The 119,755-nt window shown below is 39.4% G+C and overlaps 4 protein-coding genes and 1 long non-coding RNA gene across 6 annotated transcripts; all 5 read left to right on the forward strand.

Moving 5' to 3' along the window:
* The first annotated feature begins 13,024 nt into the window (after positions 1–13,024).
* On the forward strand, positions 13,025–40,208 carry LOC124267256. The gene is made up of 3 exons (XR_006895989.1): positions 13,025–13,044; positions 31,445–31,565; positions 40,197–40,208. It is a non-coding gene; the product is annotated as an uncharacterized LOC124267256 (long non-coding RNA).
* An 11,369-nt stretch (positions 40,209–51,577) lies between these two features.
* On the forward strand, positions 51,578–60,578 carry LOC124267232. Its single transcript, XM_046702148.1, has 13 exons — positions 51,578–51,708; positions 52,145–52,291; positions 52,956–53,088; positions 54,238–54,408; positions 54,690–54,829; positions 54,938–55,114; positions 56,155–56,195; positions 56,686–56,720; positions 57,292–57,392; positions 58,382–58,552; positions 58,888–58,934; positions 59,914–60,018; positions 60,460–60,578. The coding sequence occupies exons 1-13, from the start codon at positions 51,578–51,580 to the stop codon at positions 60,522–60,524; spliced, it is 1,464 nt and encodes a 487-aa protein (XP_046558104.1). The 3' UTR covers positions 60,525–60,578.
* On the forward strand, positions 60,524–62,912 carry LOC124267234 (fibropellin-3-like). The gene is made up of 5 exons (XM_046702149.1): positions 60,524–60,581; positions 61,063–61,176; positions 61,954–62,067; positions 62,529–62,581; positions 62,739–62,912. Exons 1-5 carry the CDS (start codon positions 60,524–60,526, stop codon positions 62,910–62,912), a joined length of 513 nt encoding a protein of 170 aa, XP_046558105.1.
* An 857-nt stretch (positions 62,913–63,769) lies between these two features.
* On the forward strand, positions 63,770–103,407 carry LOC124267208. 2 transcript variants are annotated; one of them, XM_046702125.1, is made up of 40 exons: positions 63,770–63,928; positions 64,301–64,353; positions 65,364–65,380; positions 65,544–65,638; positions 65,824–65,943; positions 66,435–66,481; positions 66,922–67,038; positions 83,902–84,000; positions 84,283–84,308; positions 84,692–84,792; positions 85,046–85,222; positions 85,408–85,474; positions 85,809–85,912; positions 86,248–86,373; positions 86,659–86,708; positions 87,100–87,207; positions 87,736–87,752; positions 88,043–88,140; positions 88,758–88,886; positions 89,350–89,399; positions 90,012–90,071; positions 90,343–90,377; positions 91,640–91,740; positions 92,153–92,311; positions 93,044–93,096; positions 93,394–93,425; positions 93,830–93,924; positions 94,301–94,426; positions 94,948–94,997; positions 95,352–95,393; positions 95,647–95,678; positions 96,241–96,332; positions 96,973–97,122; positions 97,678–97,748; positions 98,148–98,235; positions 98,389–98,526; positions 99,005–99,057; positions 101,039–101,065; positions 101,374–101,387; positions 102,827–103,407. In XM_046702125.1, exons 1-40 carry the CDS (start codon positions 63,819–63,821, stop codon positions 103,079–103,081), a joined length of 3,384 nt encoding a protein of 1,127 aa, XP_046558081.1. In that variant the 5' UTR covers positions 63,770–63,818; the 3' UTR covers positions 103,082–103,407. The 2 variants fall into 2 exon arrangements, with proteins under 2 accessions (XP_046558081.1, XP_046558080.1); XM_046702124.1 differs by having other exon boundaries at positions 102,821–103,406.
* Positions 103,408–106,098: 2,691 nt separating this feature from the next.
* Positions 106,099–110,082, forward strand: LOC124267209 (toll-like receptor 2). The gene is given in 3 exon segments (XM_046702126.1): positions 106,099–106,219; positions 107,402–108,255; positions 108,257–110,082. Coding segments are annotated over 2 exon segments (2,100 nt in total). The 5' UTR covers positions 106,099–106,219; positions 107,402–107,466; the 3' UTR covers positions 109,568–110,082.
* The last annotated feature ends 9,673 nt before the right edge of the window (positions 110,083–119,755 follow it).

Consider the following 119,755-nt stretch of genomic DNA (forward strand, 5'->3'; position numbering starts at 1 on the left):
TTTAGATAAACACTGGCTGAAAATCTGACCATCGCTATTCCTGTGTTGCCGAGATACAATGCTTAATTGTCTGGACGTTGGGGAATGGACAATTGCAAGTCAGCGAACGACTGAGGACTGACGTTGCAGACAGCAACCAAGTGAAAGGTAGGGGATCCTTCTTCTTGGTTTTACATATTATCTTGGCGTGGTCACCAATAATTAGATACACAGAATTCATGTTTAAGACAAATGTTAATACAAACTACAGTGTATTATACTTCTTATTTCAGACAATTGGGGCGGTTCATCAATATCCAGCCTTTAAGCATTGTTCAGGGAAGATCCATGATGAAGTTGTCCTGGGTCTGGGTGCTGCTTCTGACCACCGAACTGGGGGTTTGGGCTCAGAATAAGAACTTCATGGGAGGGTCGCTGACTTTCAAGGTTGTAAATACATCGAATCCAAATGCGTATCAGGTACATTTTATTTTATAATGTCATATTTTGCCTTAATTACTAGTGTTGCATGTCGACTGGTGGTGTATGCATCTTTGCAGGTTTATGAACCACTGCTTTGTGTATCCAAGACATGCTAATACTTTCTGTAGACGCAGAGACATGTATCCAGTCCGTGATATATTGAAGCAACCACTGAGTCAACTCACATGTACACGCGAGTACAAACAGACCAGTTTGAAGTTGATATGTTTGTTTATCCTTGACTAAATTCTAAATGGAGCAATGACTTAAATATCACAATTATAATATAGAGTTGTCATTTGAAAGCTGAGATATCAATGTGGTACAGTAATATAACGAAATTGTTAATGTATATTTGTCTTCAAAGACAGGTTAACACTTAATCTCTCAGAGAAGAAATTGTATTGAAATTGTTATCCTAACAAAATTTTGTCGAGGTTGTTAACATGGTATTTTGCGGACTGTAGACATCTCCAAAAATCCCCAGCACGGCAAATACATACTATAGGACTGCCATTTGCTCCAAAGATTATTGACAAACAAATTGACTTTGGTTCATGGTACCAAGACGCAGATTGTCAAAAACATATAACTACCTTTAGATTTGTTGATGTTCCCATGACCTAACTAAGACAAACTGTGTACTGCGGGCAAACAGAGAATTAAGTGTCACGATTTGTGAAATTAATCAGGCAGATAGATGCGTTTAAATGGTGTTCCCTGAAACCAAAATCACATCTACCAAATGGAACTGACTATTAACTACTAGTATTGCACATTTGAATAAGACTTTCTTCTTTATTTTCAGGTTGAGATAACTGCAGTTACCGGATGGGTTTTGGGCGAAGGGCCTTGTGGAATGACCTGTTCTATCAAAGACCTCGGAAGGAGCACAATCGTAACCCGGAAGCATATGCTGGACATGTATGGAGATGCATATTTTGGAAACTGGACTTCGGAGACTTACTACTCACACCCTAATATAAGTTTCAGGCAAATATCTGACAAAGTTTCAAAGGGAATGGTAACTGAAGAAATACAAGCGGTGAATGTGCCTCTCCAATGGGAACAGGAAGTCGCTCAAATCATTTTGGAGGTCAGCCCTGCAGCTCAATACACAGATATTGTGTAAGTATGTTACACTGGCGTCATCGTTGCAAAAACCCAACAGGAACTACTTTTAAGAAGCGTCGATGCAAAATACCATTGCCCATTACACTATTACCAAGCACTCCTGTTAGGTTTCTTTGATAGGCCTTACTGTACACAAAAAAATGATTTAGCACTTAATTTGGGCTGTTCCCCATGACATTGTATTGCGATACGGGTTCTGAGGTTAATTTAGTCTTTAACATCAATTGTTTCAAGATAGTTTAAGATAAATAGACCTCATGTCCTTTTGCTCAGTGTAACTTTTCAACATAAACGAAGCATTAAAATCATTATTTCGTTTTATTTTGAAAAAGAACGTTTAGATTTTCGTTGATGTGATGGATGACAATTATCGCATAATGCAATTAGAAGAATATCAACCTTTAAGTTTGCTTATGTTACAGCAGTACGAGAAACAAAATGTTCTTTCTCACATTGCATCTGTCGATTTGATTTATAATCAGCTATCACAGTTGTGCAAATTCCTCACAGTTTTCGTTGACAAATATCTTGAGTTTAATCATATTTGATATCGAAGAAATGTCGTTTAATGTCGGACCTAAAGGTATTTTCTGACATAGACAATGTTTGATCCATTACCCGTAGCAGCTGTAAACGGAGTGGGTAAAATCACTTACCGCTTCCTTGGACAATAGTCCATCTTCAATACTACGGGATAGTTTCAGGTGTGCCGGAATTTCAAAGTATTGGTAAATGTTTACCATTGTGGTGAAACTCACGAGAAGAGATGCCTACAAACACAAATATTACCTTGGCGACCGGACTCGAACCCAGTTGTCGAACTACAGTTGTCTCGCATTCCCAAAGAATACAACGCTGTACACGGAATAGTTGCGGCATCTTATACCACGAGATCATCCGTATCTCTCACAGACTGAGAAATGGATAATAGGAGTATGTGTATACACTGTCAGTAGAAGACCATTAACTGAGTGTAGGTGTCAGTTATGTTAACCTATGGTAACCGTGGGATTGCATTCAATAAATCATGTTCATGTTTATTGAAGGTTGAGGGGTGACTCATGGAAAGCCTTTGACTATAACTACAGAGGTGACACACCGTTTCATCTTCAAGCAAAGATAAATCCAAACGAAAGAAATGACACCATGCAGGCGAACAACAGCCCGCTTGTGATGTTTAAGCCCTTATACAAGTAGGTCAATGAGCATATCTCGCGGAGTAGAATTTTATGTATGTATGTATGTGTGCGTGCGTGCGTGTATGTATGCATGCGTGTATGTATGTATGTGTGCGTGCGTATGTATGTATGTACGAGTATGTATGTATTTTATGTATGTATGTATGTATGTATGTATGTATGTATGTATGTATGTTAGTATTGTGAGATGTAAACATGTGTACCGGTGCATCACACGTGACACGGTGATTGGTCTCTGTCCCCCTGAATCAAAATCTGACTTTGAAACTTTCAAGAAGTATTTGATAAAAGAAATTGAAGAACTGTTGAATGTAAACAAAATGCAGCTAGTGATTCCCATACTTTGTCACTGAAGGTTTCTGAAACCATTGATGAATTTGCGCACCGTTTGGCTTTAAAAGTAGACGAGCCTTATCCTTCATTTACAACATCAACCAAGGAAGAACTATGTTCTCAGCGTTTCTATGATGGTCTGTATTCCAAATCTGTTAAGGATTATTTACAAGTCATTGTTTGTCAGCAAGATAAAGTTCCAAATTTGACAGTCTTGTAGACGTGACTCGTCGCCTGCAAAATACTGAGTCCCAGAACAGTTCTGATAATTCTGCAGTTTTACGTTTTGCAAACAACTTTGTCATAAGGGGAAAGGGTGTCGTAGTAGATTACGCTTAGCATCTATTCAGGTGAGTACACATTCTCGTGTTATGTCAGTCCTTTGGATCACGTGGTGTAGCGAGTTCCAGGAGAGGTACGCATGATGAGAGAAAGTGTTACCAGTGTGGTATACGAGGTCACATTGCACGATTCTGTCGTAAGAGAGTGAATGTTGTACATCCTTCTGCTTCACCATCCAAAATTGTTGAAATTGGTAGGTTCGGTATGCAAGCAGTCATCCTTTCAGGTGTGTGTGTGTCATGCATTAGTGTTAGCTCGTTGGAGAAGGCTTTTCCTAGCGGTGTGTCCATACAGGAGACAAAGTCGAAGTCGCTTATCGGGCGAGTCATTAGATGCTATCGGTACAGTTAATACGTATGTCCGTATTGATGGTAGTATCTACGATTGTACTTTCCATTTGTTGGAAAACAGTACTGAGAATGTTCTGCTTGCCTAGGATTTCTTATCAAAATTCTTATCAAAGTTACCCAGGGTACATAATGACGTCAAATTGGGTAACTTAATCGAATCTGTACATTTGACTGAATCTGTCGTTATACCACAGAGCTGTCAGAAAGTGTTGCCGGTGTCTGTTAGTCGGAACCTGGGTGATGGTGAACAGATGGTGATTGAACGTAATGAGAATTTTGAAACCAAGACAACATTGTTTCCAGCCAGGTCTGTTGTTAGTTCAGGCAATATGTGTGCGTTGGTAATGAATCCAGAACCTGTGAGTAAGAAGTTGTACTGATGTCAGACTCTTGGCGAGGCCCGGGAGTGTGAGGAGTCTGTGTGTTCAAATACACCTTCAACTTCAAAACAGAGGGAGTTAAGCGATCCCGAGTTTAACAAAGGACCTGTGGATGATTTACTCTGGGAAAAGTTGAGGGCATTGCTCAGAGAATACAAAGACACACTGTTTACAGGTTTAGGTAAGATGAATGGCCATTTATTCAAGCTTACACTTACAACGAATGCAGATTTGAATTTTTTTTTCAGTGTTCTTGATATGAACTCTACTTATAATCAGATTGTTTGGGATGAACCTTCTATGCCCTTAACCGCTTTTGAGGTCTCGTCTGGTGTCTGGCAATTCTTGCGTATGTGTTTTGGCTCTAAAACTGCCCCTTTAGCATTCCAACGTACTATGCATCTGGTCCTATGTGGGTTCTCGAAAGATCACGTTTTGGTGTATCTGGACGATGTGTGTGTGTCCATTCGTCCGCGGCCGATGAACATTTGTCACTGTTGCGTGAGGTGTTTGAGCGAATGATGTCTGTTGGTTTGACATTAAAACCTTCCAAGTGTCATTTCTTTATGGCTACTATAGAATATCTTGGTTTCTTAATTTCTGCTGATGGAGTTAGGAAAGGTATTGAGGCAGTTCGGAATTATCCTGTTCTTTGTATATGGAAGCAAGTAAGGTCATTTTTTTTCCGGCTACATACTTTGACAGATGTATACCCACTTTTCCGATCTGGTGTTGCCACTCAATCGCATGGTAGAATCTCGTACGTATGTTTGGCAGAGTTAAGACTGTACTCACTAAGGCGTCAGTGTTAGCACATCCTGATTTTAGACTCCATTTTATGTAATCTCCAATTTTGTATCAAATATTATTTTTTCCTGCAAACTTGTAGCATCTGTACGTAATCTTTGAACTAAACTGAACTACGGCCCTGCATTGGGGTGTTGTGCTCTGTTATACCCCGATAGCTAGTCCTCAAACAAATCCAGTGGAAAGGGCACATAGAACTTTGAAATCATCTATGGTGTGAGATGCAACCAGTGAAAAGAATTGGGACACACAAAGTGTTACCGTGTTGGCTCATAACTCGTGTCCAAACAGAACAGGAGTATCACCTTATTTCGCCATGATTGGCAGATCAAGTGACGTGTGTCGTCTCTACAGCAGTGTTCCTTCTGGAGGGGAGGAAGTAGCAGACATGAGTTGACTGTGGCAACTGTGTTCAAAGAAACATGCCAAACATGAACGTCAAGAAGAAAGACCCGTGAAGATCCGAGGTAGAATAGGTCTTCAGCAACCCATGCTTGCCACAAAAGGCGACTATGCTTGTCGTAAGAGGCGACTAACGGGATCGGGTGGTCAGGCTCGCTGACTTAGTTAACACATGTCATCGGTTCTCAGTTGCGCAGATCGATGCTCATGCTGTTGATCACTGGATTGTCTGGTCCAGACTCGATTATTTACAGACCGCCGCCATATAGCTGGAATATTGTTAAGTGCGGCGTTAAACTAAACCCACTCACTCAAGAAGAAACATGTGACAGACAATCGAGAAACTTTAGAATAGGTGATAACGTTGCCGTTAAAATTCTAATTAGTCCTAAATCTCGCAAGAAACATTTTAAGACGAGTTTGGTTGTGAGTAAAATCTTCGGTGATTTTACATGTGTAAATTCTAAAACAGCTGATACGCGACGTAAAAACATTTTGGTTAGTAAAGGTCTTGTACTCTTAAATACCACTGGAGGGGTGGAATGTGAGATGTAAACATGGAACAGATGGTCCCTTTAAGTATTAAGCCGTGCATCACACGTGACACTGTGAGCCAATCGGGTCTGAGTATTGTTAACAGGTCGTCCGTGCTGCATGTGTGCATCGGTCTCGTCTTGTCTTCTGCACATATGGATGGACGGATGGATGGATGGGTGGACGGATAAAATGGATGGATGGACTGGTGGGTGGGTGGATGGATGGAAGTTTGAACACAAGCATTTCTTTTTTGTGTTTTCGATTAATAATATTATTAACTCTTTTCTATGATTGTTTAAAATATTTTGTTTCAAAATAAGAACTTATGTGATATATACTTCATAATTTATGAACATGAAGTATATAATTACTTCTCCCACGGATTTGAAAAAGGTTCCAAGTCCACCTCACTTATATATCTTCCAGAGTTCTCCTAAATACTGTAACAACCATCAGACTCGCAGCGTGGGACAGCGATGGGGACTTTGTGGAGTGTGGGGTGGCACTATTTGTAAATGCCGGCGGTATACATCCACTTAACAACGTTACTATAAATAAGGTAGATTTCCTGTAGCTCAGGTTTAATAGGTAAAGCGGTATGAATTTAAAGGTTGGTTGGTTGGTTGTTTAACGCCGCACTCAGCAATATTCCAGCTACATGGCGGCGATCTGTGAATAATTGAGTCTGGACCAGACAATACAGTGATGAACAGCATGAGCATCGATCTACACAACTGGGATACGATGACATGTGTCAACCAAGTCAGCGAGCCTGATCACCCGATCCCGTTAGTCGCCTCCTACGACAAGCATGGATTACTGACGATCAATTCTAATCCGGACCATCACGGGTTTTTAAAGGATGAATATAATCAAATATACTTTGAGTTAAACGAATCTTATACAAGACATCTATGTGTATCCAAAGGATTGAGAGTGATCATGTTTTTCATTGATCCTAGGATTGCAGCATTGAAATCAAAGCCTTTGAAGCGGATCACTTCTTTGATGGGGGATTTGGAGCTATCGCCCTTATGGTCAGTGACTATAACAAGAAGCCTATGATACGGAAGGGTGACCCGTATCCGTTTTTCATGAGTAGATATCATGAGGAGATCAGCGCTGTAACAGTTCAGGTAAAGTGTTACCCACACAACACAAGATGTGACACATGCATAGGGCCCGTAAGTAGGTCACGGCATTTCGCGAGACCTTAGTACTTCCGGTGACAAACAACGTTTCATACCTTTTCGAATGGACTCCTGGTTGTCAGTTGACAGTAAGGAACCGATAATCCCTGCAGGAATAACCAATTTCCGATGTAAATGTTAGCCAACTATTACGACTGTCAACAGCTGTGACAGCCAAACATGGTTGTACACCTGGCCCGATCTAGTAAAGTCACATACCGGAAGTAAACTGGGCCCCCGTCTCGCATATCGCAAGTTGGCCTGCGCAACGTGAGCCGGGAATCAGCTTAATCCCGGTAGTAGGTTATACTACACTAAATGAGAATCGCTTGCTCACTGAGCGAGAACCGTATGTAAACAAATGAAGAGATAGAGACATGTGACAGCTGTGATTGGATGAAATAGTGTAAGATGTTTATGTTTTTAAAAGCATATCCAACCAGTAATTAAAACTGACCACAATTTTAAGTATTCAGTGCTGTCATTTTCATCACCATGACTTATGCTTATTGTGTGTACAGATATTTTCCAGTAGGTGACATTTGGTGCGGAACTGGGGTTGATGTGTTCCGCTTCCTGTCCTCGCAAAACGAGCCGGACAAGTTGGCCTGATATTGTGTTTTATTGTAGTTTAAAGGCCAGAGTGTACCCATGTGTACATGGAATGGCTGTTGATAGCTTGTCTATTTTTAAAAAAATTATAAGGTTACTATAGAAGTCTATGGGAAAACATTTGGTGGTGTGTAACCTGTATCGCCTTGCGAGGCTTACAGGCCCTGTTCATCTTATGATGACAAATTTATGGATGTCATATCGGAGTATATTCTTACTCCTTCTAAATGCCGTTCAAAGACTCAATCTTATGATGAAGTCTATTATTTTTCATTAACTATTTTATTAATACTTTCAGTTCATGATACAGACTCTTAAAGTCATTGAGGCGCCGGAATTTGTTGCCCCCACGAAGAGTAGTCAACACGTATTCTACGTTTATGCTGGCTCAACTCTGGAAATCCCTCTCTATGCCAAGCCATACAAATCAGCTTCAAGGTACGCACTGTGTTTAATAGGGCATCATTTCATCAGCACATAAAGACACACAGTTCCATCATTATTTATTTGGATAAATGTTTATTTCAGTAAAGTGGACTTCTTCCATGTGAGGTCTATTCCAAGTCGAACATTTGTCCTCCCACCACTGAAATCCGACATGAATCGTACGAATGATGACATCAAGTACACTATTGTACAATGGCGCACGGAGAAGTCTGATGTGGGAACCTATGTCATCGGTGCACTAGCTACAGACGACAAGGGGTAAACCGAGTGCGTGAGTGAGTACGGTTTTACGCCGCTTTTAGCAATGTTGCAGCAATATCACGGCGGGGACACCAGAAATGGGCTTCACACATTGTGCTCATATGGGAAATCGAATCCGGGTCTTCGGCGTGACGAGCGAACGCTTTAACCACCAGGCTACCCCTCCGCCCCAGGGGTAAACTAAACACGAGTTATTACCAATTGTTTCATTAATATGTGGGTTTGTGTTAAGAGCAATTATGACTTAACAATATGGCGGAATTGAACTTGACCACTGAAGGCAAAAATGTAACAGCATTCTAACAGAAACATAATTAACGACTGAATTTATATCCTTTGTAACTTACTATGAATGCACTTTGCTTTCACATGAAAGTCGTGCCAGTTTCCACCTCTCAGGGGAGTAAACAAAGTACGTGATGTAGGCTATCCATTTTTACCAAGACTTCCATCTTGGGGAAGTGGCTGAGTAGGTTAGACCGTTGACGATTAGTTGGGACCGAGAGAGCGTGGGTTCGAATCTCGGATTGGATTCAGCCCCAACAAGTACTAGAATCTGTACTTTACTGAGTAGGGGTAATCGCTCATTTCATGTTGATGACTTACCATGAAATGAGCCGATTTCGTTGGGGAAGCCAGTTGATATATCGGAATTTTGTATTGACTTAATAGTTCTCATAGTTACATAGTGACTTACAATGTTTATTGGTGGTTTCATTTTCTACAATTAACAACCTCAGCTATGTAATGAATACCTGATTTTTACGCTTTGATTCTTTTTATGTTTCTTGTGCCACCGTCCTTTTCACCTTCCTGTTTCAGGAACGACGGACCGGATCGAAATTACAACGTAATAGTGAAAGGTAGTGTTGTTTTATATTCTGTCGTTGCTATGTGTAATATAGTATTTAAAAAAAGAAACGCATAACCGAGATATCTGTTGCGAAAATGTTGTATTTTCAAACATGTATAACTCGTCCACAAATAGACTTTAGTACATTAATGTTCACATCAGTTTAGAGGAAGGAAATGTCTATACAACCAAGTGGATAACTTTAGATAATGGAGACGCTGAGCGCGATGGTGACGGCGTAGCACGGGATCCCGACGTCGGGTCCCCTGTCTCAAAGTCCAATCTCTCTCAACCTGTTCCGTACAGTTTGACCGGATATCTCCCGAAGTCCAGGCACCCTGGCTGCTGTGCTCTCACCCGTGGCAGCACGATTACGCAAATGTAGTGCCCGGATGTACCGATCTTGGGCTGCAGTGGTGACTCGAGGTCTGCCTGTACGGGGACGGTCATTTGCTATGCCTGTTTGGTTGTAACGAGCTGCAAGCCGTGATATCGTGTTCAGACTAATATTCAGACCCCTGGCAACAGAAGATTAGTAATCTCCAGCGTGCATTCTTTCAATGGCGATGTTCCGTGTCGCAGCGTCAAGACCTGGCGTAGTGATTTGACTATGAAACTCCTTCAAAACGAATGCCGATTTCAGAAAGTAGTCTGGAATTATATAGCCAGACAGTGCATGCTCTTTGCTACACAATTTCAACTGGAAGGTGATTTCTGTTGCGTTGTGGCGATGCCTTTTTAATCCTTGTAAGAAATGCCATTGATTTTTTACTTGTGCAATTGTGTGAAATCATGTTATCAACACTTTTGTTACATATTTTCACGATTGTTTGAACACAATTGGCAATTAATAGATTTGAAAAATACAAAACGCCTATGCGTTTCTTTTTGGGATAGTATATATACACGACGTGTTTGTGACGTTTCCCAACAAATGCACATTCACCTTTAAATTCTTTTTTCCAGATATAAACTTTACTACACCTGATGTTGTGCCTGGGGTAAGTACATATATAAGTATGTTGGATATGTACCCAAATGAACTGCCATGTGCAGTTTTTTACTTCAACAATAACTATACATTATTGCATGAAATACCTGATCGGGGAGGACACAGGCAACTGTAATGTGGATGCTCGCTTTAGTTTCTGGTACTAATACACGTGTTGAAGACTCAGATTAAAACACAATTTCATAATGTGTATTTCATAATCATCTCTGATTTTTAGCGATCCATTCATAGAATTTTCACAGCTATTTTTCAATTTACGCCAAACGGGATTCGTTTCTGAAGATACTGTAGTAAAGACTGGGTATTCTTTTGTACTGACATTCTATGTTTACTTTTATTTATTATTTTATATACGTGAATTGAAGACTGCATAGTGATTACTTTCCTCAGAATCAGCCCTACTTCACGTTATTCCCTGATGGGGAAGGTATACAATGCCTACAGAATTCAACCTGTTCCTTTCCTATCTATTCTGCAACCAAGCGAAGTGGGTAAGAAAATTCACAGAAGTGACTACATGCACCCGTAGACAGGTTAAAAAATCTATGATATAAAATATCCGTTAATAACGTTCAAAAGCGAAATATATTTTGCAAAATAGTTAACAAAACACATGTTAATATATATGTACGTTTACACCATAAGGTGATGGAGAGCTACATCAATAAATAGTGATAATATACAAATTTTTACATATTGTTTAAAAAGCGGAAGGATCACATCTTTGAAGTATACAGCATCAAATTTGGAAGAAATCTCTGTCGCAACGCCAGTGCGTATAGCCAGACATGGACAGAATGTGTTTGTGAGTGATGTCTCCATAACATCTACCCAGATGGGACGGTTGGATTTATGTTTCCAGGCGCTTGATGACAGTGGGTAAGAAATAAAATAATAATTATATTCACCACAACTGGAATATGCTTAATTAAATAATTCAAAATTTTGTATCCATCTTTTAAATGTATATTTTGTAACGTGTTTGTATAAGTTACGGAAGAGATATTATTATTATTTTTTAATTTAATTAATTTTATTTCCCATTTTCATGTATTACAAAAGATGTACAGTGACATGTATAAAAATACATAACAGGATTGTGGAGCATGGTTGCATGGCATATTACAAGTGAGGTTATTGTTATTATCATGATATAGAAATAGCACTTGGTACATACAACATGTAGCACAGAACTATGTGTCATGATATAATAATGTGCAACAGATGGCACACAAAAGTGTTGTACAAACTACAATATGTTATCAATATTATTATTAAATTGTAATGATGTACAGAAATTAGCGATAATTGTGTAAAGTATTTGCCAAGAAAAGATTTTTATTTATTTTACCCATGGGGAAGATTTCTTCTTTTTATAAAAGTTTTACGGAAGAATTATAACGGACAAACATTTAATGAAATGTCGTGTACATTTAGACACTTTCTGCTTGCAGTGCACACTCCGCAGAAAGATGTCTTGGAATTACAATGGAAATTACTGGTTAGTACTGTTCTTTTCTGCATAACTGCCCCTTTAACTGTTGTATTTTGCTTTCATTGTCCAAATCCATGCTAAAACCATATATTTCAAAATATCAGATCTAAGAGGATCTTTACGGTGGCTGTACCTATGAATAATATTCAGTGACAGTTCAGTGCCTTTCAGACTGAAATTGACTTAACCGAAACAGAACTACATAACATATACCTTTGATGTTAAAGGTACGTATTGAATAGCCGGGGTCACCTTCGATAATCTTTCACTTCTGCATGAGCGGCAAGTACTGAGGAGTGGGGTTCGGTCATTGAAAAAACACATTTTTAAAATCTAGAGTATAAGCTTTTACCTTCGGGCCGCCGCTGCACAGTGCCAATCACCAGGGGCGGATACAGCTTTTTGAGAAAGGGTGGGTGGGGTGGGGTGGGGGGTGCACACTATTGAGAAAAGGGAGGGTGCACACTTCATTTTCACCAGAGTATCAATGGTCATTTAATAAACTTTCAGGACAAAAGGGGGGGTGCGCACCCCTGCACCCCCCCTCTGGATCCGCCTATGCAATCACCAAGACTAAACGAGCTTTTGTACCTCAAAAGTATTGAAATTATAAACAAATGTTGAATGTCCAGATATCATCTTGTTCATTTAATTATATTTAAGCACATATTTATCCCTTTTTATGTTTCTAGTAATTTCATATTTTATGTTGTTATTCATTTGTAATTTTGTCAAGCTCTGTGATCCAAAACGAATTCCGTTTAAGGTAATAAAGTATTGTCTGTCTGAATCATTTGTCCCTTTGCAAGTCGCCATATTGCTAACAGACAGCGAAGCTGTACACAACGTCGAAACTGGGTTTATCCTTTCTGATCACCTGTCAAAATGAACATCCAGCCCAAGTCAACCTATGGTGTGGGATGGCATCACAATGACCGAACCCCACTCCACAGTGTGTAAGGTGGTGACACTGAACCTTCAGCAGCATAACATAGAGGGCCAGGTCCAGCAATGAGTCCATATCTTTTCCCGTTAAACACGTCATAATAGGGTGACAGGTGCGTCAGGGTGCTAGGCTGCAGACCTGAACATGGTCAGGTGCTGCAAGAGGAGTGGGGGAGACTAATTAAATAACCACTAGGAGACATACTCATCCATAGCAGTATGCATTTTGACGTACCGCGGCGGCATTACGCACTATTGATCCAGAAACGTTGTAATTTCCAATGTTTCGCCTATCTTGCTTCAAGATCTATCGCCGTCATAGGGGCGGAGGGGTAGCCTTGTGGTTAAAGTATTCGCTCGTCACGCAGAAGGCCCGGGTTCAATTCCCCACATGGGCACAATGTGTGAAGCTCATTTCTCCTGGAATATTGCTACAAGCGGCGTAAAACTCACTCACTCATTCACTAACGGAGTCATAACAACTGCCGTCATACTGCGTTAGTGGTTGTAAAGTGTTCACATTGTTTTTCCTCAAAATACACCCAATACTAGAAACTAAAAGTTTTAGTGTCCGCTGCTTTCAACTCCACAAAACACATGCTTGAGAAAGACTCTTCAAGACCCTGATACTCGGTTCACAAACATATTCTTCTCAATATATATTTACCTTCAGTTTACATGTTTATGTTTAGATCCATGCACTGCATCGCCATGTCATAGTGGTGTGTGTGAAAACAATGGCACAACCTTCAAATGCAAGTGTTTCCCGGGATTTACTGGTCGCCTCTGTGATCAAGGTATTGTAAATAAATGAATGAACATGTGTAATACTAATAAACTGAACACTTTACATATTGTCCACGGATCGTACAACAAGGCTCTTCATCTTCGCTACTTCAATGTCAATGGGCGGTGGGGTAGCCTTGTGGTTAAAGTGTCCTCTAGTCACGCCAAACACCCGTGTTCGATTCCGGACATGGGTACAGTGTGCGAAGCCCATTTCTGGTGTCCCCCGCCGTAATATTGCTGGAATATTGCTAAAAGCGTCGTAAAACTATACTCACTCGCTCGCTCACTCACTATCCAGCGGTTGGCACAGCACAGCTTGCTTCAGCAGAGATTGGCATCTTTACACTCATCACGAGGCCATTAAGGAATTTGTTGCCCATACATATTAATCACTTACAGTTTAACAGCCATACTTCCATCATGTATTGTTTTGACATTTATCTTATATCTCTAATGTATAGGTTGGTTTATCTATGTATTGAAGATGTTTTAGGAACGTTTTTGTCTTGTATTATCGGGATTATCTGGTAGTATGTAGACATTTCTGATGTGAGTGAGTGAGCATGGTATTACGCCGTTTTTAGCAAGATTCAAGCAATATCATGGCTTGGTTCACCAGAAATGAGCTTCAGACATTGTAACCATGTGGCGAATCGAACCCGAGAGAATAATTTAACCTTTAACCTGCCCCTCACATAGTTCTGATGTATATTTATTTTGGGTCATTCTTGTCATCTTACGAATTGTACGTATCGGGATGTAAATGTTTATTGGTACCGTTGTTGAGTATTGTATGTTCAGTCCTATATTTGTCTGTCTACACCTACCTTGATGGTTTTGCTATTTGTGTCCATCTTAGTTTAGAAAACACAATTGGCACAAATTACTCTCTCTGATATCCGTGCGCAAGGTATAAGAACCTTGGTACTTTCCAGTAGGGCTGAGTATTGGCAAATAAATTGTATTGCAATATATTGCGATTGACGTACCCGTATTGCGATATATTGGGAACTTAAGTGTTTGACAGTAAGTGACACTAATGGTAGATGTCGATCCTATTTTCTACATTATAAGTCCCAAAACAGTATATGTTTTGGTCCTGATAACAGTAATCTCAAAATTAGGTTGCATAGTCAGGGATACTAGTTTATTTTTTATACAATTTATAGCATTACAGTATGTCGTTTTGTCATTGAATAAAGAAATGAAAACATCTGCTGTGAATGAAAGTCTGGGCAGATTTTAACTTAAACCATAAAGATAATCACGAAAATATCAGATGTTCTTTACCCAATATAACGGTTCTCAGAAAAAAATATTACAATACGTATCGTTTGAAAAACGTACTGCGGTATACCGGTAATACCGTGCAGTCCTACTTTCCAGTGTAATAGTCGCCAGGTATTGCCGGACCATTGCGGGTCGTACTGTTCCTGGGCGGTCAGGTAAAACTTACGCTAGTAAGGTAAAACATTCGCTAGTAAGGAATTACGGGGTGATTTTGATCTGCAACTGACTTACTTCTGGTGTTACTGAGCTATACGTACGGGCTAGGGAATCATATTTTATACCCCTTGTATATAGTATTCTGTGGTAAAGTAAGTGCGATCACCGTCATCTCAGGAGGTCAGCTCCGTGACACGTCTTGAGCTGATCATGAGCAAACCAGAATAACGTTATTACCAAATCTGGGAATATGCACCAGACCTTTGTTCACGCTTTGCTCTACAGATTGGTTGAAAATATTTACAAGCATTTTTTAAAGTTATTGTTACAATAATGTTAATTCAGTTCTGAATTTCAGCTGTTTTGTGACATAACATGAACGTCATAGTGTGGAAAGTAGAGAATAAGTCTGATCGAAAACACTTTTCCCCGTCAGATATCGACGAATGCCTGAGCATACCATGTCAGCACAATGCATCCTGTCTTACAAGTCCTAACTTTGCTGATAAGTACTTCTGTATGTGCGTTGCGGGCTTTACTGGCAAGAACTGTGAAACACGTATGTATTACGTCTATGAAAGGTATTTTAGAAGTTGGGAAGTATAACAGAGACAGCTGTTATGGATCACAACATCTTTTATTTCGTGAGTGCCACGTTTCGGTACAGATACTTGTACAGTTGTCAAGCACACAATGGTAGGATTTTGCTTGACAACGGTACAATAATCTCTACCGAAATATCGCACTCGCGGAATAAAAGAAGTTGTTGTCCATAAAGGTTGTCTATAACGTATGTAGTAATTACATTATGTACGTCCGTGGGGTGTTACAGCAAGACATCTTTGTCTTATTTGTGTCATCTCGTCATTTTTGACACTGTAAATCATCCATATTTAACGGTCCATGAGTGCAGTGGTATCCTCGAACATAAACTCTGTCAAAAAAAGAAACGCAACCCCTGTATTTTAGAGATTTTGATCTGAAGTTCTAAGACGACACAGCATTTTTATTATTTAAGACAGAAGTCTGAAATTTGGCAGAATAATAACCAAGATGGGCATGTTTAAAATTGTCATTTCAAAAGTCATCTCACAGACACCAGTTTGTCACCAGGGGGGGCGTCTTTCTCAGTATCTCGTATGAGCACCACGAGCTGCAATCACTGCACGGCATCTCCTTGGACAAGAACGGATAAGACGCCGGATTCTTTCCTGGGGAATGGCTCTCCACTCCTCCTGCAGTGCAACGCCGAGCTGTTGCAGCGTCTGTGGCGGCGGCTGACGTTGACGTACGCGTCGACCCAGAGTATCCCACAGGTGTTCAATAGGGTTGAGGTCTGGTGATTTAGAGGGCTATGGCAAGACATTGACGTTGGAATTCTGCAGAAAGTTCATTGTTGCACGTGCAGTATGAGGCCGGGCGTTGTCTGGTTGAAAAATCTGTGTCTGTTGGTCAATAATCGGGAGAAGGTGAGGCTGTAATACGTGGTTGATGTAACGTTGGGCTGTCAGGTTCCCTTCAACGATCACCAAGTCTGATTTCTGGTTGTATGAGATGGATCCCCAAACCATAACGCTTCTCCGCCAAATCTGTCCCCCCTGTCGGACGCAGATGGGCGCAAAACGTTTATGACGTCTCCTATACACACGTTTTCTTCCGTCGTGATGTTGCAAAAGAAAACGGGATTCATCAGAAAACCAGATGCGCCTCCAGTTTTGTTAAGTCCATATCCTTACGTTGTTGCACCACCTGAGTCGTCGGCGGAGATGTAGGGGGCGTAGTACAGGTCCAACAACTGGTCTACAGGCACGTAAACCCGCTTCTTTCAGACGGTTCCTAATCGTTTGAGCTGACACTCTCCTCAAACCTGGTATTTGTGTTGCAGTCACGGTTGGTAGGGCATGCCGATTACGCAGGTGATGGACCCGGATGTACCGATCTTGAAGGGGGGTCGTGATTCTTGGCCTTCCACTTCTCGGGCGATCGTTGGTCAAATTGAAGTTGTTGTAGCGGCTCCAAAGTCGGGATATCGTTGTTTTGTGAACATTTAGGTGCCGTGCAACAGTTCCAAAACTTTCTCCGGCTTGAACACGACCAATGGCGATATTTCGGTCGGCAGCACTCAATCGTGGCATTTTTTAACACAGCTTTTCGGCGACAAATGAATGAATATAATACGAAAGCACATGGGCTTTTATACACCCCTACATTAACTGCCATTTTCATGATTTGCATGTGGTTTTTTTGTGCGAAGTCACCATGGGGGTCATTTCATGCGTTGTGACGGAATAAGCAATAAAATACACTTATGCGTACAAATGCAGTTGTTTGGATGGTAATCTTCATTAATTACGTGTATAATTTCAATACATTCGAATAAAATTTAGTTTGGAAGCAATAACTTCATTCAAACGAATTTTTCATATCTGAGGACAGGGGTTGCGTTTCTTTTTTGACAGAGTTTATATATGTGTATATTGAACAGGAACTCTATAATATTATAGGTACGCTTATCAAAATGATATTGAAATGAAATGGAGATTGGTACATAATGCACAATTATAAATTTGTTTGTTTGGTTTTTTGTTTACCGCCGCGCTCAGCAATATTCCAGCTATATGACGGCGGTCTGTAAATAATCGAGTCTGGACCAGACTATCCAGTGACCAACAGCATGAACATCGGCCAACACAAATGGGATACGATGCCATGAGTCAATCAAGTCAGTGAGCCTGACCACCCGATCCCATTGCTGAAGATCAGAACCGCCTCCGTGGTGTAGTGGTTAGAGCGTCCGCCCGGAGAGCGGAAGGTTGCGGGTTCGATCCCCGACCGCGTCATACCAAAAGACGTTAAAATATGGTACTTGTTGGTCCCAGCCTGGCGCTCGGCATTAATGGGTACTACAAGGACTGGTCGGCTCGGAGTCGGTATACTGTGTCTGAGTGGGGTATTCATGCTTCACTGCGGCATGGTATCTCAGTGGGCTAGCACTATAAAACCAGCTTAAGTCTGGGCTAGCACATACACACATACACACGCATGCACGTCGTCATATGAGCGAAATATTCTCAAGCACGACGTTAAACCCAAATTCACCTCACCTCACCTGCTGAAGATCAATTCTAACCCGGATATTCACGGGTGCTATGATGAAAAGAACGTTAACCATCATAGAACATACACTCGAAAGAACACTATCATCTTAAAATAAATAACTAAAACAAATACGTGAACTACAAAACGTGCCATCTAAATGACATCGGTCTGTGTTCTTTCACGGTTAAATGTAATATTTTTCAGCTATCGACGGATGTCTGAGCAAGCCATGCCAACACAATGCAACCTGTTTCAGTACCGGCAGTAATATGACCTATTTCTGTATGTGCAGCACGGGCTTCACAGGGACGAACTGTGAACAAAGTATGTTTCTGAAAAAATGTTAAAGCCTTTATGATTATTTTCTAGCGAACAGGTTCAACAGGTCCACTTTGTTACGTATATACTTAGTGTATATATTTTGATGTATAAATCTATGTTATATTTCTATGTGTAATCAATAATATTTTTATGTATAGTAAATATTATGTTTCAGTGTTCATTAGTTCATCTTTACATTGTTCATATTCATAATCATTATTTCATAAATTGTCATTTTGCTGCATGTTTTCCGTTAAATTGCAATTACTGATGTACATTGGAGTGATCTTTCTGAATGTAACTAAGGTGTGTAACAGTTACATCACAGATGTTGTATACTTATGTATATCTTTTCTGTTTTTTCAGATGATGATCACATGGTGCATTTCTTTGACTTAGACTGGCATGATTAAACTCTATGAACTTTAATATTCACGATAAAACGTAGTGGAAATATAACCCAATTATAGAGTTGGCCATCTCTAAAATCCTTCGATCGATCAGAGAGAGAGAGAGAGAGAGAGAGAGAGAGAGAGAGAGAGAGAGAGAGAGAGAGAGAGAGAGAGAGAGAGAGAGAGAGAGATAGAATGTACCTAATGTAAACCTACCCAAACATGTACAGGTGGGTACATCTCACACAGCATATTTTCGGCATGCCACTGTCATGTATGGTAAAAGCTATTTCTCTGGAATCGTACTTGGTGTTACAGCAATCTTTGTTTTCGACTGTTACAGATTTGTACCATATCTTTTTCAGGCGGAGACTGGACTTGTCTTGGCATCTCGACGGATGCCACTTTTCGGAGCAGGGTCAATTCGCCTTATTCGATCACCCAGTATCTTTGTCTCATTAAATACCATAAAAGCTCCGATTATTCATGCAAATATCTAAATATGGACATAAATATGGGTATACCAGTTTCTTTATTTCCTAGTTCAGGTTTGAAATCAGCAGACGGGACTTTGGTATTTATATCCGTTATTGAATGATATCAGGTCATCGATAGTCTTGAATCTTGAGGTAAATGTCTTGGCCCGATTTCCATGTTTGATTTTACAAATCCGAGTCTAAAGGCTTACAGAAAATGTTCATAAACTACACTGTACGGATATTTCTAACTTCAGAATTCTCTAGGCCTTGAGTCTATGTCCTGCTTCTGACCACCGAGCTTCGCCTCAGTATAAGCACTGAGTACGAGAGGATCGCTGACAATCAGGTTTGTGAATACATCCAACCCAAGCAGGTATCAGATATCTGTTATTTTTCTAATCTCGTTATTATTATACGTTGTACACGAAAAGGCATTTATGCAATCAATAATAATTGTAGCACCCATAACATCAAGGTTGCCATGAATATGAGAATTCAATATACACATAGACAAAAGTATCGCAACACATCATATTTCTCATTAGTAAATTATCTATATGTTAATTTTAGCTATAGCAAATAAATTCTTCTTTCACAGTTACATCATTCATTCTATTAGGACTTTTTACACTAAACGCCAAAAGAAACGCTACTCTCCTTCCTTAATGACGGAGGTACCTATCTTCAGCTGGCGTTGTGATGCGCGGACGTCCACTTCTTGGTCTGTCTACGGTGATCCTAGTCTGTCTGTAGCGCTGAATAAGTCTTATAACCGTCATACGGTGGCATCCGAGGGCGTTGGCAACAGCATTGTCTGTCGACCCCATCTGCACCATCCCAATGGCTCTTTCTATCTCTTCAGCTGTTAATCGTGGCATATTTCTCGTACTTGTGTATCATACCATGGATTGTAGTCTCTCTTTATACCCTATAGAATCATACTACACGTGAAATGGATGCAAATACTGCTTGAATATTGCTACGTTTTGGCTATTGATATTGCAGTGTGTAAAGAGAAAATGGAAAAATGTTACTTTGGAAGCAAAAATGTTAAGAAAGATAATTTTGGATGTTCCTAAACACTTTTTCACAACATCAAAGACACGTTTTACTTGTTTTTACTAATGCAAATCAGCAGAAAATGTTTTAAAAGACTGAAATCATAAGAATGATTCTTTTACAATTTTACACGCTCTACAACAGTTGTTTCTTGTTTTGAGAGTTGAAAATGGTGACTTTAAATGGTTTATCTTTAATGGTTGTCTCAAAGCAGAATTGTATTTCAACCTTTCTTTTGGAAATCTGAATCACTGTTAATGGTTTATTTCGGCATGGTCAAAAATAGGACAATTTAATTCTTCTGAAAAAGATGCATTTCACCTAAACATGAATGCATTTCAGAATTGTTTTTCGTGATTTGCATAAAGCTGTGTTGTTAAGCTTTCTTCTAAACTAATACCTTCTAACTATCTTTGATAGTTTTTAAGTAATTCATAAAGGCAGGAGGGTAACGTTTCTTTTGGCGTTTAGTGTATGTAAACTGACTGAACGCAACCATATGAGATTTGAACCACGGTTACGCCATTACGACACATACCCATGAGTGTTATACCAGGTACACACTACATGAGAGAGCACCTGTCGTCGTTGAAGTAACATGACTGACTTCCTATAAATGATATATTTTTTTCAGAACCTCTTTTAAGCTAATTCCCTAGGTATTTGATACCACAGATACTTCCCCGGACTTTGCCTCTAGTTTCGTACCACTCTGTTAACTCAAATTGGGAGTGGACCTGTGTTTTCCGACAGTTACACGACCCTTCTGATACTCTTTGTAAAGCACACGGCTGCACTGCCTGGGTGTCTTCACCTTCTCTGAAAAGTCCTCAGGGGGTTCGACAAGGCAACGCTAGCTGGGAACAGCCCCATTCGCATTTATGGCTGTGTGTACAGCGTGGAACGGCCCTGGGCCGATGATGAGCCTAACCATTCTGACTGTGCCAGGATCATTTATATTTTTTAAAAATCTGTAAATAATAATAATGCCCATGTTGATAGCGTTTCTTTTACACAGTGCATTGTTATAACCCTATTGACCGGAACAATGTACATTAAGATTCGGGTCAAGCTGAATCATACGCGTTCGTGATGTGTGAACGGAACACTTCTTTTCATACTCATTTGGATCTAAATTGATTTCGAGGTGAATCTGTAGTCGCAGATGTACTTGTTGACAATAATTTGTTGCTAATGTGAGTCCGATGTACGTGAGAGTATCAACATTCCGTCGACATATGTATATAAAATACAAGCACGTGACAGCCCTGTATCATTATATCTTCACTCGAAGCACGTGCAAAACTCAATAACTCAAAAATAACATTTGCATTTTATTCAGCTGGCAACCAAACAAATCCCAAGTTAATGAGCATAAAATAGAGTATGACTGAGCCGAGGGGCATCACTGACGTAGATCTCCTTCAGCAATCGGATCTGTTGTTATACCCTAGATAGCTCCCGATATGACACACGTCGGATGTTGCGGAAAGGCTTCGGTCTTCGTCAAGGTATCAGCTTTCTTGTTTCTCTTTGCCTTTGGCCTTCTCCTTCTGGGTTTCGGGACGCCGCAATGGAGTGCAAGAGGAGGCCAGAGCGAAGGACTCTGGGAGAGATGCACCGGGAGCGTATGTGTCTCCACTCTCGATGATCCGCTCGGAGGTATGTCTAAAACCTGGAATATTCCTGAAGATCAGATAACCGAAAAGGCGAATCTCTCAGATCCGGTTTACATATGTCTATAGCAAAAGGTTCATGCCACGTGACACCCGTGAAGGTCCGGGTTAGAATATTGATCTTCAGTAACCCATGCTTGTCGTAGGAGGAAGCTAACGGGATTGGGTGGTGAGGCTCACTGACTTGGTTGACACATGTCATCGGTTGCGCAGATCGATGCTCGTGCTGTTGATAACTGGATTGTCTGGTCCAAACTCGATTATTTACAGACCGCCGCCATATAACTGTAATATTGTTGAGTGCGGCGTAAAACTAAACTCACTCACTCACCCATGCCACGTGTACTTTACATTATTCCCTGTACCTCAGATGTGATGTACATATATTTACTGGAGAAGGCCCACACAGTGTGACTGTATATTATTCCCTGTATCTCGCAGATGTGGTTACAAATATTTACTGGGGAAAGCCCACAAAGCGTGAGTGTACATTATTCCATATATCTCGCAGACCCTGTTTAAAGATGTTTCCAAGGGAAGAAGACCCACACTGCGAGTGCCCATGTATTTATTGTGGTATACAGTCTATCGGGAAGTACACACAACGTTATTGTATCATTTTCCCTCTGTCTTTCAGACCAAGGCTGGTTTCAAACCGTGCAAGGGCTTATTACGGTTGGCTTGATCCTTGCTACGATCGGCGTCATACTAACTTTCATCATAATGTGTGATACAGAATGTATACACAAAAGGGCAATCCGGATTGCAGCCATCGTACACGCCTTTGTACCAGGTAGGACAAGATAGGGACAGTTCAAAGATTCAGTAAAGGATAAGAACTTCACTCCAAGACAAGAGAGAGAAGGTCAATATAGTCAATAGTTACGAAATCAAAACTAAGAACAAATACAAATCTACCGACGGCCTTCTAACCATAGTGTATGTAAATCTTTTTCAGCTGGCTTGATCTTGAGCGGTTTGTTTGTCTACTGGGTCAGAGGAGAGATCTATTTCGCTGTCTTCTATCTGGGGTTTTCCTGGGGAATCACTCTCACTGCCGTCTTTGTCTTAGTCATCGTTGGCATCCTCCTCTCCGTCGACACTGACGCCAAACATCCCGTGGACTGTAAAGCAGATGCATGTACATGAGGCACAGGCTTTGATTTTACAATGTCAAGGTCACGGCGTTGACATAACGCCAATGGAAGGGGGCATATTTTTGGTCCATGCTATCTGTTATAAACTAATGATTCATTTGCCTTGTGTTCTGTGATCTGTTGATATGACATAACCAGTAACGTGCGTACGTCTGTGTATGTGTGTCCCATGGCTCTATGTGTGCACTAAAATAAATTCCATGTAATACATAAAGCACAGTGTTCGTTCCTACATTGTATTGCCAGATATCTTATATCAACCGGACAATCATTAAACGGGAAACTAAAGGTAAAACTAATAAAAACCTTTGTCAGTATGAAAGTTTAATGCTGCAACTTTTGTAGCATAAAATATTTTTTCAGCGACAATTATCGTTGCTTAGAGATTTTCTCGTTATTTCACTAATTTTCTCATTATTTTGCGCATTTTCTCGTTACTTTGAGTATTTTCTCGTTACTTCAAGTTTCTTACAAAACTTGAAATTTCGAGTATTTACTCGTTGCTACGAGTATTTCTCGTTACTTCAATTATGTTTTCGTTGCTGCGATTAATTTCTCTTTACTTCGAGTATTTTCTCGTTGTTTTAAGTTGCTTTCAAAATTTGAAATTTCAAGTATTTACTTACTGCATCGAGTATTTTCTCGAAATATTACTTCAAGGTTTTGAAAGAAAGTTGAAGGAACGTGAAAATACTCGTAGCAACGGAAAATAGTTGAAGCAACGAGAAAATATTCGAAGCAGCGAGAAAATAATCGAAGCAACGATAAAATAATCGAAGCAACGAAAAAATATTCGAAGCAACGAAAAATATTTTAGGTGGCAGCATTAGGCTTTCGTATGTCAGGTATTCACATATGGGCTATAATATCGTGAGTAGCCTCCAACATATTTTCATTTCAATTTTAAAATCATTACGGGCCAAAAAAAAGAGGAACTTCTACAATGTCTTTCATAGAGTCTTAAATCATCAGTGCGCGATGTTGTTATTTTCATAATGCGCAAACTGAAATAGAGGAAACAGAATTGGAATAAACCAATTCTGTCCCAGCCAGCTGGAATCCAAAGCCTGGCAGCCTTGAAAAGTTACTAGTTAGTCCCACTGACAAAGCCTCAGATAACATAACCATTGTATGTATACCACTACTTCATTGTTTGATCCAAATGGGATAAGTGGCATATCAAATAATGCCACATTTAAAACCAGTATGTTAAAGCCATTTCATCAAACTATCAACGTTAGTTTGACTCTAAAACCTGATGACATGGCCATTCCTCTATTGACTGGATTCCGAAGCTCTATAAAATTCCGCAAGGAATGACTTTCACTGCATTCACAGAAAGTATTTCGAAGGTTTTTACAATCTCATGAATGAAAACATTTGATGTTTCAACGTTGTACACTACTATTCCACATGGCCAATTTAAGGAAACACTTTATTACTTGATCCATGGGGCAGTAATAAAACTTTGTTTATCACAAAGTCAAAACCATACAGTCGTTTCTGGAAATGCAAAGGGCTCTGTTGCAACTGCAAATGACAAATAGTTACTTCCCATAAACTACTGTTACGTTATGAACTCTACAATACAGCAAACACGAAAAGCAAAGACATAAAATACTGTAAATCGCAACATATTTGTTAAAGAAAGTAAGATATCTTAAGGATGACAACTTCATTATTGCATGGTGTCATCCATTAACTATCTTACTTTCTTATTACTCACGAAACATCTAAAATGTCAATCAAACAGATCGTTCGATGTGTTTGCACTATAGTCGAGAAGCTGTTACCCAGCTCACAAATCACTCACACTGACCACCAGGAAGATTTTTGGGATCAGTATCGCTGCATACGTCAGAACCCAGCTGACAAAGCTTCCTCTGCCATCGAGGTAAACGCTTTGAGGTGATGGTAAGCCTCGTAAACCTGGAAGAATGACACAGTTGTTCCCCTTGGAATGGGAAGTTTCAACCCTTTCCAATTCCAAGACAAATGTTGCATGCTTAAAGGTCACATGCAACCAAAAACCCAAACATAATTAAAACACAATTATCACTTATTCATGACATATAATATACATTGCTGATTATGAAAAATCAAATAAACAAAATTATAAGTGTACAATCGCAAATCAAAAGTGCAATATTTTGTACTTTGGTTTGCTTCCCTCGAAACGAAGCACCCGGGATACCGAACCCAGTCAGAGCGGGTGGGCCTGCACTTAAGTGTAACGAAGCCTAAAGTTTCATTGGATGGTTCATTTGCCGATACACTCAGGGTTCTTTGTGTGTGTATAGAGATGTTGGGTTTTGTACATACATGCTCATTTTTTGTGTATAACATTTTGCAATCAACAGACATCATAACATGTCATGTGTACAAGAATCACACCTGCCTGTCTGTGTAATTACATAATGTGACAAAACGCTCGCGCCTGTGAAATTTTTTTCATCGCGTTATTTTTCAACTTTATAAGTTGAATTTGCATTTTTGATAATTTGTTACTGTAAGTCCATACCGAAAGGTTTCAGAAACTGCAAAGTTGTGTTTTACGTTGCATGTGACCTTTAAAGAAGATGTATTACTCTTGGCAAGATTCCCAGCGAATGTAAGAGTTCTGATGATGGCGGGATCTCGAGTAAATGCATTTTCAAACGTGCATTAACTACATGTATATCAGAAAATAGAAAGCATTATCTGGTCTTCTTCGACCACATGTGTAAATTCATCTAGGACGGATGTCCACTTTGACATGCGTTATCACAATCAGAAGGGTGAACGAATTTGTGAAAAAGGAATCAAATTGAGCTTGCGCGCGTTCAATACAATACTGTTCATGTTCAAGATACAAGTAGTAATTTTACTAAATATGTAATTAATGTGTAGAGATGACAAAACGTTATGGATGATCAACTTCTGTATTTTAACAATGGCGACGTTTCGGTATAGGTTCTTATACCGTTTTCAAGCATATGCATAGATTCTTATACCGTTTTCAAGCATATGCAAATTTATGCATATAAGAATCTATACCGAAACGTCGCCATTGTTAAAATAAAGAAGTTGATAATCCATAAAGTTTTGTCATCTCTCTACCACCCACTTCTAGAATGCCACACACAAATCATGTCATGTGTATATTCCAACTTCATCGTATCACATGGTGTCAATCATTGGATTGTCTGATCGAGACTCGATTGTTTTCAAACGGTATCGTACAGCTGTCATACTACTGAAACAAATACATATTACTCATGATATAGTCAGAACTGTACAATCACCTCTGTTTGAGCAGAGATTTCTTATGTGTGTTGAAAGGGGTTTGTCGCTTCTATTTACATACATCTTTCCTCGTGGTAATTGGGACTTGAATTCGAAATACATCTTTACTTTCTTGAATATTATTCACATATGCGTTGAGCCAAACATCCACACGTGTTGTTGCATAATATGCGGGGCGGCGGGGTAGCCTAGTGGTTAAGGCGTTGGCTCGTCACGCCGAAGACCCGGGTTCGAATCCCCACATGGGTACAATGTGTGAAGCCCATTTCTGGTGTCCCCCGCCGTGATGTTGCTGGAATATTGCTAAAAGCGTCGTAAAACCAAAACTCAGTCAGTCAGTCAGTATAATATGCGTTCCGTCAAATATTATATTGTGTTTTATCAATTATGCTTTTCGGATCTCTTTCAATATAAGATACAACCTATTTAAGTAAAAATCATGAAGCTGAAAATCACTTAGTTTCACAATGTAAATAAAGAGACATTTCCATTACAGAGACAGAGTTTGTTGTACATTCATAGCCATATCAGAGCGTGGTACAAGTCAAAATAGTTAATTGCACCGGACATCATGTTTTTCACTGATGCCTTAAATTTTGAAATGTCCTTCACATGTCTACCATAAAACCTTTTGAAAGCTTTGAAGGCCTTGAATAATGTAACCTTGATGACAAAACTTCTGTGCAAGAGTCGTATGACGAACTTTGAAATCTTGCATGCTCGATTGTACATCAAAAGTTGTGAAACATAAACACCAAAGGCTAGAGCGTTTGGGAGTATTGCTCAACATGAAGGGAAAATCAACGACATAAAGTTGAAATCTTCCCTTTCGTAGTAAGCCTTTAGGAGAGTTTTTCTTTGTCATACTGATTCTTTATGAATAGATCTAAACATGAAACACATGAGGCAGACTCATTTGTCTCCTCTATTTCAACTGACGATATCAAATCGTCGGTCTGCCTGATCTTGCCACACTAGTGTACACGTATTCATATAATGTACATTTGGTGTTGCGGTAAATATATGGTCGACAAGCACCTACAATATTCCGTTCCTTATGTGACTACGTTAGACGTGACGGTATTATATTCACGGATATAAGGTATTGTATACAATACAAGCATGAGACAAACTTGTCATAACATTATTACCCGAAGCACGTGCAAAACTGAATAACACAAAAAGCTCATCATCTAACCATTAAATGTGCATTTTAGAAAGTAGACAAACAGTCAAAGCCGCTGTTGATGAGTATTACCGAGGGGCATAACTGACGTAAACTTCCTTCAGCAATCGGATCTGTTGTTATGCCCTAGATAGCTCCCGATCCGCGATATGACACTGGTAGGATGTTGCGGGAAGGCGACGATCTACGTCAAGGCATCAGCTTTCTTGCTTCTTTTTGCCTTTATCCTTATTCTTCTGGGGTTCGAGACGCCAATGTGGAGTACAAGAGATGACCAGATCGAAGGGCTCTGGGAGAGATGTACCGGGAGCGAATGCGTCTCAATTTCATCTGATCCACTGGGAGGTATGTCGAATGGAAACTCACAGATCTGGTTCACATGTGTCTTCTGTCCACACGTTGTTACTGTATATTGTTCTTTGGGTTTTGAAGATTGTGAAGGTACATTAGTATTCCCTCTTTCAGGCCAAGGCTGGTTTGTATTCGTGCAAGTGGGTGTGACGATTGGATTGATGCTTGCTATACTCGGCGTCATACTAACTTTCATCATAATGTATGACGCAGTATGTTCAGGCCAAAAGGCAATCCGGATTGCAGCCGTCATACTCGCTTTTGTACCAGGTAGGGTGAGTTAGGTTCAGTGTTGAATTCCTTGAATATTCAAAATCTGCAGTGATGAAGATTTACTAAGTTAAAGGTCACATGCAACCAAAAAATCAAAAACATAATTAAAACACAATTATCACGTATGCATATTTTGTACTAGGGTTTACTTACCTCGAAACGAAGCACCCGGGATACCGAACCCAGTCAGAGCGGGTGGGTGTGCACTCAAGTGTAACGAAGCCTTTCATTGGATGGTTCATTTGCCGATGCCCTCACGGGTCATTGTGTGTGTATATATAGATGTTGGGTTTTGTAAATACATGCTCATTTTTTGTGTATAATATTTTGCAATCAACAGACATCATAACATGTCATGTGTACTAGTATCACACGTGCCTGTCTGTGTAATTACATAATGTGACAGAGACAGAACTCGGGTGCACGAGCCATAAATCAATGCGTTTTGTTTATGGTGTATAGCCTGATAGGTGTTAAGTTCAAATTGCATGTGGTCAGTGATCAAAGTTGTGTATTGCATATTGTCATTAGCAGACAGGCAGGCAGATACATATGTGTCAATAAAACAGACATTGAGTTTTGTCTGTGACAAAGACATATCTATATCACAGTTAGAAATTCTGTCAATGCTAAATAATGACATTGCTTTTAAGTATCGAACTGAGAAAGTGACCAAGTAAGAAGAACGTGTTGTGAAATAGACAAATGAAATTAATATACACAGTTTAATCGGTAATCTACTGTCATAACATATAAAAAGCTCGCGCCTGTGAAATATCAACAAAACATTAGAAAAATAGCTCACATTAAAGCCTTCACCGAGTACTCACCGCCAGCGAAGGAATTCCGTTTCCGTCACTGGTTGACACATAGCTGAGTAGATCTAGATCCTAACAAGGTTCTTTTATGTAACGAGTAGATTATTTACTATTTGTTTTGATTAGACTACTCCTGCTCACCACATTATAATCCGGACATCCCGCTTCCAAGCTCCGCAGCCCAGCGCAGCACAGCTGTTGAAACCACTTTTCACCCCAAGCTGGGGTGAGTTTAGCGAATCGTTTGAACTCCGATTTCGCGGGGTTTTTTTCATCGCGTTATTTTTCAACTTTATAAGTTGAATTTGCATTTTTGATGATATGTATCTGTAAGTCCATACCGAAAGGTATCAAAATCTGCAAAGTTGTGTTTTACATTGCATGTGACCTTTAACATATTTTAGTAGTACTTCAAATGCAACATGAACAATATTCTGGAATGTTCAGACAATAACTGACAAATGCAGGAGGAAAATGATGTATTTAATGAAAACACCTAACAGTACATGTCTGGCGTTGTTTCCATTACCAGACCAGTTAGGAGCGTGTGTCCGAATTAATCTGTTGCTCTCAAATCGTCCTGGCATCGATAATAGCGATGTGGGTAAAAACATAGAAGCGGTAAAACATGACGGGAATGTTTGCTGTGGACAGACTTCTAAAGACGAATTCGAAACTAAGAACAAAATAGCAATATTGCTTGTTCTAATTCTTTTGTAAATGTTTTACAGCTGGCTTTCTCTTGGTCGGTTGTCTTGTCTACTATATCAGAGGCAGGCTATATTTCGCCGTCTTCTACCTGGGGTTTTCCTGGGGAATCACGCTCACTGCCGTCTTTGTCTTGATCGTCGCTGGCATCCTCCTCGCCGTCGACATTGACCGCAACAGTCCCGTGTATGCTGAAACAGCTGCGTATACATGAGGTACAGGTCTTGACTTTACAATGTCAAGGTCACGAAGTTGTCACGACGTCAATGGAACGAAGGTATAATAATATAATTTGATTATGTACACTATCTATTAAACATTTTTTGCATCTGCTTTATGTTCTGTCATCCGTTGATACGAGATAACTACAATATTTGGGGAGGTGAAGATCTTTCATTGGCTACTGTTTTGTATTTAAGAAAATGTAAAGGTATGTGTAAGAAATAATAACGATGTTTTACAAGCCAGTTAGGAGTAAGTCAGGGCTGTATTTTAAATCCTATTCTGTTTAGTTTCTTCATAAATGAAGTAGCAACTCAAATTCATGAAAATTGCAATCATGGCACAGCTAGTCTCATGATATTACGCAGATGTTTTTGCCTTTATTTGCAGTTGTTATCGTAATATACTGTTAGTGGTCTACAGAGACAAATTGATGAATTAGAGAATTATTGTGATAATTGGAAACTAAGTGTAAACAAAGATAAAACGAAAGTTGTAGTTTATTATATAGGTGGGAAAATATCGGGTATAAAAAATGTTTTCAAAAGAGAACTTTTAGAAATCGTTCTATAAATATTCAGGTGTTTACTTCACGAAAACCCGGTCATGGAACAGACTCACTAAACAGGCAGTCATACCAGCTCAGAAGGTTTTATGTGTATCCATAAGCAGTTAAAGGTTTGGGGAAATGTTTCATTTAAGCCGCTTATTAAAATATTTGATGTTAAAATAAGCCCAATACTACTATATGGATCTGAAATCTAGGGCTTACAACATTTCAATGTGATAGATAAAGTTCAATTATATGTCTGTAAAAGATTTCTTGGCGTTAAGATAAATACACCTAGTGTTACGGCCTATGGGGAATATGGTAGATTCCCAATGTATATATTTTCTCAAGTTAAGGCTATCACATACTAGTTAAGATTGTTGAACATGCCTGCACATAGATTTCCCAAAATGTGTTACAATATGATGATAGTTTATGACAATAATGGAAACAAATAATTGGGCAACGAATATAAAAGCATTGCTGTTTAAAACTGGTTTTGATAACGCATGGTACGACCAAAACGTTAGTTGCTACCCTAATTTTATCATGTGACTGACTCAAAGACTTAAGGATATTTATGTGCAGACATGGTTTGAATCACTGACTTTATAAAACAAATGTTTCTAGTACAAATGTGTTAAAGCGCAAATAAGTTTGGAGTGGTACCTCTCTAAGATAACAGTGCAGAAGTTCCAAGCTGCACTATCACGTTTTCCATGTTCATCTTCTGAAATACTGTACAATCAATCCGCCGTACGGACCCATTGTCCCAAAATGTTCACCTGTGTCCACACATGTTTTGTTTGTATAGTAAATGCCTTTCCCATTGACCACATTAAAACAAACAGAAAGCCGTGATCATTATACAGTACATTTACTCATGGAAACGAATAAGGGAACACATGAAAGTACAAGTGTTCCATTATTCTTTTCCAGGTTTCTTCACAAGGTATGTATTGCGCTGTGAGTGAAATTCTTGAAATATAAAACGTGTACATTCACGTGTTCCCTTGTTCGTTTCTACGAGTATATTTGTCTTTATATAAATTTTCAATAGTAAGTCTTTCTATTGGATAGAAAGTTCTTCCCGTTTGTTCTTTGATCAATATCTAAATATGCCCGGATCATATTCATATTCGCTAAAAGTGGTGTAAAACGAAACTCAATCACTCACTAGATCGATGCTCATGTTGTTGATCACTGGATTGTCTGGTGCATACTCGATTATTTACAGACCGCTGCCATATGGCCGGAATATTGCTGAGTGCGGCGTTAAACAACAAACCAACCAACCAACTTTGGCGTATAAGTGAAACTCACTGCTGACACATGACAGTTCGGAACAATATAACAAGTATTGGTATTTCCTGAAGCAGATTAACAAGTGTTGCCTAGTCCCAGATACGGTGTAATCAAATTATGATATCACAACATTTTTGTACGTTAAAGAATTAGCGTTTATGTATTGTAATGGCCTGGAGTTCTCAGTCCGTTAACTTGTCACAGTTATGACATACATGACATTATGTTGTACGAAACAAAAGAAGCCATGCACAAATAGGATCGCAACCAACTTTGTTTAAATGTTCCTTTTCCACAAATGTCAGTGTTTTGCAGTACATGTATTCATGTTCTTTGTGAGAAAGATAAGGAGGTCCCTGGTAATGACTGGACTCGGTTTATCTCCAGTATCTATATTTATTAAAAAACGGGCGTACAATGGTAGCGTGTTTGAATAAATATAATGCCAAAATGTATTGGACGGTTGATGTTAGGAAACCATTTAAATGATTCATTATGTATTTAGTATTATTTATGCCGTATACGTGTGAACATACGGGCTAGAATTCGTCTTCAGTAACCCATGATTGTCATAAGAGGCGACTAACGGGATCGGGTGGTCTGGCTCACGGACATGTCATCGTATCCCAATTGCGTAGATCGATGCCCATGCTGTTGATCACTGTATTGTCTGGTGCAGTATTGAGAATTAAGGTTAATATTTGCTGGTCCCGGCGGTATATCTTTCTTTGATATTTATGGAGCTTCTGAATCAAGTAAAAGTTATAAAGGTTATAGTACCGCTGCATGTTTTCGATACATTTTTCCTCAATAAAATTACTGGCCTTATATCCGGTTTCAATTGATGCAACATTCATTCAAAGCACTTTGATGAAAAAGTAATAATTAAAGCTTTTTACCAAACAGAGTTTATTAAATTACCACTGAAACTCTCGTGAAAACGGGTTAAAATGAACACACACACACGCACGCTTGCACGCACGCACGCACGCACACACACACACACGTCCTTTTTTCCAAAAGCTGTATCCGCCCCTGCATTCTACACTGAAAAACAGATTCTCCTTATCGAGTCGATTTCCAATGTCAATGCTACGCCTGTCGGGCGCGACAAATGCAAGATTTATCTTCATAAACGTAGAAAGATAAAATGTTGAGGTTCAGTCAGTCCACTTAGTCGAGGCGCTATTGGCCAAGGTCAGACCATAGGTACTTGGGGTTGGAGGTTAGAGACAGATTCCATAAAGCCCATATATAGTGTTTTGGTATCTGATGCAGAGCCTACGGAGCATGACTTGTCCAGAACCACACATCCTCTCTCTGTTGCATTTCATGTTAATCAGTACAAAATACAAATATTCATAATACTACCAATGATGATAAATTCAGTTTAATAGCGCCTCTTTTCCACAGTGCCCTCTTATAACTCCAGTAAATGGAACAGAGCACATTAAGTTTCAGATCCTGCTGAATATTGTGCTGTATGAACGGAAAACTGGACACATTATTCTACGCAGATATTCATACAATGTACATTTTGGTGTAAAGATAAAATATAGTCGCCAAACACCTACAATAATTCGTTCCTAATGTGACAACGATAAACGTGACAGTATTATATTCAGGCGATAGAAAAACCTCATTCCGTCGAGGTATACATATATTTATGCACACTCAATACAAGCACGTGAAAATACTATATCATAACACTATTACCCAAAGCACGTGCAAAACTGAATAATGCAAAAATACTCACCATGTGACCATTAAATTGGCATTTTAACAAAATGCCAACCAATCAAAATCGCAGTTGATGTGTATTTAAAAGGGTATAACTGAATTTCCTTTGGAATCGGATCTGGAATTGTTTCCCAGACAGCGCCCGATATGACACACGTAGGATGTTGCGGGAAGGCTACGGTCTACGTCAAGGCATCAGCTTTCTTGCTTCTTTTTGCCTTTATCCTTATTCTTCTGGGGTTCGGGACGCCGCTATGGAGTAAAAGAGATAGCCAGAACGAAGGGCTCTGGCAGAGATGCACCGGAAGCGAATGCATCTCAATTTCATCTGATCCGCTGTCAGGTATGTCTGAAATGTCTTAACCGAAAAGGTGAAGTATCTCACAGATCTGGTTAACTTGGGTCTTCTGGGAAAGGCCTGCACAGTGTGACTGTACATATGCAATGTTCACTGTATCTCAAAAATCCGGTTAACATGGGTCTACTGGGGAAGGCGACACAGTGTGACTGTACATTGTTCACTGTATCTTACAAATCTGGTTAACTTGGGTCTTCTGGGAAAGGTCCGCACAGTGTGACTGTACATATGCAATGTTCACTGTATCTCACAGATCCGGTTAAAATGGGTCTACTGAGGAAGGCGACACAGTGTGACTGTACATTGTTCACTGTATCTCACAGATCTGGTTAACATGGGTCTACTGGAGGTGGCCCACACAGGGTGACTGTACATTGCTCACTGTATCTCACAGATCTGGTTAACATGGGTCTACTGGAGGAGACCCACACAGTGTGACTGTACATTGTTCACTGTATCTCACAGATCTGGTTAACATGGGTCTACTGGGGGTGGCCCACACAGTGTGACTGTACATTGTTCACTGTATCTCACAGATCTGGTTAACTTGGGTCTTCTGGGAAAGGCCCACACAGTGTGACTGTACATTGTTCACTGTATCTCACAGATCCGGTTAACATGGGTCTACTGGGGGTGGCCCACACAGTGTGATTGTACATTGTTCACTGTATCTCACAGATCTGGTTAACTTGGGTATTCTGGGAAAGGCCCACACAGTGTGGTGACTGTACATTGTTCACTGTATCTCACAGATATGGTTAACTTGGGTATTCTGGGAAAGGCCCACAAAGTGAGACTGTACATTGTTCACTGTATCTCACAGATGTGGTTAACTTGTGTCGTCTGGGAAAGGCCCACACAGTGTGACTGTACATTGTTCACTGTATCTCACAGATCTGGTTAACTTGGGTCTTCTGGGAAAGGCCCACACAGTGTGACTGTACATTGTTCACTGTATCTCACAGATCTGGTTAACTTGGGTCTTCTGGGAAAGGCCCACACAGTGTGACTGTACATTGTTCACTGTATCTCACAGATGTGGTTAACTTGGGTAATCTGGGAAAGGCCCACACAGTGTGACTGTACATTGTTCACTGTATCTCACAGATGTGGTTAACTTGGGTCTACTGGAGGTGACCCACACAGTGTGACTGTACATTGTTCACTGTATCTCACAGATCTGGTTAACTTGGGTCTTCTGGGAAAGGCCCACACTGTGTGACTGTACATTGTTCACTGTATCTCACAGATCTGGTTAACTTGGGTCTTCTGGGAAAGGCCCACACAGTGTGACTGTACATTGTTCACTGTATCTCACAGATGTGGTTAACTTGGGTATTCTGGGAAAGGCCCACAAAGTGAGACTGTACATTGTTCACTGTATCTCACAGATGTGGTTAACTTGTGTCGTCTGGGAAAGGCCCACACAGTGTGACTGTACATTGTTCACTGTATCTCACAGATCTGGTTAACTTGGGTCTTCTGGGAAAGGCCCACACAGTGTGACTGTACATTGTTCACTGTATCTCACAGATCTGGTTAACTTGGGTCTTCTGGGAAAGGCCCACACAGTGTGACTGTACATTGTTCACTGTATCTCACAGATCTGGTTAACTTGGGTCTTCTGGGAAAGGCCCACACAGTGTGACTGTACATTGTTCACTGTATCTCACAGATGTGGTTAACTTGGGTAATCTGGGAAAGGCCCACACAGTGTGACTGTACATTGTTCACTGTATCTCACAGATGTGGTTAACTTGGGTCTACTGGAGGTGACCCACACAGTGTGACTGTACATTGTTCACTGTATCTCACAGATCTGGTTAACTTGGGTCTTCTGGGAAAGGCCCACACTGTGTGACTGTACATTGTTCACTGTATCTCACAGATCTGGTTAACTTGGGTCTTCTGGGAAAGGCCCACACAGTGTGACTGTACATTGTTCACTGTATCTCACAGATGTGGTTAACTTGGGTAATCTGGGAAAGGCCCACACAGTGTGACTGTACATTGTTCACTGTATCTCACAGATGTGGTTAACTTGGGTCTTCTGGGAAAGGCCCACACAGTGTGACTGTACATTGTTCACTGTTGATGAAAATGAATACATGTATAAGCCATTTATTTCTTATGAAAACACCATATTCCAGCCTTTGACATATACTCAAGCAACAGTTTTACATTATGATCAATTTCTAGGAAGACAACTAGTGTTCAATGCCTGTACAGAGAAACACCATGTACCTGTCGATTATTTAGTGCATCTCTCAAATCTGGTATGCATACATCTACTGCGGGTGGCCCACGCAGTGTGACTGTACATTGTTCACTGTATCTCACAGATCTGGTTAACATGGGTCTACTGAAGGTGACCCACACAGTGTGACTGTACATTGTTCACTGTATCTCACAGATCTGGTTAACATGGGTCTACTGGGGAAGGCCCACACAGTGTGACTGTACATATACAATGTTCACTGTATCTCACAGATCCGGTTAACATGGGTATACTCTGGAAGGCCCACACAGTGTGACTGTACATTGTTTGCTTCATCTCACAGATCTGGTTAACATGGGTCTACTGGTGGTGGTCCACACACTGTGACTGTACATTGTTAAATGTATCTCACAGATCTTGTTAACATGGGTCATTTGGGGATGGTTCACACAGTGTGACTGTACATTGTTCACTGTATCTCACAGATCTGGTTAACAAGGGTCTACTGGTGGTGGTCCACACAGTGTGACTGTACATTGTTCACTGTATCTCACAGATCTGGTTAACATGGGTCATTTGGGGATGGTTCACACAGTGTGACTGTACATTGTTCACTGTATGTCACAGATCTGGTTAACATGGGTCTACTGGGGATGGTCCACACTCTGTGACTGTACATTGTTCACTGTATGTCACAGATCTGGTTAACATGGGTCTACAGGGGATGGTCCACACAGTGTGACTGTACATTGTTCACTGTATGTCACAGATCTGGTTAACATGGGTCATCTGGGGATGGTCCACACACTGTGACTGTACATTGTTCACTGTATCTCACAGATCTGGTTAACATGGGTCTACTGGTGGTGGTCCACACAGTGTGACTGTACATTGTTCGCTTCATCTCACAGATCTGGTTAACATGGGTCTACTGGTGGTGGTCCACACACTGTGACTGTACATTGTTAAATGTATCTCACAGATCTGGTTAACATGGGTCATTTGGGGATGGTCCACACACTGTGACTGTACATTGTTAAATGTATCTCACAGATATGGTTAACATGGGTCATTTGGGGATGGTCCACACACTGTGACTGTACATTGTTCACTGTATCTCACAGATGTGGTTAACATGGGTCTACTGGTGGTGGTCCACACAGTGTGACTGTACATTGTTCGCTTCATCTCACAGATCTGGTTAACATGGGTCTACTGGTGGTGGTCCACACACTGTGACTGTACATTGTTAAATGTATCTCACAGATCTGGTTAACATGGGTCATTTGGGGATGGTTCACACAGTGTGACTGTACATTGTTCACTGTATCTCACAGATCTGGTTAACAAGGGTCTACTGGTGGTGGTCCACACAGTGTGACTGTACATTGTTCACTGTATCTCACAGATCTGGTTAACATGGGTCATTTGGGGATGGTCCACACAGTGTGACTGTACATTGTTCACTGTATGTCACAGATCTGGTTAACATGGGTCATCTGGGGATGGTCCACACACTGTGACTGTACGCTGTTCACTGTATGTCACAGATCTGGTTAACATGGGTCCACTGGGGATGGTCCACACAGTGTGACTGTACATTGTTCACTGTATGTCACAGATCTGTTTAACATGGGTTTACTGGTGGTGGTCCACACATTGTGACTGTACATTGTTCATTGTATCTCACAGATCTGTTTGAAATGGGTCTACTGGTGAAGCCTCACACATCTTTTAGATTGTGACCATACAGTCTATTAGGAGGTACACACCATACTATTATAATTTTGTTCCCTGTATCTTTCAGACCAAGCCTGGTTTATAATCGTGCAAGTGGATGCAACGATTGGATTGATCACCACTTTGATCGATGTCATACTAACTTTCATCATAATGTTTGATGCAGAATGTTCAGGCAAAAAGGCAATGCGGGTTGCATCCATCGTATTTGCCTTTATACCAGGTAGGGCACGTTAGGGGCCAGTTCAAAGGTTCAGTGAAAGAGTATTTTAATCCCAAATTATAATGGTATTATCCAAAACATCCTCGCCGCACCTCACTCCCCTCTCAACTTAATTCTGTAACTGTACAATTCCTTGTAATACTCAAAAACTGCCAGGTAGGACAAGTTAGGGGCAATGAAAGATTAAAAGTATAAACTAAAACATAATCGCCTCCCCCTATACACCCCCGCCTCCTACCCATTCCAAATTGAATTCTAAAAATGTTTAATTCCTTGTAATATTCAAAGCCTATGGTGATGAAGAATTACAAACACATTTTAGCAGTATTCCACACGTTTTAATGCAACACAATCAATATTCTGGAATTTGTCGACAATTGCAGGGACTCGTGGAAATATTTGACAATTGATAACGCACATCATATGCCTGGCGTTGCTGGTCCCGTTAAGGTTTCCATTACAGCCTTGTTAGGAGTTTGTGGTCGAATTAATTTGTTGCTCTCAAATCGTTATGGCAGGGATAATAACGTGGTAAAAGTAGAATCGTGAATCGGGATGGGAGTGTTTGCTTATTTCATTAATTTGAATATTTCAGCAAGTATGTAAAACTTTGAGAACTATGGTGAGTTTATTTGGTCGGATGGATAACTTGCAGGGCTATTTACCTGCCCCATCTCAAAACTTTGGCTCTTCTTCCTACGTCGAACATTTGAACTGGTACCTTAGAATTCTACTTTGCTATTCTTACTTTTGTACATGTTTAAAATGTTATTGTTTCCAAACATATTCTACCCAACCATTCGCAGATGGTATCATAAGTCTCCAGCAAAACATGTGCTCACGATTTCGGTCACTGGATGGCAGAATTTCGCCCTATACCTGGAATATGTCGTGTTAAACAACTGTCGATCAATATCACCATTTTAAATGAAGAAATTTCAAACAGAAATATGTAGAAAGCGTCGGATCATTAGCTGGACTTGTAATTACTCAAAACAACACTCAATGAATAACACCATTTTAAATGAAGAAATTATAACCACAAATACGGAGAAATCATCGGATTTTGACCAATTAGTCACCATTAGTTGACCAAACTCAAGACAAATACCAATAAACCGAGTGTACTCTAACTATAGCATGTTCTGATTTTTTGAAAATCTTTTTGAAGCTGGATTTCTCTTGGTCGGTTGTCTTGTCTACTGGATCCGAGGCGATTTATATTTCACCGTCTTCTATCTGGGGTTCTCCTGGGGAATCACTCTCGCTGCCGTCTTTGTCTTAGTCGTCGCTGGCGTCCTCCTCGCCGTCGACACTGACCGCAACCTTCCTGTGGATCGTAAAGCAGATGCATGTGAATGAGGTCACGACATTGTCACGACGTTAATGGAAAGAAGGCATTTAGTATACTCTCCGTCTTTTAAACATTTTCTGTATCTGCTTCGTGTTTTGTCATCTGTTGATACGAACTAACTACGAGATTTGGGAGGTGGAGATCTTTCCATAATTCCAACAGTCAGCCTCAGATATCCGCTCCCCTATCAACGAATGTCCACCCTAAGACGTAAAACCTTTCCTTTCCCCAAGTGGGTGCAGTCTATCTGAGCCAGAGGTCGTATGTCTGAAATAATGTACAATCAATGCGTCATACTGACCCACCGTTCTATTGAACAAAACAGATCGTTTCGATTCTAAATTGTCCAACTGTGTCCTCAAATTGTTCAGTTGTGTAGTAAACGCCATTCCCATCGAATAATTCAAAACAAACAGAAAGTCGTTATCATTATGCAGTCAATCTTTTTCATTGTTTATACTTTGAAATGTAAGTGTTTCCATTGATAGTACGTTCTACCTGTGACTCACTGGATATCGTTTCAATGCATGTACATGTGCTTTAGAATATACACTTTGTACATCCCTACATGCATTAAAACATCCTTACCTTTTCCCAAGGTGTCAACTCGAGGGCAAGCTCACGTTTCTGCTTGAGGTGCTGATAAAAGTCATTTATTGGTTACTTGAACATTTACCTGATTTAAGTTTAGGAACACTGTTATACGTATATATCTGATCATGTTTGGACAAACGTTATTTCAGTTCAACTTGGCGAAAACCCTTCTTGGTGAAAAGAATGCAGCTGTCACTCAAACATTTTAACTGGCCGAGATATTCGTCCTTCGAGTAACAGGGCAACATAGCTTTCTGACATGGTAAGATGACCAATAAGAGATTTTCGGTAGTATTGACCGGTATATAGTCTCTGTCGGATGTTAAAAAAACCCATATTGGACTGTAAAGCATTAAACGGAATGGACCATTCATGTGATACAGTTGACTTGAAATAATACCCTGCTCAACTTTGCAGAGGTACCACCATTCATGTGATTATAGAGACGGTCATATTATATTCATTGTTGTGTGGGATTCATTTAACGAATATATGGTATATAGTGGCCTGGTATTTATTCATGTTGAACAATCCGTTGAAATAGCAGTGTAATGGGTGAGCAGATGTATAGCAAAGTTGTGCAAAAATGCAATTTGGGTTGGGGAGATAATCACTCTCCTAGCCCGCGGCTGCTTACAACTTGAATAAGATACAGTGTACAGTTTTGACAGCTACATGATAAACCATAACTACAGGAGATACTCACACAAAAGTTCAGTGTTAAAAAGATATTAGACCTGGTAACAGTGAAAGTTGATATATTTTCACTAAAGAAATTAAGATTTTAATTTACAAAATTCACAAAGAGTATGAATTATCTTCATACCGAAATATTCCTAAGTCATAGAATGAAACGTGTTCAGATTAAATCTCTCTTAGTTCATTTCACAGAGTCCAATTTTTAGAGAAACCAAAATGTTGCTCTCGTTCAGTCACAGCGTCACATAACTACATTCTTCCCGCTTTCAGTGCTGGCAAGTATATACCGTTTCTTTCCTTCCTTTGTTTAAATAACAACATTTGATTTGTAAAACTGGCTAGGTACCGAAGACTAGTGAAAACTAATTAGTAGAAAATAATATGTCTTTCTTTAGCATGATAATATAATATAATCTCTTTAATATTCCATGTTAATGCCAATCTCCAAACTTCCACAAAATTGCATTTAGGTTATTCGATGGTTTTTTGTTGAAATAGACATTGGGGGAATTGTGCAAAGACAAAAACACTTTGTCGTACATTCAACGTTATAACAATTCACACTTGTTCGTTCCTTCATTGTAATCCCTGGGGTCAATAATGAAAAGGAAGATGAATATAACACTCCAACAATCAAATAGCCATAAAGAACGTGACCGTGAGCGATTGATGAGATTCTGAAACCGCTACAGAAACCTCTTACACAGCAATGTGTTGTTACAGGGCCAAATTGTATGATCAAGCTAATACGTTATTATAATAATATATAATAATAACATTCAAAGACAAATAAATATTTTCCGAAGGTTTTATGGTACAAAAATAGAGTTACAAAAATTATGTCCAATGCAATTCCTTGCTTCAAATGAACCCCATTTTCATCACAGTCAGAATCGTAAGAACACGTAAAGGGCTTCATCACAGTTATATATTTGAGTAGCACAACTGTTAATGACAAAACTTTCTTCCTATTTCCTACTGTTACATTATGAACGATCTATAAAACAGCAAACACATAACACAATGACATGGTTCATACAATCATCTGGGATCTTATTTCATTTTCTACTTTCTATTTGTTTGCAATCTAACTGAGAAGCTATTTCCCAGCTCATAAATCACTGACTGAAAACTCAACGAGGAACCTTGGGTCAGTATCTCTGCATTCGTCAGAACATGGCTGACAATGCTACATCAGCCAATCAGATAGAGTCTTTGCGGTGACAAACTTGGAATATGCATACTTATGAATGCAGACCACCTCCAGAATGACTGTATATAGGATAAACCTCGGGCGTGTTTTGGTATCTGATGATGAGCTAAACCAGCCTGACTGTTCCAGAACCACCCAACCTCGCTTTGGTGCATTATATTTTAATCTGTAAAACAAAAGAAAATATAAATAATGCTACCAATACCGATCATGTCCATGTTAGCGCCTCTTTTCCTCAAAGCCTTCTTATAACTCCAGTGAATATATATAGAACAGCGCACAATAAGTTTCAGATCCTGCTGAATCACAACGCAGTCGTTCTGTATGAACGAATAAATGGACACAATATTCTGTGCGTGTATTCATGTGATGTAGATTTTGGTGTTAAGGTAAATATATAGCCGCCAGGAACCTACAATATTTTGTTCCTAATGTGACAACAATATACGTGACAGTATTAAATTCAGGCGACATTCCGTCGAGAATACAAATAAACACGTGACAACACTATATTATAACCCAGAAAAGGTCTTTCTGTGACCATTACATTTGCATTTTAGCTAGATGGCAACCAATCCATACCAGGACGTGTATTGAAAAGGGTATAACTGAATTTCCTTCAGAATCGGATCTGGAATTGTTTCCCAGATAGTTCCCGATATGACACACGTAGGATGTTGCGGGAAGGCTACGGTCTACGTCAAGGCATCAGCTTTCTTGCTTCTTTTTGCCTTTATCCTTATTCTTCTGGGGTTCGGGACGCCAATGTGGAGTACAAGAGATAGCCAAAACGAAGGACTCTGGCAGAGATGTACCGGGAGCGAATGTGTCTCAATTTCATCTGATCCACTGTCAGGTATGTCTGAAATGTGTAATATTCCGAAAAAATAACCAAAAAGGCGATGTGAAAAGAAAAATCGCTTTCCTTCTCGTGGATGGATTCTTCACATTGTTCACTGTATCTCACAGATCTGGTTAACATGGGTCTACTGAAGGTGGCCCACACAGTGTGACTGTACATTGTTCACTGTACCTCACAGATCTGGTTAACATGGGTCTACTGAAGGTGGCCCACACAGTGTGACTGTACATTGTTCACTGTACCTCACAGATCTGGTTAACATTGGTCTACTGAAGGTGGCCCACACAGTGTGACTGTACATTGTTCACTGTACCTCACAGATCTGGTTAACATGGGTCTACTGAAGGTGGCCCACACAGTGGGACTGTACATTGTTCACTGTATCTCACAGATCTGATTAACATTGGTCCACTGGAGGTGGCCCACACAGTGTGAATGTACATTGTTCACTGTATCTCACAGATCTGGTTAACATGGGTCTACTGAAGGTGGCCCACACAGTTTGACTGTACATTGTTCACTGTACCTCACAGATCTTGTTAACATGGGTCTTCCGGGGAGGTCCTAGACAGTTTGTTTACAACGTCTTTGTCAGGCAGACTCCGCATTATTGTATCATTATTATTCGCACTATCTTTCAGACCAAGGCTGGTTTATAAGAGTACAAGTGGATGCAACAGTTGGACTGATCACTGCTTTGGTCGATGTCGTACTAGCATTCATCATAATGCTTGATGCAGAATGTTCAGGGAAAAAGGCAATGCGGGTTGCAGTCATTGTATTCGCGTTTGTGCCAGGTAGGACAAGTTAGGGGCCAGCTCAAAGGATGAATGAAAGATGAAAACGTATAAACAAAACGTATTCGCCTCACCCTAATTCATTACAGACCTGTTAGGAGGTTGTTGTCGAATTGATTTGTGGCTCCCAAATCGCAAGGGTAGCGACAATAACGATCTCATGGTAAAAATAGGATCGGTGAAACAGGATAGGAGGTACTGTTTATTTCATCAAGTACAGCTTTATGTAAAAGCTTGGGAAGTATGGTGTATTGATTTTGTTGGGTAGAAAACTTGCAGGGCTAATGACCTTCCCCATCTGAAATCTTCAGAAATTAAGCTGTTCATTGAACTTTTGAACTGGTGTCTTACTGAACTGTGTGAAATGTAAGAAGTTTACTTACCTATTCTTACTATTATATCTGTTTGAAAAACGTAATTGTTTCTAAATATAAGCATTCTACCTGACTATTGTCTAATTTCTTTTTGGAAAAGGGTAAGTTGCCTAACATGTGCTCATGATATCGGCCATTGGATTGTAAGCCTTGAAGATTTGCAGACATTTGACCTTTACCTGGAATATTACCGAGTGCGGCGTTAAACAACTGTCGATCAATAACACCATTTTGAATGAAGAAATTATAACCAGAAATAAGTAGAAATCATCGAATTATGACCAGTTAGTCACTATTAGTTGACCCAAATTCCAACCATAGCATGTTCTGATTCTTATGTAAATCTTTTTCAAGCTGGTTTTCTCTTGGCCGGTTGTCTTTTCTACTGGATCAGAGGCAGGCTATATTTCACCGTCTTCTACCTGGGGTTTTCCTGGGGAATCACTCTAACTGCCGTCTTTGTCTTAGTCGTCGCTGGCATCCTCCTCGCCGTCGACACTGACCGCAACCTTCCTGTGGATCGTGAAGAAGATGCATGCGAATGAGGTACAGGCCTTGACCTGTCGTCAGTGGAACGAAGGTATCTCATGCGATAATGCATTCTTCCCTGTCTTTAAAATATGTTTTGTATCTGCTTCGTGTTTTGTCATATGTTGATACGAAATAACCAGAGATTGGGGAGATGAAGATCTTACGATGGCGACAATACTTCCAACAGCCAGCCACAGATACCCGTTTCCCTGTCAGTTAATAGCCACTAAAGGACGTAAAACCCGGTTTCTTTCCCCATGTGAGAACAATATATCTGAGAAAAGGTCTTATGTCCAGAATATTGTGCACACCAATACGTCATACTGTTCAATAGTTCCATTGTACAAAAACAAATAGTTTCTATTCCAGCATGTCAAACTGTGCCCGCAAATTGTTTATCGAGCAATTCAAATAAAGTCGTTATTATTATAAAATTGGACAGGAAGTCCTTCCCGTTACATGGGTCATGCCTATGTGTTATTAATTCATAACCAGATATATGGATATGTCCCTAAACCCTTGCACAGTAATCGGAATATTTCTCCTATCAAATACACATTCAACTTAATTCACATACACCTACTCGGAAACACCAACAAACAGGCGCTGTCAAGTTTCGACCAAGGCCAGGGCAACCCAGGAAGACCGTTCCAGCATATGATCGCAATCTGGGCCTAGATTTTCGAAACTCTCTTAGCGCTAAGATAGTCGTAAGAGCCATACATTAACATTGACTTACGACTATCTTAACGCTAAGAGAGCTTCGAAAATCTAGGCCCTGGCCCGTATACGTGAGGCGTGAACACTTCACCTCGAACACTCGTTTGAAGCAACTCTGGGTGCCCAACCGACCTTTATCAACCAAGATCGTGCGCAACCATCTCAAGGTTTGAGGTCCCTGAGGGTCATACTCTGGCCAATGAACAACAAAGGCAACCTCTGCATTGGTGTTTTGATCAAAGGCACTTGAATCTCCACCTGGAGACGGATCCAATGGTCAGACACGCAAGCAGGTTCCTGTTTCATGTTACGGATGGTTTCACTGTGGAGAGTTTGGGGGCGCTTCAACACTGCTAATGTGCCCGGAAACATTCATCTTGCTGTTCCTGTTGGTGGAGGCTCAGTTATAGTGCGGGGATGTGAAGTGACTGATATGTAAGTTGACATTGGTGACTGTACAGGAAAATCTTAATGGCCAGAGCTGCATCGTGATCAAGTTGCTGTTCCAATCGCGATCACATTAGACATTTTAACTTAATAAAAGAATTAAAACTACATTTTGGGTTTGTGCGATTATAACTGAAATCATCTGAGAGAACTGTCAGACAATTTATTATGAAACACATACCTACCTCTCCCACCCTGGTGAAGTATTGTGTTTACACGGACCTTTATTTACACGTCACTATACAGTATTAAATCACGTAGCGATACATCACGGGTCTTCCCGGGGTGACATGAAAGACCTGACAGAGTGTCAGTCAGTCGGGAAGACACGAGAGGTGTGTAATTAAGTTATACCTATGTTGTGAAGGAGCTGGAGATAGTGACTGTCAATGATCTTGGCCACACATTTGACGAATTCAAAGCCAGTGTTAGTGTGACAATTCGACTTCATCGCGACTCTATTAACTCGACATTCCCACGAGGTTCTGTAGAAGGAAATTCATCTGAGAACTGATATCTCGTAAAATAATACGCAATATTTTATCATTTAGGAAAAGGAAACCGATGCATCAAAAGTAAACTTTTATAAGATGCCTGCTTCTTAATCAAAGAAGCCATCTAGGACATCACTAGAACAGTCTACATATCCGACGCTGAGAAATCCTGCACAGGAGAAACTTCCAAACCATACCCACCACAGAACAAGAACACAAGAAAGTCCACATAACACTCCAAATTTGCCGTATCAGACCAGATGTCCTATGTCAGCATCGTTCCATTGCTGAGTACTTTCAACATGCAGATAACTATCACGACAGCGGTTGTCGTAGGTTCTACTGCTGACAGCGGCATCAAACTGAATGCACTCACTTACCCAATTTAGTCATCAGAACGGTCAGTAGTCCATTTGTATGCCCATAAAGACAGGCCACACACGTTTGAAAGGTCTTTGGTACCTCGTGAGTTTCATCAATTCACGTGCATTCACACATGTACCTCAAACCGAGATGACATAAACTACGTACTTCTGAATGCACTGGCGGGCCTGGGTCCCGTTTCACAAAACGACCTTCGGCCCAAGCTAGGAGAGGTTTGTTTGTGCCTTAGGCCGTTGTTAAGGACACCGTTTCTTATGACAATCGTCTAAGGCGTTGCCAGTCGCTGAGTAGTCGTGTGTTCGAATCCCGGTTCACAGCGATCATGTTTCTTGGTTTGTCATGGCCATACCCGTGCTCATGGGTTTCACAGTGGTAAACGTGTGAGAGACCTGATCAAAGCGGCGTCACTCTCCCATGATCGCCAACATCGATTCTAATAGTGAGACCCCTTGAATTAGAGTGATCACAGAACGCTGTTTCCTTTGACAATTGTGTCAATTAATTGAAGAAGCCCTACAAGGCTGTACATAACACATGCTTTAATGAATGCGAGTGAGTGAGTTTAGTTTTACGCCGCTTTTAAAAATATTCCAGCAATATCACGACGGTGGCTTCACACATTGTGTCCGTGTGGTGAATCGAAACCCGGTCTTCGGCGTGACGAGCGAACGCCTAAACCACTAGGCCACCCCACAACACCCGGAATGAATGCGAAAATGTAACTGAATCAAATAAAGTGTAAAGTACAAGTGTGCCAAGAGAGGGTTGGTTCCACCACAACCGGCGTTGCGGTCAGGAACAATCAGACAATACACACACACGCACGCACACGCACGCACACGCACACGCACATGCACATGCACACGCACACACTCGAAAATAAACATGCAGAATTTTCAATTAACAACCTACTTGTATGTACTCAATGTCACCCTTGAAGGGGGTTGCGATCTTGATCGCATAATACACATCACGCGTCTTGCTATTCAGCGATTACACGTGGAGCTGGCGTTTAACCACACATCACATGGTGATACAAGGGAAACACTGGACAACCCGGCATTAAACAAACCCAGCCAGCTACCAACCACTAACCAATCATCAACTGTCATACTGATACAACCGATTAAGGTGCGGTGGGGTAGCCTAATGGTTCAAGCGTTTGCTCGTCACGCTGAAGACCCGGGTTCGATTCCCCACATGGGTACAATGTGTGAAGTCCATTTCTGGTTCCCCCGCCGTAATATTGCTGGAATATTGCTAAAGGCGACGTAAAACTAAAATCTCTCTCTTACAACCGATTAAGAAATTCAACTTTGTCTATTAGTGCAGGTCATACTCCTCTAGACAGCGTGTATATTAGTTGAAACGGTGGATGGGGTATTGTGATTCTGCTGAATTTTGCGTTTCTCCTGATTTTTATTGCACGCGCCAATTTTTACACTGACAAACGAGGACACAACAGGCCTTGACGAGAGATAGACTATATTAATTGTAGGTAATGTTTGACAAACCAAGGAATTGCTTCCTCTTCGTATAATTCTTTTTCAAAGAAAATACAGAAAACACGATATATACTGATCTGGAATGAAAACCGACTGGTTCAGTGCGGTATTAGCGTTGCGTCCCTTTTATCAGGGGTAACAACTAATAGTTGACGCGATCGATTGAGGTCAATGTCACTCAATTGTGGATATTACCCTGTCAGTTGTAATACTATACATATTGTAACATGTAAAGTAAAAGAAAATATCATTTAATTACCTGCGAAAACCAAACAGGTTTTGTAACAATATGTTATAGAGAGTCCAGAAACACGTGGTATATTTGCAACCATGTCCACAGAAGCTCCTCCGATAACTTACAATAACGACTTTCATTATGGATCAGTATTAATCCTCTATACAGATCCCACAACCATGTACGTCGTGACGAGGTGATAATGTTTGATCGATCGTTGTTCGTTGGATGTAATTTATTGTCAAAGTCTCTAGATTTCTGTCACAGTGATGACTTCGTCTTTATTTAGTTCAAAAGGATCGTTATTTACATTTCTATCGCACCAAGCATTGCGACATTATTGAAAGCAAGATCGTCACTGATTATCGGCTTAAGTGAGATTATAAATCTGGTAGATATGATGATGCGTGCATTTAGTGTATAAGTTCAAACAAGTAGACCGATATAGGCGCGCAGTTGTCCCTTATAGAGACAGGGTGCATCAGTCATATTGCCTTTATTCCTGTGTTGCTAAGGAGTGAGTTATCTGTGCCTCTATAATGTCTATCGGTGATCTGGGCCATACATTTTCCGTCGGCGATAGCGTCACTTATACTCCAGCGTGGGCAGGCGTACCAAGGTAATGTCTCATGGCACGAAAAAACATATTCTTTTGTCTCATATATCTATATACTGTGACAATATGTAGTTTACACATGTACTATTAGGCTGCTTTGTCTTGTTGAATTTAAGTTAGGTAGTAAACCTAGATTAATATTCCCTACTTCGCTACACAGCACACTAACATGTTGAATTTAAGTTAGGCAGTAAACTAACATTAGTACTTCCTTACTTCGCTACACAGCATACTAACATCTTGAATTTAAGCTAGTCAGTAAATCTAGATTAATATATCCTTACTTCGCTACACAGTATACTAGCATGTATAATTTAAGCTAGGCAGTAAACCTAGATTAATATATCCTTACTTCGCTACACAGTATACTAGAATGTTGAATTTAACTTACTTCGCTACACAACACACTAACATGTTGAATTTAAGCTAGGCAGTAAACCTAGATTAATATTTCCTTACTTCGCTACACAGTATACTAACATGTTGAATTTAAGCTAGGCAGTAAACCTAGATTAATATTTCCTTACTTCGCTACAAAGCATACTAACATGTTGAATTTAAGCTAGGCAGTAGACCTAGATTGATATTTCCTTACTTCGCTACACAACACACTAACATGTTGAATTTAAGCTAGGCAGTAAACCTAGATTAATATTCCCTTACTTCGCTACACAACATACTAACATGTTGAATTTAAGCTAGGCAGTAAACCTAGATTAATATTCCCTTACTTCGCTACACAGCACACTAACATGTTGAATTTAAGTTAGGTAGTAATCCGAGATTAGTTAGGTAGTAATCCGAGATTAATATTTCCTTACTTCACTACACATCATCCTAACATGTTGAATTTAAGTTAGGTAGTAAACCTAGATTAATATTTCCTTACTTCGCTACACAGTATACCAACATGTTGAATTTAAGCTAGGCAGTAAACCTAGATTAATATTCCCTTACTTCGCTACACAGCATACTAACATGTTGAATTTAAGCTAGGCAGTAAACCGAGATTAATATTTCCTTACTTCACTACACATCATCCTAACATGTTAGAACAGAATGAAATATATGTGAGCATAGAAACATAACTAAGATACGGTATGTACAACAATGTAAGTAGTCCAGTCCAGACAATCCCATAAACAACGCTCCACGCTCGGAGCACGATGGCACATCCACCAAGACGCCCAGCCTGACTCCCCGATCCATTGGACCAAGAGAATATTCGATTTCTTGACCCTTCCATTGGCTTTTTCGTTCCATTGAAGGAGAATATTAACGCTAAATGTTTTTCATAGGGGTAAAAGCATTCCAAATGTCAACTTTCATGATTGAAATTGAACAAAACGTTTGTAAGTTTGCTAGTATTCTCCTTTAATTCCTTGCTTTCTCACAAACACACATGTAATCAGATGACTTTGTGTGAGTGCGCATGTGCGTAATATTCAACGCATTTTGGGGATTTTGATTGCAGTTTAGATTTGACACCACTGTACTCAATTTGCACGACTGTTGCGATTAGGGCATTTCAATACGGGGCAAACTGCATTTTTTTTCCGCGCAGAAAGAAAGGAAAAACTACGATTTTCTTCCGTCATGTAAATATACATATCAACGAAAAAATAAAACGCGTCGTCGCATTATTTTACACCAAATCCAAAGACCAGAAACTTAATGTGTTCTTTTTATCGCTTCGTACGACCAGCATTGTTTGTGGGGACCAATTCTTACTCCCAATCTCAATGATGGGTTCTTTTCAGGTGTTCTGGGACATAAAGTTTGGAATGTGACACACTGCAGTCCACACACACAGTTCATCCCCTATCATGAGAGGAGCCATGGCGGAAAGTGTGGTGTTGCTCCTGATTTTGATGCCTCTATTGAGTGTGGATGCTCAGTCTAAACACTTCATTGGAGGATCAGTGAGTTTCAAGTTCGTCGACACATCGAACCCAACAGAGTACAAGGTACGAAAAAGCTGAGTAGTAATACAGGCTTAACAATCATGTATTTATTTAGTCCGTTAGTCTGTTTCTTATGATCACTACCCTTCCCTTCTTTTAGATGAATGTAACAGACTATAGATATGAAACGACAATGTCATGTGGAGATATTGAATTAATTGCCATTGTACTACCTGAGGTATGTCATTATCCTTTAAAGGACCTGAGCGTCGTGAAAAATGAAATGAAATATTTCATTTGCAGTTTTCTACTTATTACCTCTAAGAGGACACACATAGACTCATATTTGAATTGATTTGCATTTTTACACATTTCCAAGTCAAATAAGCAGTTGGCCATAACGTGTACAATGGCCACCTATTTTAGTTGAATTGACAAATACGATAAAACAATTCTCGTTTTAGATATACTCCTCTCCTGACATTGACAATCCTCTTTCTTTTCAGGTCGAATTAACAAGTGTTACCGGATGGGTGATGGGTGAAGGGCCCTGTGGAGAGAACTGCACGATCACTGACGTCGGACAGAGCACAAGTACAACTCGAAATCATATGTTAGACATGAATGGCAATATGTATCTCGGAAACTGGACTTCGGAGGCCGGATACTCGCATAGCAATGTCACTTACAGTATGATTACTGACAAAGTATCCAACAGACTCACTGGCGAGGTGGCAGCCGTAAATGTCCCCCTCCAGTGGGAACAGGAGATAGCCGAAGTTGTCCTGGAAGTCGACCCATTACGTCAATATACAGATATCGAGTAAGTAAGACTGGTATTTCATGTCAACTTACTACATATTACACTGTTTGTTCTTGTACAATGCACAATGCTCAATCCCTTACTTGACCAAAGTCGGCATGAAGAAAACTTTTTCTAGTTCTGATACGGCCAATACTGCGTTCATTCGTATTGATGTGTAATACTGTGTCCCGTAACTGGAATTTCTACCTAGTTCGATTATTTAGGTTTCTGTCGCCACAGTCACTGGTGCCTCTTTACGCTGAGCATTTGCTCTTTGTGCTGATTTGCATTAAGGACACGATTTTAGTAACATGTGGTGGGTATAGGTTAACGGGATAGAAGCGTCAAAACTCATAATAATGTATCACGATATGATCTGCCAGGATGTAATGTTTTTCAGCACGTATGAAACTGTAATGATTGTAATTTATCTATATGGTTTTACTTTTTGCAGGCTGCATGGTTTCTACTGGAAGGACTTTGACTATGGTTACGAAGGGGACACAAAGTTTCACCTTCAAGTAAAGATAAATGCACAAGAACGTAATGATACAGGAGAACCAAACAACAGCCCTGTTGCGATGTTTAAACCTACATACAAGTAAGCTAATAATAACAACATAGTTGATAATCTTCATTAAGTCTAATATCAGTCTTAAAGTTCTTGAAAGGCATTAAGAAACATGAATGCATGACACGTCTTATTTATAGATAAAAACTTCTTTTATTCTTTATACGACGTTTCAGAGCAAATTCCTGCTCCTTCGTCAGGTGAATGATGAAGGAGGAAAAAGTTGCTCTGAAACGTCGTATAAAGAATATAAAGAAGATGTTATCAAAAAAACAAACGTGTCATGTATTCAATATCGGTCTTTTTTCCAAAACACATATGTTTCTTTAGATGACATGATAACAGTTCCCACAATCTTTTATGTTCCATATTCCAAAAAATGGTACTGTCATGGTCTATCGATCACTTCTTCATGTGGTTTGTCTGGCAGGGGAACTGATGTGCGCCGTTAGACAAGAAATAGTTATATTTGTGCAAATTGTGTGGGTGGTGGGGGTGCTATTTTTCCTGTATGACAAATGGAAGCTGTTATTCTTTTACACTGACGTTTCATATTTACCTTTCATTTTCCTTAAGTACTCTCACATTGTGAACTCATATCACCATGAACCAATATGTCCACAATAAACGGAAATTAGTTCTATGTACCAATAGAAAACAAATAAACACATATTGATTATATATTATATTCCAGAATTCTCTTAAACAACGTAACAGTAATCAAACTATCCACCATGGACAAGGATGGGGATTTTGTGCAATGTCAGTTAGCAACGTTCATAACTGCTGGTGGTCTGCCTCCACCACGTAACACGACCATAAACAAGGTAACTGAGTGTGTAACACACGTGAAAGTAAATGTTCCCTATTGCTAAAGGTATGTGCGTGTTCTTAGTCGATGTAAACTATTCAGTAATGGAACACGACATTGTTATTTAGCAGTATGACCGCATTCAGTTGATTACAGCGTCTTCTGTTTACGACATAACAGTTTCGGTTTTCCGCCCAATGCTCCATTTATTACTTTCGGTCATCTAATTAAAACACACATACTCATAAGCAGAACGAAATATTCCCCATCTCGCAATGCGCGACACGACAGTCATATTCTGCCGTATTCAGGAATTCAAATGTACTAAGTCACGTACACTGCCAACAGTCAGAATAAAGTATACACTGATAGAAGCTGAATAGGTTTACTACCTTGGCTAATGGAAACTGAATTCCACCCCCAACACGCCGTCCCACAGGGGGCCACCATCTGTGCACGTTACCATTCTTGATACTGATACTGATCAGCAGCAAGAGAAATTCCACTCACTCATCCTGATCAACGGATGCCGTCGGAACAGCTGAGAGGTGAGCGATTGATCCAAGGATATACCCAAGAGATGCACCGAAGAAGGAAGTCTTGCAATCATCCATAAGTATTGAACGGCCAAAGCTACAGGGATGCCATTCTGTAACTGGTTACCCTTACCTTTCTCAGAGTCACTATAGACACTGTACCAACAGGGCAATGCGAGCCCCTACAATGCTCAAACAGACTTCTCAACATCAACAGCTTATATTACCAGGAACCTGATGTTTAACTGACCTCTCGGCGAGAAAACATCACTGGGATCAATTTGGGTGACAGAGTAGACAACTCCCAAGCATGCGAAAACGTGTTATTTGGAGGATTGAGACCCCATACCCAATCAAGTCTTGATACCCTAGGTGCCAAACTAGATACTGATGCCATTGTCGAGGTGCTGTAGAGGAAACCTTCATATTGGTTGTGTTTGATCGTTTTGGGGGGAATTCATCCCAAGTGCCAACGATATTGATTTTATGAATAAACTTTGAAATACTTTTCAGTGAAATGTGCACTTTTTCCAAGTCGAAGCATACTTATTTGCTCAGTAATGTACTAATACCGTTGCGTCTCAGTTGTGAAGGTTGGGAGATTCAGGTGATTCTGTTATATTTTTCAGGACTGCAGCATTGAAATCACCGCCTATGAAACTGATCAATTCTTCGATCAAGGATGGGGAGTGATACCTGTTAAGATCAGTGATTTTAACAGGAAAGCTATAAAACTCAAGGGGGATCATCGTCCGTTTGTTCAAGCTGGATCACAGTCGCTCAGTGATATAACGGTTCAAGTAAGCCAATACTCCTCGCGATGTCCAACTTGTCAGGCAGTTAGAAGCACCATAGAAATCAGTTCCTATGAATCTGATCACCTCTTTGATGGAAGATGGGGAGCGTTACCTGTTGAGATGATTTAACTCCAGACCTATACACTTCAATATGGTTTTCCAGCTGGCTCAACTTCTCTCAGTCATATTACGGTGTAGGTAAAGACACTAACAATGAACGTTAACTTAAAAAGAAGTTGGCCTTGTGTGACATTATAACGTTATGTTCCGATTCCTGATTTCAGTTCATGATACAGACTCTAGAAACCATTGAGGCGCCGGAATTTGTGGACCCTACAAAGAGTAGTCAACATGTGTTCTACGTATATGCTGGTTCAACACTAATTATACCTCTCTATGCTAAGCCATATGATTCGAGCAAAAGGTACGTGTATGTGATATGCACTTGTGTTTTCGTACCTCTATTGTGATCAGGCTACGTAATGACACGATACATTTGCCTTTTAATAACGAGGATTGTTTCTTATTCCAGTGAGATTTCTTTCTTCAATTTGAGATCAATTCCAAGGAGATCTTTTCCTATCCCACCACTGGAATATGATGTCGGTCGCAAAAGTGATGGCATTAAGTACGCAGTGGTGAAATGGCGTCCAGAGAGGAAAGACGTCGGAACCTATGTCTTCAGTGCATTGGTAACAGATAACTTGGGGTAAACTTCATTATACAACATCATGAGCTCTTTCAAGTATGTATGTGTCGAACAGAATAAAAACTACAAAGATAGACAAAACGTTCTTTCAATAGAATTTAATATTTTGTATCAGTGATAAATCTACTGACTCTGGGAAGTAGCACGTATGCTAATTACCGAAACTTTGTGGCTTTTATATGGAATGAATAAACACATCAGCTTGTGCACGTCGGTAGATACAAATGTTTTTCAGTTACGTGTCCTTGTCTTTTCTAGCAGTGGCGTTAGCTGTTTGTACCAGTGATTGAATTTCAAAAATGCAGTTTGTAGATCAGAAAGTTTACAGGGAGGAAAAATTGAATTGCTACGTGGTAAGGATAGTTACTAGTATGGTTTATATCGTGAAGGTTCCTCCTCATCCCATTGTTAGACCTTACTGCTCGCCATAGATGGAGGCATTGCTCAAATTGAAGACTTACTCGCAAAGAAGTCAGAATAATTGCTGGGGTATCGTCATGCATCATTATATGTTTGAGATAACATTACACAGACGGATGGTTGGTTGGCTTTTGGTAGGTCTTTTTGTTGGTTGGTATGTTGGCTTGTTGCTTAGCAGGTTAGTTGACTGGTTACATGGAGTTACTTTCGTAATGACCATTATGGGCATTCCGTATGAGATTAAGACCCCAACCTTACAGTGCGTAAAAAGGTTTGATGGCCAGAGGCTGATTGTGTGTCATCTCACCCTAAAGATGTGTTTGTTTCTCATCAAACCAATCCTGGGTTTGTCAGGTCATGACTCGCCCATTTCCAGGCAGGCTGCCGCCATAAAGATAAACGTTTTGTTACACATTAAATGAAAAATGCAATAAAAGAGGTTAAATATATGTCGGCTGAACATTATCAAATCTGCGGCTTCGATTTGAAGTAGATTTGACATCGACCATAGATTGAAAACACGTGTACATATAGCTGATATAGGTTCAAATACAGATGAAGTTTACATATTCTTAATATGCAAGTATCTATTCAGCAATCTGTTTCATTGTATTTTTCAGGATCGACGGACTTGACAGGAATTACAACATCATTGTCAGAGGTGACATATTGTCAGTAGATAGATTTCTAAACCTTAAACAATTAGACAGCGAGTTGTGATTGTCGCACAAAGATGTTCATGGTCAAATACTTTAACATCATGAATATAGGTATCAAATCATAAATAATCCAAAATACTTTAACATCTCATAAATAATCCAAAATACTTTAACATCATAAATAATCCAAAATACTTTAACATCATAAAAAAGTCAAAATACTTTAACATCGTAAATATATATATGTGACAGGGAATGTGTGAAACCAGGGATTTCACGTAATCCCTAACAGTCAGTGATTTCGTGAAATCGCTGTAACCCCCAGGGATGTAGGTTTTCCCTTCAATTTCAGGGGATTTCATGAAATTACTGATTTTCATGGTGTTACATTACACACATTCCCTGTTAGGATATCAGTAAATATCGGTGAATTATACCGAATATCTTGGTACACATTTGTGTTCACATTTAATGTTTCTCCATTTCGTATAGACATCAACTTCACCGCCCCTGATGTTGGCACAGTGGTAAGTATATATAGTATATAGGTTTAGTATGGATTGTGTCCAACAGTATGCCACTTAGGAGGGTATGCATGGCTGAAAAAGTGTTGAAAAATATCCTCCGACACCACACCATGATTTTCGTTAATAAGCGAACTTGATTCCACGCCGAGTTGAGCAGCATTCAAGTTATATCACGGCGTGTTACGTTATATGTAACTGGAACGCTTTAGGGTCACAACTCTCTGGATTCTGGGACCCGTGCCACCATTAAAACATGTAATTAAGTATACTTTCTTAACTATCTTTGAAATATCTAGAGATGTATTGATAGAATTTGGAAAGACAGAAAGATATTTATTCACAATACAATTGTTCACACTAAGACAGGACCTCAATTTGCTGCTGCACAAAGACATGCACACATCAGATGTTTTTGTGTCATGAAGAGCCTCCTTATGGAGGTGCCTAAAGAAAATATATATGTATCATGTTTGATGTTCTATGATGTTTGGCAGAGTACCTGTGAATATATCAAACGTCATTTTGTAGATGTGCCATGTGACGGTAGAAATGTCTTGTTCTTTCTTTACAGACTCGCCCCTTCTTTACATTATTCCCCAGCGATATTGTAATACGGTGCCTACAGAATTCAACATGTTCTTTCCCTATTTACTCGACAACTAAGCGTGCTGGGTAAGATGAAAGGAACAACCATCTAACATACATCACAAACAAATACCTTTCTCTTGTACACTTTCACATCTCTGTATAATTTGTGACACATATTTATTCTGGAACCAAACAAGACAAGTCAGTGAAAACAAAAAGACTTTTCAAGTACTCTACAATATGCAGAGAAATGCCCATCTAGGAAACAAGGTGTTGCGATACTGTTTACCGTGTGTATATGTTGGTCAGTAGTGTCTCATGCATATTTCGACAAAAACGACGAGGAAAGCTCCTGAAGATGGAAATGGTGGAATAACTACTGAGAGGTGGAACGTTTTATTTGATATTCCATGCAGGTGCCAGTACCAATCACTGGACCATCTTCCATTAACTAGGGACCCGTGAAGATCCGGGGTAGAATAGGTCTTCAGCAACCCATGCTTGCCACAAAAGGCGACTATGCTTGTCGTAAGAGGCGACTAACGGGATCGGGTGGTCAGGCTCGCTGACTTGGTTGACACATGTCATCGGTTCCCCATTGCGCAAATCGATGTTCATGATGTTGATAACTGGATTGTCTGGTCCAGACTCGAATATTTACAGACCGCCGCCATATAGCTGGAATATTGCTGAGTGCGGCGTAAAAACTGAACTCACTCATTCACTCCATTAACTAGGACATTGCTGGAATATTAATCAAGAAACATACACAAGCCAATACCTGCACCGTCAATCATTCCAATATCAGTTGTATTATCCATATTTAAGAAATACAGTTCGCTCAGTTTCAGCTTTGCCCTGAAATAGTATAATAAAAGGACGAGGGCGCTTGCGTCTGATGAAGTACTGTCGTCATCATTGATCTTTTAGCGATGCATGTTAGAATACAAATTACATGGTGGAATGACGTCCCTTTTTATAGTCACTCAGTCCATTAAGGGAGATGACAACACATCTATTCAAATATTGCAAGTCAAAGATAGAGGCTAATTTGAACTCTTCACACTTTGCAGAGGACGGATAGCATCTGTGAAATATACAACTTCGACTTTCAAGAACACCCTTATTTCGATGCCAGTCAAAGTAACCAAGAATACACAAGATATGTTTGAGACTGATGTAACAATAACATCAGACCAGGTTGGCGGACAAAAAATATGTTTTGAGGCGTATGACGACCAAGGGTAAGGCGAAATATACATATATCTAAAGGTTATAGAGAGAACTAGATTTTGAATTTCTCATGACATTGACATACATATATCTAAAGGTTATAGAGAGAACTAGATTTTGAATTTCTCCAGACATTAATATACATATATCTAAAAGTTATAGAGCGAACTAGATTTTGAATTTCTCAAGACATTGACATACTTACATGTATAATAATTATATAAAAAGTTATAGAGCGAACTAGTTTTTTACTTTCTCAAGACATTGGTATTGACCACGTTTGTGTTGTACATTCGAGAATATAAGACGCATGTTCCGACATACACTGAATATCAATACTTTACAGGACAAAGTCTGAGAAGAAATGTCTTGGGGTCACAATGGAAATTAATGGTCAGTTTATGTTGGCACTCTGTTAAGGAATGCTTTTACAATAACTATGTGAGACAAAACCCGTTTTCAATTAGATAGTTTACATCTCATTTCTTTCAACAGATGTTTTGGGCGCTGTGCTTCAACAACAGTTTGATGATACAGTTCTGAAAACCATGAAATGTTATACTCTGTGTTTGATTCAAATTGATAAATGTCAACGTTTATTATGAAACGAAGCCATAACGTATATGTTATGTAATAACGATGAAGGATCTTTTAATAATGTACATGTTGATTTAATTATTGAGTTGTTAAAAGAAACTGAATTAATTGATAAATTGTTATGTGTATTGTAATTAGAGTATGATTTTAAATTTGTGAGAATGAATTAATGAATCAGACTGTTAGTGGCATTACCTTCAAAGGGGATTGAAATTACTGCCCCCTTAGAATGTATGCAAGTCCCATTTCATTCAAAAAAAAATTTCATACAACGTGTTCTTAATCAAAGAAAATGTGTTATTTTAATGTATGGCAAATGTTGACTACAATCGCCAATGGCTGAAGGGATGATGTAAATCCACCTAGGGTCCATGCAGGTAGCAAAGGTACTGTGAGTCCTCATGGTCCCTAGTATGGTGATCTACCTTCAGTTGTCGGCGATCTATAGCACGTTTTTTATATTGTATCGTCTTTCATAGATATTCAGATATTTTAGATTTTAATACTAGTTTTACAATTATATCTGTGAAATTCTAGTTATTTTTACTTCCTTCGCCGACATTGGTTTATTATTAAATTGTAACATGATTTTAGTCACGAAATTGCTGAAATATTGCCGATGTGACTTAAAATCTTAACTAACTCACTAACTTTTATAACTTTTCATCATTTTCAATTAACAAGTAAAAAGAACGATATAAAACGCTACGTAAAGTGATCTGTTAGCGTTTTTGTCACTTATGTGAGGTTTATTTTTAGGATAATTTTTTTATAGATCCCTGCAAATTCGGTCCATGTGTGAACGGCTTATGTAAGAGCAACGGATCTACCTTCGAATGTACCTGTTCCAGAGGATACAGCGGTCGCTTATGTGATATCGGTAAAAACTTGTAGAACTCTCAGTCACGTGTTATGAATACACAAGGGCATTTAGAAAGTGGCCAAATGTAACACATGTCATATTTGGAATTACACCTTCTTAGTAACGTACAAATCTTGTACTTTTGTTGGGTTCAGAGTCCCATCCGGGATTCAAACCCACACTCACAGAGTCTGGCACCTAATCGCAAGCACACAAAGTCAGCGATCTAACCCACTCAGCCACTAAGGATGTGTAATCCCAAATGTAACATGTGTTACATTATAACGTGTTACATTTGATTTTCGCTTAGCAGAACAATTTAAGATATGCCATGACAATCCTGTCGTCGATATAGTTTATAAGGATACTTGTTGGTCTTTGCTCTAAAACTCGATCGGCAACATTGCATGATATCTACACTATTCCGTGAGTTCTTATTGACACAATATTCTTTGTGAGATGTGGACGAATGCGCAAGCAACCCTGCCAAAACAGCGGAACCTGTGCCACCAGCGAGCTCATGATGGGTATCTACTTCTGTTACTGCTCTGGGGGATTCACAGGAACAAGCTGTGAAACAAGTAAGTATAACAGTTCCGAAATATCTGGAGACATAATATGCACTAATTCATACAGTAAGAGTTATTTATATATTTGCTTCCTTGATCAAATTTGAAGTATATTGCCAATAGTATGTGTACACGTACCTGATTTAACATTTTAGAACTGTCCTTTAGCAGTCATAGATGGAGGTAGATTGATGTAACACATCCTATACGTGATTGTAACCGAGCTCCACAAAGCCAAGCTTGTTTGACAACTCGAAGTAAGTAAAAGCGGGTCTTAGGTATTTAGGTCTACGTGTTTGGTGCAAGCACAAGAGCCCGGATAAAGTGAGAAGCATATATTAATCAATGGGAATATGGCATTCGACTTCACGAACACAGCTTCCTGGTCCTCTCATGGGACGCAACCCGTCACAGTGAACTGTTTAGCGTTATATAGACTTTGTCTCCCTTACTCAGAATCAATTTGAAGAATGATTGTTTTCAACTCATACAGATATAAATGAGTGTAAACCCGACTCTTGCTCCGGAGCTGGTATCTGTATCGACCAGATAATGGGCATTAAGTGTCAGTGCAACAAGGGGCACTCTGGCGACCACTGCGAAACCCGTGAGTAACGGAATATACTCGCTAACTTAAATATCGCTGCATGTCTTTATTGTTAGTTTAATCCTGCAATAGTTGCAGTTACATTGTATTCTACATGTTCCAATGCACTGTTTGCACGCTATCGGTCAGTGCTTTTGATATTCTGCAACACATCTGATACTGTAGGATTTGGGAGGTGGGGTAAGTAGGTAGTGGTTTAAGTGTTCGCTCTTCACGCCGATTTCGATTCCATACATGGGAACAATATATCAAGCCCATTTCTAGTATCTCCTGTCGCGTGCCTGTGAAGGTCCGGGATAGAATATTGATCTTCAGTAACCCATGCTTGTCGTAAGAGGCGACTTCGGGTGGGCAGGTTTGCTGACTTGGTTGACACATGTCATCGGTTCCCAATTGCGCAGATCGATGCTCGTGATGTTGATCATGGATTGTCTGGTCCAGACTCGATTATTTACAGACTGCCGTCATATAGCTGGAATAGTGTTGAGTGCGGCGTAAAACTAAACTCACTCACTCACTCTCTCACTCATCTCCCGTCGTGATATTGCAGGAATATTGCTGAAGGCGACGTAAAACTATTTTCACTCAGTGCATCATTTCAGAAAAGAGATTTTATCAAAACCTTGTTTTCCTCTTTCCATCAATGTTGCATAATACAGTGAAACCACGTTGTGTCGAAATTGAAAGTACTTCCCGTTTTCCGATTTATTCACATACATAGATTTCATTTCGACACAACCCGCAGTGTTGTTTCAATGTTGTTTCATATTTCCCCAGCTGATCCACTTTGCTCCAGTCATAACTGCGTGAACAACGGGATATGCGTATTGGAACAGAGTAAAGCAGTATGTAGATGTCCACTGAGATATGGCGACCCTCTCTGTCAGACAGGTGACTACAAGCAAACATATACTAATTATACTAATTATCGCGAGATGTACACAGTCATATCATTATGTTCTTGAGATAGTAACAATTGTACAATGGACTCTGCTTTTAGCAGAGATATCGTATACATGTGGAAAGGGTTTTTGTAGCTTCTAATATCTCTACTCTCTTTGAACCCACTCAGTATGTCTTACCCAATATGTAATCTTATGATAATGATTAGTTACTTGGTACGAATGCAGCCGTTTGGAAATAAGAGGGATGCATTTTGTATCTAAAACTAATCAAACCAGACAAATACATGATAAATGCAAATTCTCTGCAAAAATATTTTCTTTTTGACATTTTTGCTGAACATGACATTGGGATATTGAGTTGCTATACATTTAAAACCATAAAACCAATCATCCCTAAAGCTTTCAAATAGATAAAGATGGATGCTGTATATATTGTTCTTGTTGCAGATAAAAAATCAACTGGGGGAACTCCCGTAAATAAAGACAATGGCCATAAAGAGGTGGGATAACATTTACAAGTGTGATGCTACAACAGCTGTTAAACTATTTAAGATGAATTCTACATTTATAAGTTGCTTAGTAAGGCGTATGCTGACATCAGTGAATAATGTTATTGTATTTTTGTCTATTATTGTTCACACTTGTAACATGTTTCAGTCGCCATTCACAACTCCAACCCTGGTAAATGGGGGTGGCATCCAGTGTACGGTCGGTGAATCGTGTAGTGTTCCGCTCTTCATCCGTGAACCTCCCTCAGGGTGTGTAGCAGGCAGTCATCATCACTGGTCAATCAACATCGCATTTTGTACTGGAAATATTGATCATACCTAATACTAAGTGTAAAAGTCACACAAAGGTGCCCCTTTAGACATGCCAAATGTGTAGATTATTCGCAAACCTTTCGCCATTAAACTATACAACTTACAATATGAACGCGACTGAGTGAATGAGTTTAGTTTAGCAATATTCCAGTTATATGGCGGCGGTCTGTAAATATTCGAGTCTGCACCAGACAATCCAGTGATCAACAGCATGAGCATCGATCTACGCAATTGGGAACCGATGACATGTGTCAACCAAGTCAGCGAGGATGACCACCCGATCCCGTTAGTTGCCTCTTACGACAAGCATGAGTTACTGAAGACCAATTCCAACCCGGATCTTCGCGGGCTGAACGCAACTGAACTATAAGAGGCGACGAATGGGTTAGGTAGACTAGGGGCCGCGTATGCCTGGAATACTATAGAGATATCGCAGGTCGTTACGTTACGATTGCTTTGTGGGTCGGGACCCATGTGTGCTGACTTGGTTGATGCATGTCCTCGTATCCCTGTTACCTAGATCGGTGATCATGAATTCAGTCACTGGATTGACTGGTCTAGACTCGAATATTTACAGTTTGTTGTCATATAGCTGGCAAGTTAGCAGTGTGAGAGATTTAACCCCAAACACCTATGTATACACGTCACAGATTAATATTTTGTAGACGAAAGTTCAAACTGGTGAAGGACATTGTCTAAATACACGAACAGATATACTTTTGTGAAAGACCAAAAATCACGGCTACAGCAACGGAGAGACATTATGCTTGAGTTAAGTTGTACACGCATCTGGAAATTCAGTTACTTTGTGCCCTGTATACCAAAGAATTACGATTTATGACTGGACCATTTTTTCAGGACCGTTCCTCCAGTTTCCGTGGGTCCGAAATCACCGGATTTAACCGCCAGTGTAACTATGCCCACGCCTGACAAAAGTACAGGATTGGAGAAGACGGTGACATCTACTCTGACGGTGACACCAACTAAACCTGGAGAACAAACCGTTTGCGTCGATGCTGGGACTGGGTAGATGGAATACTTTCATGTACATAGTTGACCAAAGTAACAATAAATATTCATAGCACCTTCAAACCATCCCTTTTGTAAACCTTGGGCATATATCAAAAAGCGTGTCCGTACGTTTTTCTGTACTCCGAAATCGTGACCGATTGGGCTTGATCAGGAACATAAATCGGCTATGTTAAACGCAATTCTGCTCAGAGTCCTTCGAAGTAATACAATCAAGGGATACTCTAAAACTGTTTTGACGGACTTGTAATGTGTGTTGAAGCATGTTGATGTTTACTTCACCTCCAAACTACAAGTCAAGTTTGACGGATCGGTATAAAGGTGATCTATGATATATCTTCACTAACGGTACATATGTTTCACATTCAGCTCGGATGCTGACAGAATCTGTTACGTGGTGAACGTGAAGAAACCAGTACCAGGTATTATAAAGACAATGTCTACTGTTGTAATGATTAGTTGAACGTAGTTCGCCATGGTGTGGATTTGTGATAGTTCTGTAGAGGTCTGTGAGCACTGTGAGCACAAGGAGTTTATGGCTAGTTCTACAGGAAATGTACGTATTTCTACTTGGGTCTACAACTGCCGGTGACAATTCAGTTTTGGAATGTGTGTTTAACATACTGGCATTAGATTGTTATTCCCATGAAGATCCGGGTTAGAACTGGTCTTCAGCAACCCAAGAGGCAACTAACGGGCTCGGGTGGTCAGGCTCGCTGAGTTGGTTGATACATGCAATCGTATCTCAAATACGTATTCAATGCTCATGCTTTTGATCACTGGATTGCCTGGTCCAGACTCGATTATTTTCAAACCGCAGGGATATAGCTGGAATATTGCTGAGTGTCCCGTTCAACAACAAACAAACAACAAACAAACAAACACACATAAGGTTGTATGTTGTCCAGTTTTATTCTGAATCCCCATATTTCATTATATGTGCTAGGAAATTTGTCACAATGATGACCAAGAAACCCTCAGTCGTTCATCACGCTCAATCAACGGGGTTCATTGTAAAAGTAGAACAAGTTAACGGATATTGATATAAAGTATATTTTCTTTCACCTGAAGTTCCTAATAACTGCGTTCTACCTGTTAATAACTATCTGTTGAGTCTGAGGGGTTTATGGATGAGTGTACATGTATGGAATATTGATGTAATCCATTTGTTTGCAGTTATCGGAGACACTTCACTTTTGGTATAAGCATTTGCCTTATGTTGAAGGTTGAACAGTTGTGTTCATTTATCGTAATCGTGCCAGTGTTTAAACATTTTTGAAAAAAATATGTTATTGTAAACTTATTTCATTTGCCATTTAGATATTGAGGGCATGTTTTGACACTGGGCCACAGTTCACGGTTTTCTTGAAACGTTTTTATTTGCGCACATAACTGAGATAATAAAATATACCCCCATTTGTTCCTTTCACAGGAAAGACGACGGCAACAGTAAGTAAAATGGCTAAATCTAATGGAATTTATATATATTTTGCTCAAGCTGTTCACATTTTAACGTGAATACAGTGTAAACGACAGACACATACATGATGAATGAAAACGTGAAATCTCGTTGACGTGATATACCACTACATGCCCTATTCTACATACCTAGAATCCCGGATTTCTGGAGCCTTCATTACCCGATGAGAGCACTGTCAACTGTCAGGTCACCGTGCCATGTCACGCAATGTTCCACACTGCAAAATGGTAAGACAGTTATATTGTGCGATCATATAAAAAAGTAATTCACACTTATGATTGCTTCAGATACTGATGGTCTTGAATCTTACGGTTGAAGTTACAGGACGGATTCCGACGTATGACATGTATCTCATGCTGTTCAGAAATTGTATCAGGAACAGCTGTAATTTAAAGCCATTTGTATCCTTCAGCCCCCTGACATCTGGAAGCACATCAGCCATGACATTCCCTGCTATTTCTACGGACGGAACGTGTCAAACAGATGTTTTATTCACGCCTCCGCCAGGGGGAGATAGTAACGTTTGCCTCAGGTAGGACAATGGCATATACAGTGACTGCACGGTTTATAAGCACTGGCATTTGATAGAAATGATATACATAAACTAATATAGATCATTTATGGAGCTAGGTGTACGTTGATACATTAACAGCACTGATGTTTGTAATCTGATTATCACATAATGCATTCATATTGCACCTTTGCATAAAAAATGACATACCCGTGAAGATCCGGGTAAGAACAGGTCTTCAGCAACCAATGGTTCTTGTAAGGGGCGACTAACGGGATCGGGTGGTCAGACATGGTTGACACATGCTATCTTATCCAAGCTGTGTATATCGATACTCGTGATGTTGTTGACAAGATGTTCTGGTCCACACTCGATTATCTACAGTCAGCCCCCATATAGCTGGAACATTTCTGAGTTAGACAACACACAGACAAAGAAACCAAAACGAATCAGACTCGAGCACATTCTGTCGAGGATACTTTCGATGTCTCTTTTCATATGTATGTTCACAGCACTGTAGGCGAGAAACGATGTTACAAGGTGAACGTCATAGCAACAGGTACGAAATTTTAAGGAATATTTCTTTGAGTGACCACAGCGGCTTTGGCATCAGTATCAGATAATGATAATATTAAGAGGAAGAGGAAGAATATGTTATAAAGCACTACGCAACAATAGTGCGCATTCAGGAATGACATGCTAAGGTTTGTCATCCGATCGCACGTTGTTAGACGACAAGTCGCAATATGGTTGAAATAATGTCGATGCGACTCACTGTTAGACTACTGGTTCAAATGGGTGAGTGAGTGAGTTAAAATTTAAAGTCACATGTGCAGTATTTCAGCCATATCGTGACTATAGTTCATGTGAACAATATACTTGAGAACATGTAACAGTATAAACACCAAGGAAATTACAAACATCCCTCCTTGCTATGATACGTACAGGTGAATATTAGTCGCTCGTTTGAAGTTTCTTCTGAATGGGCCATCTTTACAGACGAGTGCAATCCTAACCCATGTTTGAACGGAGGTGGTTGCGCAAATCAACCACAGAAGCCCCCTGGGTACCGATGCGCGTGCACAGAATCTTTCACAGGAGACACATGTCAAAATCGTAAGTTATGTTACATAGGTGTCAATATTTTCCAACTCTCATGTCACTTATGAAACTCAATTGCTGATAAACATGAATTTTTCGTTCCTATACAATTTTTTACTGAAGCCGATTACCGAGTACTGTACATATGTAGATATTGTAGAAATTGAAATTAAGTCACGAATGTTACTCTTTTGGGAAAAACTCGTTTCAGGAAAGGCTTCTAAATTTTCTCACCTAGTTTATAAATAACTCTATAATGATACAACCTGGAACACATCTGGCTATAAATAGATTGCCTGTATTAAGGACACTTTTGAAAAATTGGAATGTGTTATATTTGGGCTACACAGGCATGTCCTAATAGAAATAGTCTAAAGCCCTTGTTGTAAACAGACAGAAAGAAATCAACCTACAGACCTGGATATCAAACACAGAACAATCTTCAAATGGAGCTATTCATAATATTATTAAAAATTCTGAACTGAAATTCGAAACCTATCTGAATTTATTACATTATGATAATCGGAGGGCGTTACTTAAACTGAAACAGGACGATGGATCAAAACTCCCTCAAATGAAACATGTACTCTCTGTAATGCAAACGATATTGGAGATGAATTTCATTTTTTGTTTATTTGCCCTACCTTGGCCCAAGAAACGAAAAATATATCAACAACTATTTCTGTAGAAACATGAATATGCACAAAATGAACCAGCTTTTGCACTCTAACAAACTGGGAACAATTAGGAGATTAGCAATATTTGGCAAAATAATAATAAATGTCTCATTTTAAGCAACACCCACAAACAAAATAACCAATAACGCATGAGGGTAACATTGTTTATTTAACTGGTTAAATGTACGTACAGACAGTTTATTCTTGCAACCAAGCGATATATATGAGCTCCTTATGTTTCGGACATGTATTTAAGTTGTATATTATGATGTAAACTTGTACCTCTGATGCCGTCGAAAGCGGCCGGAGTGTAAATAAAAGTTCAGTTCAATACGATTCAGTGATTGCATTGTCAACAGATAACCCATGCCACCCAAATCCTTGCCAAAACGGTGGCGATTGTGTCAGTAGCATGACCTCGCACCAATGTCTGTGTCCGGTGGGCTACACGGGACTCGACTGTGGAACAGGTAAGATAAACTAAGCATATAATAAAAGCATTATTTTTAAACAGGTTTGATAATAAAACGTAATTGCGAATGAATGAATGAATGAATAAATGAATGAATGAATTGATATTGCTTTACGCCACGTAAGCAGTTTCCAGCTTTTCACAGCGAGGAGAATGTATATGTAAATACGACGCCAGTGATAATATCTTTGTTTTGTTAAGGGCGGTGGGACACACCAGAGGTGAAAGCTTTCGCTCGTTACGTTATATACCCAAGTTCGATTTCCTACATGGGAACAATGTGTGAAGCCTATTATTGGTGTATCCTGCCGTGATATTCCCGAAATATTGAGAAAAGTGGCGTAAACCATACTCACTCACCCATTCAGTTTCTTACTCACTGTTTGCTTTGTTTTCAGCTATTTCTGCCACCCCAGAGGTAAGTATCTTACAAAACATATGATGCACCTTGAGGGAAATATTATGTAGTTTATATACTTTGTTATCCGTTTTTAAAAAGGCTGTACTGATAATTAAAATGATCTACACAACAAGACACTCTCCAAAAGAGCGAATCAAGGAGCTTCCTTTACGACGAGTAGGACAGGTACAGGCAGGAGACAGATGAAGTGTGAAACCTAGCTTTTATTGCTTTTCTTTTATCTTGGCATATCTCCATGAATTTCGCTTTACATGTTTCATGCTAATATTTCTGTATATTTTCACTTCTTGTGTATAATGTTGGACATAACTGCCTATCAACAGGCCCAGCTGTCAGAGCCAACATTACGTAATGGTGCCACAATACAGTGTCACGTGGGAGAGACGTGTCCCATGCCGGTGTTTACAAGGGGCCCAAGGTAGGGAGACTGTATATGAAAGCCTAATGTTTGTAAACTTAAATGTACATATGTTCGAAACCTCCATATGGTCTGTAGTGTGGAGTGTGTGGACAAACACGCGAAACAGTCGCCTGTCACTTTGAAGGCTTGGGTATCGGTGAAGGTCCGGGTTAGAATGAACCTTCAGTAACCCATGCTAGTCGTAAAAGGCGACTAATGGGATCGGGTTGTCAGGCTCGCTGGCTTGGTTGACACATGTCATCGGTTCCCAGTTGCGCAGATCGATGCTCATGCTGTTGATCACTGGATTGTCTAGTCCAGACTCGATTATACAGACCGCCGCCATATAGCTGGAATATCGCTGAGTGCGGCGTAAAACTAAACTCACTCACTCACTTACTGAAGGCATGGGTTCAATTCCAGTTGGGCGTGCATCGAGTAAGAATCATTTTATGCCGTCCACTCTGATAAAATCCGGCTTTGCATATTGCTCAGTCTAATAATTTTGTATTTACTGTGAGGGAATGCTGAATTTATTAGATATGGGTGATATCATGATATCATGACTGTGAAACAATTATTGTTTTTCTCAGTGCTCATCAAACGTTGAGTCCCGGTCCCACCAGTAAAGGCTTACAAGTAAGCATAACACAACCAACAGCAAGCAGTATGGCGCCCGATCTGAACCATGGCAGCGTTCAGGTAACGCCCACAGCGACCGGTCACGAAAAGGTCTGCATCAAGACAACTTCAGGACAACCACACAGGTAGTATGTCATGTACAGTCAAACACTGTTGTGTCGAAGTAAATACTACTTCGAGTTATCAAAGGTTCGACACAACAGAAACATGATAAATAAAGGGGGCGGTGGGGTAGTCTAGTGGTTAAAGCGTTCGCGCGTCACGCCGAAGACCCGGATTCGATTCCCCATATGGGTACAATGTGTGAAGCCCATTTAGGATGTCCAACGCAGTGATATTGCTGGAATATTGCTAAAAGGAGTGTACACAAACATACTCACTCATTCACTCACGATAAATAAAGAATGCAAACGAAGGGCCAAGCGTTTGCTTCGAGACAGACGTTAGATCGACACAGTGATGTTTGGCTGTAATTGTATGGTACGGTTATGCGTTTTCAAGACGACTTTATTTCAGTGCCCGTTTTCTTTTCTTGGCGAGTGGAATGAGTTAATTCATCACAAAGTTATCATTCATCTTACTAACGAGTCATATAGATATCTTCATTGATCATAACTGTGCTGGAACGCCTCCGTGGTGTAGTGGTTAGAGCGTCCGCCCAGAGAGCGGAAGGTCGTGGGTTCGATCCCCGACCGCGTCATACCAAAAGACGTTAAAATATGGTACTTGTTGGTCCCTGCCTGGCGCTCGGCATTAATGGGTACAACAAGGACTGGTCGGCTCGGAGTCAGTATAATGTGTCTGAGTGGGGTATTCATTCTTCACTGCGGCATGGTATCTCAGTGAGCTAGCACTATAAAACCAGCTTCAGTCTGGGCTAGTACAAGCAGCCGCACATACACATACACACGCATGCACGTCGTCATATGAGCGAAATATTCTCAAGTACGACGTAAAACCCAATTTCACCTCACCTCACCTCATAACTGTGCTCCTTGTATCATCACTAAGGTGTTTCTGAGGAATTCGAAAGTTACACAATTCCATAGACTTGCCTTTGTCAATACACAGCTGAAACAAGACAATACTTCGGATGGGATGCCAAAACAAGTGCACGCAATTGCAAAAATTATACATATGTACTTAATATATATATATATATATCCACTGAAACTTATATACTCATCTCTGTATGTGTCTAAGACGTGTCTGTTTACGTGTGTGTGTGTGCAAACATAAAGGCCTTACACATAGAGGTGAGTATATAAGTTTCATTTGTTCACGTGTTCTATCTTTCAGCAACCAAGTTACGTGTTACCATGTTACCGTGACGCCATCAGGTACAAGTATTATATATTGTCATCTATGTATAAACTAATTCTCTTAGACCGCACCTGTCGTCTTCTTAAAGTATGAATGGAATTATCTCACCCCACATGTCAAAATGTTTCGATTAGATAGGTTTACGTGATCTTAATCAAACACTATGTTTAGTCTATACCTCGCCTGGGGAATAGATTTCTTACACCCCGCCACGAAGATAACAGGCCGCACGCGGATTTCTGAGCTGGAGAATTAATCCCTTAAACCCCGCCATGAAGCCAATAGCTAAACATTTTTTACGAGGAAATCAAAGTCAGTGACACAGCAACGGTTAACCTCAGCTCAATAGAACAGCTTTTGCCTGTCTAATTTCAACTCGTGTTAATCAGTTTACAATCACTGACTCAACCATGGCAGTGTCATTCGGGGTATTTGTGATGTTATGCCTTAAGTTTTGTTCATGATAAAACTGCATAATAGTCCACGTGATGCCGCTTAAACAATAATAAATACAATACTTGTTTTAATCATAAGGAGTAGGTGTTAACAAGCAGCGTAGACGTGGGACTCCTTGTGTTAACAAGATAAGATAAAATGCTTGGTTGGTTCCTTGCCATAAAATGCCAACCAGGCCATCGGCATGTTGAATATCGGAGCTTCACAACGCCATGGATTCCTGCTTTATAATATTCACCATTCTTCCATAACCATGCTTTTGCGTTCAAACCCGTATTGTACGTTTACATGCAAGACATCAAAGACGCCTAATTCAAAGAAGAGCAAGAAGAGCAAAATGTTTAGAAGAGCAAAATGCTAAATATGTAACTATATTTCAACTTCAAGGTCGGTTTTGATGCCTCAAAGTAAACATAAATGACGTGGTATGATATTCGATTAGGGTTAAACTGGTAGGCATTGTATTGGTGTTCACACACGTCACGTAACCAGTGTCCCTTTATGTTTGATTCAGGAACTGGTGGTTCAGGGTCAGGAACAAACCCAAGTACAGTAAGTCAAAGCTATAGCAGCATCTTTGAGGATTTTGGGAAAGCACAGGTGGCATGTACCCTACAGCAGAATGTGTGAACTGGGTCACGATCCACAAAGCGTTCGTAATGTTACGAGTTAACGTTACTGTATAGTTTATCATAGGCTTACGAATGACGTACAGCTACGAACGCTTTGTGGACGGTTCCCGGGCTGATTTGGGGACATCGTCCCACGGTTTCATGAATAGTTGTACTGTGATACACCAAACCGCCGAAACAAAATTAGCAGATTAGATAACAGAAAATATAGTTGATTGTAAAATGGTTTTATAGTATTTTGGATGGCTAAAATTACATCGTGGTGTTTCCAGGACCATTTCGAACCTCCAACTCCCACAGACGGAAGCACAGTTCCGTGTGCGGCGGGCGACCAATGTCACCTATTGGTATACTCTAAACCAGATTCAGGGAACACATGGTATGTATACATTTTGTATTACATGATCTCATTTGAACTTACAATCACTTAGTGGCAAAGGAGCAGGGACGCATACATGTCTAAACTGCATTCAATTTGATGGATGAAAATATATAGAAGCCAGAAACTATTTCATTGTTCTATTGAAATTATATACTTTGGATACCAAAGATAATTGACTTAGAAAGTTAAGACTTCTTTGCTGAATCTAAGATCGGAACCTAACTGTTTGAAATCCTAAGCCACTTTGTTGCACGAGATTATCTTTGAACGTCCTTTAGAAGTGATACACATAAAAAGTGAAAATGTATGGAAATGTGAATAATCATAAAGGTGACATCCACAAACTTTCACCTTTCATGTGTTAAAATCGCCAAATTATTTGAACATCAAGTGTAAGTTGAAACATGCATGTTTAGAAATTGAAAGTGTTAACCTCTGTGTTTACAGTCCTCAGGTTAGTTATGGAACTGCCGAAGGTGTAGATACTCACATCTTTCCAACCAAGACACTCACACTGACGTGCGCCACTGATGTCCTTTTAACACCAGACTCCAATACAGGGGATCACCATGTCTGCATAAAATCACGGTATTAATACACCTTTGCACAAGTGTAAGTGAGTATGGTTTTACGCCGCTTTTAGCAATATTCCTGCACAATCACGACAGGGTACACCAGAAATGGGCTTCACGTATTGTACCCATGTAGGGAATCGAACCCGGGTCTTGAGTGTAACGAGCGGACGATTAGGCTTCTCCACCGACCCCCTTTACACAACAATACACCAGCCCTGATGTTTTCATCTACAGTTGCATATTCTGCAAACAATTATAGACAAGTATATTTTAGTTTTAACCAGTTCAGTCTATATTGATATTTGAAGGGACTATTTTAGTTCATATCCTCAGTTTAGTTAAACCATGTCATTTATGTGTATATGAAAGGTTAAACACTTTAATTTTTATTTAAAATATAAAATTTATATTTCAGTTTGAGTGACCCACCTCGTTGTTTCAAAGTTGATCCTGACCCGTCCAGTAAGTAACGGAATTTAATGTATGTCAGAACTAACGCTCTTTAATCAAGGATACATTTCCATCTTATTTTGGTAAAGGTTCAAGCTGCAACTATGTGTCTTGTACAGCCAGCATGACAGCAGAACGTGATACGAAACCATGTCGGTGCATATTCTACGTTTGTTTACTCCAGAACCTTGTGCAGCAAGGCTGTGTGGACACGGGGCGTGCATTGTCGAGACAAACCACACCAGCACATGTTTATGTGACGATGTCCATTCTGGAGACAGTTGTAATAAAGGTATTTCAGCCCATAATATGAATGTAACATTTGATATGGAATAATGTTGTTTGTTTGATTGCTGTTTAACGCTGGACTCAGCAATATTCCAGTTATGTGACGGCGGTCTGTAAATAATCGAGTCTGGACCAGACGATCGACTGATCAACATCATGAGCATCGATCTACGCAACTGGTTTACGATGACATGTGTCACCCATCTCAGTGAGCCTGACCACCCGATCCCGCTAGTTGCCTCTTACTAGCATGAGTTACTGAAGATCAATTCTAACCCGGATATTCACATCTGATATGAAATAAACATGAAGGGTTGAATATATATTACATTTAATATGTGTATTCGTTTTAAAACATGCCATTCAAAGCTATGTATTTAATGTTTTATATTTGAAAAAGTATACTGACATGTCCCTTACCTAAATACATCATATTTGTACAGTAACATATTATTCTCCCATTCCACAATATTTGTGCTTATTACGCTATAAATAAACAGAAATACATACATGGAGCTGATATACAGTATTATTAAGCAGTTGCCATGTCTGGAAGTTAGTAATGAATATAACATTTTGTTAAATGTATACATGAATGTGCATTCTAGACGCGCCCTGCAAGTCATTCCAATGTGACAACCACGGAGCGTGTGAGAACGATGGCAAGAATCCAGTATGCCACTGTCCTACGGGTTTCTCTGGCACCAAATGTGAGAAAGGTACATGTAACACAGTTAAAGTCGAAGTTTGATACACTATCCTTGGGGAAGATACCAGCAGTTGCATTGTACTGAGGGATCGTCTCATATGTTTATATGTTTGTATAAGCGGGTATGGCAAAACGTTTTTGCACATTCTCTTTTTGTTGATCAGTGGAGCATCATAGCTCTAAGGGGGCGGTGGGGTAGCCTAGTGGTTACAGCGTCCGCTCGTCACGCCGAAGACCCGGGTTCGATTCCCCACATGGGTACAATGTGTGAAGCCCATTTCTGGTGTCCCCCGCCATGATATTGCTGGAATATTGCTAAAAGCGGTGTAGAACTAAACTCACTCACTCATAGCTCTAAGGCAGCGGAAGATATTGAAGCGAAATGAAAATGTACAATAATAATTGGGAACTAACTGTCTTTATAGTTTTTGTCTGCTTCAGTTTATTATCATTTGATATTTGTTGTGCATTCATTCATTTATATATTTAATTATTGTTTTTTATTTACCTAATTATTAATCGTGTTTTTTATCATGTTTCAGGAAAACTCGTCCCTCCTCATCAAAAAGTAATATGTTTTATCAGTTTCTGTTAATACATGTATGTGTTATGTTTAAATGTTTTTTAACACGATCATCGCGGTTGCTACGTTACTTATCTGTTGTACACACTAAAATATGAAAGAGATATAATATGAGGCAGTTAACTAATAAATAATAAATAAATTTAATATCGATTATACTCTTTTAGTTATGCTCCAACTGGATTCTTTTAAAACATATCTGAGAACAACAGTTCATTCCATTTCATGAAGCCTACATTTTCCGGTCCAAGCTTCGAAAATGGTGGAGTTTTCAACTGTGTGAAAAATCAGATCTGCACAATTCCACTCTTCATTTCCCAGGGACAAGGGTAATACAACTCCTTCTTTGGTGTTTCTACCACTGACAGTTGGTTGATATTGGTAGGAGGTAGGGAATGTTGATGTGACTGAACGGATGAGTGAGTCAGGTGGGTTTGAAGTCACAGTATTTCGGCTGTGTCAGCTCCATGTGGGAGAAAACCGCGACATGATTCAGTTCCTAGGCGTTTGCCATGTTGGTGAAACGAAAAGTATGTCTCCTGCAAATTAAAAAAACATCAGGACAAACGTTTGATTCGAATTCACTATCACTGATTTCTGGCACGCTTAGAGAGTGAGTGAGTGAGTTTAATTTTACGCCGCACTCAGCAATATTTCAGCTATATGGCGGCGGTCTGTAAATAATCGAGTCTGGACTAGACAATCTAGTGATCAACAACATGAGCATCGACCTGCGCAATGGGGAACCGATGACATATGTCAACCAAGTCAGCGAGCCTGACCACCCGATCCCGTAAGTAGCCTCTTACGACTAGCAAGGGTTACTGAAGATCAATATTCTAACCCGGACCTTCACGGGTACACGCTTAAAGAATACAATTTTTCCGGCAAACTGAGATGATATACACCAATAGGCCACAATTGTCTCCCTCAAAGGATGACCTCACTAGACATTCTCCATACACAGTTTGGAAGGAAGTCTATTTTGACAGTGTATGGCAATCATGGAACACAATATCCATCTATCAATTTACATTTCATTATCAGTTTCTATATCAAGACAAGTATATCGGTGCATTTGTTTTAGTCATTGTCAACACTTTGTTCCAGACCAGCTCCAGTGATTAAGTTGGGCCCTCACAGTGACGGACTGACCGTCCAGTCGCCAGACCCCCCAGCAAGGGATCCGGACAGGCCAGGACGTAGAGACCTGTACAAGAGTGAGATGCACATCACCCCAACCGAGGCTGGGGAGAAAAAAGTGTGTGTCAAGACTGGAAGTGACACAACGGATGTCGATAGGTAAAATCCAGTCTGACTAAAGAAACATGATTATACTTCATAAACGTAATGTGATACAGATAAATCTTGACCATTCAGAACAGAAAGGGTACAGTTGTATTTAGCTCTTTCAAGGACGATCGATGTAACTGCGACAACATTCCTTGTTCTACAGTGAGTCCAAACAGCGGGTAGATGATAACCACTAGTCACTAGTTCCTTCTTGGTTTTTCTAATGTATATATTTATGGTTTCTATTTATATATGATCTATTTACAGCGCCAATGCCGATACAGTCTGCTACCATCTTCACGTTACTGACACCGGTAAGATTATGTAGAATGTGTAAATGAATCTATACAGTGTCGAACAGTGCGAATGAGATGCACTCAAAACTAATATATTTATGCTTGTCCTCTGTAGTAAGTTAGATAACAGACATGCATTCAAACTGAAATAGACCCGCGAAGGCCCGGGTTGGATGTGTCTTCAGTAACCCATGCTTGTCGTAAGAGGCGACTAAGGGGATCGGGCGGTCAGGCTCGCCGACTTTGTTGACACATGTCATCGGTTCCCAATTGCGCAGGTCGATGTTCATGCTGTTGATCACTGGATTGTCTAGTCCGGACTCGATTATTTACAGACCGCCGCCATATAGCTGGAATGCGGCGTGAAACAAAAAGCACACAAAAACCCGCGAAACTAATCTCACTCACTCAAACTAAATTATTCGAATCTGACAGCCACATAATGCAAGTCACAGAATACAATCTCAACTGTAGTGTTCGTTAACATTTCAAAACATGTAAGGAATCCTATTCTCGGGTGATAGACTGTCAACCCATATGCGAGCTACTATACTCGACTGCCCTGGAAGTGGTTTGCCCATTACCATTTACGAATTCAATATACCATCAGTCGTAGATGTGAAATGGTTTCTGTTACCTTTCGCGTAAGATGTTCTAGTGTGAATGGAATTTTACTCCTTGATCTAGTTAATCTGCTTTACTATAAATTGATCTTTTCAGGAACAACACCAGTGTCAAAGGTAAGATTTCCACCCTAAATACTAAGCATTCCATTGGGCGCAGAGTACATGCTTGATCAATATTTAGTACAAGTTTCAAATTAAGGAAGAGTTTTTATGAAAGTAATAAGACAACAAAGATGCAGGCTAAGCAATTACTTTTGTTGTTCTTACATGTACATATATATGCTCTCTGCCTCATACCATTCATTCACCTGATGAAGGAGTAATGATAAACTCGGAAACCTTGTGTTCCTCGTAATAAAAAAGTTGACATCCATAAAAACGCTCTTCCTTGTGTGTATAACTTCTAAATGCCATTCAAAGACAAGTTTCGAAATAGTTGCTATGTCGACAAATCAAAACCCTAACCTCACGGATCCAGGATTTTGGAGAAGGGGGGTGCACATATATCATGAAGTCCAAAGGTTAGGGGGAAATGCTCCTCAGGGAAATTATTCTGGATCCGCCCCTGTGACTTGGCTATTGGAGTGTTCCCGGGGAGGTGATCGGAAAGAAAGTCACAGGAAAAAAAGTGACGGATAAAAGCCACAATTTTGGCTAGGAAAAAAGTCACAGGAAAAAAAGTCACAAGAGTGATTGTGTGGCTGTCCAATCTCAGGATTTTCTTTGTAAATGTTGGTGCTCAGGCTTCCTGTGATCGGAAAGAAAATCACAGGAAACCAGTCGGGGAACCCCGAAGCAAGTCTTTGTACGTGAATGTACACTGTATCGCTGTCTACTGTTCGCTGCAGGACAGTTTCCATGACCCAACTCCTGTCTCCGGGAGCACCATACGATGTTCGAATGGGAAGGACTGCCACATGATAGTATATTCACTTCCTGATAATGGTCACTGGTATGTATCTTGTTGAATTCAATGTACAAAGACAAGAGCAGAATCTGCAACCGTTTCTCTCGCACTGAAATGATTAAGATGGAACGATTATATACATTACGTTACAATACATCTTGCTGCCCATTCGATAAGATCCCACCAACCACTTTCAAATAAACCAGAAGAAAATCCAGGTTAGAGTTGGTCTTCAGCAACCCACGTTTGTCGTAATAGGCGACTAACGGGATCTTGTGGTCTGACTCGCAAATGTGGCTGACACATGTCATCGTATCCCATTTGCGTAGATTGATGCTCATGATGTTGATCAGTGGGTTGTCTGGTCCAGACTCGATTATTAACAGACCGCATCCATGTAGCTAGAGTGCGGCGTTAAACAAAACACAAAAATTATTTCAAGTAATATCAGCACTTCTACTTTTTAGCTTGTGAAATCTTCTCTCAAAGTCACCCTTCTGACCTAAAGTAACTTGCAAAAAAGATAAATGTTGAAAATGTTCCAAGCTACTTTGCTGATATTGGTATATTCATGTGCAGCCCACAAGTAACTACGACAAGTAGCACAGTAAATGTCTTCCCTACAAGAAAGGATTCAACTTGGACCGACTGTATCACAGATGTATCTGTATCAGCTGCAACTGCTCAACATCCTTCCACAGTCTGTCTCAAGGCTAGGTACGTTCTGTCAACGGTTTCATTCTGCAACACATTTAATACGATTGAGTCCAAACTGATTGGGTTTCAGTTTCTAGGAGCACCTGTAGCATTGAGCTACAGGAACTACGGTAATATATATATATATATATATATATATATAATGTTTGATTTGGGTAGAATTTAAATGGCAAACACGCAGTATTCACTTCAACATGTATCATGCTGTGACCTCAAGCTGAAGTGTTTGCAATGCACATTTTCTGTTTCTTCTATAGGAAAGGAGAACAACCACGATGTTTTTCCACCAAACCAACACCATCACCAGGTTTGAAAATGGATCTATCATATTTTTAATATATTACCATGAAGTACAGGTGTGAGCAATATGTTTTGGAAACACTGTGACCTCTATTTTGATATATTTCCATATCACACAGTACAAAGCGATCAGGGGCGTTGGGGGTAGCCTAGTGGTTAAAGCGTTCGCTCGTCCCCACATGGGTATAACGTTTGAATCCCATTTCTGGCTAAAAACATTACGTAAAACTAAACTCACTCACTCACTTTCAAGATATCTTTGAAATATATAATTACTTGGTTTTCGTTTGCAGATGTATGTTCCCCCAAGGGCTGTAATAAGATTCATGGTGCATGTATACTGGAGAAAAATGACGCAGCTAGCTGCCTCTGTGACAGTCATACCAATGGACCTACCTGCGGTCAGCATTTCAATACAGATAACGACTGATTAGTTTTTCGAGCTATGAATGTTCTATTTCAGTGTGTGTTTTTTCACTTATTGATAACAGTAGATTTTGATCATGTCCTTTTGAAATATTGATCGTTTAGCTGACATTCATTTTGTTTGTACCATTACAATATAATTCATAAGTGTGATAACGGTTTTATAGATCCCTGTGAACACCACGGTGTTCTTGAGGGAGGGACATGCCACTGTCCGACGGGATTTACGGGCCTGAACTGTGAAACAGGTGGGTTTAACATATGCAGTGTCGGTTAATGATTATATGACACTAATCCAATAAAATAGCTGTGATATTGATACCTGAGATTCAATATAGACATAGTACTGTTCAATATTGGTATGTCAAATTGATGCATTTTTGTTTTGTCCTTAAGCCATACCTAACCCATCGAAGCCGATGTTTACCGGGCCGAGCCCATTGAATGGCGCTACCGTGGAATGTGAACTAGGGCAGACCTGTCACATACCTGTATACGTCAAACCAGAAACCACAGGGTATGTTCCTTGGTTATTTAACGCCGCACTCAGCAATATTACAGCTATATGGCGGCGGTCTGTTAATAATCGAGTCTGGACCAGACAATCCAGTGATCAACAGCATGAGCATTGATCTACGCAACTGGGATACGATGACATGTGTCAACCGATCCCGTTAGTCGCCTCTTACAAGCATGAGTTACTGAAGTTCAATTCTAACCCGAATCTTTACGGGTTCACATGATATAAACTTATAGAAGTATCTGACAGAAAGTATAGGTTTCTCAGCTCTACGTTATCTTTACTAAGACTAACGGTCAAACTCCAAACAGGGCCATATCACACTTAACAGTAACAATTCCTGCATTTATACCTAAACTGATGTGCCCCGTATATTCATATGGAGGCCAGTACTTACTGCGTGTATGTTCTCATTTTGGAACCAGATCTACCCCATCACTAAGTCCAGGTCCTACCACCCTATCGTCAACACCGACAATATCAAAGCCATTGACACCTGATCCAGGCTTGCCCAATACCGGCATACAGAAAGGGGAAGTGCAGATCAAACCGACAGATCCGGGCAACCACGATGTGTGTGTAAAGACCAGTGCTGGAGGGTAGGTAAAAGCTGAGAAAATTGTTTTCGGGTGGGTTTTTAATATTTACGGATATTTTTCTTATTAATGTCTTTCCAACAATCAAATTGCGGATAACATAAATATAAAAGTTCATAATTCACTATTAGATCATTGGATGTAACATCTTGACTCTCCCTCATTCTCTCATTTACCATTGCTATACACGTCTATTTGGCTCTCCTAGCTGTCTTTTAGCAACTCTATTCGTTCAAAAATACCATTTGACTGAATGCCAAGTCATCTTTATAATGTAGATCCAACTATCAATAATACTTGCTCACCCTATTTGCGCAATGTGTCATCTCCAACATGACAATGCTAATTCTCATGGTTTGGTCCAAGTTAGGCAGCAATACTTGAAGCATAACCCATCTTTAACCGTGAGTGTGAGTCTGTGAGTTTGGTTAAAACAGTAACATCACTGCATAGCAGCTTGATGTAGGGTGAAGCCCCAACAGACACTGGTTTTATCAGACTCAATGTTACCTGCCCAAGTATTATCAGATCCCCAAAGTTACTTATTAAAAGCAAAGCATTCATCACTACGCGATACACACATTCTTCCCCCTCCACCCCCCTCACTTATATACACACACGACACACAACCCCATCCCACAAACACTTATAAAATATATTTTTATTTTGTGTTTCAGGAAATCAGATACGATATGTGTTAAGGTGCATGTGAAAACGCCATCAGGTAAATATGTGTAACGTGTGCATGTGCTTGTTTCTCTTGGTATATTAGAAAAGTAAGATATGATGCTTCGCCTGTGTACTGTGTAGTGTGTATTGTGAGTTTAAAACTATATCCATAACTTTACCTTTTGTATGGACATATTCGAAACTTCCTTCCTGTTCCAGGTACCCCAACTGTTCCAAACAAGGTAAGTCAGAGCATAGGCACACCTTAGCTCATTAAAAAATACGTAATTCCATACCTTTCGTAAATGTGCGTCTTGTTAGGATGCTTAAAGATAAGATCGGGTCTGATCTGTGTGATTTAATGATTGTATCACATGTTTACTGTTATTAACAGGAGCCCTTCATGTCTCCCACGATGCCCGACAACAGTGTTCTCCAGTGTGACAAACTGAAAGACTGTCATGTTCTGGTATACACAAAACCTACAGGAAGTACCTGGTAGGTAAACTGGGACGGGGGCAGTTCGTTATTTTAGTAAATATACGACCCGTGAAGATCCGAGTTAGAATTGATCTTCAGTAACCCATGCTCATCTTGAGAGGGGACTAACGGGATCGGGTGGCCAGTCTCGCTGACTTGGATGGCACATGTCATCGTATCCCAGTTGCGTAGATCGATGCTTATGATGCTGATCACTGGATTGTTTGGTCCAGACTCGATTATTTACAGACCGCCGTCATATAGCTGTAATATTGCTGATTGCGGCGTAAAACTAAACTCACTAGTAAATATACATAGAGGAAACTACCTTTATAACGATGTCAAAGCGACCACTAAATTTAGTTCGTTATAACCGTAGTTCATTTTGATTAAGATATACAGCTAGTGGTCGGGACAAAACAGTTCGTAATATCCGTCAGTTCAGTTGTATGTTCGATATAAGCGTGGTTTACTGTGTGTCAGGTTTTACATATTTGACGAATGGTTGCAGAATGTGTGCTGATAATGCACCCTTTGTTTTCCTATAGTTATGTGCTCTTTTTTTCATAAGCCCCACCGTAACCAAAGCGCCCACCAGGGAACAAGATACTCACGTGTTCCCGACACACAAGGATCCGCCGTCAGCTCCAACCACATGTGTAACTGAGATCTCCGTCACCCCGGACCCATCACACACAGGCCCTGTGTGTATAACCGCTGCAGACAGGTAGAGTAAACATTAAGAAGTCACCTAGTGGATAAAACTTGCCTACATCACAGTGTAACATAGATCTCCGTCACCCCGGACCCATCACACACATGCCCTGTGTGTATAACCGCTACAGACAGGCAGAGTAAACATTAAGAAGTCACCTAGTGGATAAAGCTTGCCTACATCACAGTGTAACATAGATCTCCGTCACCCCGGACCCATCACACACATGCCCTGTATGTATAACCGCTGCAGACAGGTAGAGTACACATTAAGAAGTCACCTAGTGGATAAAGCTTACCTATATCACAGTGTAACGGAGATCTCCGTCACTCCTTATCCGCCACACACAGGTCTTGTGTGTATATCCGCATCAGACAGGCAGAGTACATATTAAGAAGTCACCTAGTGGATAAAGCTTACCTATATCACAGTGACAAGTCAATAGTCTGGACTAGACATTTAACATTAGAAAGTATGAACCAGTAAACACATCGCTGTTTTAAGATTACATACAGACATAGTACATAATATGTTGTGAATTATCGGTACCGTCAGTCAACCTCATCACAACAGTCCGTCAATAATGGAGTCCACAAAGATAAACAATATCATACATGGACCACACGATGGTACGATGACGCTTATACATCATCAGCTACATCCATATATAAATCAGCATTTACGTAATATCATTTCTTGCACGAAATTCGTATACAGGAATTTATATGTCATGAGGTATTTAATACATGATAATATAACGTATGTTTGAATTTGTTTTGTGAATGGTTGTCGAAATTCCCATTATATCTTAATGTATATGGTCCCTCTGGCGTATGCTTCCGACATTCATTCACTCAGTATATTCTATAACAATTATGGTGGTGATGATTACATTTTTTATATGTAGACTGATGCTGCCAATACTAGTCTGGGTATGCATAATGCTATACAACAATAAAGATGACTTTGATAAATTCAGTGTAACATGAAAGCTGGTTAATAGCGTAGGGTACTCAAACAATCTGTACTGAAGGCAGAGTCCATTTTACGATCTGTTTATGAATCACTAGCAATGGTGTTTATGCCACATGTACTGCCATGGGGTGATTAACGTGTTGTAAGTTTGCAATGAACCTTAAAACATCATACAAAACCCTTCAATATACTTATACCAGCGTAAATATGCCCAAAGACCCATTTCATAAATTATGGCAGATAAGTTAAATAAAATTTTCATTTGAATTTGAATGATAAAACATGGTTATGATTGACTGCCTTGTTTTGAATTGAACTCTGAAAACTGTTTTTACCTTTGAATTGAAGCAACAACGACTAACCCCTGCAGTTCGGGAGGGATACTGCAATCAACCACAAGTAGTTGCGACTGTCCCCTGGGATACACCGGACCAACGTGTCAATTTGGTTAGAGAATCATAATTGTTCAAGTCTACCAAATTTGATTTAGTATTCATCCTGTACTACATATTGGTTCTTTCACATACAGAAATAGGTATACGAAAATGTATTCAACAGAATTTGCTTGCAGTCTTCAAAAAATTTCTTGTCGACTATATCTCTAAGGCATTTGTGTAGGGTGCTTTCCTTCATAGCATATCATATGATGAGTTGTTGTTTTCTGTTCACTTTCGTAAGTACATAGTACATATATGCACACATATTTGTATCAATGATTTCTCTTTGTAGGACCATCAGCTAACACAGGAAGCACTGTAAGTTTGAATTGATTGGGAAACCTACCACATGTTAAATAACGCATTCCCTAGATTGATTAGTTGTTTCTACTGTACGTTTAATGTGCATTTACAATAACTTAAAGTGATAAAACTTTTCCGTAGTGGAAAAGTGCTCTGTTTCAAGCTGAGTCCATTGTACAATTTCGTCATCATTAAATGTATACGTTTATGAATCAGTATCCAATAGTGATGATACCTGGTATTTGGTGGAATTGTGAGTGTATACTGATTTTGTTAAAGGAAAAGCTTTCGATGTACTAAGAGAGACTTTGAACAAGTACTCTTTCATCTGCTGACGGTATCACCGCCCCTTTTAAACATGTTATTTGGTATGTTATTTAATTGCTTTTATTCAACAGCCGAAATATGCAGACAACAATATGGAAAATGGAGGCACAATTAAATGTGTAAAGGACACACCATGTGTCTTTCCAGTGCATACACAAGCCCCTGGTGGAAGGTAATTTGGACATTTTACATGGATATATGTTTCACCAGTCACTTAATTGGCTTCTTTTAGGGTCTTTATCAATTTGTTATGAACTACATGTAAAATGTGATGAAGGTTTATACCTATAGTACATCTTTAATAATAACAAGTTATATGCAGATTAAAGGATACAGTGCCTTTCTGTGAAGACGATAAAACAGTAGAGAATTTGAGGTGTAATCGATAGATAACTGACAAGTGCATATTTAATGTATTTGAGCAGTCATACAGCACCGACACTTACACCAGGACCTACCTCTGGTAATGTGGGTGTCAGTGTGGATCCGACGCCCAAACTGGACACTGCCACGGGTGTACCTGGTCTGTACACGACGCCGGTTACTCTGACGTCTCCAGATAAAGGACCAAAGAAAGTTTGCTTTAAGCTGACATCTGCAACGTAAGTGTGTCGTCAAGTCAGTACCTTAACGTTCAAAACACTTTTAGCAGCAGGCAGTTCTGTTACTCATGATGCTGCTTCTGTTGCTACACTACATATCCTTGCCTTGAGAGTAGCTCTTTTGAAGACCTGTGCTTCAGAGCATGCAATCCGTTATAGTGTTTCCTATGTTTGTCTTGTTACAGAGCTGACTCAGTTTGTTACAACGTAGATGTCACTGACGTCGGACTTACAACTCCTAATCCGACAGGGGTAGGTTGTTATGCCTCAAAGGTCAAAAATAGGATGTGCAGATGATGAAGTATTCTTCTACTTTTGGAAAACCCGTTACTGTTCATGCATAAATATCTGCAGATCTGCTGATCCTGTTACAGCGAACTGGATTGAACTGTATTGAATTTAAATGTCTCCGTATATGGAGCCATCAACTATGATATGAACTTTGTTCAAAGCGTTGCGTTTTAGGTGAGCTTTGATAGTTATCTTGCAAGTTAGTTCTAAAATAGGGTAAATTATATAGGGGTTGTCTTATTTTATTGCCATTTCAAGTTTAAAATGTTTAAGGGACGTTCCTTTTTCATTTCAGTCGCATTTTACCAACCCTACACTACCAGATGGGAGCTCATTAACATGTGAAAACGAATGCCATATCCTGGTTCACAGTACAAAGGATCCCGTATCTGGAAACTGGTAATACATAGTCCTTTTGTTCTAATGGTTTCTCGTCAATTGATATTCCAGGTTTATATATGTGGCATTGGTCATTGGGGTTATTCCTTTTAGAAGGGGAAATATTGTACCTCCACCTCCACCTCCATAGTTAAATCATTGCTTCATGTGGAGTAATAATTGCAACTAACGTCTCGTATGCATCCATAACAATCATGCAAACTATTTATCATCTTATATATAGACAAGAAAAGTATAACTTTTATTACCGTGCCATGTCATCTATATGATGTACAATGGAGATACAGAAGAACTGTAAACATATCATGGAAATATGAGCGTTCTTTTTATTTCAGTGAACAAGTCAGTTCCAGCTCGACAATAGGCACGACATTTAAAACAGTTGAAGATGGAAGCGACTGTGTCACTGATGTCCTATACAAACCAGACAGTACAAACAATAACTTGTGCATCGATGCAGGGTGAGCTGTCTTTCGCATTTGATATTCCAGTACAAAGTTTAAAAGTCACGATGCTTTATTATTCGTAGGATTTTGTCAAAACCACACACTTATGTATTGAAATATAGTGGGTCAAGTAGAGATATTAGCAATTTGTTATTTTCGACGCTCCTCCGCTATAGCTTTTAAAATGTGTAGCTCTATCTATTCTTCATTCCTGTAAGTCAGGTCGGAACACAATGCTTGACACGGTAATGCCACTATTTTGACATACCACATGTGAAAGAAGTATCTTTATCTTTGCAGGCCTTCTGGAGAACACAGATGCTATGATTTAAGGAAGACTCCAGTCACAGGTTTTTGTTCTTTTATTTCATCTGTACACATATTATTTTAACGCCGTGCTATTCTGTGCATCTTCCACCCTTGTGTATGATATAGATTAAGACGATGGCAACAGAAATCTTTCCTCATACATAATCCGTGAAACTGGAAATTGAAATTTAAGAAATGCATGATGTTGTTATAATATTCCTGAGTTGTTTAAATATCATCGTTGCATTTTTGAAAAGTCAATAAGCAGTTTGTTTTTATTTTGATGCTAAATCCATGTTCAGTTGAAAATGTGTGAATTATCTCTTTTGCCTTCAGTCATCAATGTTTCAAATATCATCCTTGTATTTAGCACTGTACACCCTCAATTAATTTGGACATAACTGCCATTTAGTATGTCTCTTTACCCGTCAGATCCGTGTGCTGGTGAATCCTGCAGCAACCAAGGTTCATGTCTGAAACAATCGACGGCAGCAGAGTGCGTATGTGATGCTGGTCATACGGGCAGCAAGTGTCAAACTGGTACGTCAACCAACATGTTTTCTAGAAACCCCTTTCACCACTCTCATAAATGATGTCGCTTAAATTAAGAAAGTGAAATAAATAGTTAAATGTAAATTGAATTTAAATGAAAAAACATGGAGTATGAATGATACCATTGGATTGTATCTTTGGATTGAAGCCCCGAGAACTTACCCCTCCAGCTGTGGAGGAATATTTCAATCAGCTACACGCACCTTGTTTAAGTAGCATTTAGAAACTGGTATGATGAAGCAGAATAGGTTTCGTGTATTGACAGCCTTTGTATTGCCATAGATGAGACATTTTGGTGCAGAAGCTAGCACTGTTATTAAACAAGTGATTATCCCCAGAGAGACTATATTAAAGGATGACAACTAAATGTATGCAATTTTGGAGGTTGAAGTACAATCTGACGTTGATGTGAATATCAATAACACATGTTGGAGTGCGCTGAATTTTTTTCTCGAAATCTTGGAAAATGACAGCATTGGCAAGTGACATAACAGGTCCACATTTGCTTCTTTTCAGCTTCAAGTTCCACCACAGTGAGTTCAACTGAATATAGATCATATTAAAGTTTAATTCCCTCTATATAATTTGAAACAATCCTAAAAGGAGATAAATGTACAGCTTTTAAATGTTATCAACAATGTCAACATAATTTTACTCTGCAATTCCCATTTTATTATCCAGTCCACAGTGTGTGTTCTGTTTTCTGATTGCTTTTTAAAACAGAAACGATCGACATTGTAATTCTTCTTTGACAATGAGTACCTGCCATGTTCACCTGTATGTCTACATTTAGTGATAGAAAGTGTCATTTTTTCAATATCAGGATGGTTTCTCCAGCCCTACATTACTAGGCGGTTCAGTGATCCCGTGCATTGTGGGAACTACTTGCACCCTCCCCGTAATGACTCGGCCAGGGCACAGGTGAGTGGACGTAACATCGAGTACATGTACCATTTACCATTACTTAAGGTGATGCATAGCCAATTTGGGGCATGTCAAGGAGCAGTGATTTTACATTTGTGAGTGAGTGAGTTTAGTTTTACGCCGCCTTTAACAATATTCCAGCAATATCACGGCAAACACTAGGCTACTGGGGTTGTTGTTGTTTGTTTTGTTCGGTTGTTGCTGTTGTTTTTGTTGGGGAACACATGAGGAACGTGGAAAATATATGTATTTTAAGTATTTGTTGTTCAACGCCGCAATGTTTAAGCTATATGTCGACATTCTGTAACCAATGACGTCTGAATCACGATATCTAGTGATTGACATAATGAACATCGACCACCTTTTGACAGAGTTTACGTAATTCCTCGTAGGTTGTGTTTTAATCTCAATGTAATCAGCGGGACGCTGTGAGGAATGTTCGTGAATAGTATACGAAAACTACAAGATTGATGTGAAATACTTGTCTTTGTAAGGTTTAAACATATTTTCAACATGATCCTTGAGGCAACATACAATTCCACGTGGTTTTCCGCCTTCTTATATGTGCATTATTACACATGCATATGTATTATAATGTTATTTCCATGTTCAAGCCTAAAGACACCTATTGCCTCCAACATCCCCCTTGTCGTTGAACCTGGCCTAACTCCTGCGGCGGAAACCAAAATCCAATTGTCACCGACTGACAAAAACATCGGTGAAAATAAGATGTGTGTGGAAACGTAAGTTTCTCATGTTATACTATCAAATAGACCAGTGAGTGAGCGAGTGAGTGAGGCTTGACTCATTGTGTCATCAAAGTGCGTCAACTTAATGTTGGATCATCATCAGATCCAACGCAGAACCCAATAGGCACGATTTTCGGTGCGCAATGTGAAGCAGTTTCATAATTGGACTACTTTGTAAGACACGGATAAATAATAACATATGTTATTTGGGATTACTCTTTCTATGTAAAGTACAGAGTCCCATCCGGGATTCGAACCCACACCCTCAGAGTCAGGAACCTAATCGCCGGCACACAAAGTCAGCCGTCTAACCCGTTCAGCCACCGCGGCTTCCACTATTAAATAACAATTAATGTAACATGCGTTTGGTGCGCCTTTTTCGCGACATGTGTAATTTGATATAAATACAGAACTAGGATACATGTTGGGTGTTATCAATGAACTTGTTTACTTGTAGCCAAGACGGGTCGTCAAAACGATGCTACATTGTCAAGGTACAGAGTCCAGGTAATACATTTGGACTGTGTAGAAACAATTAAAAGGCTCTGGATAATAAACAGACGTTTGTCGTATTCTGAAGTAAATGATCAGCGTAAATGTATCTCTAAACGTCAAAAATACCGTTACTAGACTGAAATAACTAGGCTATACAGCGATCTATGTATGAGGTTAACCTTTGCATAATATAAAATTTTACTTTAATATTATTGCATGGAGGCATTTGAGTGAAAAATAGTGTGCAAACTGTGATAAGCGGAACAGCTGATTTACGCAACATGAGCAGACCTGTTTATAGTTTAATACCTCCAAGGAGTCAATACTTTTAAGTAAACATATAACAGTAATAACGTCACTGTTTGTTTCGCAGAATAATTATTTGAGAAAAGAACCCTGAACCTGTCAACACCGTTCATAGCAATAACGCAACCCATACCTTTCCCACGTTTTCTTGTCAGCCAATCAGGAGGTAGTAGTCTGTTATTGAGTGTGGACTAATTGTTTTCAGATTCATTAAAACAAAAACGAAAAACAAAAATTGCTTGTTTACTGAATCTAATGCCACAGAATAACTTACAATTATATTAAAAGGATATTTAACAACTGTTTCGTCCTTTCAAGGTGGCCTAACAACTCCACCTGGGTCTGCAGTGGGCACATCTATGCCGGGGACCCTATCAGGTACATACGTAATCTACTGCAATCCGTACAGATGACAAACTGGGTAATGAAAGAGTGATACATGAGCGACAGTTTTCTCATTCCTTCAAAGGGAACATGAGCCACAATTTGCGTGCAAAGCGTACACACAAGAGGCAATGAAGAAAACATTTGACCGAAAAGTCGAGATTAATGTGGAAAATGATTTAACTAATAAAAGTTTGGTATAATAATTTAAATGTCTGTTTACTTCATTCATTTATATTTAACGAAGAGAATGTTTCTTCTCTAGGCACTTTATCTGGGCTCGGTGTTGACTCTAGCAAGGTATGTGGCTTAAATCATCATCAGAGTTCGGTCACACTAATTTCAGAATGAATGGTCAACTCCGATTTGTCGGTCAGAGGTTTCAAATGACAGTAGCCACACGTGATGATAACATTATGTGAGGTGAAAAGGGCTTTAACGACGCACTTAAGAATATTTCGCTCATGAAATATTTCGCCAGCGTCTTGAGCATGCACTAGTTGCCTGGATATGTGCGCTATATAAATATCATATAATAATGACGACATGGATGCGTGTGTGTGTGTGTGTGTGTGTGCGTGCGTGCGTGCGTGTGTGTGTGTGTGTGTGTGTGTGTGTGTGTGTGTGTGTGTGTGTGTGTGTGTGTGTGTGTGTGTGTGTGTGTGTGTGTGTCTGCTTGTACTAGCCCGGACTTAAGCTGGTTTTACAGTGCTTGCTCACTGACATACCATGCCGCAGTTAAGCATGAATACCCCACTCAGACACATTATACTGAATCCTAGCCGACCACTCGAGCTCCCCGTTTTACCCATTAATGCCCATTAATCCCGTCAGGGACCAACAAGTACCATATTTTAACGTGTTTTGGTATGACGCGGCCGGGGATCGAACCCACGACCTTCCGCTCTCCGGGTTTACGCCTAACCAATACATAACAGAGGCGGTTTAACATTATGTACATCTGTTGGTTACAAAATACAGAGTTGCGGTTGCTACATCAATCGAAGTATATATGGAAATAGATACGACAACGAATTCGACTAGGAGAGTGAATTAGGAGCTTTAGGAACGAGATTTGGAATTTGGCGCTCTTGTGTATCCGATTGGGAACCAAAAGGTCATAATAACATATATGCTGTTTAAAACTAAGCCTCCTAATAATATATTTTTTTCTATTTCTTATTTCAACGCCTATGATATATGCACGTCAAATATGTTGATAGTATCATTTGAGTATTCTGCGACGTGCCTACTATATGGGCTACTACTGGCGTTTTCCTCATTACTAATTGACAGCCTAAATTATTACTCATTATTATCCCTAAAACCAAATAGCTTGGTTGTTTATTTAATGATTGAACAATAAATAATTTTCCGGACAAGCTATTAACAATGACACAACTGTTTACTTTGAATGATTTTTTGTATAACGAATATATTGTTAAAACATCTGCCACCGAAGTTATGGTAACATCAGTAGATACAAGCAATTTTATGTTTATTCACGTTCTGTACATAATAACAACTGGATAATTACGTCGTCTTGTCGTCACTTTTTATAGCCCCATGTTCTTCGACCAACTTTGACAAGCGGAACTATAATACCGTGTCCATCAAGCTGTGACATCTCCATCCTCGTTGATCCAGGGACGAATCCACAGGGGTAGATATTCCTAGAAACACATATTGTTTAACATTCTAGAAGTATTGTCTGAATAATAATGACGGGCCAATGAGGTTTGAAAACACTGCATTTGTGTGCCCCTTTATAGCATTCCCATATTAAATCTTTAGCAAATATTTAATAAGGAAATTAATTAAGCAACATCCGTATTTTCTCAGACACTGTGTCAAAGATTTCCTTACCAAATGCATTTTGTAGTGAAAAGAAAGGGTTCAGGAGAAACATAGCCAAGATTACTTGACATTATCTGCAATAAAATGGTACAGATTTAGAAAATGGCGTCATATCATGCAAAAACATTACGAATTTCATTTTTCTTGCATAGAGTTAACTGTCAGTACCGTGCACACATCTTGTTCACGGAATTGATATACATGTATATGTTCAACAGTGGTGTGGAAGTCGTTCAAACGAGAGGTCCACCAATAGCAACACCAACCATTACGCCCACACCGGACGGGAAATTCAACATCAAAGTTCCAATAACACCTGATAGTGCCAAACTCGGTCTCCAGCCCGTGTGTTTCAAAGTCAGGAATAAACTTACATCGTAAGTATCATCTCAGATTATGTACTTCTCAACATTTTGAAGAAATTTCTTGTCTTTATGTTTATACAGACATGACCACATCATGATTTGCCAGTAAATTAGTTATATCACAGCGTGTGAGATTTATGTGGATGAAAAAATCCTCAGTGATGCAGTCAGTAGACTTTTAAAGTGTTAATTAAAACCATGAGAAAAACATAATTATAACCATCCTGATTTGATTTTTAGGACGATCGTCTACGTATTGTCGCCCAGATATATTCATTCAGGTTAAGCTGGGAGGCCCCTAATTCCACCCCATTGTTCAGTAACCCATGCTTGTCATAAGAGGCGACTAACGGGATCAGGATGTGAGACTCGCTGTCTTGGTTGACACATGTCATCGTAACCCAATTACGTATATCGATGCCCATGCTATTGATCACTGAATTGTCTGGTCCACACTCGATTATTTACAGACCGCGCCATGTAGCTGGAATATAGCTGAGTGCGGCGTTATAATACAAACAAACAGACATTACAAACCCTGTAAATAGTCATACTACAAGCTTTCTCTGCCCAGGAACTCCCTTGATGACTTTTATTATGTAAAATACCACTTTTTCATATCTATTCCATATTTCATCCATCGTTTTATAAACGTCATTTCAAGCAATGTATTTCCATGATCGTGTCCCGATGTACTTTGTCTCTACATACCGTCATTTGTCCTACTCTCCTTTGTGCACACAGACTGGAGGGGAACGAATGGTGTGCAAATATTAATCCGACACCACATGTTTCAAGTAAGATTTACTTTGACAATATTTTCCCTGTAACTGTTCACCGCATCTGTACTAACGTCTGTTCATGCAGGGGATATTTTTTGGCAATACAAAATATGCGTCAGGAGTATATAAACTGTACATTGTGAGTAAATCCGGTTTTACCCAGTCAAACAGAACAAAACCTAATTATCGGCATATTAATGAATAACAAGTTAGAATAAATTGAGGAAAAGATTTATTAGTCCTGGTACCTTTTGCATTTTGAGAACGCAGACTGCCAAGAAGATTTGTTTTAATTCTTCTCTCTGACTTCAGCCCCCAAGCCTGCACTAGGCCTGACACCGAAGGTAGGGTTCTTTCACACAATGCTTATCACTTCATAAACAGAAAAAGGAAGAATGGTATCTTTCGCTTTCCAGATTTTCATGAATAGCAGCACACTTGCTGATGCGTTTTAATGCAACAATCACCCACTTACCCATCTCCCTGGATCAGTGAACACACATTTTAAATGTTAGTCTGTTGGAGCATTATTGAACTCATATGAACCTGGATTGTAATTGGTCCCCAGCATTCCATTCTGCTGGAACATGTAAGAAAATGATTTACCTGGCCCAGACGACATATTTACAGAATGTAGTGTTGCAGCTTAAATATTGATGATCGGCGCGTTATCCTGTATCCATTTACTTATTCAGTCCTATAACTGACATCTGAATACGTTTACACGAGTTTGTTTTTGTTTCTGAAGGAAATAATCTCGACTTCACTCCCTGACAACTCCGTCGTTACATGTACTGTTGACACCACCTGCTCCGTCGACATGAAAACAATTCCTGGCACTGGGTGAGTTAAAAGATGAATTGGAAGTTTCAGAGTCAGTTTTGTAAAAACTCAGACGTTAAGCCTGAAATAAGTATTTCTGTTTCAAAAACCTGTTGGTTCCTCGGAGCAGGACCTAAGTTCCTTGGTTTAAAATACAAATAATACAGAGTAGCTACATTCTCTGATCTGGTTATCTGGTTGTCAGTTTACCCTAGCCGCGCTGTCAGGTTGTCGCCATATTGGCTCAGTACTGTTTACCCACTCAAATTGATATCAGTTGTAATACTGGCGTCCATGTTCATGTTTAGACAATTATGATGTGTGACTATTAGCTGTGTGACTGTTTAGAGGGGAACACCGATCAGCGGTACAGTTGTTGTACTGGTATGTATTTCAGATTTCAGCCAACGACTGGTGCGATCCCAGCCACTGTTACAACGGACCCTACTAACCCCGATCTACACACGTTGTCCGTTACTCCCTCACAAACAGACATTGGGGAGCATACAGTCTGTGCAACGACGTGAGTAGTTTGCATAACGAGCAGTGTGTGTTGGATTTGACTGCCTCTTTGAGCATGGTGTTGGTGTTTGCTGGTGATACTCAGAATTCTACCGGTCGTAGATGATACACTTGAGAAACCAGCGGTGGTGGGTGTAGGGTTGCCAAGGTAACCTCTACATCATCCCTCCGCTCCCCTCTCTCGCCCTTCATTCCATTCATATATACATGCTCAATTACGTCAACATATTATATCTTTTTCTAGTGACCGTCATTATGATGATATTAACAATATGCCATTAAATACGTTGTCAAACTTTAATTGTGTAAAACATTTCAGACAAGGCTAACTAGCTGGGGGCCTTTTAATTCGTAGTAGGGTAAAAGAGAAAGTCAAGCCTTTCTTTCCCTTTCATACTTCGAAATCAATGATAATAAACTATATGGTGTATGCTTCAGCCAAAAACACACACTATTCTTTTCTAATTCCGAGCATTCGAGTTGAATGACTTAAAGGATTGCCGAATGTTCATTTAATTCCAGAACCAACCACGACAGAAAATGTTACACGATAAAAGTCACCCCCAATCCAAGTACGTACAAGTTATCAAAGTCATATATATATTTCATAACATAAAACACAAGGGTAAGACTATATTTACAATTCAACATCATTTTTCTTATAAATTTGAAAAAAACGTCGTCTTGCAGGTAAAAATACAGGAGGGAGATTAGTGATGATATTTGACTTTACGTCATGGTAGCCATTGACGCTTCGATGATGTGCATAGCATCGGATTTATTGTAACTACATGTTTATGCTGTGGGGCACCCAGCGTGGTATGATACATGCCACTCCAACCTGATTAGTATCTCTTGTTGCTACACTACGTTCCATCGTGATGTGATGTGATATGTATTGACAACTTTTTAACACTTCTTTGTAGATACGTTCGGGAAAGACCCAACGAAGACTCACCTGCCAACCAGTGCGTATATGAAATTGCTGTATTACCTTTCATGATATCATGTCTTCATATCTAATGTTCATCACTAAATATATTACCATCGCAAGTGTGAAGCCCATTTCTGGTGTTTCCGCCATGATATTTCTCAAATATTGCTAAAAGCTGCGTAAAACTAAACTCACTCACTCGCATGTCAACGTTCGATTTTCATTGACATCTGTATAGATACTGACACAGAACAGACAGCTATTTCATCCCTGTCTTTTACCTCCAGATCCAAATCTGCCATGCGGACCTAATGACCATGTGAGTTACAGCTAATTTATGTGCCCACATAACTTTCAGTTAATATGTAAATTGTGCACACCCTCACAACATAGTCTTGAGATTGAATGTAAGATTTTGGTGCTCCCAAAGCCTGTGGATTTATGAGGGACACTCAATTATTCCTTGAAATTTTCATCTGTGAAGAACAAGATTTTGTCTTTGGACAATTCATTGTATATGTATTAGGAATTATATTTTTCAAAAATATTTACTGACAGATTATTTTCCGCAAACGTCTTGACATCACCAATGCCTACGACCTCTCCGGTCCTTTTTGGTCAACGTTATCATTTACGACATTCTTACGATATCCGTCATCGTCACTATCATTACCATCATCATCATCATCATCATTCTTGTTCCACATTGATGTAGGGAATTACTAGTAAATATACTCATGCCCATAATAGTTGTCACCCCCATCCCATCCCCAACCACACACACACCCTCTCCAATTAAAAGAAATTTAAGGGGGTGACAACCATTATTGGCATGGGTATACTACATGTATCTCATTTAATTATGTCTTTGTTTCCACCAGCCTGAGATCGTCGGAGCCGCATCTTCTGTAGAGTGTCTGTCATCTGGATGCAGCATTCATGTTCTTGTCAAGCCGCCATCATGCGTTACAACGTGGGTACCAAAACAATAGTGTGTGTATGGTGTGTGTGGTGAAACCGTGTATGACCAGGAAGTAGAGGGCGCTGTAATCTTCATCGGTTGGCTTTGTTCTGTTTGTTCCTTTGCTGTTGAAGTTCATCATTATTCGTGTTTAGGACATGCTTCACTTTTGACTTGACATTAAGCTGTAAGCTCATATAAGTGACACAGAGGGGCGTAAAACCGTACACTATGAAAACTGTAAAATGTTTATGCCCACCGTTGATGATTGATAGCAGCTGAAGCTAGTCATTCATGGAGCAGGCACGCTTGAAGATCCGGGTAAGAACTGGTCTTCACCAACCCATGTTTCTCGTAAGAGGCGACTAACGGGATCGGGTGGTCAGGCTGGCCGACTTGGTCGACACATGTCATCGTACCCAATTTCCGTAGATCAATGCTCATGCTGTTGATCACTGGATTGTCTGGTCCAGACTCGACTATTTACATACCGCCGTCATATAGCTGAAATAGCGGAGTGCGGCTTTAAATAGCAAACCAACCAAATCATGGAGCAAGTTGCTTGAACAGAGTGTCAGGCAACCCCCGAAATGTGTGACCGTGTTTAGTGATTGTTGTTTCTAGTTTTCTGAAATGTAAAATGTTTTATCAGAAACCCGATCTCGGTGAACCCGGTCGGTACAAGTCAGTTTAGCAATGGTCCAGTTCGACCTGTGGGATCATATAAAGATGTCGAGATTCAGATTGGACCATCAGCTCCCGGATCCAAGAACGTTTGCATGAAGGCCAGTGCAGGAGTAAGGTAGGAGCTCTGAAAGTCAAACTAATACCCTGGTATCAAAACACGTATACGTCAGTTGTAGCCACGGATGCCTTCACGATGTGCTGGGACACGTTTTCCCTTTTCACAAACACCGGGTTTTATCACAGATTTTCATTATCCTGATATGTAATTCTAACCTGTTATCTGACTTTTTTTCCTAATAGTATCTGTCTCAGCTGATAATATACACGAACACGAACCATGAAGATCGGGTTATAATTGGTCTAGAATAACCCATGCTTGTCGTAAGAGGCGACTAACGGGATTGGGTGGTCAGGCTCGCTGACTTGGTTGACAGATGTCATCGTATGCCATGGCGTAGATCGATGCTCATGCTGTTGATCACTTGGTTGTCTGGTTCAGAACCGATTATACACAGACCACCGTCACATAGCTGGAATACTGCTGAGTGCGGCGTTAACCAATCAACAATGAATGGTAATAGACACAGACTATTTTCTAGCTTGGTCGTGTTGACTGTACGAAAGTCGGCAATATATTGAATGTATTACGTGGTATTCTTTCCTTTTTCAGCTTAATATCACGACAGCTGTGCATAAAGGTGGAGACGAAGCTTGACCCCAGTGGCAGCATACCCACACCAGGTATACGGATATGAAACCGTTAAGCGTCTGTAGCCAGCAAGATGTCAATTCTCCTTTGTCAGCTATTAGTTAGCCTATAAGAAATTATGTATGCTGTGGTAAAACATTTTAATGAAACAAAAAACATCATACAGTGATCATACACACTTATATATACTGACTGACGAATTATCATTATCATAGAACACATTTAGTAATTGGAAGTAGTCCTATGTGCTTTTCCGACATTGATGACATCATATGGGTGAAAAAGTCCTCCCAATTAGAAAATCTGTTTTTAAAAAAAATAATACATTTAATTGATTTTCAAGCAGTTACTTAAAATGCCTGTGTAACCAGTAACTGTTCGGATATCAGATTGTCTGTAATGGCAGTGACTGTCTTCTGACTTTTTCACAGGTGCAAAACCCAAACCAGCAAGACCAACACAGGTCACTTGTACACTAGGAACGCAGTGTCCTATTCCAATTGCTACATTGCCAGACAGGTATTCAGCATTATTCTCAATATCATAAATGCAGATATATTAATAATATTTAAACTGAACGAGACTCCTACATGAGAAAGTCCATTATGAGTCTTGTCAATACCAAACCCATGTTGTGTGTTTCAAATGGAGGATTATTGTTTAATTCTGTAGGTTACTGCAGCAAAGTCCCAACCTACCCGTCATGCCGCCGATACTAAGCGGTGGCCAGTCCATCCAACCGGTTCTGTATCACGCCACGGTACCTGGCCATCATCATGTTTGTGTTCAGGCCGAAAGCATCTCTGACAGGTGAGAGGAAACTACTGACTTTTATAACCCTGTATTATTATGTACAGTAAACAAGCCATTGGGGCATTTCTACGTTTATAAGAAGGGCCTATGCCCCTATTGTATGCCCTTAAGGACAATGTAAGTGCCTCGCAATAATGTAAATGGATAGAATTATTTGTTTTACTTCAAGTGTGATGTAACTAGTGTAAACAAAGTACACCTGGTATCATCGGGAACACCTGGTGTTATCATTTATATCATTTTTACAGCCATTTTTCTCTTTGCACCAAACGGAATTTGTTTGTGAGGATAGTCACGACAAGGTATTCTTTTGCACTGACGTTCTATATTTCACTGGACTTTATACAAAGTAGGATAGTTTATGGATTGTTCCTCTATGGATACTTTTCCAAGAACCTTAAAATGTAGAGTTTCTGGTAATAATACAATGTCACGAACTGCCATGAATTGTGGACATATAGTGTTCATATTTCAGAAATGACGTTGAAACAATATGCATGGATGTAGATGTGGTAGCACCAACCCCAGGTAGTATGTCTATAATACATCTTATATAGCGAATGGACACAGTTAGGATTCAGTCTCCGCCTAAATTCCCAGAGCCTCATGGTTGACGTAAAACCCGTCGATAATTGGGATCTGATGGTTACGTTGGGTGCGACTAGGTGTCTGACTCTGAGAGTGTGGGTTCGAATCCCGGATGGGGCTCAGCCTCCAAAAGTACTAGAATCAGTACTTTACTATGGAAGAGTAATCACAAATTTATCATACGTTACAGTGGGTATTTGTTAATATCTGTAATTGTAGAGGGAATAGTATGGCTGTTGCTCAGCACTGACATACACCACCGATTGGTATACGGATGGGCAACAGTGTATGTTATTGTTTCAAATCACGCGAACCCCACACGGTCAAACCGAAACATGAGTCTCATTAACCTATTCAGACAATGACCTACTTTTCAGCCGGTCCGAATTTTCTCGTGTGAAAGTGAAAATAGACATCACAAACAACTATGGTTACACTGAATTCCATTTCTTGTCTCATAAGAAAATGGTATTTACAAATAAATTTCAATTTTAAACTTTAATAACACCGTATTTGTATATTTTTTGGCGAGGTGTAGGCAGCATGACCTTAACTAAGACGTCACAGACTGTCCCTATTTGATGAGGCGGTAAAATAATTCACAATGCATCTGGCACACTGGTTACACCTGTTATGTGTTTTTCGCACTTATTCAGCACAGTTCTGTAAGGCACAGTGTGATTGATATAATATCAAGTCCGTACCAGACCGCCAAACTCTTCTAGCGGGAGAGCCTGGTTTTGAAATTTCCACGATTTCCAGGTTTCCGTTTGTCAGAGCTCACAGTAAGACAGAGCACGCTGCCGCGACGTCTTTGCAAGGATTGGAAGGAGCGTAGTGTTGCAATATACAAGTGATTAGATGTATCAAATAATACTGATTAATAATTATGTATCCAGTTAAATGAATTGGTTTCAAAATTCTGGACTGGTTATTGTACTAAGTTGCGCAATAGGACGGGACCCAGTCAACAGGAAACGAAACTGTTGTGTAATCAATGTTTTGACTTGGCGTGCCTGACTGACTGACTGGTTTTACGCCGCTCTTAGCAATATTTCAGCAACATCACGGCGGGGGACACCAGAAATGGGCTTCACACATTGTACCCATGTGGGGATTCGAACCCGGGTCTTCGGCATGACGAGCCAGCGCTTTAGCCACTAGGCTACCCCACCGCCCCTTGGCGTGCCTGAAGACATTTGTACCATAAGTATGGTATCATAGGGTAAAGATGATTGTAATGCTTCCTATCAACCTTTGTTTGTGGTAAGTTGTGTCTGAAATGGATCTGGCAGGCTAGTTGGCGTGACTCAAAGATTCGTCTTTCATAACGACAATCACTGGTTCATAACGAACGTGACGCCATGGGAACACCCACGACCTAATTGGACATAGTGATCAGGCTCTGATACTTGGTTGATCGATTACTGACAGGATACTGTGATATGTATGAAATGTCTTACACGGGTCACAAGGGATAATATGAGCAATGGGTAAGCATGTCAAGTGGTCGAAAGTCGAGGGTGGCCACGCCGTTCAGCTCATAGAAACCCGAACAACCCACGTTCAAGTTCAGTGATCTACATCATCGCTGTTATTCTACATTAGTTTCCAGAGGAAAATATTTGTTTCTTGAGCTGAAAATTTGTTGATGCGTCTTAAAGCAACATTTACTCACTCACTCAAACATGCAATGTTTGTATACGCTACGACCGTCAGTGATTTCAGTATGGTAGGTGCTACAAACAGATGACGTCATTTGAAGCACTTTCGCATCATAATGTTCTTGTATGGGTAAAGACAAAACGACGCGTGTGAGTGTGTGCGTGTGTGTGCGTGTGCGTGCGCGGGTGTACGTTATTCTTTCAAGTTCTAAATTGAAGTACCTAAAACAACTCCTTGTTTGTTTCCTATCTCGCAGAACCGGGAAAGCAATGCATTGGAGCCAGTGAGTAACATATCCCTCAGTCATGCAGAAGAGGCTGAAAATAACATAATGAATTTCGATTTTCGATTTGAGCCTTCTTCAAGACAAACATCTTTTCAATCTTTCGTGGAGGCTTTCGACTTGTAATGAAATAAATATCTGATTTTACTTATACAGATGCAACATAAATACATTTCTCCATTAAAATTTAACCCATAGTCCAAACCAAGTAAACCCATAGTAAAAACCCATAGTAAAAACCAAGTTATAAATTAATTCATCAAAATAGTTTTCTTATTGACAATTTCATTATATATCTTTGTTTGCAGCTAAACAGCAAATGGTGAGTGTTTTCACTTTAATTTGTTTGATATGATCAAATGTGTTCACACTATAGACACGCACGAGTAGAGTATACACTTGTAATAAGGATAAATGGTTTTATATGAGTGAGTGAGTGTACTGTATTCCAGTTATATCACGGGATGTATGTCTCAAACATTTGCCATTTTAATAATTGGCTGGTTTGTATAACGCTGCACTCAGCAATATCACAGCTATATGGCGGCGGTCTTTAAATAATCGAGTCTCGACCAGACAATCCAGTGATCAACAGCATGAGCATCGATCTACGCAAATGGGATACGATGACATGTGTCAACCAAGTCAGCCAGCCTGACCACCTGATCCCGTTAGTCGCCTTTTACGACAAGCATGGGTTGGTGAAGACTAGTTCTTACCCGGATCTTCACGCGTGCCTGCTCCATGAATGACTGTAGCTTCAGATGCTATCAATCATCAACGGTGGGCATAAACATTTTACAGTTTTCATAGTGTACGGTTTTACGCCCCTCTGTGTCACTTATATGAGCTTACAGCTTAATGTAAAGTCAAAAGTGAAGCATGTCCTAAACACGAATAATGATGAACTTCAACAGCAAAGGAACAAACAGAACAAAGCCAACCGATGAAGGTTACAGCGCCCTCTACTTCCTGGTCATACACGGTTTCACCACACACACCATACACACTATTGTTTTGGTACCCACGTTGTAACGCATGATGGCGGCTTGACAAGAACATGAATGCTGCATCCAAATGACAGACACTCTACCGAAGATGCGGCTCCGACGATCTCAGGCTGGTGGAAACAAAGACATAATTAAATGAGATACATGTAGTATACTCATGCCAATAATGGTTGTCACCCCCTTCAATTTCTCTAAATAATCGAGTCTCGACCAGACAATCCAGTGATCAACAGCATTAGCATCGATCTACGCAAATGGGATACGATGACATGTGTCGACCAAGTCAGCGAGCCTGACCACCCGATCCCGTTTAGTCGCCTTTTACGACAAACATGGGTTGCTAAAGACCAATTCTACCCCGGATCTTAATGGGTCGCCACTTTAATGAAACTCGTGAGCTTGGGTATTGTACTGATAAACCATAATCTAGAAGAACCGTTATTCGAACGTGCAGTCAACGAATACTTGCGTAACCAAGTGACGCAACTCTGCACAGGGACTGCAGCTCCTTAGACGATTGGGTCCTCGTGTTCTTAGAAGGTTTGTTGGAACTTAACGTCTGGACTAATATTTAGTCTCTTAAATGAAACTACCACACATCGAACGCTGGCAGTTTGGTATATGAGACAATCACGCTGATTAACAACAAAGACATTCCCCTATGAAGTTATTATTTTGTATTCTGTAGCGTCAACTGCACCATGGCAGATATGATCAAAATAATGCAATGTCTCCTATTTTCCAGATCGAGGCATACCATTCAGGCAGAATGACATGCAAGTGTACAGATCCTGTAACCAAGAAGACCACAACAGTTATACGTCCTCGTGTGAGCAATACCAAGCTGCTGAGTGTAGCCGGTGTAGGGTTCGGCAGCGGCGTGGGGACGCTAGCTCTGGTTGCCTTGGTCTATCTGGCAGTCACCAAACTGAAGAGTATGCCCTCTTCTGGTGACAGCTCTTCGAACCGCGACATGCTCAACTTCGACTACGACAGGAATTACTGACCGTTGAAGAAAACCTGACTTATGAATCACTCTTTGTTTTGTGTGTCTTTGTGTGTTATGACATCTTGTATCTTTGTTTACTTTAAAGCCTTCTTGACATAAATATTGCTAAATAATACTGAATGGACTTCATTTAGAAGTTTCAAGCCTTGAAATTGCTGAAAACGTAAACTTTCTTGAGGACATCACGTCTTAAATAACCATTGCATTACGTTCTGTTTGTTTTGCTGTATTGATATTGTCCCCTTATGTACTAAAAATATAGTTACAGATCATACAGTTTCAATTACCAAGAACGTGCACAATATACACACTTCGATATTTTCCAATTTCTAAAGCATACATAAAATGTGATAATAATATAATTATAATAACAAAAGCATGCCTGTGATATGTTGTAGTGATATTGAAATATTTATTTTGTAAATAAAATCTCCATTGCACTCTTACTGCGACTGCTTGTTTAATACTATATTTATTATTAATACATTCTTCTTGCTCATATGCTTTGACTACATAAATCACATTCATAAAACCGGGTTCGATTCCCCACATTGGTACAATGTGTGAAATAGGGGAATATTGCTAAACGTGGCGAATATTGCTAAAAGCTAAGAGTAAAACCATACTTACTCACTCACATTGATAGTAATATATTTTCAAATGGGGTGGGCAGTGGGGTTGCGTATTAGTTTACGCGTTGGACGAGTTCGAATCTCCGCATGGGTACAATTGCAATGCATGAAGCCCATTTTCGTGATTATCTCGTGATATTGCTGAAATATTGTTAATTGCGGCGTAAAGCCACTCTCTCACTCACTCACTTACTCACTCACTGATAGTGAAGAACGCATATTCAAAATGTATTTCATGTTAATCATTTGATCACATGACACCAGTGTGCGAAATAGTTTCCAAAATTTGCTTGCCAGTCGGGCCAAAATATTGATGTAGAAATTAAGCAAAAGATTACAAAAAGGTAAAATACCATAATTTATCGCGCCATAATTTTGCACGATTTAAAAATTGTATTATGACTTAACAAGTCGGAGGGAGTGATCTTTATTTAAAACTAAACCCATGAAAATTCACTAGCCAGTCGGGCCAGTGACTTTGGAGATTTACTGGCCCGATTGTATTTATACTAGCCACGGACTAGCTGGCCAGTGGCTATTTCGCACACATCACCTATACACCTATACATCATACCTTAACGTAACCTATTCAAACGTAAGACTCAAGACAAATGACACATGTCATCGGCTGCAAAACAAATTTGAAGAAAACAAAATTGTTTACAGTCTGAGAGCTGACACTTTTAATTCAATCCTAATGCATGAGTGTTTCGTGCTGTTCCAACGTGTGATCCGAGTGGTGTGGAGTAAGAGATTTGGATTTAAAACCGTTTTCGTATTTGTCCAGTCATGTAATGAGTGAGTGAGTTGGTTTTACGCCAATTTTTATCAATATCCCAGCAATATCACGGTGGTGGTATGGGGCACCAGAAATGGGCTTTACACACTGTACCCACGTGGGGAATCGAACCCGGGTCTTCAGCGTGACGATCGAGATTCTGAACCGCCACAGTTGAGATGTTAGTTAATTATCGATGTAACTGCATAATTTCACACCAATTTTATGCGAAGCAGGAATGTAATTTATGTACAGCACTGTTAATGTTGTTGTTCTATGCCGTCACCGGGGTCAGCGTGACCATCACTGTTCTCAGTGGGGATGTTAACGCACGTCCGGCGTCAGGACATCCACTTGAGAACAATGTGAAATGGCTTCCTACCGTAATTGTTCTATTCGATAGCATTGTATTTCTTCTAATAAACGCACAAGGCTCTTTGGTAGCAACCAGTTTATGAGGACCAGAGTTAGTTGCTGGATTCAAGTACCTATTTTCAGTGAGTTTAGTTTTACGCCGCTTACAGCAATATTCCAGCAATATCTTGGCAGGGGACACCAGAAATGACTTCTAACATTTGACCCATTTTGGGGAATCGTCTTCGGCGTGACGAGCGAACGCTTTAACCCCTAGTGAGTGACTTTAGTTTTACGCCACACTCAGCAATATTCCAGCTAAATGGCGGCGGTCTATAAATAGTCGAGTCTGGACCAGACAATCGAGTGATCAACAGCATGAGCATCGATCTGGCTTTAACCACTAGACTACACAACCGCCCCGTAACTACTTTCACAATATTAAAAATGAAAAATAAACATGTCTTGATTTTGATTGTTAAACATACTTTCCCCGCACTCGTGCGTGCACGATCACACACACACGCGCGCGCACACACACACACACACAATTGAAGTTTTATTTTTCTTCGACCTAAGTACCACGATCATTCACTTTGTAGACAGTATTTTTTTTGTTACACATTTTTAAATCCAACATAGCTCACACATCGAAAATATCAAGGAAAATATAATCATTGATTATTCTTAGCAGTGAACATGTGATTGAATATACATTCGCCGTTGTAACCCATCGGTTCACTTACATTCTGTTCTACTGAAACAGACCCGTGAAGATCCGGGTTAGGATTGCTCTTCAGCAACCCATTCTTGTCGCAGGAGGCGACTAACAAGATCGAGTGGTCAGGCTCGCTCGCTTGGTTGACACATGTCACCCAATTGCGTAAATCGGTGCTCATGCTGATGCTCACTAGATTGTCTGGTCCAGGTTCGAATATTTACAGACATCCGCCATGTAGCTGGAATACAGCTGAGTGCGGCATTAACAAATAAACTCGATTGAAACTAAGATGGCGGTTTGGTAGGCAAGTGATTAAATCGTTCACTGGTCACGTAGAAGATACGGGTTCTATTCCCCACATAGGTACAAGGTGCAAAGCCCATATCTGGATATTGCTGGAATATTGCTAAAAGGCGGGGTAAAACCACTCACTCACTCACTGTGAAACTAAGAAAGAATAGCACTCATTGGTGAAAACTGTTGGCGTTAATCAGGGATTTTGACTTCCAGTTTATTGGAGGAAATATTGTAACGTGAACCTGGGTTATATGCATTTTCATTTTCATTTTCCTGCATTTGATGATGTAGCACATCGAGCACCGCACATGAAGTATCGTTCTGCTACAACTATCTCTACAAATCTGCCTGAGGTTCGTATTATATTATTGACTTCGACATATTTAAATGGTTACTTCTTCATACTATGTGTTTGAGAAGCGTTTGTTTACTTTTGGTAAATTTCGCTTTTATCGTTTTTTAAAATTAGCATTACCTTGGCTGTTTTCTCTTTTCTCTCTTTTCTCTTTGTCCCCGTTAATTGTTTTCTGTAAACTGTTATCAACGTGTACTTTCAGCACAATTTATAAAGATACAAAAAAGCAATAATAGTAGCACAATAGTAGCACAGGACAATTTGAACACAGCTATACACAGACAAATGGTAAATATCGCAACACTCCCTATTTTCATTGTATTAATATGTCACAGTTAACCACAGCAAAGGAGCTCACCAAACCTCAATTTAACTTACTTTCTGGAAAAAAACTGACCCTCAGGGAATTATTCAATCAAAATCTTATACCTAAACGATAAAAGGACGAAAAGCTGGAGTTTGTTCAGAAATGCATGACTGAAAAACTGACTAAGTTTGATAACTGTGGTCGTGCATGTATGACGTTAACAAGTGCGACCATTTCATGATTTTGGAATACAATCCTCAAGAAATCACATTAATATCAATAACTGATTCCAATATCTAATATTTCTAAATGGCATTGTGTATTCAAGATTCCAGTATCAATATGTGGTGTAACTTCGCCAACTGCAACACCATCACTAACCCTCTTCCTCGTCGACCGTATAAGACGTTGAGTTTGACGTTAAGGTATTGCGTTCCATTCTTGATGGACGGCTTGTTCCAAGACATCAAAGTTTGGTACTGGAAGATCGTATTGGCGTGGTCTACGACCCATGATGTCCCAAACATGATCTATGGGAGTGAGATCTGGACTCCTGGTGGACCATGGTAGAGACTTGCAACTTAACCTGTTAGTTTCAGCTTGGAGATCAACACGTAACAACGCCTTTGATCGTAGCACGTGCATATTAAGCTCATTGTAGGGTGTGCCAGAAGGGTCAAAATAATCATACAAACATAACTAGGATATGAATGTAAATACCCGTATTTGGGTTAATAATCATAAGTGTTGTGGTACGTTGTTGCATTTATACAATTTATACAGAACAAAATCACATTAAAACGTATCAGTAGTATCAATGGCTGCTGTCCAAGAAGTGTCAGGAGTTATCATGGGTCTTGTTTCCAATTTCAGATTTAAAATAAGGAGCAATCTTACGTCATAGAGTCCGAGGATTTAACACAGCTATTGGGAAAGGCATGGCGCGTCTTCTGGAGATAACAATTTGTGCAATATCTTGCGCTATAGCATTGACGTCTAACGCGGAAGGAGAGACTGTTCAATGTAGAGAAGTGTATAGACCTTGTTTTGAAAGTCTGTGTAGCTGTTCAGCTAAATGTGTCAGATGTATAAACAACGGAGCGAATCTCACACAGATTCCAGACTTGCAACCTACAACGGAGTTTCTGAACTTTTCATCAAACCATCTTGGAGAGCTAACTAGAGACATGTTTCGAAATATATCCCAGTTGAAAATTCTGATACTCCGCAACAACAGTATCACAAACATCTCCAGAGACGCATTTCAAGACATGTTGATGCTAGAGATTCTTGATCTTAGATACAGTAGTGTGTCTGAAAGTGTGCTACAGAAATCTTTTCATAGTTTGCAAAATAACCTCAGATCTCTTGACCTTTCAGAAAACAATTTTTTGCGGAATATTACAGATGATTTTATAGATGGGCTTACACGACTGAACATACAAGTTTTCAAAATGGAGTTTTGTCGAATCAAATATGTCAACTTTTCCGTGATATCTCGTCTGAAGTCACTAAGAACTTTAAGCTTTCTTCACAATGACATATCTTGGACAACAGCTGATGTTCCCTCGCATTTGACTCATATCTCGCTCCGATCAAACTCACTGACCCATCTTCCTGGATTGTGTGTTCATACAAATATCTCACAACTTCAATCACTAGATATACGCGAAAATGCAATAAGATACATCTCAAATGCTAGTTTGATATGTCTAAAGAAACTGGATTTTTTTTAATGCCATAGAAAATTTAATATTGAAGATTCATTCAAATACATTTTCTTCATTACCAAACCTTCGGTTTATTGCAATAAGCAATGCATTCAGGAGTTACTTTCCCCAAAAAAGACTCGAGGAATATGCTTTTAATAACAGTGCTGTTAAGAAACTTTACCTCAGTGGAATTGCAAAATTTGGTTATTTCGATTATATTGTTAGCCCAAAAGCACTCCGAGGGTGCACGGGACTAACATGGCTGGACCTATCCTACAATACTATGCTATACTTTAATGATAGCTTTTTAGAAACACTCTTATTTGGAATTGAAAAATTAGAGATGCTACGAATGCCAAGGTGCCAGTTATCATTTTTTCCAAAGGTAATATCGAACCTCCGGGAACTTAAAGAAATCGATCTTCATGGAAACCGAATTATGTCTTTACCTTCAGGAGTGTTCACAAGCTTGACGAAACTAAGACGTATACGACTTTCACAAAATTCCATTCAGATCGTCAGTGAAGACGTATTTCCAATACCAATCAGAAACCAACTCACACACTTGAATTTGGCAACAAATGATTATGTCTGCACTTGTGCTAATCTTTGGTACATTACATGGGCAAAGGCAGACAAACATATTTTCACGGACTTTCCTAATTCCTATCAATGCGGATATCCACTGAACCTCAAATCAACGCTTCTCATTGATGCCAACATCTCTGAACAGACTTGTCGAATCTCACCTTATGTGTTTCCCATAATCTTTGGTCTGTCCTTAGTTTCAATAGTGTTTATAGTAGTTCTCTCCATTGCCTACAGATTACGTTGGAGCATTCGCTATTGCATCCACATGTTGAGATACAAAAGAAGGAAGCCAATTGATGAAACGATATACGTCTATGACGCGTTTGTGCTGTACTGTGAAGATGATTCGCCTTGGGTAAGAAATAATATCATACCAAGGATTGAAGACGAAGCCAACTTTAAGCTGTGTATCCATGAAAGAGACTTTATTCCCGGGCAATATATAATTGATAACATTGTAACCAGTTTGGAAAGCAGCAGAAAAGTCATCATGGTGCTGTCCAATTATTTCATTCTCAGTCCATGGTGTCAGTTCGAGCTGAGTCTGATCCAGAAACGGGCTCTGGAGAAGGAAGAGGGTTACCTGTTGGTGGTGCTGCTTGAGAACATTGAGTCCCGAAACATGACGTCATCACTGTATGCCCTCTTCCAGACGACTACCTATATTACGTGGCCAGAAGAGGAGGAGGATAGACGAGTATTCTGGATGCAACTAAAACAGTGTTTGGAAAGATAAGAGTTAAACGATAGACCTCAAAATATTTCCGACAGAGAAATTAAACAATCAGGACGTCGACCTAAATAAATAGTGTGTGCTGTCTGAATTTGAGGTTTCAGTACTGGAACAAATTTACATGCACTACTATACAGGATAATCATCAATTACTCGTGAAACATATAAGCCAAGTATTTTTGTCTTTGGAATCAGAGTTGTATCTGGGCATCGACTTGAATGTTTTAGGAGAATGTTTGTCTTCTGAATTGATAAACGACATGTGATAACGCTAATGCTAAATGAGAGATATAGGCTGAATGCTGAACTATTCCGGAGTCCGTTAGTTTAACATCACTGTTGTTTTAAACTTGTTTGTTATTGAAATTTGTTTTAAGAAACAACGTGTGCTGTGTCAATCCTTAGCTTACTGTATTCATACAAAGTGTAAATGTCTAAGATAAGTTGCATGTTATTGTATATACGTTTTCCTGTAAATATTGCGATCAAAATATTGTATAAAATTGTACATATGATGATTTCGTGTTGTTGTTGTTGTTGTTGTGTGTGTGTGTGTGTGGGGGCATTCATATTTCTTTCAGCTAATTCACTTTAAAATTCCACCAAGTGTGGGAATCGAACCCGGGTCTTCATCGTGACGATCGAAGGCTTTAACTACTAGGCTACGCCACCGTCCCAGTCATGTAATGACAATGGGCAGGTTGTGCATACATGGGAAATTGAACCATTGTCGTACTTATAAAACTAAATATTGTGTATCCACAGCGATGGGGTAGTGGACAAAGCGTTCGCGTGTTACATCGAAGACCCGGGTTCGATTCCAGACATGACTACAATGTGTGAAGCCAAATTCTGCTGTCCCATGTGAACGATATCAGTTTTCAAACAAAGCTTTCATGGTAGCACAATACAAAAAAACCCACTTGGATGCACTCCCTTGGAGATCAGGTTGAGATTCTGAACCGCCACAGTTGAGATGTTAGTTAATTATCGATATAACTGCATAATTTCACACCAATTTTATGCGAAGCAGGAATGTAATTTATGTACAGCACTGTTAATGTTGTTGTTCTATCCCGTCACCGGGGTCAGCGTGACCATCACTGTTCTCAGTGGGGATTGTTGTGCCCTTAAACGCACAATGGTCTTAAGTGCACAGAAATCATGAATAAACATGAGTGGGCGGAGCTTATGTGACCACGTCATACGTGTTTCGTACGCACTACTTCTCTCTTGAACACGGAAGTGTCTATACTTCTGCTGAGGCGTGTAAAGTTGAATAGCGTGTAATGAGAGTGCATTTTTCCTACAACATAACAAAACAGCATTTCCTTCCATACTACCATTTATAAATATTAAAGAAAATATAGCAATATTCAAATGTTTGTTAAAAGTTCGATCGAAAATTTGCAAGGGACCGTTCATAATGTATAGCTGGGCTGGTATCGAGTGATGATGATTTTTATGGACAAGCACGTACAATGTGAATAACAGTCCCACCCCACCCCTCTTCCTTCATGAAAACACACCAAGTGCATGTATACAAAATTGATGACACCTCTCACTCTCTCTCTCTCTCTCTCTCTCTCTCTCTCTCTCTCTCTCTCTCTCTCTCTCTCTCTCTCTCTCTCTCTCTCTCTCTCTCTTTCTCTCTCTCTCTCTCTCCTCTCTCTCTCAGTTATGTAGCATTGTTTCAAAGTGTTTGACAGAGGAAGGGAGTGTGTCACCCACATTCTAGATGATTGTTGATCAATCTGTCAAGTCATAATTGCACTTTACTTTAATCAATCAGTACATTCATAAACTGTAGAATAAAAAATATAATACATCTTCGTCATGACAGAGCCTGTTTTGTTACCACTATGCACACAGGGTGAGTGTGTAACTTTAGGAAATTTGTGAGAGTGTGAATTCTACTCTTTTAGGTGGGGTGGGGTAGCCTAGTGGTTAAAGTGTTCTCTCATCATGCCGCAGGCCCGGTTCGATTCCCACATCGGTACAATGTTTCAAGTCCATTTCTGGTGTCTTCCGCCATAATATTGGAATATTGCTAAAAGTGGTGTAAAACCATACTTTTAGCAGGGTGGGGGTTGTCTGCAGGTCTTCCCTGTTGGAACTGAATTTGGTCGTTGGTAATCAATTCTTGGGTTATGTGCCATGTTCTTTATCAATAAGGCCAGACCAATGTATTTCTTGTTTTACATATTTTTTGTCCTAAGAAGAATTTCTTGTAAGTTTACATTTTGACCAATAAAAACATTAGGATTTCATTTTGAGCGGGGAAAATTCACTTTTATTTCTTTTCGTATTCTTGAAAAATACAACCGGAGGATACGTAAAACAAGAAATAGAATTGGTCTGGTCTAAACTTGAAATAAGGTGTGCTTATACAGTATGCATGAGACGCAATGTATACAGGACACCTTTAGCACTGTTTACTAAAGGTAAAAGATGCAAATGTGTTATGTGATTCTTAAGATATCTGAAGTTTAAACATTTGGGACATCTTTGAAATAGTGTGAAATGAGAGGAAGTTGGTTATGATGCCTCCATCAGTATCATACCAGTCACATCCCAATCAAGGGCATCAACTGTATATATTTGCATTGGGGTAGGGAGTCAAACCAATGCCTGTGGCGTCACATAAGTTTATGCAGCAGAACATAGACAAGCATGTGATCATGTCACAGTGGACATTTTCTGTCCAAGTATAGACATCCATCAAATCCTGCATGGTGTTAGTTGTTTGTGTATTCAGAAATGTTGTAGAGCATCAGCTGACCAGATAAAAACTGACCATTGTCAGATTTCCCCATAAAATGACAAAAAGAAATGAGTTTTGTTAAAGATGTTTTATTACTAAAATACAGAGCAGCCTGTCTTGAAATGGGACAGGCTAGAAGAATACTATGAAATGTAATTATATGTAGTACCGAACTCATTAAGTTGGTTCACACACATATCTTTATGTCTGTTGAAAAGACTCTTACAAACAATTGAAGTAATGCCATTGGCTCACCAACGTGAAATGTGTAAATACGTGGAGGTTACATGTATATGGCATTGAACATTACACCCATCATATTTGTGAAAATGTAAACTAGTAAACAAACCAAGGTAGCTATTTGAAAATATTTTCATAAACAGAAGCATCCCCTACACCCCATTCCTTAAAGTATTTTCAAGTGTTACAAGAATAATTTAAAACCATACAACTGATTAAAATCCAACAATAACCAAGTCTATGATATTGACTTGGGGTTAGCCTATAGCTAGTGGTTAAAATGTTCGCTCATCACCCAGAAGACCCTGTTTTGATTCCCACACGAGTACAGCCCATTTCTGGTGTCCCCCGTCGTGATATTGCTGGAATATTGCTAAAAGTGGTGTAAAACCATACTCACTCACAATCACCTCAAATGTCACCTTGAATGTTGACATAGCACTAACATTAAACATGGCAGTAATTATAACCAGACATGAAAATAAGGAATACCTTGCATCATATATGAGTAATAATAAGTGAAACATGTTTTACAGCTACATGAACACTGACATCAACTTTAATATGATAATGACCAAAACCTTCAAAGAACAGGGTATCCATTTGAAAGAAGAAGGCACATGTCATGTTTAATTATGCATGTGTGAATTCCTTCTTAGAACCTGTGTTGTCTTGTGACATGAACATTTTACCAAAACAATTCCCCGGGACTAATGAAGAATAATCTCATTAATCTTTGTGTTGTAGTCATTACGGAAACAACACTGTTTCACTGGGCTGCACATCTTGTTTATAAATTATTACCTTTATCAAATGATTTGGTATGAACTCATGATAGGTAACTACATTTCACAAAATGTCCTCCAGAAACAAAATATGGCAAAATCTGGAGCAACAAAAACTGACAAAGCTGAATATTTCAAGATGGGGTAATAATTTTTCTTTTCTAAGACTAACAGCATACACATTAAATATTTAGATGTTACATCACATGTCAGACATTATTCACATATCATGAATTACACATATAAAACTTTCTTCGTTCTGGCAAAGGGCAACAGTTTTACATGCCTTCCATGGCAGACATGCAGAGACTTAGTTGCCAGTATGTGCAGCCTTAATTAAGTACTAACTATCACAAAAGTAATATAACAGCCAGTATCATGAAATACAAGAAATATGGCATAACTTTACTATTCCATTGTTTACTACATGCCACATATACTAATATCAAACCATCAAATCATACTTATAAATCACATTAACTTCTTTGAGTGGCATTTTAGAAGTTGGGAAGTACAATATAGAACACACTTTATGGATAACAACTTCTTTTTATTCGTGAGTGCGACGTTTCGATACATATTCTTGTCATGCTTGACAACGGTACAAGAATCTGTATCGAAACGTCGCACTCCAAGTAAAAAGAAGTTGTTATCCATAAAGTGTGTCTCTAATATAAATCACATTGTCATGCAGTGTAAAAAAAATGTCACTGAAAAGGTGGTCCAATTGTTCAGCAGGACAATAAGCACAAATGGGTAACAGAAAAGCACAAAATGTTTGTGTGGGAAAATTAATGGAAACTTCTGTTCTGCTGGCAAAATAAATAAAATTCTTGCTGAGACTATTTTACTGCTTCAAAAACAGAAGTTCCTTAATTTGTCTCCATTATGGAAGTGTTACTCAGCTGACATCAGAATGCCAGAACAATTATCAAAATACATCAAACAAATCAGTAAACTGCATAATGAATGCACTTGAATCATTCCTGTAGTCCATCAAGATAACTGCCATCACTTGTCGTCTACAGTGATGGGGACACCTCTTCCTGGTACTTGGTCAGCATTATATTCTGTTGATTTGCATCCCGGTTAACCTCTCGAGGGTAATATGTGGCTGCTCTGAAGTACAAAAAGATAGAAGTGCTTTTTATTTGTATTGAACAAACTTTATGGATAACAACTTCTTTTATTTTATAAGTGTGACATTTTGATAAGATTCTTGTACCATTGTGAACGGAATGCTTGGACAAGGTGAACTACCATACATGTATATCATACCTGCATCACAATATTTGGTCATATTTGGGAAACTGTATTATACATCCAACCAAGATACATTAACTCAGTTAATGTTTTATACTTGTTAAAAAAATAGCAACAGTCAGTTTCAATGAGATAACAATAGCATTAGCAAGCTAATTTTTTTTTGGCAGTACAAACTTAAGTCCAACCAAAATCACAGGGGAGGGGAGAGGAGTTTGATGATTTTAATGGAGAAGCATTCACGACTACTCCTACCTCCCAGAAGAAAACGGGTGACCCCTCCTTAAAATCATCACCACCCCCACCCATCAAAAGAGTTAAGGAAATCAATCAATCAATCAATCAATCAATCTAAATCAATCAATCCAATCTAAATAAATAAATAAATAAATAAATAAATAAACATCTGTGCATAAAACAAGGTACACTTACAGAATACCGATACCTAATTATATACATTCTATTGTGCGCGTGTGAGGTTCCTATATATAGAAGAAACAGAGAGCGCGAGCCTGCGAGCGATCCAATAAAAAATACGAATTTAAGGTGTAAAAAATAAGGTTAAAATCGAATTCCTCACCTTACTTCCGGTTTAGGGAAACCTAAACTGGGGATTTTAACAGCATTCACTGACGTAAACAGAGTAAAAAGTAATCGTGTGTTGAAATATTATTCAAATGCATGCTGGGAAAAGGGAACTCTATACAGTGTGGGAACACTCTGATGGTAAGTGATTTTTGATTGGTAAGGTAAGGTAGGTAAGGCTTTTAAAATAAAGGGGGTACCCCTTCACCCCCATTATCTTTACCTTTTTAGCTTTAATCATTGTTTAATATTAATATTTAATATTGAACGCTGCTTCAACACAGCCTTCATTCATCGCGTGCCGTTGCTAGCGAAACAAAATGGAAGTGTGCAAAATGGCGGATAGGTATCCGGTATTCTGTAATCTTTGCCAAAACAAGCACCACCCCTCTATTTCTACCAATTAATTTTGTCTGAAATAAAATTCTCAACTCTTTCCAAAAGTAACCTTTTATGATTTGATAGAGCAAGCATTTAACATTTAAAAAACGAAAACATCATTGAATTTTGATTAGGATAATTGCCTATATTAAAAAACAGGTGTTTTGAAAGTGAAAAGTAATAATTGATTGTTGTGTGGCCTATAAATTCAGTATTTTTTGTGAATGGATGAAAGTTTGTAAACTAAGATTAAGGAAAAGTTACAGTCAAACTAGAAAAAAGGCAAATTTTAAATGCAGTAAAAGTTGCTTTACAAACAAAACAAACAGATTTTAGCTGTAATTATCAGTATCCGGCAAGGGGAAGTGTTTATTCATTACAATAAACTCAAAATCATAAAACATTTATTCCAAAATCTTATTAATGTGGACTTTTTTTCAGTTTTGCCAATAAGCAATCTGAATTGTTGGAAAAAATGTCTGAATCTTTGACATTCGGGTTCTTCCTGATTATGTGTGTAATTAAAGCTTACTTGATGTGTAAAATGTCATCTTGGTATATAACAGAATTGTTATTCTTAATCAAAACGTAATTCAATTGTGTAGTTTGAGCAGGAGAGAATAATTATTTTGGGTAAAATTTCAGTCCAATCACATTTTAATCAACATATTCTTTCATAAAGAATAGAAAAAGGTTATGGTATCTGTAAAACTGTCAGTGGATAAAGCTTTTTAACTACAGGTTGAATAAAATTGATGGCTATACCCTCTAACTTTTCTGAAGCATGACATCTTATTTTCAAAATAGGGTGGTGCCTAATTAATGCACACAGAGGTAATGAACAAAATAAATAAACAAACAAACAAAACAAACAAACAAACAAATAAAAAACAAACAAAATAAATAAATAAATAAATAATTATAAATAAACAAAACAAACAAACAAAACAAATAAATAAACACACAATAAATACACACACACACATACATACACACACACATACATACATAAATACATAAATAAATTAATAAATAAAATAAAATAAAATAAATAAAAAAACCAATGTAACAAAAAGCCATAAATAATGAACTTTTCTGAAGCATCACATCTTATTTTCAAAATAGGGTGGTGCTTAATTAATGCACAGGTATAAATAAATACATAAATAAAAATAAATAAATCGAACGCACGCACGCAACGCAACGCAACGCATCGCAACGCAACGCACACACACACACAACACACACACACATACATACACACAATAAACATACATAAATACATAAATAAATTAATAAAATAAAATAAAATAAAATAAATAAAACCCAATGTAACAAAAGCCATAAAATAATGAACTTTTCTGAAGCATCACATCTTACCATTTTCAAAATAGACAGGTGGCAGCATAAACAAAATTAATTAATGCCATGAACGTTCCCTTAAAGGTATAAATAAATACATAAAATAAAATCATGAAATGAACGAACGAACGAACGAACGAACGAACGCACGCATGCAGACGCATCGCACGCACGCACGCACGCACGCACACACACACACACATACATACACACACACATACATACATAAATACATAAATAAATTAATAAATAAAAATAAAATAAAATAAATTAAAACCCAATGTAACAAAAAGCCATAAATAATGAACTTTTTCTGAAGCATCACATCTTATTTTCAAAATAAATAGGGTGGTGCTTAATTAATGCACAGGGGTATAAATAAATACATAAATAAAATAAATGAACGAACGAACGAACGAACGAACGAACGCACTCACGCACTCACGCACGCACGCACGCACGCACGCGTGCACACACACACACACACACATACATACATACATACATACATAAATAAAAATAAAATAATATAAATAAAAAAAGGTAACAAAAGCCATAAATAATGAACGTTCCCTTTAAACGAACATTACATATCCACTTTTTCTATTCTGCACCAAGATGTAACAAGTTGCATCATTACACTGTTACAAAACAAAACATTCATGTTTCTTTTTACAAATGTTTCAAGACTGATCTCATTTTGGTGGTTTTGAGACAATACAATAGACATGCAGTTAGCTGCCCTTCTTGTTCAAAATTTCAAGATCACAAAATGAGGCCTATAGCTCCATTTCTTTTACAGTTTGTACCTTCTGTATCCCCCTACCTACATACACATTTTCATGAGTATCACAAATATTCTTCAATGTATGTACAAATTTAGCATTTATCAACTGAGACAATAAACCATTTCAGAAAAAATGAATGACGAGAAAATGCCATATCTGAAGCCAAATGAGAAACTGACACAACCTCATACTTAGCATTTGCATACCAAATTATGATTCATCTTGAGTTTATTAGTCCCATATACTATACCCATCAGCTAATACCTTTCTTTGTGTCATCACATCTACTCTTGTTTGAGTCTGTTCTCCCCTTCCTGAAAAGTAAAATTATTTATCACCAAGTGCAAAAACATGTTCCTTTAGCATAAAGGAATGCTTACCATTATAATATTTCTTAAAAGTGTCTTCAAATTGTAATAACCTTTTGTCATGGGTTTCTCCCTTCTTTTGCATCTGGCAAATGAGTCTGTTAGGACAATACATGTGACAAATATGATATTTTGCCTACTTTGGTACAAATCCAGGCATCAGCAATGTTTTTTTTTTTTCATTTCAGGGTACATATAAGAGTGAGTAGGTGAGTTAAGTTTTACGCCACACTCAGCACTATTCCAGCTATATGGCAGCGGTCTCTGAATAATCGAGTCTGTACAAAACAACCCAGTGATCAACAGCATGAGCATCGATCTACCCAATTGGGATAAGATGACGTGTCAACCAAGTCAGCAAACCTGACCACCTGATCCTGTTAGTCGCCTCTTACGACAAGCATAGGGTTACTGAAGATCAACTCTAACCCGTATCTTCATGGGTTCATACAAGAGTGGATCATTGTAAATGGTTAAAATGTACTGTTTCTTTGTTGGCTCTAGAAATTGCTAAATATCAACAAATGCTTCATCACACACTCTAAACGAATTACTTCTCTGGCACTATATACCATCCATACCTGTGCTGACCATGAACTTGTTTAAACAGTGATGATTTTATTTACCACTAAAGTTACCATCAACTTTCAATGTTCATCCAGTGACATAAAAATCAGTCGAGTGCAATTTTTGTTATTAGAAATTTACCTATGACCCTGTCATAATTTTTGTGTTTTTTAGGTGTGTGTGTGTGTGTGTGTGTGCATGCGTCGCGATGTGTGTGTGTTTGTTTGTTTTATTCCTATTTGAAATCGATGGCAATGAGGGGCAGATTTCTTTAAATAGAAACAACTATTTGACACAATCCAGCTTTGATCATATAAACTTTGGGAACATTGATAAGAAAGGTTACTGTCAAAAGCAAAAAATTAGCCCTCTCAAAGTAGAGTACATATTTTAAGCTCATTGCCTAATCACCCAGATGGCTTTAGCAAGTTTCTTAAAAAAGCATATTTTTTAATTCATTTGGAATGGTAATAGCTGATATAGAATAAAAGAATCACAATTGAAAGATTAAAAGGACTGAAGGGGACTGGGTATGGTTGATATAAAACATTTATTGAGCTCTACAATTATCCACTCTTAGACAATAGTGCACTGTAAAAATCATCCGACAATAATCCTTTAATATATCTTATAATGATATCTTCAAGTATGGAGCAAATATTCACAAAATACTTAACATTGAAAACCCTTATTGGAAAGATGTTTAAAAGCATGGAACAATTATTGCAAAAGGTTAATGCTGATTCTGACAATACTGATCACACACCATTTACAATCCATTATGGCTCAATCACCCAATCATAAAAACACTTTATATTAGACACTGGGCGGATAATGGGTTTATTGACAGTAAAAGATGTATGTGATGAGCATGGATTTATCGCCTTTGATAAGTTGTAAAGATACAATACAAAAATAAGAGGGACACTCTATTAGAGCTATAACTATCTGCCACTTCAAATCTGACCTGATATTTGGAAAATGTTATTAAAAATACAGTTATTTATTCCTTCCTACAATTCATACATCAATGTTTAACAAAAGAATTGAAAAAATTTAAAATAAATTGTATATTTATATACTTATCC

The sequence above is a fragment of the Haliotis rubra genome, unplaced genomic scaffold, assembly GCF_003918875.1.
Source record: "Haliotis rubra isolate DU_JTF1 unplaced genomic scaffold, ASM391887v1 Scf13, whole genome shotgun sequence".
In the NCBI taxonomy this organism is placed as follows: domain Eukaryota; kingdom Metazoa; phylum Mollusca; class Gastropoda; order Lepetellida; family Haliotidae; genus Haliotis; species Haliotis rubra.

What these genes read in the sequence shown, in the direction of transcription:
- LOC124267234 (XM_046702149.1), top strand. Translation starts at nt 60,524, where the DNA reads ATGGGTATCTACTTCTGTTACTGCTCTGGGGGATTCACAGGAACAAGC. An exon ending in TGGCGACCACTGCGAAACCC is followed by an intron (nt 61,177 to 61,953) that starts GTGAGTAACGGA and finishes ATATTTCCCCAG; the next exon opens with CTGATCCACTTTGCTCCAGT. An exon ending in AAGACAATGGCCATAAAGAG is followed by an intron (nt 62,582 to 62,738) that starts GTGGGATAACAT and finishes AACATGTTTCAG; the next exon opens with TCGCCATTCACAACTCCAAC.
- LOC124267232 (XM_046702148.1), top strand. Translation starts at nt 51,578, where the DNA reads ATGATTACTGACAAAGTATCCAACAGACTCACTGGCGAGGTGGCAGCC. An exon ending in TTGGTAACAGATAACTTGGG is followed by an intron (nt 55,115 to 56,154) that starts GTAAACTTCATT and finishes TGTATTTTTCAG; the next exon opens with GATCGACGGACTTGACAGGA. An exon ending in GGTCACAATGGAAATTAATG is followed by an intron (nt 58,935 to 59,913) that starts GTCAGTTTATGT and finishes ATTTTTTTATAG; the next exon opens with ATCCCTGCAAATTCGGTCCA.
- LOC124267208 (XM_046702124.1), top strand. Translation starts at nt 63,819, where the DNA reads ATGCCCACGCCTGACAAAAGTACAGGATTGGAGAAGACGGTGACATCT. An exon ending in ATGTTCCACACTGCAAAATG is followed by an intron (nt 65,639 to 65,823) that starts GTAAGACAGTTA and finishes TGTATCCTTCAG; the next exon opens with CCCCCTGACATCTGGAAGCA. An exon ending in TGGCAGCATACCCACACCAG is followed by an intron (nt 97,749 to 98,147) that starts GTATACGGATAT and finishes ACTTTTTCACAG; the next exon opens with GTGCAAAACCCAAACCAGCA.